The sequence below is a fragment of the Girardinichthys multiradiatus genome, chromosome 9 (assembly GCF_021462225.1).
Source record: "Girardinichthys multiradiatus isolate DD_20200921_A chromosome 9, DD_fGirMul_XY1, whole genome shotgun sequence".
Lineage (NCBI taxonomy): Eukaryota > Metazoa > Chordata > Actinopteri > Cyprinodontiformes > Goodeidae > Girardinichthys > Girardinichthys multiradiatus.
The window spans coordinates 14,887,018-15,031,196 of NC_061802.1; the positions used below are offsets into that span (position 1 = coordinate 14,887,018).

The 144,179-nt window shown below is 40.2% G+C and overlaps 1 protein-coding gene across 1 annotated transcript; it reads left to right on the forward strand.

Moving 5' to 3' along the window:
- Positions 1-2,036: 2,036 nt before the first annotated feature.
- On the forward strand, positions 2,037-115,304 carry brinp3a.1 (bone morphogenetic protein/retinoic acid inducible neural-specific 3a, tandem duplicate 1). The gene is made up of 8 exons (XM_047375760.1): positions 2,037-2,637; positions 2,872-3,179; positions 43,648-43,838; positions 58,164-58,348; positions 95,643-95,748; positions 96,157-96,393; positions 107,899-108,121; positions 113,394-115,304. The coding sequence occupies exons 2-8, from the start codon at positions 2,926-2,928 to the stop codon at positions 114,508-114,510; spliced, it is 2,313 nt and encodes a 770-aa protein (XP_047231716.1). The 5' UTR covers positions 2,037-2,637; positions 2,872-2,925; the 3' UTR covers positions 114,511-115,304.
- The last annotated feature ends 28,875 nt before the right edge of the window (positions 115,305-144,179 follow it).

Here is a 144,179-nt window from a genome sequence, read left to right on the forward strand (position 1 = left end):
AGTACAGTACATCACTGACTACTGCATGTAGGAAAAAAACAACTCCAGCTTTCTGCTGCGTGTTAAAATTGTCACGGAGTCCTGACAAGTTTTCAAAAGAATAACTGTTTTTGTCAGTTTAATGGTTTTCTAGCTGGTCAAACTTTAAGGGAAAGATTTTGGCTATAGGAGCTGCAATTAATAACTTTACATTGATTTACATGACAGAGAGCAAATCTGTGTTAGTTAGGCTTAACACTGAAAACCTTAGTGTTATTCAGCTCTGGTCCTCAAGGCACACTGCCCAGAATGTTTTAGATGTTTTCCTGCTAAAGCACATTTGATTCAGATAATTGCAGTTCAGCAAAGCCTGTTCTCATAATAATCAGATGAAACGTGCTGAAGCTGTGAAACATTTCAAACATTCAGGGCAGTGTGGCTTGTGGACCAGGACTGAACAGCACACAGTACTAGACGACAACAAAGTGCTTCCAATACAACAATTCAACGTTTGTGATATTTGATTATCAGAGCTTCAAAAGAGCAAAGGATCACTCCTTGTTACAGTTCACTGCTCAGCCACTGTAACCTGCACATTCTGCACACCTTCATGTAGCCTTAATGAGCACTTTTCTGTGACATTGTCTTTGATCTCTCTCCCTCTTTGCACTTGGTTTACATCCATGTGGTCCAGACGAACAACCTTATGTTGCATCAATTGGCAATCAATTCTCTTGCCTCGCCAGTCTCTCCTGGAAAAAAAAAAAAAAACACTTGTCTCTATGCACACTCCAGTTTTCTACATATAGGAAAACATATTCTGCTCTTGCGCATGGACACTCTCAAACTGATGAATGATTTATTTGAAATTGTGAATATATGAAGTATGGAAACTTTGCTTCCACTCTGCTCTTATGAGTTTTGGGGCTTTGAAAGTTAGTGTTCCAAGAACTGCCTAAAATGCTGTGTGAAGCCATGACACTATCCATATCTTTTATTCAAAGCTTTTTTGTAAAGGTTGTGTTTGCAGACAAACAAGACCTGGTCAATCAGCAATGCAGTATAAATGTAAGGAAGAATAAAAATATCTTTATTCAGGAGGCCAGAGACTGTATGTTCTAATAATGCAGTTGTCCTTCACAAGTCCTCATTGCTGCGAGTCAGGGTCAGTGGAAAAAGGCACCCAATCCCAGGACATGATGATGAAACCGTGACAAATCAACTCATTCCTTCACTTCAGATTTTGCAAGTCGCTGCGCCACGGGATTTCAGCCTCTCTTTGGGTTTAGAAGCTGGTGAATCTAGAGACTCAATGGTGTTCATTTCTCTAATCCAATCCCTGTATAAAACCTCCCTTTGAACGTCTGCGGAGAAGCTGAAAGGCAGCACATATCCTTTCCTCGGTTCGCCTGCTCTCTGCCTCTGATCCACGCTCGCTGTTCGTCGCACAGGCGCTCATATAAAGCATTTCTAATTAAGTTTGCTGATGGTAAAAGTGATGATTATTCTGGAGCATACAGGGCGGAGGGAGGACCAGGGCAAATAATATAACGAGAATAACCCAAGGCTGTAGTGGATTGAATACACTGTGGTCATCCTACTTTATCTTCCTTGTGAAAATTGAGATAATCGCCTTTATTAAGGACGCTGTTCAGCTAATTTAAATTTCGCTGGATCATATATAAGATACAATCAATGTTAACAACCTGCACTTAATCTAGTCTTCTTTGTATGTTTTAATAAACCATATTCCACTGTGATTACCAATTATTTCCTTGTCATAAATTACATTTCTCAAAAAAAAACAAAAACAAAACTGCTTTAATTCAGAGTTTAATTTAGTCTAATAAGGTGTTTTAAGTGTTCTAATTTTCCTTTTATCATTTTAGATGAAATCAGGGTGGACGAGATTTTTTTTTCCATATTTTATTTAAGGCGTAATAATGCAGACTGCAGGTGCCCTCCATCGGTTTTCTAAAACGAAGCACCCAGATTACCATCAACTGACCATCCTCGCATTCCGCCTGCCGCCCTCCTCCCCCACTTCTGAACGCCTCCTACTCTCACTTCCTCCAGTTACGTCCCAGCCAACCTGGAATATTCTCGTTGCTGGAATAAATTAAATTGCAGCGGTATGGGTATAGCAGGGAGGAAGAGCGCGCCCTAGATGCCATTCACACATCCCGCGCGCTGGGGAGCTCAGTCATCGTCAGAATCATCGGCGGTTCTCCGTGCGCCCGAGCGCTACTGTCTCCAATCAAAAGCGACATGAGTTAGAGGACGGCTGCTTACCCTGCTTCAGTGGACTTTGCTCGTTTGTTCATTAGGGAGATGGGTTAAAATAATTAGTACACCTGGAAGTGCCGAGTCTCTTTAGACATCACGTCCGCTGCAACTCACTTGGAGAGGACTTACAGAAGCCTTCCTGCTGAGTATCTTCAAAGGTTCTCCGCTGGAAATATAACGTTTTTTTAAGGGAAGAGGAGATTGGGTTTCATTCAGTTTAGTTATACTTGCGCAGTCATTTTTTTCTCACCAAACATACTTTCTCCGATGTCCCTCAGTATATGCTCTCAGAACCGAACTTCATGGTCCTATGAGGGGATTTTGCGGAGACTTATTCCGACCAGTCACGGATCAAAAGACTTGCAGAATAAGGTAATGACCCAATAATGGAAGTATAAAAATTAATTGTAAATGAAAATATTTTAGACATAAGTGCACAATAATATTCTGCGATAGATGGATTGTCATTAAATTGTCAGTTAAAAGCGGTTATTTGCCAGGGATTTGTTTTTGACACTCCTATATCCTAAGCTAAATTCCAAAAGTACTTATTGTCTATCTTTCCTGGTGTGATCTCACTCTTCCTTTTTGTCCTTCTACCAACAGGACTCATTTGGAGTGCAAGGAGAATGAAGAGTCACTGGGGCTGGGGGAAGCACCATGAGTGGCCCGTGCACCTCCACTAGACTGACGGCCCTCATGTTTCTATGGAAGTGGTTGACATTAAGCCTGCTACTGAGCTGGTTGTCAGTAGGGGCCAGTGCCACAGACTCTGCCGGCGCTGGCTTCAGCGGCTCAAATGGACCCCTGGGCTGGCTCCTGTCGGAAAAAGGTCCTTTTCACAACTCGCAGGAGTTTGTTGATTTCACTGAGCGCTACCAGCAGGGATTCACCACCAAGTACAAAATATACAGGTAAGAGTGAGAGTTCACAGATCTAAACTGCTTTAAATGAAAACCCATTTTGTGAAATCTCAGTCTGAATCCAAAAAAGAACAAACATATAGAGGGACTGCAGTTACTTTGGCTGCTTTTGTAGCCTTGCCTTGAAGAAAAATAGAGCTGTTCAGCAAAGGATAGGAAAGAGATGACTCTATGCTTTTCTTCTCACCACAAAAGATGCAGATTTAGTAGGTGGCAAACAGAGGGATGAGGGACCGAGAAGATTACTCAGTGGAGTTTTGCATACAAATGAAAGCTCTGCGTGCATTCACATAGATCCAAGCTCCTTTCGGTGAGGCTGCTCGCCTCCTTTTTAGTAGGTAGCAAAGACATATGTTTGGAGTATGATACAATATGATTCTATATCAGTGGAAACTCAAAGTGGAGATACCACAGGAGGGTTTGAGCAAAGCATTGGGACATTACAGATATCTGACTGGGGCTGTTGATGTGTGACAGTGGGTGGACCGACTGCCTTTAGAAGTGTGTGGTGGTTGTGTCACAGTGGAGTATTGTTTGAAAGCTTTATTCAATGTATTATGGTGTTTTTTGTTTATACCAGAGCAGTTTGAAACAAAGTTTATGTGTAAACCCAAAATATTAAATATTGTATAATTATCTATTTTGTTTGAGTAAATAATACAAAACAATTTCCAAAAGGAGTGTATTTTGAGCATAAAATATCAATTCCAGATTGCTGTTATTAACATAACAAATACGTATTTTAACATCTTAAACCTTGTCCAATGTGAACAGAAGCGATACATCACAACAGACACAAAACAAACGTCATAAACTGTAAATTGGAAATGCGCCAATCAGTTGACAATTTTTTCCTTGATTGACTCTAATCAGTGATCAGCATGCCAGATAATTAAAAAACATATTTAATTTCCTACTCATAAAATTAAGGGAAACAGTCTTTTGCTATACCTTCTAAATAAAAAAAAAAAAAAAATCAGGTCAAGGTTACAGGCGGGAATAATCTTAATATCTCTCATTTTCTGCAGGGCTTAAATCTACTACCTCTATCAAAAAGACTTCTCCACATTTTCCTATCCTTTATGTTTTCTAGTCATTAAAAATGTAATCTGCAGGTCAGATCTCAAAGAAAATATGACCATTAAAAAAGCCTGATCTGTTCATCTCTACTGCAAATGTACTTCTGAGCATTCAAATATTATAGGATTGTTAACACAAGTGTTTTTCCCTCTCGTTTTTTTTTTTTTTTTCTTCTCTGGAGATACATCTATGGTGTTTCAACATCAACGTTGACACCCAGACTGATTCAATCCTTTTAGGCTGGTGGTTCAGCAATTATTGTGTCAGGCAGTGTGACCTACACACATTGCATACTGTATCTGAAAGGGCAAAATTGTTTGTTGGTGTGTGTATGTATACAAAAACATTTAGTAAAGAAATCGCTACATCGCTTTGATTCTTTTGTATGTCCAGCAAAGGTTAAGAAATTTCTCAGACCTGCTGAAATCCCCTTCCCTGGAAATGCTTGTCATTTAGAATTAGCCCAAACCAGGAGATTATTTTCTTATTAAACCAAAGTTGCAGTGTGGTGTTTACCCACCAACAATTTTCATCAGTGGATGCTGTGCATGTTGATTGAACCTGACTGGCTTGGAATTCCTGAGTGTCTCTACTTGGCTCTTTGTGGAAGGTAAGTGTTTCAATGATCTGTGATGAGGGTGTCGCCCACTGTGCAGTAGGAGGACTGTTGCCAGCTGAACAAGAGGCTTGAATGACACTGGCATTTAGCAGCTGACAGGGGCAACAATGCCAGGCAAAGAAAGAGAATGTAGCTCTGTTTGCTTCCCTACATCCATCATTTCTTGCCCTCTTCCATCTTGGCTGGTGTCCTCTTTTTATTTTTTAGAATGGCTTTATACTTTTTGCTTGTTGCCCCCTCCTTGCTTTCTCATTTTGCACCTCAGGCAGAGCATGAAAAGCTGACACATATTAGAATACATTAGTTAAATAGATGCACAAGATTAACTGATTTACATAACAGACGTTCAGACATATTTTGTCATTACTTTTGTATGGAAAGCCAAGCTCAAAGCCTTCCTAAGAATGCTGTTTTCCTTTTATGACCTCTATAAGCAAATAAGTGGAAATGCAAGCCTCCAAAGTCTACAGATGTCTTGTACTCTTAGTTTACTCTGGCATTTTGAGTTTTCTGTGAACAATGTGAGATAACTCAGGCTAATTATAGCAAACTGCATTTGAAGTTAAAATGAAAAGGGTTAATATCATCTCGTCAAATTGAAAAGTTCACATTCCCACATTTTCATTTGCTTTCCGCTGCTTTAAAAAAACCCCACACCTTTTAAGTCTTTAAATGTCTTGCACCTTTAACACCATCATCCATTAGAAAGCAATCCAGGATGTTGACAAATGAAGAGATCACAGGTTGTTTTTTCTATGTGGTGGCAGATTAGACTCATGATTCCAGAAAGAAAAAGTAGTTGGGTTAAGGTATAATTTATAGGTTTTTTTTTTGTTTGTTTTTTTTGTCTGTTTTTAATTTTTTAATTTAGGCCTGCAGAGCAGTTGCTAGTAGCAAGAAGGCCCCAGGTTTGAATCTCGATAAGGAGCAGTGTAGAGAGAGTGGGTTTTCTCCTCCCACAGTCCAGAAGCTTGCATGTTAGTTTAATTGGCTATGCTAAATTACCCTTGGGTGTGCATGTGTGTTTTCATGGTTGTTTGTACTGTGTGCCTCTATGTTGTACTGTGATAAACTGGCCATTTGTCCTGGGTGTACCCTGCTACTCTCCCAGTGTGACTGATGGACATAGGCACCAGCCCTCCTGCAATCCAGCAAGAACTTGACTTGGTGTAAAACGGAGATGAATGTTTTGATTTTCAGCACTGTTGTGGTTGTTGTACATACAATAAGAATAGTTAATATACCATCACCACTATACATTTGAAATTCTGAACATAACCTGACTATTAAACTTTGGCAAAGAGTAAATACTCCCAATCAGGAGCACTCCCCTCATATTTTACCCAGAAGAACAGAAACCTAATAACACATACATAGTATAGATAGGTTAAAATAAATAAAACCAGCAAATGTGTGGTTATTAACCCGGGTTAACAAAAAGTTAATTAAAAAATACATTTAATCTAGCCTATCTTTGGCATTATTTTCATGTTTTTCTCACATTTTTTTCTCTTTTCTCTCACACCCTTTTTCTTCTACCACCCTCCTTTCCTTGCCCAATGATTTCAAACCAATTGCTCTCCCCTGCTCGTAAGTATTCTCCAGTGCTCATTTGGCCTTTACCGTCAGGGGGTAGGGGAGAGGGAGTCAAGGATTAAGTAGAGATCCAGAGGAATTGGAGTACCAATAGGGGAGACTTTATCCCCACCTGCTGGTGGGTCTTTTCACCGGTAGAGCCCAGGGAAATATCTCATTCTAATATATTTTATTAACAAATTATAAATCTTCTTGGGGTTGTAGTCAAAAGGGGAATGGAGATTTTTTTTAACTAATAATGTGTCATTTGCTTGCATGGCATTAAGGGCGGATTTAAAAGCTTAGAAGGGTTTTTCTCTAAATTGCAGCGGTCCAATGTAAAACTCTAGAAAAGATGTGATTTTATTGCAAATTCTCTGAGTGAAAGAAGTTTAAAAATATATATATATTTTTAAGGTCTGATTAAGTGCAATAATGAAACAGATGGATTCAATGAGTTCAAAAGCAGTGAATAACAACCACAGTCGCAGTCAATGGTATTACTTCCACATTGATTGCGGAAAATCCAACTTTATGTCAGACGTAATGGGGTTTAAAAAAAAAACTATTCGTTCATTGTTCTTTTTTTCTTTTAACTGTGGGTTCAACTAGCTGGCCCCACGTGCTCTTGCCAAGCAAATGCACTTTGCTACATTGAAAAACACACAGTTGAAGCAGTTAATATAAATTTCTGATTGGCCATTTTGTTCATACTTATAGCATGGGGCTGAATTAGACAAATTTTCTTGAACCTGATACCCACAAAACAGAGAACTTGGTGTAAAATGAAGAAAAGTGTTTTATTTAATTTAGGAGCTTGCAATATTGTGAAATCAACTCTGCTTGTGAGAAGTTATTGTCCTATAATTTCTTGGGTGCAGTGGAGCCATATCAGGACATAGTAGCATATTAGTCAAAATGTCAGCACTTCTCTTCTTCTTCATGGGCCATAACTTTTACATTACGCCTCATCTCCTTTGTTTTCGCCTCTCTTCTCCCCTGTCAGTCCACTGGCGATTACATTGACTTCATTTGATGTAAGGAGACGTCTCTTGTAATTATGGACTGATTTGTGTTTCAATTATATACAGGCATGTTTGTGGAGAGGTTGGGCTACTAAGGAATGATTTCACAACACCTGTCATTTCATGTTGTCTGTTGAATTCTCTATTTCCTGCTTATTACTTTGCCATTGAATTGTGCATGCTTTAGATGAGAAAGCACATTTAAAACAGATTAAGAAATGGGATGGAATAAATGGGCATACAGCTGCAATGAAAAAGCAATGAAAAGAACAGAGAAGAAAGAAGAGAGAAGCAATTAAGGAACACAATACCAGAATGCACTGCAATGCTTGATAAACCATTTAGAGTATAGATCTGCAGAAATTCATATTTCATATTTAAGTTTGAAAAATAAAATCTAAGTCTTAAAGTATGTGTAATTAAAATAAATATGTAATGGATCAAAATAAGACTTGGTGCATTTACATGTTTAACTGTGTTGTGATCTATGAAATATGCTGAAAGTTTTAATGCAATTCCCAAATTAACTTTAGGAAGACTCGGGAGTCAATACATCACAAGACATTTTGCTGTCGGTGCAGCGACACATTAAAGATTTATTTGGCTGCTATCAGGGAAGCCAACAACAAACATTCAACAACAGCAACTAAGAGAAAAAAAATAAAATGTCTTGATCCACTAGCCATGGCAGTTTACATTACATTAAAATAAAAATTGAGACTCCTTATACTAAAACACAAAACAAGCTTAGATTTGCTTGGAAGAATAATAGATACTGAGCATTTACTTAATGGTAATCAAATAAATGTGCAAGAACTTTATGAACTCATTAATATTTCTTGTAACAGTCAAATGTATTTTGGTATCTCATGTAGACTTAAATCACCCTAAAGTATTTCTACGGTTGAGCTTTCTCACATTTTGTCATGTAACAACCACAAAGTTGTTATTGGGATTTTAGTTGACCAATACAAAGTGGTATATAGTTGTGAAGTTGAAAGAAAACAACTCACGGATTATTGTATTTATTTTTTTTACTGATGAATATCTGGAAAGTGTGGCCAGGCTTTGTATTCAGCCTGTCCAAGTCAGTACTTTTTGTACCTCTTTTCACTGCAAACACAGCTGTCAGTCTTTTGGGGCATGACCAGCTTTCCAGCTAGAGACTGAAAAGTGTGCCCAATTTAGTTTAGCAAAATAGCTCAAGCTTAGTCAGATTGGATGGAAAGCATCTGGTCCCATTAAGGTTTCTTTCTCAGTTGGATTTAGGTTTGAACTCTGAAAGAGCCAGTTTAACACAGGTTTGATATAAACCATTCAGTTGTAGCTCTGGTTGTATGTTTAGGGTCAGTGTCCTACTTTGGAGAATGCAGAGTTTTTTGGGGTGGATTCCGATCGTTCACTGGTCTTTCTTAGCCATTCACAGGTTTTAATCTAGGATTGCACCACATTTACTCTGTCCAGCTTCCCTGTATCTATTGAAGAATGGCATTCCCCCAACATGGTATTGCCACTACCATTTTTCTGAATGATGTTCAGCGTTAATGTTTTGCCACACACAGAGTTTTGCGTTTAGATCAAAATGTTGTATTCTGGGCTCATCTGACTAGAGGACCTTCCTATATGTGTTTGCTCTGTTCTCTGCATGGCTTGTGGTGGACTGAGAGTTCTCAGGAATTTCTTTCAACTTGGGTTTCTTCAGGCCACTTTTCAACAAAGGACAGATTTGTTGAGTACAATGAGGAGGGTTAAGGTTAGGGTTTGATCTATTATCAGATTCTTCCACCTGAGCTGTGGATCTTTGCAACTCTTTCGGAGTTACCATGAGCTTGTGAGCTTTACAGTTGTACCATACTCTTTTATTTTTTGGTGATTTATTAAAGATGCTGCATGAGTGGCTTAATACTTGTCTAATCCTCCTTTGAACTTCTTTACAACTTCTTCACCAACCTTGTTTGGTTTATTTTTTGGTCTACAAAATGCTTTTTGTAAACTATTTCTCTTTGAAAAATCTGATCTGAGATTGAATTTTAATCTTGAAGGCAATTACTTGCATTTAAATTTATTTAGGCTTATCAGAGTAAATACAAATGTATGGCATTTTGTTTGAGATTTGTATTTGTAAAGAAAAATCAATGTAGCTTTGTGATGGTCTAACATATAAAACCACCAGAAATAAATTAAGTCTGTGGTTGTAATGTGAACAAAATTAATTGTGTATGAATACTTTAGCAAGGCACTGTATGACTGTGAGCTAATAAGCTGTAAGCCATAGGAAAATAATAATGCAGTCCTTCAATCTCCTCGGATAGTACCTTTGGAGCTCAGATTGGTTATACTTTCCAATATTATGAGAACAGAAAATAGGAATTTAATTTACTAAGTAGAGCAATTGATTCCCCTTAGTACAGGATACAGTGTCCTTCACTTCAGTCGGCAGCCCCGGTGCCTTTTCTGGCCTTGGAATGATTTTCAAGAATGAAACAAATTTTCCCCACCAGCACTGATGCAGGTGGAGACGTGTTTACATTTTGAAAAGGGAAAGAGTTCCGCTGACTAATTAAAATCTTCCTAAAATAGACAATGCTATGTGCATCACAAGTTTTTATCTTTTTATGAATCATGTTTTTGGCTTTGATTTTAATTTCAGAAATACATGGACCACAAACACTAAGTGATTTTACCTACAGTGACTTGCGAAAGTATTCGGCCCCCTTAAACTTTTCAAACTCTTGCCACATTTGGAATGAAAGTGGAAAGAAGTGGAATGAAATTCATTGGATGAGTCAAACTTGTTTAACAAATAAAAAACTGAAAGGTGGGGTGTACAATATTATTCGGCCCCCTTGCGTTAATACTTTGTAGCGCCACCCTTTGCTGCAATTACAGCTGCAAGTCACTTGGGGTATGTCTCTATCAGTTTTGCACATCGAGAGACTGAAATTCTTGCCCAGTCTTCCTTGCAAAACAGCTCGAGCTCAGTGAGGTTGGATAGAGAGCGCTCATGAACAGCAGTCTTCAGCTCTTTCCACAGATTCTCGATTGGATTCAGGTCTGTACTTTTACTTGGCCATTTCAAAACCCGGATACGTTTATTTGTGAACCATTCCATTGTAGATTTGGCTTTATGTTCTGGATTATTTTCTTGTTGGAAGATAAATCTCCGTCCCAGTCTCAGGTCTCTTGCAGACTCCAACAGATTTTCTTCCAGAATGGTCCTGTATTTGGCCCCATCAATCTTCCCATCAATTTTTACCAGCTTCCCTCTCCCTGCTGACGAAAAGCAGGCCCAAACCATGATGCTGCCACCACCATGTGGTGACAGTGGGGATGGTGTGTTCAGGGTGATGAGCTGTGTTGCTTTTACGCCAAACATCTTGTTTTGCATTGTGGCCAAACAGTTCAATTTTGGTTTCATCTGACCAGAGCACCTTCTTCCACATGTTTGATGTGTCTCCCAGGTGGCTTGTGGCAAACTTTAAACAAGACTTTTTATGGATATTTTTGAGAAATGGCTTTCTTCTTGCCACTCTTCCATAAAGGCCAGAGTTATGCAGTGTACGACTGATTGTTGCCCTATGGACAGACTCTCCCACTTTAGCTGTAGATTTCTGCAGTTCATCCAGAGTGATGTGCCTCTTGGCTGCATCTCTGATCAGTCTACTCCTTGTTCGAGATGAAAGTTTAGAGGGACGGCTGGGTCTTGGTAGATTTACAGTGGTCCAAATCCAAATCCAGCTTTAAACTTCTCCACAACAGTATCTCGGACCTGCCTGATGTGTTCCTTGGTCTTCATGATGCTCTCTGCACTTTGAACAGAACCCTGAGACTATCACAGAGCAGGTGCATTTATATGGAGACTTGATTACACACAGGTGGATTCTATTTATCATCATCAGTCATTTGGGACAACATTGAATCATTCAGAGATCCTCACTGAACTTCTGGAGTGAGTTTGCTGCACCGAAAGTAAAGGGGCCGAATAATATTGCACGCCCCACTTTTCAGTTTTTCATTTGTTAAATACGTTTGACACATCCAATAAATTTCATTCCACTTCACGATTGTGTCCCACTTGTTGATTCTTCACAAAAAATTTGAATTTTATATCTTTATGTTTGAAGCCTGAAATGTGGCAAGAGGTTGACCAGTTCAAGGGGGCCAAGTACTTTCGCAAGGCACTGTAAAAGCAGACTTGGATTCATCTGTATTTAAACTTGGCTTACTACAGTCTTTTTCAACAAAAGAGTGACCAATAAGCCAATCTTTTTGCTCCACATAGATAAAAAAAAATTTCTAGACCAACAAAATAGAAAATAATTTACCTAAAACAATTAAGAAACTTTCTTTAAATAAGGTAAATATGTCAGGCCTCTTACTCTTCAGTGGTTTAGAGATCCGCTTTCTGCAAAATAATTTACTCGATTTCATTAAAATTTAGATGAAACAAAAATAAATCAAAACAAAGTATGTTTTGTATTGTTAATAAATAAAAAAACAACACAAAAAAAACCATTTGTGGTGCAGCAGTAAATTAAATCGAGCCATGCAGCAAAATGTTTGGATACCACTACTTCAGGATTCTGTAAATTGTTGTCTGAGTGACTCTTTAGAACTTGTTCTTCCTCCATAGTTAAATGCTAAGAAAATATCCCCCTCTTATTGAACAGTTTACTGTGTGATTGAAATCACTGTTGCCTTGTAGCAAGAAGTTCCTTGGTTCAGATTCTGCATGGGTTTAATTTCTGAATGGAGTTTGCATTTATCCCCGTATAAGCGTGCATTCTCTCCAGAAACAGTCCTCCCACAGTGACATGACTATTAGATTAACTGATTACTTTAAATTGCCCTTAAGTATGATTGTGTGTGTGCTTGGTTGTTTGTCCTGTGTGTCTTTGTGTTGCCCTGTGATAGACTGATGACCTGTCTACGGTCTACCCCACGTCTTGCTGAATGAGCGGCTGAGATAGGCACCAGCTCACCTGCGACCCTGCACAGACAAGCATTCATAGACAACGGGTGGATAGATGTTAAACAAGGGATAAAGCTTAATTTTGAACAACAAATTGTGTCAAAACCCCATTGACTATGAGCCATTTAAATGTACCCTAGCATGGCACATTCAATGGAGAGGCTGTCAAGTGTTACTATAACTAAAGTGGATGAAGCATTCATTGTGCTTTCAGTCTGTTGCAACAGATTTGGTGGAATTCCAGTTGACAAGAGGTTCAATAACACAGTATCAACTGACTCATTGTTATGATGATAATTTAGTGTCTAAGTTTAAAATTGGCAGTAGCGAAAATGTCAGTGTGTGTGGATAGACCAGCTTCCTGTCACAGACCGCAAATATGTATGCTACGATAATTACAGATTCTGCAGTGACTTGTCATTTTCTCATTGTCTTGTCTTGTCGATGGCAATCCATCTAGGGTTACCTCCACATCTGTACAATTTCTGTAAAAGGTAAATAGAGTAGAAAAATGAACAACTAAATGAAGCATGTAATTCTTCTGTCACTTCAGATCTTCCATTATGGATAGAAACATTTTCTGTATTTTTTGAAGTGACTCAATAATAGAGCTGTTCAATTTGACCTTAATTGGTAAACTGCTGTTGACTGAATCTCAAGCTTTTCTTCTGACATGATGAAATAGTCTGAGTCCAATGGGATTAAACAAACCAAATCTGATAGAAAGCAATGCATTTGAATGTCAGTCAGTCAGTCATTTTCTACCGCTTATTCCATAGTGGGTCGCGGGGGAGCTGGTGCCTATTTCCAGCAGCCTATGGGCGAGAGGCGGGTTACACCCTGGACAGGTGCATTTGAATGTGTCTTTCTGAAATTTTATTTAAAAAGTATTGGTAGCTCAACAAAATATTTATTTTCAAAGGATCATTATAGCAATTTAAATACAACCCAAGACTTTGGCTTTTTCGTTTTCGTGGTCTGCCCGCAAAGTACTGCCCAGAACTCGAAAACGAAAAAGCATTCCGAGCTGCGGGCGCAGCAGAGTGACGTCAGCAGCCGCTCTTCCTCAGCTCCCTGCTGACCAAGCTACCCATCTTGTTCGGTGGGAGGCGCTGTGCACGTCTGCATTGCATTACATTGCAAACGTGCCGAGAAATTGATTGAATTGCTGCAGAGCCGAGCTCAATTTGTGGCAGTGGCAGGCAGAACTGGCAGTTCCGGTGGCATCCTCATTGCCTGGGACATCCAGCGTGTTTTTAAGCATTTATTTATATTTTTCTGTGAGTGACAAATCAGAATAGCTGCTCGTGCTCTATAATAAACCGGCTGTTTGTGCAATAAATCTTCGTCATCCTTTCAACATGTCACACATACACATAGTGCTATTTATTTTCCATGTCAAGTAAATACAATCACCTTATATTATGGGTCTAACGCTGTTTATTAAATAATAATCAATAACGAAATCATTATGTAAAGGTAACAGGCTATAACAATAATGACAACCCATTTGCGGCAACCGCATTGGCAAGCTTTTACGGCCTGTCTGGCACCTTCTGGTATCCTCACGGAATCCCCTGCCACCCTGCGGCAGGCTGTGGCAGTTCCGGTGGCAGCTTCGATGGCAGGCTGTGGCGGAACTGCCACAGCCTGACACCGGAACTACCAGTTCTGCCTGCCACTGCCACAAATTGAGCTCGGCCCTGCTGCAATTTAATCAATTTCTCAGCACGTTTGCAATGTAATGCAATGCATTTAAAATACAACCCAAATAAAAATGTATGTGTTATACTTTTATAAATTCAGAACACAGCCTTACACCTCTTACTCTCTATGTTTCGACATGCTGTACTGATGGGGTTTGTTAAATGAATGACCTTCACTGCAATGGTCTTGGCTCTATCTAATAAAAAATTTTAATGTCAGTTTTTTATATAAACTCACTGCAAATTGTTTCCAGTAAGAGCATAGATTTCTTAGTACATTTTTTAGTTATGCATCAGTCTAGTCCTTGTTTACTGAGATCCAGTGAACAGCGGGTTTCCATAGTTTTCTATTTGGAGGTTGAAAGTGTCTTTAGGACAGACCAAGAGATGATTGTTTCTCTAGATCGCTAGCAGCAATGGCACTGACATGGAATTAATTCCGTGCAGAGCTTATGGCTTCTGACAAGTGGGTGACGAGGGTGTTATCAGGGCCAGAGGTCCACGGAAACTGCTTTTATAAAAGAGATATTTCCAGTAAATGAATAGCAGTATGGAATGCCAGAGTTACAATCAATGAGTCTACAAGGGAACATGATGAGGTACCTATGATTTCCTGTAATGATAATGCTATTTTACAAAAACAAAAACAAAAAAATCCATTCACAAAGTTTTCCCTTATTTACATTCTTTTAGAATTAAAGGGAATAAATGATGGAAGCAAATCGTTACCATATTTCAAATGAAAAAGCATTTTCAGAAATGCTTTGTCATTTTAAGAATGTGGCTGCATTGTTTGATTCATAAATAAAATTAGTAATCAAACATCATATTTGCATTTGCATTTTCTTCTTCAAGACTGCTCATTCCTTCAATAAATTAAAATGAAAAAGAAAAAGACATTTGAGATTTATTTTTCAAAATATGCCCCAGCAAATAGATACCAAAATTCAATTTGAAATGTAAAATTTGAAAATGAAAAAGCATTTCCAGAAATGCTTTTTCATTTTAAGAATGTGGCTGCATTATTTGACCCATAAATAAAATTAGTAATCAATCATCCTATTTGCATTTGCATTTTCTTCTTCACGACTGCACATTTTATGCCATAATCAAAAAGAAAACAAAGCAGACATTGCTTTTTTTTTTCATGGTCTGCCCGCAAAGTACTGCCCAGAACATGAAAACGAAAAAGCATTCCGAGCGACGGGTGCAGCAGAGTGACGTCAGCAGCCGCTCTTCCTCAGCTCCCTGCTGACCGAGCTACCCATCTTGTTCGGTGGGAGGCGCTGTGCACGTCTGCATTGCATTACATTGCAAACGTGCCGAGAAATCGATTGAATTGCTGCAGGGTCGAGCTCAATTTGTGGCAACATTTCTTCAGTACTCATGTCAATAATTTTCATTCACTGTTGAGAGCAACTGCAGTATGAAAGAGTCACAGAATCCCTAACTGCTTTACACTACTTTCCTTTGCTGCATGTTATAATCATATTTTAGCTGAGACCTTGTACAGGAAAAGTAATAAATAACGATTTTACTGCACCTGCATGGCAACAAAAAGGAATGCAAAAAAATACTTGGTAAAAGTAATTCGATTTTATTTCAATCCTGTAGAGACTCACAATAAGAAACACAAAATGCGATTAGAGAAGTTACACAGTGGATGTTTATGTGTTTGGCGCTCAGACCCCAGAGGAAGACATGAATGCTGATAATGCATGAACTGATGAACGTCTTAGGATTGGAATTAGAATTGTCTTCCCCCGGATCTGGTTCTGGTGATGGAGAGAAGGCCTGATGGTAATGGAACTGAAATCCAATGGAGGTGATGGGGTGGAGGAGGGTCAAAGCTCGACTGACAGCAGAGAGATCCATGAATGGGAGCCTTTAAATGCGGAGCCTTGAAGGATCATTGGCTGAGGATTATTGCAGACTTGAAGCTGATTGGTTGGCGCAGAGACACACGGAGAAGCCATTGGGTGAAGCTGGAGGTGGGGTGAGTCTCCCAGATTGAATTTTCGTCTTTACTCCATAATAACACATTTATTTCAAGCATAAAATTTTGCCATGCAGATATCACTATACCGTTCACTATGATTATCAATTTAAAGCAAAATGGCCAATTTGCTGAGTTGTCCATTTCGATTGCACCAACAAAATTTGGGAGAAAAATGATTCAAACATATATTATTCAAGAACACAGAAGTTTGTCACAGACAATTGTTTTTGGTGTGTGCTTAAAATAAACTGGTAAGAACCCGAGGGTGTTATTCTAACTTTTGAAAACTACCATCTCAAGCCTGTTGTTTACAGAAACAAACATAGTCTTGAAAAGAGGGATTTACTGTTGCTGTTGACTCATGTGTGATTTGCCCTCAATGTGTTTGCATGTGTGTGTTTGTGAAGTTAACTGTTTGTATGTGAAAACAATTACATTCCAGGCGTCCCATGTTTTGTGCACAACAGTCAGTCGCCTGTCAGTAGTATAATGATATATTGCAGAACAAAAGGAATAGTCAATAAACAGAGACAAATTTGTTCTAGTGAGATTTACGTTACCCTGAAATCAATAAAATATTTTTTAGACCAAACTCTTGCTCATGATATATTTCACTTTTTTTCCACTTTTTCCATGACTAAATTTAACAACTTTTGTTTGAACTGCCTACGATAACTAAAATAAAATGAAAATCCATGTTTGTCTTTTATACAACCTAAAACAGAGCTTTACTTATGGTAAACTGGAAAAACAGCAACCATTTGTGTGGTTCATTCAAAAATAATGTCAACTTGCAGAAATGGCTTTGGAAAGGGGAAAAAAAAACATAAGTCTAAAGAAATTTAGATTTTTTCAACAAGGATTTGCTTTTCACAGCGTTGTCACAGACCTTAGCTACAAAAATATTACCTCTGAATACACACAGAAATAACAAAACATAACTTAAACTCTAAGCAATGGAGCAGGCAGCAGCACATTAGCTGTAGTGTATCAGTATATCTTTATAAAGGTGTCAGTAGGCACCTGTAGCAAAAGTGTTAGATGCTAAAAAAAACTATTGATTACTGATCTTTACATACATTTTTGTGTCTGCAAATTCAACCGCTTCAAAACTTATTAGGCCCGAGCAGGAAGGCTGCAAGGGCCTATTGTAATTGTAGGATTTCTTATTCTTCCTTTCCTTTTTCCGTTGCGTCTTTGCGGGGCAATTTTGGGACTTTGCCAAGCCCCTATATGCACACGATTTTACCCAAAGTTGTCCCCCGAAAATGTTCATTCCTTAATGTCGTCGTTAGTGGGCGTGACCAAACCACTAAGCCACGCCCACAAACGTGAGATAGGCCGAACCGTAAGTCGTAGAGATCTGAAATTTGGCACAATGCTAGAGCTCCTCAAAGCAAGAAAAAAAGTATCTTGGGGGTATGCCCTAAAACGCACAGGAAGTCAGCCCTTTCGGGTCACAGGCCAATTTTTGGCCGTTTTTCACTTTTACTCACCTTGAACATTAACGAACTCCTCCTAGAGATTTTGAGGTATGGGCTTCATATTTGGCTGGGGCACGAAAATAGCGTTCGTGCCCAAAGTGAAAAAATGCAATAACTTTCCCAAAGAAACGCCAAATCACACCAATGTTGGCATGAAGGAGGACCTTCGGGTTCCCGACGATCCTATGGGGTCATATATATATATATATGCTATAGCAGTCCACAGAGAAATATGCAGTGATTTTGATGTCTGTAAGAGATGAGTAATCCAAATGATCCCCAGTTTTTTTTTTTTTTTTTGCAGTACCTTTTAAATGCATGTTTTCTGTCGCTATCAGGGTACACTATCATTGCAAAACTGCAGCTACACATGAAAGTATGCATAAAGTCCTTGCAGACCCCAGTGTGAAAGCACAGATGGTGAAATTAACATTATCAAGTGAAAAAAGAATTGTAAGGGAAATCCTGTGCAATCACTAACTGTCAAATCTACAGAGATGATTATTTTCTGCTAAACAGAAATATGTAGGGAAATAAAATGGAAACAAGAATGGAGGGATTTAGAATAAAGCACCGACAGAGAACAAAATGTGAACTTTCAAAGTGTTTATGATATTTGGCAGTCATCCATGGACTCAAAAGTAAGATTCACATGGTGCAATTATCAACTGTCATCTCCTCCAAAAGAATCATAAGAAAATATCTGGATAATAGTTTGAATATGTGGTCTGTGGACATTCAGTGTGGCAGGCACAACAACCACAAATTTACTTCTCCTGACCAAAGCAGTGTCTGGAATTTTCTGTGAAAATCATGCAGTGTAACATTCTCCTCTTCTTATTATTGCCATTATTTGATCATATTAAACTCACTCTACAGTGCCTTGCAAAAGTACTCGGCCCCCTTGAACTGGTCAACCTCTTGCCACATTTCAGGCTTCAAACATCAAGATATAACATTCTAATTTTTTGTGAAGAATCAACAACAAGTGGGACACAATCGTGAAGTGGAATGACATTTATTGGATGTGTCAAACATTTTGAAAAAATTAAAAAATGGGCCGTGCAATATTATTTGGCCCCTTGCGTTAATACTTTGTAGCGCCACCCTTTGCTGCAATTACAGCTGCAAGTTGCTTAGGGTATGTCTCTATCAGTTTTGCACATCGAGAGACTGAAATTCTTGCCCATTCTTCCTTGCAAAACAGCTTGAGCTCATTGAGGTTGGATGGGGAGCATTCGTGAACAGCAGTCTTCAGCTCTTTCCACAGATTCTTGTTTGGATTCAGGTCTGGACTTTGACTTGGCCATTCCAACACCTGGATACGTTTATTTGTGAACCATTCCATTGTAGATTTGGCTTTATGTTTTGGATCATTGTCTTGGAAGATAAATCTCCGTCCCAGTCTCAGGTCTCTTGCAGACTCCAACAGGTTTTATTCCAGAATGGTCCTGTATTTGGCCCCATCCATCTTCCCGTCAATTTTGACCATATTCCCTGTCCTGACGAAAAGCAGGCCAAAAACATGATGCTGCCACCACCATGTTTGACAGTGGGGATGGTGTGTTCAGGGTGATGAGCTGTGTTGCTTTTACGGCATACGTCGTTTTGCATTGTAGAATAACAGTTCGATTTTGGTTTCATCTGACAAGAGCACCTTCTTCCACATGTTTGATGTGTCTCCCAGGTGGCTTGTGGCAAACTTTAAACAAGACTTTTTATGGATATCTTTGAGAAATGGCTTTCTTCTTGCCACTCTTCCATAAAGGCCAGATTTGTGCAGTGTACGACTGATTGTTGTCCAATGGACAGACTCTCCCACCTCAGCTGTAGATCTCTGCAGTTTATCCAGAATGGTTATGTGCCTCTTGGCTGCATCTCTAATCAGTCTTCTCCTTGTTCAAGATGAAAGTTTAGAGGGACGGCTGGGTTTGGTAGATTTGCAGTGGTCTGATACTCCTTCCAGTTCAATATGATTGCTTGCACAGTGCTCTTTGGGATGTTTAAAGCTTGGGAAATCTTTTTGTATTCAAATCCGGCTTAAAACGTCACCACAACAGTATATCGGACCTGCCTGGTGTGTTCCTTGTTCTTCATGATGCTCTCTGCGCTTTGAACAGAACCCTGAGACTATGACAGAGCAGGTGTATTTATACGGAGACTTGATTACACACAAGTGGATTCTATTTATCATCATCAGTCATTTGGGACAACATTGGATCATTCAGAGATCCTCACTGAACTTCTGGAGTGAGTTTGCTGCACTGAAACTAAAGGGGCCAAATAATATTGCACGCCCCACTTTTCAGTTTTTTATTTGTTAAAAACGTTTGACACATCCAATAAATTTCACGATTGTGTTTGAAGCCTGAAATGTCGCAAGAGGTTGACCAGTTCAAAGGGCCGAGTACTTTCGCAAGGCACTGTATATGTTATGTTCAAGTCTCCTTATGATTTTTAAAGTCACACTGTGAATGGTGTTCATTAATGAAGGTTGGATGGAGTGGCAGATGAATAGATGGACTGGGGTTTCATCTACAGTATTGCAGGTGCTAGTCCAGTCTGTTAGGGTGAAGAAAGAGAAAACAAACTCCTGATTTACAGGTCTCGCGTCATTCCATCGTACACCTATGGTCACGAGATATGGATCCACTGACCCTAATTCTAATCCTTTTTAAGCATTTGTTGAACATTTCACCCATTATGTTATTGAGGGCTGACTCAGCAGGTATAGTGGTAGTCCTTCAACTCAAATGACAGCAATTTGATCAACAACTTAAAGAGCCTTTGGGAAAAGCACTGAACACAAACATTGTTGCTGACATTTTTATCTGTCGTAATTGCACGGTAGAAGCTCTGACCATATACAGTCTAACGTACTGTAATGGAAGTGGTATGAATGTGTATGTAAATTATTGGATGAACAACTCATTTAAAAGTTATTTGTAAAAGTTCTAAATGTGGTACTTGGTTTTCAGGAAAAGAAACCTAGTGCTTATAGAGATAACTTGGAATTTGCATAAATGATTTTGCTTTAATGTTATGACCTATAATTTGAGAATTGCTTTTGTTTCATTGCAAACTTTGTTGTTTTTTTTTTGTTTTATTGTAATTGTAGTATTTTGAGTACAATTACAATAAAACAAAAAAATTGTAGTATTTTGAGTACCCCTCCTTGAACCGTCACCTTAACGTGGTGGAGGGGTTTGAGTGCTCAAATGATCCTAGAGGCTATGTTGTCTGGGGCCTAAATGCCCCTGGTAGGGTCTCCCATGGCAAACAGGTTCTAGGTGATGGGTCAGACAAAGAATGGTTCAAGAACCCCTCATGAAGAACACAATATCGAGGCACGTGACGTCGCCCGGTACGGCGGAGCCGGGGTCCCACCCTGGAGCCAGGCCTGGGGTCGGGACTCGTCGGAGAGCGCCTGGTGGCCGGGTTGCTCCTCGCGGGACCCGGCCGGGCCAAGCCCGAACGAGAGACGCGAGGCCATCCCCCAGTGGGCCCACCACCTGCAGGGGGAACCGTGAGGGACCGGTGCAAAGAGGATTGGGTGGCGGACGAAGGTGGAGACCTCAACGGCCCGATCCCCGGATGCTTAGGCTGGCTCTAGGGATGTGGAATGTCACCTCGCTGGGGGGGAAGGAGCCTGAGCTTGTGCGGGAGGTTGAGAGATATCGACTAGAAATAGTCGGGCTCGCCTCCACGCACAGCGTGGGCTCTGGAACCCATCTCCTTGAGAGGGGTTGGACTCTCTTCTACTCTGGAGTGGCCCACGGGGAGAGGCGGCGGGCTGGTGTGGGTTTGCTTGTTGCCCCCCAGCTCAGCCGTCTCGTGTTGGGGTTTACCCCAGTGGATGAGAGGGTTGTATCCCTGCGCCTTCGGGTTGGGGAGAGGTCTCTGACTATCATTTCAGCCTACGGGCCGAGTGGTAGTGCAGAGTACCCTGCCTTCTTGGCGTCCCTGTCGGGGGTGCTGGATAGTGCCCCTCCCGGGGACTCCATTATTCTGCTGGGGGACTTCAACGCCCACGTGGGGAACGACAGTGACACCTGGAGAGGCGTGATCGGGAGGAATGGCCTCCCCGATCTGAATCCGAGTGGTGTTTTGTTATTGGACTTCTGTGCTAGTCACGGATTGTCCATAACGAACACCATGTTCAAACATAAGGGTGTCCATCAGTGCACTTGGCACCAGGACACCCTAGGCAGGAGGTCGATGATCGACTTTGTTGTCGTATCATCAGACCTTCGGCCGCATGTTTTGGATACTCGGGTGAAGAGAGGGGCCGAGCTGTCCACTGATAATCACCTGGTGGTGAGTTGGATCCGCTGGAGGAGGAGAAAGCCGGACAGACTCGGCAGGCCCAAGCGCATAGTGAGGGTCTGCTGGGAACGCCTGGCGGAGCCCTCGGCCAGGGATGTATTCAACTCCCACCTCCGGGAGAGCTTCGACCAGATCCCGGGGGATGTTGGAGACATAGAGTCCGAGTGGACCATGTTCTCTGCATCTATTGTCGATGCTGCTGCCCATACCTGCGGCCGTAAGGTCTGCGGTGCCTGTCGTGGCGGCAATCCCAGAACCCGGTGGTGGACACCGGCAGTAAGGGATGCTGTTAAGTTGAAGAAGGAGTCCTATCGGCTGTGGTTGGCTTGTGGGACTCCTGAGGCGGCTGACGGGTACGGTGAGGCCAAGCGTGCTGCGGCCCGGGCTGTGGCAGAGGCAAAAACCCGGGCTTGGGAAGAGTTCGGTGAGGCCATGGAGAAGGACTACCGGTTGGCCTCGAAGCGATTCTGGCAAACCGTCCGGCGCCTCAGGAGGGGGAAGCAGTGCTTTGCCAACACTGTTTATAGTGGGGGCGGGAGACTGCTGACCTCGACTGAGGACATTATCGGGCGGTGGAAGGAGTACTTCGAGGATCTCCTCAATCCTGCCATCACGCATTCCGTGGTGGAAACAGAGGCTGGGGACTCGGGGTTGGATTCTTTCATCACCCAGGCTGAAGTCACCGAGGTGGTTAAAAAGCTCCGCGGTGGCAAGGCTTCGGGGGTGGATGAGATCCGCCCTGAGTACCTCAAGTGTCTGGATGTTGTAGGGCTGTCATGGTTGACACGCCTCTTCAACATTGCGTGGCGGTCGGGGACAGTGCCTCTGGACTGGCAGACTGGGGTGGTGGTCCCCCTTTATAAGAAGGGGGACCGGAGGGTGTGTTCCAACTACAGGGGGATCACACTCCTCAGCCTCCCTGGTAAGGCCTACGCCAGGGTATTGGAGAGGAGAGTCCGACCGATAGTCGAACCTCGGCTTCAGGAGGAACAGTGTGGTTTTCGTCCCAGCCGTGGAACACTGGACCAGCTCTATACCCTCTACAGGGTGCTCGAGGGTTCATGGGAGTTTGCCCAACCGGTTCACATGTGTTTTGTGGACCTGGAGAAGGCATTCGACTGTGTCCCTCGTGATGCCCTGTGGGGGGTGCTCCAGGAGTATGGAATCGGGGGCCCTTTATTAGGGGCCATCCGGTCCCTGTACGAGCGGAGCAGGAGTTTGGTCCGCATTGCCGGCACTAAGTCGGACCTGTTCCCAGTGCATGTTGGACTCCGGCAGGGCTGCCCTTTGTCGCCGGTCCTGTTCATAACTTTTATGGACAGGATTTCTAGACGCAGCCAAGGGCCGGAGGGGGTCTGGTTTGGGGACCAGTGGATTTCGTCTGTTCTTTTTGCGGATGACGTGGTCCTGCTGGCCCCCTCTAGCCAAGACCTACAGCATGCGCTGCGGCGGTTCGCAGCCGAGTGTGAAGCGGCTGGGATGAGGATCAGCTCCTCCAAGTCCGAGGCCATGGTACTCGACCGGAAAAGGGTGGCTTGTCCTCTTCAGGTTGGAGGGGAGTTCCTGCCTCAAGTGGAGGAGTTTAAGTATCTCGGGGTCTTGTTCACGAGTGAGGGAAGAATGGAGCGGGAGATCGACAGACGGATCGGTGCAGCTGCCACAGTAATGGGGGCGCTGTGCCGGTCCATTGTGGTGAAGAGAGAAGTGAGCCGAAAAGCAAAGCTCTCAATTTACCGGTCGGTCTACGTTCCTACCCTCACCTATGGGCATGAACTTTGGGTCATGACCGAAAGAACGAGATCACGGATACAAGCGGCTGAAATGAGCTTCCTCCGTAGGGTGGCCGGGCACTCCCTTAGAGATAGGGTGAGGAGCTCGGCCATCCGGGAGGAGCTCGGAGTAGAGCCGCTGCTCCTCCACATTGAGAGGAGCCAGTTGAGGTGGCTCGGGCATCTATACCGGATGCCTCCTGGACGCCTTCCTCGGGAGGTGTTCCAGGCACGTCCCACCGGGAGGAGGCCCAGGGGACGGCCCAGGACACGCTGGAGGGACTATGTCTCTCGGCTGGCCTGGGAACGCCTTGGGCTCCCCCTGGAGGAGCTGGAGGAGGTGTCTGGAGAGAGGGACGTCTGGGCATCTCTGCTGAGTCTGCTGCCCCCGCGACCCGGTCCTGGATAAGCGGAAGACGACGAACGAACTAAGTATTTTGAGTATCCTTATTCTCTCTTATTTTGAGTCTGACATAGCTTGTTTACTTTTAATGCAGAATTGTTTGACTACCATGTGCATTTTGATTGATTTTTACTTCCTTTATTTCATCTTAGTTGCTTTACCGTGTCATCAAAGGGGAAATCACCTGTTTTAAGTTGACATTATATCGTGTTTTTCTATCTTTTATTTTTTTTCATTGTTGTCACTTCATAATGTGTACTCGTACTCGTCGTCTTCCGCTTATCCGGCACCGGGTCGCGGGGGCAGCAGACTCAGCAGAGACACCCAGACGTCCCTCTCCCCAGACACCTCCTCCAGCTCCTCCGGGGGGAGCCCAAGGCGTTCCCAGGCCAGCTGAGAGACAAAGTCCCTCCAGCGTGTCCGGGGCTGTCCCCTGGGCCTTCTTCCCGGTGGGACGTGCCTGGAACACCTCCTGAGGAAGGCGTCCAGGAGGCATCTGATATAGATGCCCGAGCCACCTCAACTGGCTTCTCTCCATGTGGAGGAGCAGCCCCTCTGGATGGCCGAGCTAGTCACCCTATCTCTAAGGGAGTGCCCAGCCACCCTACAGAGGAAGCTCATTTCAGCCGCTTGAATCCGAGATCTCGTTCTTTCGGTCATGACCCAAAGTTCATGGCCATAGGTGAGAGTAGGAACGTAGACCGACCGGTAAATTGAGAGCTTTGCTTTTCGGCTCAGCTCTCTCTTCACCACAACGGACCGGCACAGTGCCCCCATTACTGCGGCTGCTGCACCGATCCGTCTGTCGATCTCCCGCTCCATTCTTCCCTCACTCGTGAACAAGACCCCGAGATACTTGAACTCCTCCACTTGAGGCAGGAACTCCCCTCCAATCTGAAGAGGACAAGCCACCCTTTTCCCGTCGAGTACCATGGCCTCTGACTTGGAGGAGCTGATTTTCATCCCAGCCGCTTCACACTCAGCTGCGAACAGCCCCAGCGCATGCTGTAGGTCTTGGCTAGAGGGGGCCAGCAGGACCACGTCAAAAAAAAGAGACGAAATCCACTGGTCCCCAAACCAGACCCCCTCCGGCCCTTGGCTGCATCTAGAAATGTTGACAGAGGGCAGCCCTGCTGGAGTCCAACATGCAACGGGAACAGGTCCGACTTAGTGCCGGTAATGCAGACCAAACTCCGGCTCCGCTTGTACAGGGACCGGATGGCCCCTAATAAAGGGCCCCCGATTCCATACTCCTAGAGCACCCCCCACAGGGCATCATGAGGGACACAGTCGAATGCTTTCTCCAGGTCCACAAAACACATGTGGACCAGTTGGGCAAACTCCCATGAACCCTCAAGTAGCCTGTAGAGGGTCCAGTGGTCCACGGGCGGGACAAAAACCACACTGCTCTTCCTGAAGCCGAGGTTCAACTATCGGCCGGACTCTCCTCTCCAATACCTTGGCGTAGGCCTTACCAGGGAGGCTGAGGAGTGTTATCCCCCTGTAGTCGGAACACACCCTCCGTTCACCCTTCTTATGAAGGGGGACCACCACCCCAGTCTGCCAGTCCAGGGGCACTGTCCCCAACCGCCACGTAATGCTGAAGAGGTGTGTCAACCATGACAGCCCCACAACATCCAGAGATTTGAGGTACTCAGGCCGGATGTCACCCACCCCCGAAGCCCTGCCACCGCGGAGCTTTTTAACCACCTTGGTGACTTCAGCCTGGGTGATGAAAGAGTCCAACCCCGAGTCCCCAGCGTCTATTTTCACCAGGGAATGCGTCATGGCAGGATTGAGGAGATCCTCGAAGTACTCCTTCCACCGCCCGATAATGTCCTCAGTCGAGGTCAGCAGCCTCCCACCCCCAATGTAAACAGTGTTGGCAAAACACGGCTTCCCCCTCCTGAGGCGCCGGACGGTCTGCCAGAATTGCTTCGAGGCCAACCGGTAGTCCTTCTCCATGGCCTCACCGAACTCCTCCCAGGCCCAAGTGTTTGCCTCTGCCACAGCCCGGGCCGCAGCACGCTTGGCCTCACGTTACCCGTCAGGAGTCCCACAAGCCAATCACAGCTGATAAGACTACTTCTTAAGCTTGACAGCATCCCTTACTGGCGGTGTCCACCACCCGGTTCAGTGATGTCTGCCACGACAGGCATCGCAGACCTTACGGTACCTGTCAGCCGCCTCAGGAGTCCCACAAGCCAACCACAGCTGATAGGACTCCTTCAGCTTGACAGCGTCCCCCACTCATAATTTGTTGTCAGCTTTATTCCTTCTTGAGTGTTCTAATAATCAGTTAGGTCTTCAGTTTTAGGCTAAACTTAGGATAAACTTTTAGGATAAACTTGCTGATTGTTAAACCCATACATTATTTTTCAGGTAAGTGAAGTCTTATGTAAAATATAATCTTGTATCTAAGTCTGCATTTAAATTCTATTTTAAGAAACATTACTGCAAAATATCACAAATTGGGAGCAGAGAAAGTTTTTCTAAGTGTGTGCAAAGGTTAAAATAATATATTTTTACAATCACATTAATAAAAAACATAATATTATTCAAATATCTTACTTAAAGTTTAACAATACATTTCCATATATTATAATTGTTACTTTTAAAATTTTATAATTTTCAAGTGTTTCATTTATTGACATGTTTTATATATTTACTTCATCACAGTACTTACAGGGCTATGAATAATTGTTTGCCTCCTTTCTGATTTCTTCTGTTTTTGTGTTGTATTTACATGTTTTAGAAAATCAAAAAGAAATTATATTAAACAAAGATGAAATACAAAAAGCAGCTTTAATGTGTTATGGAAATACAACTCTAAACCAACTTCGTCCTCTGTGAAAAAGCAATTACTCGCTTAACCTAATAAGTGCTTTTGCCACCCTTGGTAGTAACAACTGCCATTTTTACAACTAGCAATATGAGTTTTATGCATCACTGTGGATTAATTTTTGTCTGCTGTTCTTTACAGTATTGTTTAATTCCAGCCACATTTGAGGTTTTTGAGCATGGATGGCTTGTTTAAGGCAATGTAACAGCACCTTATAAGGATTTAACATCCAATATTAACTGGGGATAGTGAGGCCTGCAGTCCTTTAGATGTTCTAATTTTTTGTGACCTTCTAGATGAGTCGCCAAAGTATTCTTGGAGTAATTTTGGTGGCCATACTTGAGAAGGTGTGCCTCATTTTGTGTTTTTTCCATCTGTGGATAATGATTCTCACTGAAAACGCAATGTCAGAAGACTGTCGGTTACTGGTTGTGTAGGGGGTGGCTTCACTTGTCACAACATATTTTAATAACTAATATCTTCAACTGTTAAATTGCTGTACACTGGGCTTATTGTTTATATGACCACTGTAGCAAGCTACCATTAGGTAGCGTTAGTTTATCCTCGCATGTCTTCTAGCTCATACCCTTCAGCTTAATACCGCTCCATTGCTTCCGTCTCTCCTCTGTACTCATCCAGAGTGATTCATCTCGCAGACCTTTCTGGTTCTTTTTTCTTACAACAGCCATAGACTGAGCAGCAGTCAATGCTGTTGTGTTTTTTCGTTTTTTTTGTTTTAATTAATATTTCATTTATTCATTTTCTGATATATACAACATGACATCAAAGTAAGTAACATCCCGAACTGTTACCCATTTCTTCCCACCCCGGCTCCTCAAAGCAAGTTGGAGAAAAAAAACAAAAAAAAACTGCACCTTAAGTTAAAATGTTTTTGGTCATCCTTAACTGCAGTCAAACTATACTTAAATTACAGTTCTGTTGTTCTGTTTTTGTTACTACAAACCACATCATGTTACTTCTTCAGAATGTGGAGCCACTTTGCTTTTGTCAGTTCCACCCACATTTAGATGGTACTCAATTGTAATAGAAAAAATTAACGAAATTGTGTAGAGCTGATCCCACCCAACCCAACCCAACCCGTGTCTAGTAGAGTAGGTACAAATGGAAAAAGGGCTATTTGTTTCTATTTTGTTCTTGAATTTCTTTAGATTGAGGCATAATGTGTTGCTATTTAAGATGTTCTTGCCTCTTCCATATTCTCAGAAAGTTTCATATTAAAGGGTTTCTTCTTTCTACAGGTCTGTCAGTAATTAGGCCTTTGTGTGGCAATTGAAATTTAACCGAAAAAGTAAGCTGATCATAGGTCATAATTTAAAAACAGGGGTAACTTTTCTAAACAGGGCCAAGTTTGTTTGGATACTTTTTCCCCTAATAAATTAAATTGTATTTTAAAAACAGTTTTTTCGCATGTGCACACATTTTCCTTGTCTTATTTTTCAAGCAATCTCTTTATTGAAATTTATAACAATGAATGAAGAATAAACACTAGCTGACAGACTTCTCCTTACATACAAAATAAAATAAACATTCACGCTAATAAATAATAAAATAAAGTAAAGAAATTGCTGGCTACTGGCTATGTCACCTCATAATTTGTTGTCAGCTTTATTCCTTCTTGAGTTCTCTAATAATCAGTTAGGTCTTCAGTTTTAGGCTGTCATAATCTTGCTTATTGTTAAACCCATACATTCTTTCTCAGGTAATTGAAGTCTTATGTCAAATATATTGTATCTAAGTCTGCATTTAAAGTGTATTTTAAGAAACATTACTGCAGAATATCACAAACTGAGAGCAGAGAAAGTTTTTCCAAGTCTGTGCAAAGGTTAACATTCACGCAAATAAATAATAAAATGAAGTAAAAACTTTGCTGGCAACTGGCTATGATTGATGGTCCAATAACTATTGCCCAGGTATTTGCAGTTAGAATATGGGCTATTATTTTTAATCCAGGTTGTCTGGGAAGGCTAGCATCCCAAAAAAATCCAAAAAGGAGCCCGACATCTTTGAAAATTTAGCCTAGGAGCCCTTTAACAAATGCCTATTTTTTTCTATCTTGGCAAAATAAAGGACATGCCTAACCCAGTGAATGTTTGACAGAGATGTGGATGATTTCTATTTTAAAATATCAAACGACTTGCTAGTAAACTAACAAAGGCTATGAACAGCTTTACCTCTGTATAGAGTGAAATTGCGAAAAAAAAATACCCCAAACAAAGCAGCAATAGCGTCACACGTATCTCTTTTTTCCAGTGACCTCACTCAAGGAGTTGAAAATATTCTGACAATAAGTCATTAACATGTGGCAGGATCAAAACATGAGGATGTGAGTTGCTGCTGCTTGATGACATTGGTCACAGGTCGGTTGAGCATCCTTGGATAGCCTGACCTTAGTCAAATGGGGGTGGTACATATTTTTGCACTGAATCACTCTCCTAGATAGCTTTAGTGAATGTAAGCCCCAGATCTTCCTCCCAAAGTGCTTTAATGAAAGATGAAGAAGCCAATCAAAGTGATTGAAACTGAGTTTAAATAAATTAAATTATACCCTTTACAGCAGTCACAAGCTCTACGAGTGTGTCAAGGAGTGAGTCAGAGGGCCCAGAAGGAAACTGAGAGAACCTATTAACTACAAAACTATAGATCTGTAATTACCTTAAAACATATTTTTTGGACAACTGGTCAAATGGGGCAAAAGGGATTATCAATGAAAATGTCCTTTTAAATTTTTAATACCCTAATTGGACAAGACCACAATGCACGATCCATTAAAGATGGCCACCAAAATTTCCTCCCAGCCTCTTCACCCTTTGTGTAAATTCAGAATTTTCTTCTTCCAGATAACATTTATGATGGTGTTTAATTTATAAAAGAAGATTTGTGAAAGGAAAACTGAATACACAATGAAACAAATAAACAGGTGAGGAAATTTATCTTGATGCAATGAATCCGGGCAGTTAACGTCAAGTTCAGTACCTGAGCCAGAAGTGAAGTAAAAGTAGTGTGATAAAGATCCTTTAATTTAGCAGTGACTTGAACCCTGAGATTTTTAGCTCATGCTGAGTGACCTTAAATGATAAAGTGTGGGTATTAAGTGGGTATTCATGTGCTGCCTTATTAGGAGAGAGAAGCCCACTCTTACTGAAATATAACTTACTTAATTATAACCAGATATAGATCCAAATAAACGAAGAACATAAAGTGTGGCTGGGACTGACCCTGAAAAGTTAGTAATAAATAAAATAGATCATCTGCATATAAAGACACTTTCTGTTCATGCCAACAACTTACAATGCCCTTAATTTGAGAGTGACTGCGAAGTGCGATGGAGAGAAGCTCAATCGCCACAGCAAATAAGAGAGAACAGAGGACAGGCTTGGTGTGTAGAGCAAGAAAGTTGTAAATTAAGATGACTGATTATTATTTGTTCTTACTAAAGGTGAATGTGATGAATAAAATGTTTCACCCAAGAAACAAAGTTTTCCCTAAAGCCAAATTTCTTCAAGGTATAAAATATGTATGACCACTTATTGCGGTCAAAGGCCTTCACTGCATCCAAATAAATAATTGCCTGTGGTAAAGTTGTTGATGGGAGACTGTAGATAGTGTTAAAGTGCTGTCTTAAAAAAAAAAAAAAAAACTACTGCTTATTTTTAATTAAGCCAGTTTGATCGAAATAAATTATCCTTGGAAGAACCATTTCCAGACAAAGGGCAGGGATTTTTGACAAAAGTTTGACATCCACATTGAGTAAGCTGATTGGTCTGTTAAAGGAGCGGCCAAGGGTCCTTGTGTATTTGTAAAATAAGGGAAATTGAAGCCTGGTTTAGTGAGGGTGGCAATTTACTGACCATAAAAGGATTGATTGAACATATTAATTAAACTGGGGCAAGTTTATTTTGAAAGCACCTATTAAACTCTACAGGAAAGTTGTCTGGCCGCAGACATTTGCCAGATGGGCATCAAGAGTTCTACAGTGGCTATTGGGGTTTCTTATCATTTTGCCATATTTAAATTGACCTAGGGGATTCTAGACAGGAGAAACTACCATCATTTACTTCTAATGAGTATAAGGAGGCATTATAATAGTTAAATTCATTATTGTTAATTTCTGGATCTATCGTAATGCCAGAAGATATGGCAATTTTTACAATCCTATGTGATGAAAAAGTCTGCAGTAACTGATGTGCCAATACCCTCCTGGCTTTGTTGCCCTGTTCAAAGTAAACACTGTTTGCCTTAACAACAATTTGATTACAAGATCTGCACCCAGTGTATTAAACTAGGATTGAGCTGCAAGGCTTTCTTTATATATATCGGAAGATGGAGAAGTGGCATATACGGCATCCAACTGAGTAATGCAATTAGGAAGAGTAACCAGTTTTTCCTTCTTTTCTTTTCTGTCATGGCTTATGTAGGAGATAATTTGGCATGCAATTTAAGCTTTTAACGTTTCCTACAAGACAGATGCAGAAATATCAGGGATTCTGTTCATACACAAAATACATCAATTTGGCTAGCGACAATGTCAACAAATTTTTCATCTAATAGCATCGACGTATTAAAACTCCAAGGGTGATCTGACAAAACGTCTAATGCTAATATTAAGTACAGCAAGGGAGTGGTCTGAAATAACAACAGGTTATACGCACAAGAGGTAGAAGTTAGGCATTTATTTTCTAATAAAAATAATAACAAATGTCTGATTTACAGGAGAGAAAAACTAATATGCTTTGCTTTAAGGGATTAAAAAAGCACCAGGGGTCCAATATTGAAAGGTTCTCCAATAAGTCTTTAATAACTTTAGTTGATTTTGAAATGGCACGGCCTTAGTGGAAGAACGGTTAAGATCTGGGTTCTAATTTGGGACATATACATTAAATAGAATCAACTGAATATCATACAAGGCGCCATTAAATATCACAAATCTGTCATTTGGATCAGATACCACTTTAGAACAAACAAATGGGATTGATTAATGTAGTAAGATGGCAATGCCCCTGGATCTACTATGAAACAATGAGTAATACGTCTTCTGACCAACCCACCTACTTTAATTTGTGAGTAAGGAGTAGGCTTTAAATGTGTCTCTTGAAGATAAATCATCTGTGCCACCAAGTTCTTAAGATAGCTTACTACCTTGGTACGCTTTACAAGGGAGATCAGACCGATAAACATTCCATGATACCAGCTTGAGGTCACCTCCATCAATACTTAAGTTCACACCTGGGTGGGCTATCCACCAGAAGTATGGCAGAAAAACATTACCGGGGACAATGATGAACAGACCATCATCACAGCAGCATAGGTTGAAAAAATGGTTGTGAAACAAATGAAATAAAACTAAAAAATACAAAACAGCAACAACACAAGTGTAACCTAAAACACACAGAGTACCCCACCCCCAAACCACCCTGGAGCTAGCATCTTCCCAGGAGAGATGCGGGCAAGCCTAACTAAAGGCGGTCCAGAATGCTCTATAGTAGCACCGACCAAAAAGTTTAGCGCTACCTGACAAAATCTTGACTCAAAAAACTGAACAAATGAACCTATGTAATATATAAAGATCACAAAATCCAGATGAAGGCAGTGGGATCCTGTGCTAAACTAATTATCATAACAAAACAGAAAAACCAACCAAACGATTATTATTTCTTCGACGTCTCCTTTACAAGTCCTCGCACTTTTCATCCAGACAATTCACTTGAGTAGTTAGGTTGTACACCATAGTCTCAAGTTCACCTATCCTGTGGAATTTGTTAGTAGCCCGCTTGAGGTCCCGCCCTGCAGCTTCATGAGAGTCAGCCAACCACTTCAGCAGTTCGATTAAGGCCTTTGGTGCCCCTCTAACAGAGGCAATCTCAGAGTGCAAACGTACAGCAACAGTGTCCTCTTCAGCAAATAAGTTGCTTTTTAACGCATCCATCATAGCTTGTATCCTAGCATCAAAACTGCTAGCACCGCTGTTCTCTCAGTCTGGTGTCTGAGGATCAGGCAAAGGCGATGTTTTTTTCCTCCTTTGTGGGTTTCTTGTTATTGGCGAGTATTGTAACTTTTTTGACGCCCAGGTTAAACAGTAGTCATAAACGGTCACAAAGTACTAGTATCTAAAAAGGTACAACTGAAAGTTCTAAACGTCAGGTTTTCTCAGTGCTAGCGTAGGACATGCCTACTTGCCACCACAGACCATAGCGTCATCCCAGATTTTCCTTGTCTGATGTTGAAAACCCCCGAAAAACACGAAAGGCCTAAGTGTCTCTAGTGCATTAAAACCGAGGTGCAGGATGGAGCCAAATGTTGCAGAGGGGGACACTGCATGGTGCTCCGACCATGCTCACAAGGCCAATCATCCCACACCACAAGACCCTACTGCTAGGTGGTGTTGCACCCCCCAACTGTTCTCCCAGACTACCCGGTACAACTCAGGTTTCTCATCATGTTATCGATGTGCACATACTGTAATAGGCAATCAAATCCATTATTAAAATGTGTTTAGATTTACTAAATAAAATCTTCGGCAGTCTAAGGTGAAATTCGTGTTTCTAGAAATCAGATGTTAGACATAAGTTCTTGAAAATGATCAAAGGCATACAAATGTAAAGAATGAGTGGCATTGGTTCAGTTGCTTTGTTTACAGGACCTCTCAGTTTGATTTATAGGATTATCACAAATTAATTATCTAGTATTTGTTTTGAAGTTGTTATGATAAACTCCTGGTGGCAATTCTGTATTCCTAACCAATGGCTGTTTCCTGCATCATTACACATTTTATCCTCAAACATGATCATGCATCCTTCCCTACTGTAGTTTGTCTCTGTGGTGGGTTGATGACTAAAAGATGGAGAATCTCTGTCTGCATCTTTTGTTCATCAATGCATCTTTTTTTCTACCATCTATGCCCCATTCTCATTTCTCTCCTAAACTCCCTCTAGTTGAGAGAGAATCATCTGTAGTTCAGTTTAAAAGGTTGATAGATGCTACACTGAAAGTGACAATTGCTACCCAGGCAGCTTGCTTGTTGAGATGTCCCCTTGATCCCAGTAAGAAGAAAAGCTCTTCATTTTTACTTTTTATATATTTATTGGTTTCAAATAGGCATATCCTGTAGGTTGAATGGAAAATCACTGCCATAAAATAATAAATAAAAAGGTTGAAAGAAGCAGAATACTGAAAATAAACAATCTTTAGAAATTCAGAAATAGTCAAGTCAAGTTTATTTATATAGTGCTTTTCAGCAACAAGGCACTCAAGGCGCTGTACATATGGAAAAACATTACAATGATACAGAAAATCAAACAACAGAGGTAATTTAAAAAATAAAATAAAATAAAGAGAATAGAATAATGGATAAGAAAATGAAAGGAAAATTGGATTGAAAACGTAACTAATAATGTTTAGATGTCACAGTCAAAGGCCACTCTAAACAAATAGGTTTTTAATCTTGATTTAAAGCAACTTAGGGTTTTGGCGCTTTTACAGTTCTCTGGGAGTTTATTCCAGATAGTAGAGCATAAGAACTACAGGGGTTGGACAATGAAACTGAAACACCTGTCATTTTAGTGTGGAAGGTTTCATGGCTAAATTGGACCAGCCTGGCAGCCAGTCTTCATTGATTGCACATTGCACCAGTAAGAGTAGTGTGAAGGTTCAATTAGCAGGGTAAGAGCACAGTTTTGCTCAAAATATTGAAATGCACACAACATTATGGGTGACACACCAAAGTTCAAAAAAGGACAAATTGTTGGTGCATCTCTTGCTGGCGCATCTGTGACCAAGACAGCAATTCCTTGTGATGTATCAAGAGCCACGGTATCCAGGGTAATGTCAGCATACCACCAAGAAGGATGAACCACATCCAACAGGATTAACTGTGGACGCAAGAGGAAGCTGTCTGAAAGGGATGTTCGGGTGCTAACCCGGATTGTATCCAAAAAACATAAAACCACGGCTGCCCAAATCATGGCAGAATTAAATGTGCACCTCAACTCTCCTATTTCCACCAGAACTGTCCGCCGGGAGCTCCACAGGGTCAATATACACGGCCGGGCTGCTATAGCCAAACCTTTGGTCACTCATGCCAATGCCAAACGTTGGTTTCAATGATGCAAGGAGCGCAAATCTTGGGCTGTGGACAATGTGAAACATGTATTGTTCTCTGATGAGTCCACCTTTACTGTTTTCCCCACATCCGGGAGAGTTATGGCGTGGAGAAGCCCCAAAGAAGCGTACCACCCAGACTGTTGCATGCCCAGAGTGAAGCATGGATCAATGATGGTTTGCGCTGCCATATCATGGCATTCCCTTGGCCCAATACTTCTGCTAGATGGGCGCATCACTGCCAAGGACTACCGAACCATTCTTGAGGACCATGTGCATCCAATGGTTCAAACATTGTATCCTGAAGGCGGTGCCGTGTATCAGAATGACAATGCACCAATACACACAGCAAGACTGGTGAAAGATTGGTTTGATGAACATGAAAGTGAAGTTGAACATCTCCCATGGCCTGCACAGTCACCAGATCTAAATATTATTGAGCCACTTTGGTGTGTTTTGGAGGAGCGAGTCAGAAAACGTTTTCCTCCACCAGTATTACGTAGTGACCTAGCCTTTATCCTGCAAGAAGAATGGCTTAAAATCCCTCTGACCACTATGCAGGACTTGTATATATCATTCCCAAGACGAATTGACGCTGTATTTGCCACAAAAGGAGGCCCCACTCAATACTAGTAAATTATTGTGGTCTAAAACCAGGAGTTTCAGTTTTGTTGTCCAAACCCTGTAAAATAAAATAAGTGAGAACTTGCTTGAAATGTCCTCTAAATATACTTGTACCGTATTTTCCGCACTATAAGGCGCACCGGATTATAAGGCACACCTTCAATGAATGGCCTATTTTAGAACGTTTTTCATATATAGGGCGCACCGGATTATAAGGCGCATAGAATAGAAGCTACTGCAGTCAAACGTTTGACTGGGGTTGCGTTATGCATCCACTAGATGGAGCTGTGCTAAAGAGAATGTCAACAAAACAGTCAGATAAGTCAGTCAGTCAAACTTTATTAATACACTACAAACCAGCGTTCTGATAACTCCATTCACTCCCATGGTAAGGTCTCCTCTACATAGAATTCTATTGAATAGAGCCAACCGCACGTTAGGAATGCATTGGAGTCTATGAAGTTGAAATTGAAATCAAACGTTAGTTAAAACGTGAAAGGGAACTTTTCCCTGATTCAGTAAACACGTAAAAGAAACAGTTTGATGCACTAAATCAAACGTTAGTACATTCACAATATAGTAGCGTTAACTGTTGAATTCTCTCGCTGCTGCTCTATTCCCATGTTCGACTGCGTAGCTGACAGCCTTGAGTTTGAACTCAGCATTGTAAGCGTGTCTCTTGAAAGGTGCAATTTTGGGGTCGTTATAAACACACATGTGGTGTTGGACTAGGAGTAAGCACAGTACAGGTGTTTACCGCTATTACTTCGGCGACACCCCTGACTACGGTAGCCGTAATGCTGCAAGCGGTGCGGCTTTGTAGTTTACCAGTCGTACTGAAACATTTTGACAGAGCGCCGTGTACAACCAGTATGGATCAATTGGTTAATTGGTTGATCCATACTGGTTGTACATTTTGACAGAGCGCCATGTACAACCAGTATGGATCAACCAATTAACCAATTGATCCATATATAAGGCGCTCCGGATTACAAGGCGCACTGTCATTTTTTGAGAAAATTAATGGTTTTTAAGTGCGCCTTATAGTGCGGAAAATACGGTAAGTTTTTTTATTATTAAATGTAGCATGAAGGACATCTTTGAGGATGTCGTTGAAATAATTTTCAGTTCATACTAACCAACTGTTTTGCAAAGTGGGTTTCTGTTGTATGCAGTGTGCAGCTAATAAATACAAGTACACTTATCTAGTTTTGTTTTATTCATTAGAAACCTGTTTCATTACACAGTATGCTGTTTTTAAGGATTTTTATCTATTAGTAATTTAGTTATTGAACTAAAGATAAAAAAAAAAAAATTATAATTTTGTGTCATGCACTGATCTACACGGTCAGTAGTTTTCCAGGGTTAGTAGAATGTTCCTCATTGTTTTGTTTGGACTAGGCATTGATTCTCACAATCTGATAATGTTTAGGTAAAAATCTTACAGTTCCAACTGTTAACAAAGCTCAGCCAGTAGTGTGCAGCAATAGATTGGGGAGGGGAACTGCCACACTCAACAACTAGAGAAAACAATATTCGCTGAGACACTTTCTCTGGTATTACATGAAAAGGACTTTAAATCATAAAATTTGAAATTTCCAGCAGTTATGAAAAAATAAGGCTTGCACAACCCATAAATCAGCTTTAGCCTAATTTGAACAATATTTTTTCATAACAGGTTCATAACACTTGGAATATATTAGCCAACTATTATTGCATTCCAGACAGTCCTTCATGATATGAATACTCCATTCACTAATATTGCGATGATGCTATATTTGCAATATATTGTGCAGCTCTATTTCCAACTAGTGATCACACTTTTCAGTCTCCCTTGGAAAATCTACTCTCAATTGTTGTAAGGGAGGCTCCTGACAATCAACAAACCTCAAATTCAGGAGGAGCAGTGTGGTATTAATTCGGGCCATGGAACAGTGGGAATTGCATAAGAGATCATGGCAATTTGATTCTCTCTCTTACATGTGGTCTGTGGATCTGGATCAAGCTTACAGAGGTGTTCCTTGGTGCATTTTAAGATAAGTGCGGATTGTAGGGGATGCTTTAAGGGCTATACAGTTCCTGTGAGAACAAAACAAAAGCTGTGTCCTCATTATTGGCGCTAAGTCAGGCTCATTTCTGGTGCATGATAGACTCTTCCAGTTCTGCCCCTATTTGTGCTGTTGTACAGAATCTAAAAGTGTACTCATGGAGAGAGTACACTGGTTGGGAACATCAGAGTCTGATCTTTGCCTTCTGCATACTAATGCCTTAATATCCAGCAGGCACTGTAGCAGCAAAGCAACCAGATTGATTGTCAGTTCCTGTAAATCTGAGGTCCTGCTTTTCAACCGGGAAAAGTTGGACTTCTTCATAGTTGGGGGTCTTTGCCTCAAGAGGAGTTCAAGTATCTTACGTGTGTTGTTTGAGTTTTGGTAGGATGTAGTCGGAGATACAGGTTTAGACTTCATCTGGAGTAATGCGGGCACTGCTCTGGTCTGTTGTTGGAAAAAGCTGAGCCAAAAGGCAAAGTTCTCGATTTAATGTTGCAACTACCACCCTCACCTATGGTCATGAGACATGGATCATGACTGAAAGAATGAGATCCTAGATACAAGAGTCTGAAATGAGCTTCCTCCATAGGGAGGATGGACTCATTCTTAGAGAAAGGATGGGAAACTACATCATCCAGGGGAGGCTTTGGAGTAGAGGTCCTACTCCTCCACATTGAAAGGAGCCATTTCTTGTTTGGAGACACCTTGTGCTCCCCTATACTCAGCTGGGAGATGTCTGGGTTCCCTAACTGGACCAGGTGGAGAAAGAGGGGCTGACAGACGGATGAATGTTTTGTATTCCTGAATTACCTGGAAAAAAGGTGTAGTTAATCTAAAGTTTTTTTACACAATGTGTGTGTTGTTATCTACAGTTTCTTCTCTGTTATTTCCTTCTTTCTGAGTCAGACATTAAATCACATAATTTCTTCCAATTTCTTTCAAGAGCAATGATCTAGACCTAATAACCGCAAATGTATTACACACCATCTGTGTAAAACAGCGAAGAAATGAGCAATGACAGAAAGCACTGATGATAATCAGCTCTCTGTTGGAAAGAGTGCATGAATTCGAATAGTCAGAACACCTGCGAAGACAAGTCAAGCTCTTTTAGCTTTGCCTTTTGCTTTTACACTTGTCAAATATCCTTGAAGAAAGGAGAAGTGACAACATAGCTTACCATTTTTAGCACAGAAAGGACAGATTACATCATCTCACAGTGCTTTCTGTCAGTCTAATTAAATGGAATTCGAAGGATAAAAATATTCCTTCACTTGTAAAGATGCACTGTTGCAGAAAAAAGGCTCTCCGAGGGCTGAGCCCCAGCACATGAGGCAGTGCTACATCACTGGCCACTTCTGAAACAAATATAACAACAGATGATAATGACAGAAGATGATGTTCGAAATCCATTTCCAGTACATTTTCTGCTGTACAATTGGAGAAACCTAGAAATTATCATCCGATAAACATCTAAAGCTACTCTATTCTAAGCAAAATAGGGATTCGTTAAAAAAAAAAATTATTATGGTGTGTGTGTGTGTGTTTGTGTGAATCAATTTAGTCAATTACTCAATTACTTCTTTTGAATAACAGAAGTATAATAGTAGGATTACACTTGAATCTACTTAGTCTGGAATTTTACCAATATTCTAAAAATCTTTACATACATCAGACAATAAATTATTTTAGTGACTTAACCTGAGGCATTTAGTGAGAAACTTTAATAATCTCAGTTTGAATAACAACGATTAATTACACTGAAGTACGCTGAAAACAATGTTCTTTTCATTGTATTAACTTGGCAGACTAGTTTTGATTTTTAAATATTCAACAATCATAGGATTTGTTTTCAATCACTTTTCATTTTGTTAGTCAGTTGAACACACATCAGGGGAAGATTGCATACAAAAAGAATAAAAGCCCTTTTTGGATTCACCTACTTAGATACTAAACTGAGCATAGCCTTCACAGTAGTGCTCAGATGCGTGTTTCAACTGCATCAGCAGGCTATTCAGTGTTGATTCCCTGATTTGTTATGTTGGGCACTGAGAAGAGCCCTCAGGCAGCTTGTGCTCAGTGATGGATCTGAGACAGCTGTGCTATGACGAACAGAAAGAAAGGTACAACTTCTCTGCTCTGATCATAGCCCCTGTAGCTCTGGTGTCTCCTCTATAACTCTTCTTACACTGCAGTGGCTTTGTCAGAGGGGGGCTGACAGTCACACATTCAGGTGTGTGTGTGTGTGGGGGGGGCTTCACAGACCTGTATGTGTGAAATAATTATTCGCATGTGCATGTACTGTCACTCAGTATCTCAAAATTGCGAACAATGAAATAAACTTTCACTCTTCCATTTTCAATATTAAGCTGGGACATTCATAAATGTCCATCATAGTGACACAGTGTGCTGATCACAGCTCAGCTCTCCTCTTTATCTGTACGCTGCTTCTCTCTTTAGCTGGCCTCAGTGGATGGACACAAACACTAATGGCTGCTTGTTAAAGAGAAACACCAACATGAAAGAGGCTTTAATGAGCTGTTTCCTGTTTGTAGTGTGCTTTGGGGTAGGCATTATTATTGGTGGGGAATTGATTGGCAGCAGTCCCACACTCATGGGGATGTCATTTGGGGAAAGAGCTAAGTTTTTCTGCTGCATTGTTTGGATGTTTGCTGTTGGATAATCATGTCATTACGTGTGTTCTGCATGAGTAACTTTGAGTTTTTTTCTGTGGAGTTTGGAGAAGAAAGACACAAAGCAGAATTCAAAGATTCCAAGGTTTTTTTTTCTCAAGAAACACTTTGTATCTGCGTTCTGTTTGACTGCCATAATGACAGATCTCATCTTAAAAAGTAAAGTAAGAGCAAAAAAAAAAAACAATCTACACTACCTGTCAAAAGTTTGGACACAGATACCTCTGGGAACTCCTTCAAAACAGTTGGAAACCATTTTAGGTGACTACCTCATGAAGCTTATTGAGAGAATCCCAGGAGTAAGCAGTAAGTAGTATAGCAGTAGATAAAGCAATGGGGGGGTATTTTGAACAATCTAAATGAAATAAGATGCTTTGAGTTATTTCACAATTTTTCTTATATAATTCTACAAACTTTTGCTTCATAGTTTTGAGTCTTCACTATGTGTCTAAACTGTAGAAAGTAATGAAAATAGAAAAAACAGGAAAAGCCATTGAATGACAAAGGTGTGTCCAAACCTTTGACTGGTAGTGCACAAGTGGATTAAAACAGTAATTCCAAGCCAATATGGCACACACTCATTCACACCTATGCGTAATTTAGAGAGACCAATTAACCTAACAGTCATGCTTTTGGACTGTGGGAAGAAACTGGAGTACCCGGAAAAAACCCACGCATGCACGGGGAGAACATACAAACTACATGCAGAAAGACCCCCGACCGGAAGTCGAACCCAGGACCTTCTTTCTGCAAGGTAACAGTGCCACCAACTGGGACACTGTGCAGCCATAATATAATTGTAATTAAAACATCAAAGTTAGGGCCATGTATACCTAGAATTGAGGGAGATATTTGGACCCCACAGAAACAGTAACAAATGCTGTGCACACAGCTGTCAACTCACCTCACAGGAATAATGACTAATCAAATATAAATAATAAATATTTGCTGTGCTGGTTTATTGATTTATTGATGTGCAATTATAATAAATTCAAATGTAATATGAATTTTACTGGTTTGGCTTTTCAAAACTTACCTGAGAGAGAAATACAGTATAGTTATTTGACTCTAACAAATTGTTCTAGGATGCTAACTGCAGGCTGCAGTTTAACTGATGCTGATTCCAAAATGAGAATGATGAAGAACAAAAGACTGAAGGGAAGATAAGATTTAGCACTACTTCAGAATATAATTTTCAGTTATGAGCTTTGCAGATAATTAGCCACTGTAGGAGTCCTCAGCCCAACACAAAACAGTCCCAAACTGTAATATGCAGAAAAAAGACTATGGAGTAAAACGCCAAGTGCAAGGCATATAAAACTGAATGCAACACATGGACAGCTGTACACTGTCTGTTGTATGAGCCGTTTTGGACACGGAAAGTGCGTCTCTAAATGGGTTGTTGGAGTGTGTTTATGCATTAATTAAAAAAAGTTTTGTCAGTAAATATATAAGGATCTCTCGAAGTCTCAACATTTTTAATTAATTTTTTATAATTGGTGTTCTTCAAGGACAGCATTGTCACATATTAAAACTGAAAATTTTAGTGAATGTTACAAATCACAGATCAGGATTCTTACATTAATCTACATCTTACACCCTAGTAATTTGATTTAAAGTATTCATTGTTCAGGTTTCTTTTTTTGCTTGTCAATTCATATCTAACTAATAAAGAAAAAAGCAGTTTTACATGCAATGGTTTTTTGGCACTGCTAAAGCAGTCAAAGTGACCTCTCATTACAAGTACTATTGGCTTGAAATCATTCACTCTATGTCTAATGAATCTATATAATGTATGAGTTTCACGTTCTTTTTTTTTTTTTCTACCGTGTCGTGTCCGGCAGTCACACTCAGAATTGTTGTCTGAGTGCCAAGAAGAAGCCCAACAGATTTTATTTACAACGCTTGATATTTATAAAACAAACTTTATTAGAGACTGCTTTGGGATTATTTCAATTGCAATGTACACCGAGACAGAAACTACAAGAAAAAAAAAGCAAGTAGGAGAAAGAGTTGGGGCAAAAAGGAAAAAGGGACAGAAGGACAAAAGAATAGAAGAGAAAAAGAAAGGTTTAGAGAATTCAGTCCATTTCCAAATTTTAACATACCATTTTATAAATAATAATGTATATTTATAAATAAAAATACTCCTTATGCATTGTTTTATCATTTTTTGAGAGATAGCTGTCTCATATTCTATCAAAAACAAACTTGTCTGTCCAATGGAAATATTTTTTTTTTTAATCTAAATCTGCCAGGGTTGTGAACAAGTTTGGTTTAATTTGTGTATGGGTATACAACAATGTCTCTATTTCCATAAAATTCCACCTATCAAAAATTGGAAAAGAAAAACACTTAAAAAAACATTTACATTTATTGTACCTCTTTAATCAAAAGCCAGATCATCTACCTAAAACCAATTCGAAGGTCTTGAATCTTTCACTTGCTAGGCTGAAAGAGCCATGTTTGCTACCAGATGTATCTAAATAACGCTAATCTACGCATCAAGCAGTCCAAGTGCTGTATGCAGTGTGCACTGGGATGATAAAGGCAGCTGGCATTCTCCAATGCCAGGTTGAATATCAATAGACCACATATGAAGCCAACTCAATCCAAAAGATGCCCCTAAAAGCAGCATGACACCATCCATGATTGCAGGCCTTTCTGACCACAGTGCCTCAAAAGTTGGCTCAAGATGAAAAAAAATAGAGCTATTATTTAAAATTGGTTCAAAACACAACCTTTTCTTTCCACCATGGGGCAAACCAATTCCCTGTGTTGCAGCTTGAAACTGCATAAGATTGTTCCCATAAAGCGGTGGCACATGAGATTCACTTAGAAGTCATCATATTTTATGCCTGGCTAGATGGAGTTTCAATGTAATCAGCTTTTACCTGCTCACTTCAGAAGGAAAACAATAAACCTGACTCCTTTTCAAATAGGCACACAATACTCTTCAGATTTTTGCATGATCTTTTACGAAAATTGTTTGAAAGCAGCTTAGTTTTTGGCCATGGTTTTACTAAAGAACTGCACTATATTGTGCAAACCTCTATGCAACATTTGCCTATTTCTTGTAATCTTTCTCAAATGAGCCTCCATGCACCATTCATGGCATTTGTGTTGTGTGTCCTACAGTCCTTCACTAACACAGAGCATGCATTTGTGTGATATTGCAGAGAATTTGGCCGCTGGAAGGTGAACAGCTTGGCCTTGGAGAGGCAAGAAAACAATGGCTTTTCATTGCCGCTGGATCCAGAGTTCCTCCAGACCATTAGGCAGCTGGGCAGGAGGCCCAGTCTTAGCACCATCACTGACAACATCATCAGAAAATACGGAACCCACTTCCTGCTTTCCGCAACACTTGGAGGTAAATAAAACAACATGGGTAGTGTTTATCTTTGCTTTTACTGACATGACTTAACACTAGAACTCCCAGGGCCGTCAATTTGACGGTTTTGAAAGTTTAACATACCATAACTCTGGTTTATTAAAACTCTTATCTTCCTGGCATCCTGACTTTTTCTAAACCTGTCTTGTGTATTCCTATGTCTCTATTTAAAAAAAATAACAAAGTAAATAAAATATCTGAGTATTTCTACCTCTAACTACCACAGCCGCTATTTTGACGGCCCTATTATTTACATAGATTTGTTTTTTCCCGCGGCTGAGTATATGTGCGAGCGTTGCCTAGCAACCGCCATTCTAGAGCGCAGTCAGAGAAGGAGATTGTTGGCATCCTACAAATGGCTTCCAGAAGGGTATTTTCTGCTCAAGAGGCATTGGAAATGCTTCAAAAATTACATGATTCTGGGGTCAAGAGGGATTCTGACGGCTCTTGGTCAGCATTCAGTTCCAGTGACAGCGGGTCAGAGAGTGAGCCTCGCCCGGCTAAAAAACACAAGTTGTCCCATTAGCAGGAGGTTGTGGTGCATTATTTCAAGGTAGTAAAAGACTAGCCTATGTAACGATTTTATCATTTTAGGCTATAGCAGTAACAACAATCTATTCTGCGTTTACAGGGTTTTCATCACATGACGAGCACACACTTGGGAAAGAGGAGCAGATAGGAAAGGATGGCACTGTTTGGACAGTGGTAGGGGAGGAAGAAAGTAGAGGGAGCCGTCAGAACCAGAACGCATTGACAGAGCGTCAGATCCAAGATGCCCAGACTGCGTTCTTCTGCTTGGTGGATGCCGAAATGCTCATCCATGTTCAGGGCTGCAGAATGGCTGAGGCCTGTAGAGTTTTAGGAGATGATTCCTCCTCGGACATGAGTGTGGATGAGCTGAAGGCATTTTTAGCACTAGTTTATGTCCGCGGAGTGAAAAGGTGGTGTAACATGGAGCTGTCCAGGTTTTGGTCATATTAGTAAAGCTTTTTTTTAAAAATGTACCCGCTATTCTGTATTATTTTTCAGTAATATTTATAAATAATAATAAAACATAATAGGGTTTGATCAAATACTATTATTAATTCTTGTCAAAGCTATAATTTTATAGCGTGCAAGATAACCTGTAGCATTCTGACCGCACGTAATGCAATGACGTCATCACCACCCTGGCATCCAGAATGCTCGCCGTCAAATTGATGGGCCTGGGAGTTCTAGTAGTGTTAGAATTCTGGGAGTCCTAGTGTTAACAGACAGGGAGAAACAGAGTTTAAAGGAGAGACATGGAGCAATTCTGTGGCTGAGACTCGTAACAGGGTTTTTTAGAATACATTTTTATTTATTCATTGATGACTTGATACATTTTACCATTGCTTAAACTTAAGAAACTGTCATAAATATGAAAACAGAGTAAAATATACATTTGATAAAAATTGACAATGACTTTCTTAAAAATTATAAGGCAAATAAATTGAAATTAAATAAATTGCATTGTCAGTTCTACTGCTTTTTCAACTTTTACAGTGGATTAAGAAAGTATTCACAGCGCTGCACTTATTACACATTTAGTTATGTTACAGCCTTTTTCCAAATGTTAATCTCTTTCCTCAAAATTCTTCACACAATACCCAATTATGAGAATGTTAAAGAAGTTTGTTTGAGATTTTGCATTTTTATTAAAAATAGAAAACTAAGAAATCACATTTACGTAAGTATTCACAGCCTTTGCTTAATACTTTGTTTATCTACCTTTAGCAGCAATTAAAGGTCTTTTAGAATATGATGCCACAAGCTTAGCACACCTATTTTTAGGCAGCCTTGCCCATTCTTCTTTGCAATACATCTCAAACTCCATCAGGTTGGATGGGAGACATCTGGGCACAGCCATTTCCAGATCTCTCTAGAGATGTTCAATCAAATTCAAACCTAGACTCTGGCTTGGTCATTCTAGGACATTCACAGAGTGGTTCTGAAGCAACTCCGTTGCGATCTTGCTATTCTTGCTGTGTGCTTTGGGTTGTTGAAAAAATTAACTGCCCCCAGTCTGAGGTCACGAGTGCTCTGGAGCAGGTTTACATCCAGGATGTCTCTGTTGTCAAAATAAGGTGAGATCTTTCCATGTAATCCATGCAATATTCATTAACTGCTCACAGTAAAATCCATAAAAACTACAATAAATATCCTTTTGTGTAATCCATGCTGTAATTATTAAAATACACAGTTGAAGCAGTAGAGAGTGAAACGAGCATATTCTCATATTCTAGAACTGAGACACTGGAGAGGCCTGTGTACCGTCACATATTAACTGTCTTATCTTTTGAAGAAGTATAACCAAGAAGTGTAACCAAAGGAATAATGTATGATGATTTTCCATTTTCTACAAGTATTAAATGAAATTAGTAATCTTTGATCATCAAGTTAAACAAGTATTAAATGAAACGAGTAATCTTTGATTTTCAAGTTAAAACACATATGATTGAAATATGATTGAGAACTGATAATTAAAGTAAAAAAACATTAAGGTTTAGAAATTCTCAATCAGCTATATATGAAATAAAAAGGATGAAGTTTAAGTAATGGTTTTAAACTGTAAATGAAGTAAACACTGTAACTAAAAGTTTGAGCAGCATCGATGTAAGAATTAAAGCCTCTGTTTAAGAGGAAGTGTAATGTTGAGTGAGACAGGAAAAGAGCAGATGTTCAGGAATTGGGGAAGTGAAAGCTGTAGCTTACAGCACAAGGCTGATGACTGAGGCGGGGGCGCAGGTCAAAGAAGAGGCCAGCAGACAGCTCAGGACTGAGGTGATGATGGCATCTCTGATATTAACACGACTCGGGAAATTCCAGAAAAAAGATCACCTTATGTAGAAAAGGCCCCAAAGTCACCAGTTATAGTACTCAGTTATTGCTAAAGTGCTTCTAGTTAACTGGTAATAAGAATAAGGGCTATCGTTTCAGTGTGAGCTCGCTCAGGGAGTTGGTCGCAGTGTTAGTGACATCACTCTTTAACTTTGTGTAAGAAATCTAGGCCCTGTCCCAATACTCGCACTTCCACCCTTGTGTCCCTGAATTGCGCGTTCCCATTGATGGGTTCGAGTGCGTAGTGTGTCCCAATTCTCCAGAGTGGTCCTTGGCCCAACCCCATTTGTGCCCCACATCCGCCCTTCAGCGAAGCCCACATCGAAGCGGACTTCGCCGAAGTATATTACCCACAATTCACTGCTGCAGATGACGTTCTGAGCAAAAACCAATCACAACCGTCAATGTAACCAGCCATCATATCAGAATAATAAGAACTGCGTAAACTTTAGACAGCAAGCCGACAAATATATTTTTTTACTGGTTTACCAGGCTCAACATTGTAAGATACCACTGGGTTCAGGGTGAGTCTGGGCAGTCATTAGGCCAGAACACTGAAGTTACCTTTCAAACAAACACTGACGCGGCGAGAGTCTGGTGTATAAACCTCCGTCCCTTCTTGCACTTTCTTCTCCTCAAAACAATTGCTTGTTGCAGTTTTAAATAGTTTTTTTATCAGCAAGACTGTGAAAACAGCGCTGGTTCCCACCCTTTTTGATGTTGCAGTAACGGTGCAGAGGTGCAAGTTGATGACGTAACCTCTACTGTCCCAATTCTCCAATTTTGCATGCTTGTCACCTGAGCACTTCAACCCTTACATGCACTTGTACAAAGTAAACACTTCATAGAAGGGCGTAGGGTGTAGTGTGGGAATTGGGACAGGGCCCTAATGTGAGGCTACAGCTTGCGTGTAAATGCATCATGTTCATGCTGACTAACACTTTTATGTTCATTGTCTGGGTTCAGTACAGCTCCCAGAGTGTTATCCCTGCACAAATATGTGTCGTAATTAGTTTAAGCTGAACTTTTATCGGCCGTTATGCAAAGCTACTGTTAACACTAACTGGAAATAGCTTGCATGGCATTTCACAATAAGAGCGCCATGCCGTTTCCGCTACAGGAAGTGCAACATTAACATTGACAGTGGCTTGACACATTTGAGATATCTGTCTATGTATAGTTTAATGCTCTGTTTATGATGTAATGAGGAGGAGGGATATTGTAATCTTTAATTTACCAACTTTAGTTGTTTTATGCTGTTTATACCAGTCTGTTGACAGTAATTGGTTAAGCTAATTTCTGGATATGTTATTATTATAAACTAAGTTGTGTTTGTTGTTTTATAGGAAACCACACATACACATTCAAATATCCTCGCCTCATATGTTTCGTGGAAATAAAGAGAAGAAGAAATTATTGGATAAGTCTCCAGCCCCTTTTCTGTCCCATACTCTGAATGGCCTTAAGAAGTGCTCTGGCCGGCACCTAGTATGAACTTGAAGATTAAACCTAGACTAGCACCTTACAGTCTCTCCATTACATTGTTGGTCCTTCGAGCCGGATAATTGGATTTATACTGAAATGGATCCATATTCAGAGTATGAGGCTCGTGGTGCACGCCCCAGACGACAAATTCGGCCCCCAGCACACTATGCAGATTACCATGTGGATCAGCTGGGTAACATCAATCAGAGAAATAAAGAGGATGTTGCATCTTTTCACCAGGAGGGCAGGGTCAGGATGACCCCCCTCACCACTGCTTATGACTCTCTTCTATTAAACCACTTACGGAGCCAGGATATTAATCCTCAAGATGTGGACTGGTGTTTTAGTGGAGAGGGTGTACAGCATATCCAGGAACAACGGTTAGACCCCCTGCTGCCACCAGAAAGTGGTTCTAGGGGGCAGATGCATGAACACTCTACTCCTCTACATCCAGTACTACAGCCCAAAGCCCCACATGAGGATACCAGGAGAGAACTGGAGAACATCCATCTAGAGAGAGTACTCCTTCAGCAGACCCAGCGAAGCATGTCATCAGATTTAGCCGAACTCAGGGCACTACAAGCAGACATGAGACAGCTAGTGTATGCAGTTCAGAAATTACAGTGCCCCTCTTCTTCCCATATAAGCAAAATGGAGTCCGTGCAGCCACCGATATCAGCTGCATTTGGTGGCGGGGAAGAGGAGGACTGGCCTGCACCACCACCATGGCCAGATCCAGTGACTGAAGGGCTGTTACTTGCTGACTTACCGCCACCACCGCACCCCAGTTATCAGGGAAAAGATAAGCTTTCATATGTCAAGGAGGAAGCTGTCCCAATTTTTTACAACACAGACATTTGGGAACCCAGCACAAGTTCAATCATCAGCCCCTACCATTGGCCCTTACTCACACCCTTGGTTCAATCTTGCCTTAAATGAAAAGTTCGGTCAACCCCATCACATAGCATTGAGACGTATTGCTGCTGTGTTGGACTCACCAGACATCAGGCGAGGAGATATCTCTGCATTCGAAAAGTTCGCTCTCCAGGTGCAGTCACTGGTGGGCATGTTGAGGACTTTGGGCTCTGATGGAGAAGCGGAGTTGCAGTGTGGCTCACATGTGGCCCGCCTGCTGAGTAAGTTGCCACCTGAATCGCGAGCAGAATTTCGCCGTTTTATCGAGGCACTCAAACTCACACTTTATCCGACCTGTCAGAGTGGCTGAAGTATGAGTCCTGGTGTCAGGACTCTGAAGGCCAGTTAGCAGCGAGAGGGACTAGGGAGAGGCCGTCACTAAGGGCTGATCGTCGGCAGAGTAACCGACCCACCACCGTTCTTCATGGTGGGAAGGAGGTTGGCATGAAGACAGAGATTCAAGCCACAGGCAGCCCCCTTAAGGGAAACAAGAGTAGGCCTTACTGTCCATTCTGCAACAACGAGGAGCATTATCTCAGTCAGTGTGCTGCCGTATCCAGGCTGAGTAAGGATCAGTTAACTGAGTGGATAAAGAGCAACAAGAGGTGTTGGCGTTGTGCACGATCACACCAGGCTGCACAGTGCAACCTGAAAAAGCCATGTAGTCTCTGTAACGGTAAACACCTCCAAGTGCTGCATGAGGTCAACGTGAGGACACAGAGAGAACCAACAACTGCTCCAGAAAGGGTGACGAGGGCTGCAACAGAGGTGCTATATCTCGACCGACCCACAGAAAGCAGCCGCGTCCTACTGAAAGTTGCCAAGGTCCGTATTCATTATGGTGACAGGACCCTCAACACCTATGCCATATTGGATGATGGTTCGGAACGGACAATGCTGCTGCCAGATGCAGCTGAAATGTTGGGGTTGCAGGGGACCCCTGAGGAATTACCTTTACGTACTATCCGACAGGAAGTACATACCATCCGTGGGGCATCAGTGTCATTCTCCATTTCCTCCCCTGCGAAGCCAAGGACCAAATTCAGGATTACCGGTGCGTTCACCGCAGCACTCATTGGGCTGGCTAGCCACACATACCCCATGAAACAGCTCAGGCAGAAGTAGAAGCACCTGAATGGCCTTCCTATCCCAACGCTTCTTGGCGTAAAGCCTTTGCTTCTCATTGGGAGTGATCATCCCCACCTTATCACTCCTATTGAACCCGTCAGGTTGGGACCCCCAGGAGGTCCTGCTGCCCTATGTACGAGACTGGGCTGGACACTGCAGGGCCCAGCTAGTGTAGTCCGACACCTTGCTCAACCTCAGCAGTGCCTATTTACAGCATTGGTACCTCAGACGAGCGAGCTATTGAAGTGCGTCGAGAGACTGTGGCAAGTTGATACTGTCCCATACAGGAGTGAAAAGCTGGTCACTCGCTCAAAGCAAGATCGGGAGGCTATCAATATCCTCGAAACTAAGACTACCAGAGCAGAGATTGAGGGCATACTCCGTTACGCCACCCCATTACTCCGCCAGAGGGACATGCCACTCCTCCAGGCTACCAAAGAAGCTGTTATGCCCAACCTGCGAAGTGTAGAGCGACGACTGGCAAGGGACCCTGTGCAGGCTGCAGCCTACAAAGTGGAAATGGAGAAACTAATCAAGGCAGGCTTTGTCAGTAGGTGTAGCCCCGAAGTACCCCTCGAGGAAGGTCATCAGGCATGGTACATCCCGCACCATATGGTGAGCCATAATGGCAAGAACCGGATAGTCTTCAACTGCTCTCACCAGTACCGAGGACAGAGCCTCAATGCCTACTTATTGCCTGGGCCAACATTGGGAGCATCGCTTCTGGGAATACTGCTGCGTTTCAGAGAGCATGCAGTAGCCATAAGTGGAGACATTAAGGGCATGTTCCATCAGGTTCGCCTCCTCCCGGATGATTGTTCCCTTCTCAGATTTCTCTGGCATGATGTTAATGCAAGAGAACCTCCGGGAGTCTACGAGTGGCAAGTACTACCATTTGGAACAACATGCAGTCCCTGCTGTGCCACATTTGCCTTACAGTGTCATGTCAATAGCAACAGCCAACCAGATGAAGATGTGAGGAGGTCAGTGGAGAGGTATTTCTATGTGGATAACTGCCTCCAAAGTGTCCCTACCATCGCCGAGGCCAGGCACCTGGTTGACAAGTTGCGGACCCTCTTAAAATCTGGTGGGTTTGAGCTACGTCAATGGGCCAGTAACGAACCAGAGGTCATAAGTCACCTGCCGGAGGAGAGCTGCTCTATTAGTGTGGAACTATGGCTATCGCAGCACGCGACAGATACCCCCGAGTCAACTTTAGGGCTAAGCTGGCTTTTCCAAACAGACGTCCTTGGCTTCAAGCATAGACCAGTGGAGTATGGTGTTCCCACAATGCGCAACATCTACAAGGTGTTGGCAAGTCAGTATGACCCCTTAGGGTTTATTTTACCTTACACAACACGGGCTAAGATTTTGGTCCGACACCTCTGGGACAAGCACCATGGCTGGGATGACCCTCTCCTTCTGCAGGGGCTCCTGCAGCAGTGGAAAGCATGGGAGGAGGAGCTGCAAGTCCTGCCACAAGTTACACTGCCTCGACCCTACTTGCCTGAAGAGGTGAACCTCTGTGGTCTTCAGAGAGAGATACACATATTTTGTGATGCTTCGGAAGAAGCCTATGGATCAGTGGCGTACCTTAGGTCCATCGATAAAGATGGTGGAGTGCATCTGTCCTTTGTGATGGCTCGTTCTAGAGTCTCTCCCAAACGGTCCCATTCGATGCCCAGATTAGAACTCAGTGCTGCCCTTACTGGGGCACAACTTGCTCAGGTTCTAAAAAGGGAACTTATCATCAATATCGACCGGCTGATCCTGTGGTCTGACTCGACAACAGTGCTGACCTGGCTGAAGTCTGAATCCTGCCGATTCAAGATCTTTGTTGGTATTTGTGTGGCAGAGATTCAGGAGCTGACCAGCGGACATGTTTGGAGATATGTTGATTCGGCGAACAACCCAGCTGATGACATTACCCGTGGGAAAGGGCTGAGGGAGCTTGTTCAGCCTAACAGATGGAGTCAGGGGCCCTCCTTTCTCTTGCAAAGTCCATACACGTGGCCAGAGGACCCTTCACCGAATCATGCACAAGATGCATCAGAACTGCACAAGTCAATATTCTGTGGGGTCACTGCAGTTGTTTCAAGTCAAGCTGCTTCAGAGCTGAGACAGTGCAACTCCTGGAGGGAGCTGCTGGAGGGTCGTTGCATGGGGCGGCCAACTCTGATGGACATCCTACCGCTGAAGACTATCACCAAGCTGAGCGATTGATCCTTCAGAGAGCTCAGAAGGATAGCTTCGCACAGGAGCACAGCTTACTGAAGGCAGGGAAACCAGTCCCTAGGAGCAGCCGACTTCTCAATCTGTCCCCTGAATTGGACGAGAAGGGAGAACTCATCCTTGTTGGAGGACGACTCTGTCGATCAGAATAACTAGAGGCGACCACTCTTCATCCAGTCATCCTAGACCCATACCATCCAACGACCAAGCTTCTGATTCAAGACTTTGACAGTCGACTTCACCACCCAGGCCCAGAGCGGGTGTTTGCTGAACTTCGGCGTTCTTTCTGGATTCTGTGAGGGCGTGAGGCTGTTCGGCGATACCAGTACAGCTGTGTAGATTGCCGGTGATGGAAAGCTAAACCGGTTGTACCAAAGATGGCAGATGATCTAGCAGCTCGCTTGCACCTATTCAAGCCAGTTTTTTATTCCACGGGGATGGACTGCTTTGGGCCTTTTAATGTTAAAGTGGGCCGGCGACAGGAGAAGAGATGGGGAATCCTCTTCAAGTGCCTCACCACCAGGGCCGTGCATCTGGATCTCCTGACCACCATTGATATCGATGCCTTTCTAATGGCCCTTCGTTGGTTTATCGCCCACTGAGGAACACCTGCTGAGTTGTTCTCTGATCAAGGGACTAACTTCAAGGGGGGAGAAAGGGAACTCCAAGAGTCCTTTACCAAGATATCCCCAGCGTTACAGAAGCTCTTTGCACCACAGAAGATCGCCTTCCACTTCAACCCCCCAGCAGCACCGCATTTTGGAGGGGTTTGGGAAAGGGAAATCCGTTCTGTCAAGACTGCACTCTATGCCATGGTAGGAGTCCAACCTGTCCCAGAGGAAGTGCTCATTGAGGTGGAAGGAATTCTCAACAGCAAGCCCCTTGGTTATGTGTCTTCAGATGCAAGTGACCCAAATCCAGTGACCCCAAATGTACTTCTGATGGGGCGGCCTGATGGGTCACTCCCTTAAGTTGTCTATCCGGAGGAGGAGCTTATCAGCCACCGCAGATGGAAGCACACCCAGGTTCTGGCTGACCATTATTGGACCCGTTTCATCCGGCTCTATGTGCCAAGTCTTCAAGTTTGCCAGAAATGGCAGGCTTCACCTGCAAACATTGCCCAACACTGTGTAGTAATGATTGCTGATCCACAATTCCCGAGAGCTTCATGGCCTGTTGGAAGGGTGCTCAAGACTCACCCTAGCCCTGATGGCCACATCCGATCCGCGGATGTGCAGGTGATGGGAAGAGTTTACACTCGGCCGGTTTCCAGACTGGTTGTCCTCCCTGCTCTTCCATCTGGGGAAGAAGGGGACAATTCCACTCCTACCACGTCCTCCCAACCATAGACTTTGTTGCCTTTATTGATGAGTAAATGTATTGCATCCATTTAGGGGCGGCTGTAGAAAAGGTCCCAAAGTCACCAGTTATAGTACTCAGTTATTGCTAAAGTGCTTCTAGTTAACTGTTAATCAGAATAGGGGCTATTGTTTCAGTGTGAGCTCGCTAAGGGGGTTGGTCGCAGTGTTAGTGACATCACTGTTTAACTTTGTGTAAGAAATCTAATGTGAGTCTACAGTTGTGGGAGACCCGAATACTAGTTAGCGCAACGTGTGCGTGAATGACAAGAGAGTATAATTAAGGATTGCATTAGATATTCTTTGTTAATTGCTGCAAATGAAGGTCCGGAGCTTCCTTACCCTAAATGACGGCTGTGTCGGCTCAGTACCTGCGCCTGCTGATTAGCCACTAGCACATCAGCGCCTGCAGCTTGGGTGTAAATGCATCATGTTCATGCTGACTAACACTTTTATGTTTATTGTCTGGGTTCAGTACAGCTCCCAGAGTGTTATCCCTGCACAAATATGTGTCGTAATTAGTTTAAGCTGACCTTTTATCGGCCGTTGTGCAAAGCTACTGTTAACACTAACCGGAAATAGCTTGCATGGCATTTCACAATAAGAGCGCCATGCCGTTTCTGTTACAGGAAGTGCAACATTAACATTGACAGTGGCTTGACACATTTGAGATATCTGTCTGTGTATAGTTTAATGCTCTGTTTATGATGTAATGAGGAGGAGGGATATTGTAATCTTTAATTTACCAACTTTAGTTGTTTTATGCTGTTTATACCAGTCTGTTGACAGTAATTGGTTGAGCTAATTTCTGGATATGTTATTATTATAACCTAAGTTATGTTTGTTGTTTTATAGGAAACCACACATACACATTCAAATATCCTCTCCTCATATGTTTCGTGGAAATAACATCCCCATAACATGACGCTGCAGACACCATGCTTCACTGTAGGGATGTTATTGGCCTGGTAATGGGTGGTGCCTAGTTTTTTCCAAACATGACTCCTGGCATTAACATTAAATAATTCAGTCTTTATCTCATCAGACTAAAGAATTTAGTTTCTCATTGTCTGAGACTCCCTCAGGTACCTTTGGGCAAACTCTAGGTGGGCTGCCACATGCCTTTTATTAAGGAGTGGCTTTTATCTGGCCACTATATCATACAGACCTGATTGGTGGATTGCTGCAGAGATGTTTGTCATTCTAGAAGGTTCTCCTCTCTCCACCGAGGAATGCTAGAGCTCTGACAAAGTGACCGTGGGGTTCTTCGTCGCCACCCGGACTAAAGCCCTTCTTCCCCGATTGCTCAGTTAAGACAGCCACCAGCTCCAGGAAAAGTCCTGGTGGTTATAATCTTCCACTTATGATTGATGGAGGCCACTGTGCTCATTGGGACCTTCAAAGCAGCAGATATTGTTCTGTATATTTTTCTTCGCTGGTTCCTCCCGTTCTCTACCCTCGACTATGCCTAATTGTTTCTATGTTCCCTGCAGAGTCTCCTGCGTAAGTTTTGAACTTCAACTTATTGTCTCGTACCTGCAGTGGTTTGCTTTGTTTTGAAAACCTTTGGAATTAAACTTGAAGATTCTTACAAACATGCTGCTGCCAAGCTCTTGTCTGCACTTTGGTCCGATCCAAACCCAGAATGTGACAATACAAGTCACATCCTTCTATTAGTTATGAACCTTGTTGCAGTTTTTCTTGTCCAGTATGGACAAAGTTCTCAGTTATTTATGGGCAAATTATCAGAGCTACATATATTTTGATTAATTATTTTCTTTTTAAAACATTTAAAAAAATTAAAGAATTTCATAGCACTGTGGTATGTAAAACCATTTGCTATGTGAACTAGTATAAGTATAAGGATCCCCCTCAATCATCCGTTTGGCCGGTGATGTGGAGAGAGCAGAAGGCAGTGCACTTTAATGACTGGGTCGTATGATTAAACTGAGCTGGATAACAGGAGTGTATGTAAAGTTAATTTTAAGAATAAACATGAAGCGAGATATGAGTGACACAGAGAGAGGTTTAACACTTGCAAATATAAAACTAAATAGCAAGAACCCTGTTCTGTGAAATGTAGAAGTATTTAACCATTTTTCTAACATAGTTGCATGATTTAGAAGCGTATAAAATGTAAAGCGGCTAGTTTACGTGCTCTAGGAAATTTCAAATGGAACTACTGATCTGTATGTTAAACCAAAGCATGAAAGCCAAAGGCATTCCAATTTCCACAAAATTTAGATTGAAATTGCTGTTAATTTTGATGATACAAATTGTGTATGTCTATTTATTGATTCAGTAATCAACAAACATTTATTGGAAGTTTATGTCAATTATAAAACTATAATCACTGGCCGAATACACTGGAGAACGTATTGTAGCAGGGTAGCCAAGGTAACCAATTTGTTGCCTAATTTTCAGGATGCAGGCCCAAAGGAAAGAATCAAACATTTAGTCTTTTCTCAATATAACTTGTGGGAACCTTTTCGATTTACCATTATTTGATTTCCCTAAACATTCCTTTATGCTACCATGGTGTTTGTTTGTGCATTTACAGTTATATGACATCAGCTGGTGTGTCACAGCACCCAGCAGCTTTGACAAAAAAACACTTTCTGACATCCGGAGAAGAAAATAGATCAAGTGTTTCAAATCCAGCATTGTCATCTGTAACTGCCAGCTCCCAGTCCTCCTTTGCTGCTTTTCTTGCTTCATTTTCTGGCGTAGTACCACCACTTGTAGATCAGTGGAACAGCATGAAGCTACAGGCTCCAGTGTGCAGTTATGTTTTTGCTTCACAAAGAGGATAATCTAGTTCCTAGAAAAAAAATAAATAAATAAAATAGCAGACTGAGTACACAACTCCACAGTGTCTTTAAGGAGCAAAAAAAGTTTCATATAAAGCAACAACCAACATTTTCAAAAGTACTTTACTATAAATACTTCATGGTTACATAAAAGTACTTTTGAAATTAACAGGAGCAATAACATTACAATTAATATTTTTAATATTTTCTGGACAGGACAAACAACCATGCACACACCCAATCACAGCTAATGGCAATTTAGAGAGACCAATTAAACTAGCAGGTTTCATTTCTCCACTCCTGTCTCTGTATTTAAGCTCTCTGGTTCTCATTGTTTTCTGCTGGATCCATCCATTACTATGCCTGTTGTTTACGCATTGTTCTACCCAGTTCTCTGTCCATGCCCACACTCTGTTCTCCTTGTAACTGATTGTAACCTTTTGTGTTTTTATTTTTAAGCATTTTAACTTAACATGCTGCTTCTATGGCCCTGTCTGCATTTTGGTCTGGCTCATACTTCAAAATTAATGACGCAATCAATCAATCAATCAGCCAGATTTCCAAATATGTTTCCCTTCAACAGCTCTGGTCGATAATAGGCATGTCAAACACTGAAATATATATTTTTTCCTATTTTTAAGCACTTTTAAACTAAGATGTCCCAGAATGTTCGTCCTATACATGCATCAAACAACAGCCTCAATTTTGATGCCCTTTTTGGTGTTTATTAAAAACAAAACAAATGTTTGCCACTTCTCCTATTTTGCATAAATAGGGACAATTATTTAAATTCCTTCATTTCGAGTTGAATCTAATATTACTACTTCTTTTAAAGAACCTGGAGCACATAAGACCATTTTATGTGTTGTATAATCAGAAACCGTCAACATTGGCAATGTCAGGTCAGACTTCAAAGAAAACTCAAATTGGTATTTGCAATGAAATATGCATATATAATAGATGCATCTATAACAAAATACATGTTAAAAAGGAGAAAATAACAATCTGCAAACGCATGAGTAAAATCATCTTTCATTAACTTACCCTAAAATGCATACATGTTACTTTTTTTTTTTTTTTTATGAGAAGAACTGTTTTCCTGTGGACGTGTTAACCTGCAACAATCACCAATAGTCTGGTGTCTCTGCAAATGAAAACCACTTTGCACATAAAACCTAATCCCATTAGAACAGATTTTCTCATCGATCCTTCACTCCTTACACAATCTGTCAGTGCACTATCCCCTGAGAGTTTTTGCTCATTTTATTGAAAGACGTGTTCTATGAAGCATCTTGATTTATGTATTTTAACAGCACTTATTACATTATATTTAGGTTTAAATAAAAACATATCTGGGTTTTCAGCTGCCCTTTCACTCCTACATTTTTGTGTTTATATGATAATCCGCTTGATGCAGACAGGTTAGTTCATCTATATTAAAATATGATGTGCTCACAGGAGCATGAATCATGAATACAGACGCTAGTGTATGTGTCACTGTGTGTCTGCGCCTGTAGGGGAAGAGTCCTTAATGATCTTTGTGGACAAGAGGAAGTTGAGTCGGACGTCTGAAGCGAGTGAATCCAATGGCACAGCTGTGACGCTGGAAGCTCTGCACCAGCTGGCTGCCTCCTACTTCATCGACCGAGAGAGCACCTTGCACAAGCTGCACCACATCCAGATCGCCTCCACTGCCATCAAGGTAAAAGCCTGCTGTCAACCAGGCTTCTGTTGAAGACAATGACACAATTAGATTATAGCAGCTTTAAATTACACCCATTGTTGTATCTTATCTCACTCATGATTACATCTTTTTGATGAATCTGCTTCAAAATTAGTTTTTGTTTTACTTGGACAAACTTAAAAGTTGTATTTTTAACACATGTACGCTGGTCTGAATTAGCTCCTTCACTAACAGAATCATGAGGTCATGGAATATTTTATCATTAACCCTACACTCAGCAGATTTAGCATATAAGTGCTCCTGCTTTCACCGAGCAAATAATTGTTTTTATATTTTTAATGATATATCAATTAATTTAAGTAGGCTGATTTTCTGGCATCGTATTAAACACTGTTTTTATGAAAATCAAAACACAACAGATTCCAGATTGATGTCACATTCTCTCTTGTTAGAGAGTAACTAACTGACCATGCCCATGCATTGGAAGTAGTACTTTTAACTAAAGAGCAAGCATTCTAATTATTATATGTAGTATACACCTTATGAAAAAAACAATGATGGCAAACTTTACTTGGTTAGACACATTCAAAGGCTGCAACATACACACAGACCAATAAACTAAAGCTACTATCTTGCTGCTTTTAATTAATGGACCATTAAAAATGTATGCATTTAAGACCTCGTAATGTTCTAGCTAGAAATTAGAGACAACGCCTTTAATGAGGCAATCAATTCATTACTGAATACATTTGCCAAGAAAACTGTGTGCAGCTGCAGTTACCAAGTTTTTTTCTCTTCTTGAAACAACATAAATTTTAAAAATGTATCTGACTAAATTTTATAATCAGTGAAAAAGAGAAGAGAGTAGAAACATACTGATTGGCTAAATTTATTAAATATTTAGTCATTTTTTCAAATATACTGCTTAGGGGCTCTAATCTATCTGTTGAAGTGACAGATCTTAATCTGTTTTTTAAACAGACTTTTATTTCAATATAATTTAGTGCTAATGTGAATTCAATTCAATTCAGTGTATTAATATAGCGTCAATTCACAACACATGTCGTTTCAAGGCACTTCACAAAAGTCAGGTGCATACATTCCAACCATTGAACAGTGCAGTCAGATTCAGTTATTTATTCAAATTGGATAAAAAGTTTTTCTGTCTAAGGAAACCCAGCAGATTGCATCCAGTCAGTGACTTGCAGCATTCCCTCCTCCCGGATGAGCATTTAGAGACAGTGGACAGTCACTGGCGTTGACTTTGCAGCAATCCCTCATACTGAGCATGCATGTAGCGACAGTGGAGAGGAAAAACTCCCTTTTAACAGGAAGAAACCTCCAGCAGAACCAGGCTCAGTGTGAGCGGCCATCTGCCACGACCGACTGGGAGTTTGAGAGAACAGAGCAGGGACACAAAGAGAACAAAGAAGCACTGATCAAGGAGTACTTTCTATGGGAAGGAAAAGTAAATGTTAATAGATGTAGCTCCTTTAGTCGTTTAACCTAGAAAGAAAGAACAGATAAACTCTGAGCCAGGTTTCAAGGTTAGAGTCTGAAAGAGAGCACATAGAGTTTGTTACAGTTAAGCTCAGTCAATTGCCATGTCTAGGAGAGAGAAAGGGTTAAACACTAAAAGACAGGACCATGTGGATCATCGGTAGAGGGTGAGCATTAAGTTGTTGCCAGCAGAAGCTCGGACGATTCCCCTCTCCAGAAAGGTGTCACAGGTAGACACAGAGTCAGGCCAGGTGTAGCTTCTAGGAAGAGAAAAGAGAGAGAACATAGTTAAAAGCTGAAATAACAGCAAATAATGCAAAATTGGAGAATAGTGTGAGAATGCAGCGAAGAGGGTGAAAGTGGTCATTATCTCCTCCAGCAGCCTAAGCCTATAGCAGCATAACTACAGAGATAGCTCAGGATAACCTAAGCCACTCTAACTATAAGCTTTATCAAAAAGGAAAGTTTTAAGCCTAGCCTTAAAAGTAGACAGTTTGTCCATCTAGAGCCCACTGATGGCCATTGTTATACTAAAAACCACAACGATTGGTATACCTCTCTCTGTCAGATTGACCATAACCATTGGAAAAGAGAGGGTGTGTTTGCACCTCAACCATAACTGAGCTGGTTTAGGCTAAACCTGACTCCCCCTTACTCCATCCAACTGGGAGGGAAGAAGACGGAGGTAAAAAATAAGGAAGATAGCTCAGGATAACCTAAGCCACTCTAAGTATAAGCTTTATCAAAAAGGAAAGTTTTAAGCCTAGCCTTAAAAGTAGACAGGGTGTCTGCCTCACGGACTAAAACCGGGAGCTTTTTCCACAGGAGAGGAGCCTGATAACTAAAAGATCTGCCTCCCATTCTACTTCTAGAGACTCTAGGAACCATCAGTAAACCTGCAGTGTGAGAACGAAGTGCTCTGTTTGGAACGTATGGAAGAATCAGATATCTGATGTATGATGGAGCTAGATCATTAAGGGCTTTATATGTGAGGAGGAGAATTTGAAAGTTTATTCTGGATTTAACAGGGAGCCAATGAAGGGAAGCTAAAGTAGGGGAAATATGATCTCTCTTTTTAATTTTCTTCAGAACTCTTGCTGCAGCATTTTGAAACAGCTGAAGGCTTTTAACTGCACTTTGTGGACATTAGCCTCCAAACAATATCAAAGAAAATAACTATGGTACACTTTTAAATAAAGTCCACTTGATTTAAAGCATAGGCTGAACTTTTTTTATTTGGTCAAAGGCCACAGATACGGGCTTTCCCGTTCTCTATCAGCAGGATTTTTTCATCATTGCTTACAAAAACTATTACAATCCAAGGTTAATGCAATGACTTGTTGACTTGCTCATAATATGGTACATCGAGTACGTCGTGCTGAAACATTACGCATTAAGGTAAAAGTTATATTTGACGGAGAATAATGAAGTTTGGGTCCGTCAACTGTGACGCTCGGAGTAGTCACGGAGAATGTGGAACCGTTCTCATTAATTAACATAACAACGGAGCAGCTCCGTCTTAATTTTCACTAGGAATCCAGTTAACACCAAAATTAATACCAGGTCCATTTTAAAGTTGTTTGCACTCAATATACCACATTGCCATACTTACCAACTTCCTTTTACTTAGCCAACCTTTAATTCTTAACCTATAGTCCAGCAACCAAAAAAAAATTATTATTTTGTTCCTTCATTTTTTACTGGCAATCTCATATTTCCCGCTGTGCTTCTTGGAGCAGCTCTGAGCTTCACAGCAGAGTGGATTAGCGGGCTTCCAATGTAAATCAGGAAAGGAGCCAGTGGTGGTAAAATACATGGCGCAGGCGGAGCCGCTGCGGAACACAAGCAGTGTAAATCCAGGGTAGAAGCAAGGGGGTCTTGACAAGCCATCTGCCAGCTGGTCAGACTCCTTTATGTGGCAAAATTAAATTGTAAAATGTTATAGTGCCCATACAAGAGCCAGTGCTTCTTTTTCAATCATAAAATAGTTTAACCAGTACAGGTTCTGGTAAATAATCTCACAGGATATTGAACGCCATTTCCATCATGCTGCAGCAGCGCAGCACCTGTGCCAACATCATTTGCATCCACCTGCAGTGCAAATAGATTGTCCATGTTTGAACTGAGATAGAGCTGTTTCATTGTTTTAGAAAGCCTGTTGAAAAGAAGTTGACCAAACAAATGTAACATTTGCTTCTAGAAGGTTGGTCAGAGGACTTGCCACAGTTAAAAGTATGGACAGAAACTGCAGTAGTAGCTTTCCCTTTTGGTTGTTGACCGCACACATCCTTGCCTAACTACCTTCCCTATGTAGGTGACAGTTGCCTTGGCAAACTCACAACTGGCCAAGTTAATTGTAAAATGTGAATCTCTTAGATTGGAAAACAGTTTATTGATACTATCAACATGGTCTTCTCAGGTGTTGCTGTAGACCACAATATCATCCAGTTACACAGCCAGACCATCCTTATCAGACACCACCCTATTCATGGGACGTTGAAATTGTGGCAGGAACATTCCACAATCCAAAGCTCATGACAGTATATTAGTGCAAACCAAAAGGTGTAATGAAAGCAGATATCTCTTTTTCTCTTTGGGTCAGTGGAACTTCCCAGTGAAACTTCCCAGTATCCTTTCAGTATCTGTTGTATTTTGTTTTCTTATATTTTCATAACGTAAAGTACTTTGAATCTTCTTTTTGCAAAAATTTATTACACAAATAAACTTGCCTTGCCTTTGCAGCAAATCAATTGTACTCACAATTTAAACAGAACCTACCTGGTCAATACAGTTTGCGATGTGAGGTAGAGGAAAAGCTGTAATCTGCAGTAATCTGTACAAATATGCATCAGCAATGCCATTTTCAGGCATGTATTTTATTGCACTCTCCATTATGTTTTTCTGCTGAAAGTCTTGTTTTATTCTAGTCGATTACAATATATCTGCTAGTCTCCTTGCAAACCTCACATTATGTGAACTTTGTCATATTTTAATGTGAGACTTGAGGATGTTTGCATTCTCAGTAAGCATGAGATAACTGAACCAAGAGAGGACATGGAAGATGAAGTATTTTTTAATACTCTTCTTGCTCTTTCATGTGTGCATTCATAAGCTCACAGCATGCTCTGCATACAAAGATATGCTTATGATCTAAATATCACTCTGCATCTTTTACTGTTTAATAACTTCGGGGTTAGTTCATTCATCACTGTGTCAGTTGTTATCAGACCACATGAACTGAATAAGCTGAGTTTGCCTTTCTTGCTGCCATCTCTAGGTTTACTGTAGAAAAGTTTTCTTCACCAGGCTTTATTGTGCATTCACTTTATTGTGGTAAACAACAGATTAATGTCACAGAATGCAGATAATAAGATTAACATTGCAACACCAATCTGCAGCACTGTTTGCTTCCTCTGCATATTTCTTTTCTGACTGTATCTGCTGTTGCAGTGACAGTTTAGAAACTGGATGTGCAACAGAAATATGCTCTGACCTCACTAAATAATAAATTGTTTTTCTCTAATATGCACTTAGTTACTGGATTTAATTGGTAGTGAATGCTATGGTTTTACATATTGGATGATTTTTAAATTAGTAAGGCATGTGCTAAAAAAATTAAAAAAGCATCATGTGAAATACATATCAGTAAATCTTTTATGAAATGTTAGAGGAGAAGAACATACATCCTCTGGTGAACCCAAAAAAGAGCTAACATATTTTTTACCTTTATAATGGTATTAAACATAAAATCAAAAACAAACAAAACTCAATAAATCAGTAAATACATTTCCAGCAGTCAGGATCTTAAGCAATTGTGCTTCAGTTTTTCTGGCATGAACAGAGAGATCAAAGTGTATCATAGGAGTATGAGTTTATGTTGCACAGAAACTGTGATGTCAATGTTATGAGTTGTTTCTGATAGCACGCAAGATATTCTCCACTCATTGCTGTCTTCCCCACAAAATAGGCTCTGCTGGTAAAATAATTATACTGTTATACCACAGGTAAAACACTTAAATAAGTTGTGAAAGAATTACATCCTAAATACAAGCACAACTGTTCGTTCGTTCGTCGTCTTCCGCTTATCCAGGACCGGGTCGCGGGGGCAGCAGACTCAGCAGAGACGCCCAGACGTCCCTCTCTCCAGACACCTCCTCCAGCTCCTCCAGGGGGAGCCCAAGGCGTTCCCAGGCCAGCCGAGAGACATAGTCCCTCCAGCGTGTCCTGGGCCGTGTCCTGGGCCTCCTCCCGGTGGGACGTGCCTGGAACACCTCCCGAGGAAGGCGTCCAGGAGGCATCCGGTATAGATGCCCGAGCCACCTGAACTGGCTCCTCTCAATGTGGAGGAGCAGCGGCTCTACTCCGAGCTCCTTCCGGATGGCCGAGCTCCTCACCCTATCTCTAAGGGAGTGCCCGGCCACCCTACGGAGGAAGCTCATTTCAGCCGCATGTATCCGTGATCTCGTTCTTTCGGTCATGACCCAAAGTTCATGCCCATAGGTGAGGGTAGGAACGTAGACCGACCGGTAAATTGAGAGCTTTGCTTTTCGGCTCAGCTCTCTCTTCACCACAATGGACCGGCACAGCGCCCCCATTACTGTGGCAGCTGCACCGATCCGTCTGTCGATCTCCCGCTCCATTCTTCCCTCACTCGTGAACAAGACCCCGAGATACTTAAACTCCTCCACTTGAGGCAGGAACTCCCCTCCAACCTGAAGAGGACAAGCCACCATTTTCCGGTCGAGTACCATGGCCTCGGACTTGGAGGAGCTGATCCTCATCCCAGCCGCTTCACACTCGGCTGCGAACCGCCACAGCGCATGCTGTAGGTCTTGGCTAGAGGGGGCCAGCAGGACCACGTCACCCGCAAAAAGAAGAGACGAAATCCACTGGTCCCCAAACCAGACCCCCTCCGGCCCTTGGCTGCGTCTAGAAATCCTGTCCATAAAAGTTATGAACAGGACCGGCGACAAAGGGCAGCCCTGCCGGAGTCCAACATGCACTGGGAACAGGTCCGACTTAGTGCCGGCAATGCGGACCAAACTCCTGCTCCGCTCGTACAGGGACCGGATGGCCCCTAATAAAGGGCCCCCGATTCCATACTCCTGGAGCACCCCCCACAGGTCATCACGAGGGACACAGTCGAATGCCTTCTCCAGGTCCACAAAACACATGTGAACCGGTTGGGCAAACTCCCATGAACCCTCGAGCACCCTGTAGAGGGTATAGAGCTGGTCCAGTGTTCCACGGCTGGGACGAAAACCACACTGTTCCTCCTGAAGCCGAGATTCGACTATCAGTCGGACTCTCCTCTCCAATACCCTGGCGTAGGCCTTACCAGGGAGGCTGAGGAGTGTGATCCCCCTGTAGTTGGAACACACCCTCCGGTCCCCCTTCTTATAAAGGGGGACCACCACCCCAGTCTGCCAGTCCAGAGGCACTGTCCGCGACCGCCACGCAATGTTGAAGAGGCGTGTCAACCATGACAGCCCTACAACATCCAGACACTTGAGGTACTCAGGGCGGATCTCATCCACCCCCGAAGCCTTGCCACCGCGGAGCTTTTTAACCACCTCGGTGACTTCAGCCTGGGTGATGAAAGAGTCCAACCCCGAGTCCCCAGCCTCTGTTTCCACCACGGAATGCGTGATGGCAGGATTGAGGAGATCCTCGAAGTACTCCTTCCACCGCCCGATAATGTCCTCAGTCGAGGTCAGCAGTCTCCCGCCCCCACTATAAACAGTGTTGGCAAAACACTGCTTCCCCCTCCTGAGGCGCCGGACGGTTTGCCAGAATCGCTTCGAGGCCAACCGGTAGTCCTTCTCCATGGCCTCACCGAACTCTTCCCAGGCCCGAGTTTTTGCCTCTGCCACAGCCCGGGCCGCAGCACGCTTGGCCTCACGGTACCCGTCAGCCGCCTCAGGAGTCCCACAAGCCAACCACAGCCGATAGGACTCCTTCTTCAGCTTAACTGCATCCCTTACTGCCGGTGTCCACCACCGGGTTCTGGGATTGCCGCCACGACAGGCACCGCAGACCTTACGGCCGCAGCTATGGGCAGCAGCATCGACAATAGATGCAGAGAACATGGTCCACTCGGACTCTATGTCTCCAACATCCCCCGGGATCTGGTCGAAGCTCTCCCGGAGGTGGGAGTTGAATACATCCCTGGCCGAGGGCTCCGCCAGGCGTTCCCAGCAGACCCTCACTATGCGCTTGGGCCTGCCGAGTCTGTCCGGCTTTCTCCTCCTCCAGCGGATCCAACTCACCACCAGGTGATTATCAGTGGACAGCTCGGCCCCTCTCTTCACCCGAGTATCCAAAACATGCGGCCGAAGGTCTGATGATACGACAACAAAGTCGATCATCGACCTCCTGCCTAGGGTGTCCTGGTGCCAAGTGCACTGATGGACACCCTTATGTTTGAACATGGTGTTCGTTATGGACAATCCGTGACTAGCACAGAAGTCCAATAACAAAACACCACTCGGATTCAGATCGGGGAGGCCATTCCTCCCGATCACGCCTCTCCAGGTGTCACTGTCGTTCCCCACGTGGGCGTTGAAGTCCCCCAGCAGAATAATGGAGTCCCCGGGAGGGGCACTATCCAGCACCCCCGACAGGGATGCCAAGAAGGCAGGGTACTCTGCACTACCACTCGGCCCGTAGGCTGAAATGATAGTCAGAGACCTCTCCCCAACCCGAAGGCGCAGGGATACAACCCTCTCATCCACTGGGGTAAACCCCAACACGAGACGGCTGAGCTGGGGGGCAACAAGCAAACCCACACCAGCCCGCCGCCTCTCCCCGTGGGCCACTCCAGAGTAGAAGAGAGTCCAACCCCTCTCAAGGAGATGGGTTCCAGAGCCCACGCTGTGCGTGGAGGCGAGCCCGACTATTTCTAGTCGATATCTCTCGACCTCCCGCACAAGCTCAGGCTCCTTCCCCCCCAGCGAGGTGACATTCCACGTCCCTACAGCCAGCCTAAGCATCCGGGGATCGGGCCGTTGAGGTCTCCACCTTCGTCCGCCACCCAATCCTCTTTGCACCGGTCCCTCACGGTTCCCCCTGCAGGTGGTGGGCCCACTGGGGGATGGCCTCGCGTCTCTCGTTCGGGCTTGGCCCGGCCGGGTCCCGCGAGGAGCAACCCGGCCACCAGGCGCTCTCCGACGAGTCCCGACCCCAGGCCTGGCTCCAGGGTGGGACCCCGGCTCCGCCGTACCGGGCGACGTCACGTGCCTCGATATTGTGTTTTTCATGAGGGGTTCTTGAACCATTCTTTGTCTGACCCATCACCTAGAACCTGTTTGCCATGGGAGATCCTACCAGGGGCATTTAGGCCCCAGACAACATAGCCTCTAGGATCATTTGAGCACTCAAACCCCTCCACCACGTTAAGGTGACGGTTCAAGGACAACTGCACAGTTTTAAATTGGTGCATGCCTCTTAGTGTTTCACAAGTCCACCTTCAAGGAAAACTAGTTCTAAGTTCAGTTCACACACACATCTCTTTCAGGTTTGTAGTTCACCACTGAATAATTTTGAACTAAATATACAGCTCCAACATGAACTAGTAACCATTGAATACTTTCTTTTAATTAAACAAAGTTAAAAAGAAAATGGATAACGATACGTGCCAATTACCGTATCAATCATGTTCTCACATTGTATTTACAACCTGGCCTTTTTCTAGTTTATTTACGTGAAGTTTAATTCTCTCCTAATCTGTTTGCTGAAAACTTGCATTTCAGTATGGCCAAATTGACATTACAGCTGTGCTTCACAATTTGTCCTCCTCTAGTCTATATAAGGGTGATTGGTCTGAAATTTCAACTGAAAAGTGACAAATTAAGTTTACATTTTTGTATTACTAGACATTTCTCTATTAGTGCACAATAAGATCAGTGTTTTTTTGTTTTGTTTTTTAAAAAGGTTGATTCATTTTAAACAGAATTTGTGAGCTTTCACTCCCAAATAAAGTGCCTTTTAATTGTGCCACGGAGGGATGCTTTTAATTTAGGTTTCTCATTTAAAAAATACTTCAGTTCTTCTAAAAGCTTATTGCCACTCATAAAGATGCTCATTTAAACATGTCTGTGCTCAACACTTATGCACTTCCCTGAAAATTGATAACATGATCACAAACTAAGCTTTTAGTCAGCTTTACATCAGAATTGTGGCATTTGCAATACTGAACTACAAAATGTGGATGTTCTTATTCCTGCTTATAGCTTTGTACATGCACACTGCTGCAGTGTATCTCCTGTGTGTCCGTGTTTTTTCTATTACATTACTTTGTAATGTCTTAAAATACAAAACATTTTATGGAATCCATGTTTGATATGATTTGAATATGAGCAAGTCATTGCTAAGAATAAATTATCATAATAACATATAATATATTTTTATGTCCATACAATATTGCCTAACCATTGAAGCTATAATTAAATTATGACTTGGTGATAGAGTTCTGATCTTCCAGCTGAAAGACTAGGGACTGGTAGACCTGATTCTATTGCACATGATAATGTGAAGATTTAACTTTTAATCTGTTATTTTATTTAAATAAGAAGTCTACATAGAAATTACAAAGGAAGCATATATGGCACTGCTAACGCAATACCATTTTGGATGAGATCTACATGATGGAACGTAACCGTTTTTAACATTATGGTAGCACTTCTGATTCTGCAACGCCCACATGTTATTTGAAATCACGCAGTAGGATGGCAATATGGTGCCTTAGTGTGAACAAGTGAAAGGGCAGCTACTTTTTACAGCAAATTTAGATTCCAAAAATCTGAGGGTAACCTCTCTAAACTGGTGTGCAGCCTGAGTTACCATGGTGATTTGCCCAGGCTGAGAGACCTGCAGTTGTGACATTGAAAGCTCCAGCTTTAGGCTTAACATACTGTGCTAACCCATTTGTCTAGCTCTGTAGTTGCCCATTCATTTTATTCTATTTTATACTTTCACATTTCTCTTATAACCTGAAAGGTAAGCGTTTGATGCCAGAGTTCACACATAGCCTGTTTTTGTATGTTGCTGTATCCTAGCTATCAACAACATGTGTTTAGGACCTAAACAAGAGTTTGTAGCTTACAACAGGCTTTAGGGTCTCCTTAAACACTACAATTAAGTCTAACAAAGGAGTGCATATTTTTTTCTAAATATTACTTCAGTGCCTACACTATTGTTTGAAAAATTATTTGATTGATTAACCCCTCAACAAAATAGATCATAATTAAATGTTTATCATTTCATCCAGTCTAAAAGTTAACTTATATTGAAATAAATTAAACATGTAAAGGTGTTTATGATGTAATACTAACTTAGCACTGAAATGGAGTTTAACAAAAATTCAACATGGAAAACTCACCATCACCTCCAGCTTTGTCTAATTTCTCCTCCATGTGGCTCTGCTCCTCCAATCAGCGTCAAGTCTGCATTTCTCCCCAGCCAATCATCCTTCAAGGCTCCACTGTAAAAGTGGAACCCTCTGTTCTGCAGCTGAACTTTGACCCTCCTCAACCCCATCTCCTCCACTTGGCTTCTAAACTCTTTCCAAATCTACTCAGGCCTCCACTCAACCACCAGGATCGGATCCCAGGGGGGAAGACATCTTTAAATCTAACCCTAAGATGTTCATTCAAGCCCATGTCATTCTCAGCATTCACGTCTTCCACTGGGGTCCGAGCGCCAAAGAAATAAACAGTCACTAATAAACTTTTCTAATTGCATCCCTGTCTTCTCTTTGTGAGTCTTTCGAGGTTGAAATATCTTATACACATGCACCTCTGAATATTATTCACTAATCTATTATCCTTGGCCAGCATTTTCTATTACACACTGCAGGTACATTGTTGGACCATAACGTTGTAAGTGGGTGGAAACATACATTAGGGTATCTTGCTTTAAAAGGTAGACATGTACAGTACAGACCAAAAGTTTGGACACACCTTCCCATTCAAAGAGTTTTCTTTATTTTCATGACTATGAATATTGTAGCTTCACACTGAAGGCATCAAAACTATGAATTAACACATGTGGAATTATTTACTGAACAAAAAAGTGTGAAACAACTGAAAATATGTCTTATATTCTTGGTTCTTCAAAGTAGCCACCTTTTGCTTTGATTACTGCTCCGCACACTCTTGGCATTCTGTTGATGAGCTTCAAGAGGTAGTCACCTGAAATGGTTTTCACTTCACAGGTGTGCCCTGTCAGGTTTAATAAGTGGGATTTCAAGCCTTATAAATGGGGTTGGGACCATCAGTTGTGTTGTGTAGGAGGTGGACACAGTACACAGCTGATAGTCCTACTGAATAGACTGTTAGAATTTGTATTATGGCAAGAAAAAAGCAGCTAAGTAAAGAAAAACGAGTGGTCATCATTACTTTAAGAAATGAAGGTCAGTCAGTCCGAACACTTGGGAAAACTTTGAAAGTGTCTCCAAGTGCAGTCGCAAAAACCATCAAGCGCTCCAAAAAAACTGGCTCACATGAGGACCACCCCAGGAAAGGAAGACCAAGAGTCACCTCTGCTGCGGATGATAAGTTCATCCGAGTCACCATCCTCAGAACAGGTCAATGCCACACAGAGTTCTAGCAGCAGACACATCTCTAGAACAACTATTAAGAGGAGACTGTGTGAATCAGGCCTTCATGGTAAAATAGCTGCTAGGAAACCACTGCTGAGGACAGGCAACAAGCAGAAGAGACTTGTTTGGACTAAAGAACATAAGGAATGGACATTATACCAGTGGAAATCTGTGGTTTGGTCTGATGAGTCCAAGTTTGAGATCTTTGCTTCCAACCACCGTGTCTTTGTGCGGCGCAAAAGAGGTGAACAGATGGACTCTACATGCCTGGTTCCCACCGTGAAGCATGGAGGAGGAGGTGTGATGGTGTGGGTGTGCTTTGCTGGTGACACTGTTGGGGATTTATTCAAAATTGAAGGTGTACTGAACCAGCATGGCAACTACAGCATCTTGCAGCGGCATGCTATTCCATCCGGTTTGCGTTTAGTTGGACCATCATTTATTTTTCAACAGGACAATGACCCCAAACACACCTCCAGGCTGTGTAAGGGCTATTTGACCAAGACGGAGAGTGATGGGGTGCTGCGCCAGATGACCTGGCCTCCACAGTCACCGGACCTGAACCCAATCAAGATGGTTTGGGTAAGCTGGACCGCAGAGTGAAGGCAAAAGGGCCAACAAGTGCTAAGCATCTCTGGGAACTCCTCCAAGACAGTTGGAAAACCATTTCAGGTGACTACCTCTTGAAGCTCATCAACAGAATGCCAAGAGTGTGCGGAGCAGTAATCAAAGCAAAAGGTGGCTACTTTGAAGAACCTAGAATATAAGACATATTTTCAGTTGTTTCACACTTTTTTGTTCAGTATATAATTCCACATGTGTTAATTCAAAGTGTTGATGCCTTCAGTGTGAAGCTACAATATTCATAGTCATGAAAATAAAGAAAACTCTTTGAATGAGAAGGTGTGTCCAAACTTTTGGTCTGTACTGTAACTACAGGTCCTTCTAAAAATATTAGCATATTGTGATAAAGTTCATTATTTTCCATAATGTAATGATGAAAATTTAACATTCATATATTTTAGATTCATCGCACACTAACTGAAATATTTCAGGTCTTTTATTGTCTTAATACGGATGATTTTGGCATACAGCTCATGAAAACCCAAAATTCCTATCTCACAAAATTAGCATATCATTAAAAGGGTCTCTAAACGAGCTATGAACCTTATCATCTGAATCAACGAGTTAACTCTAAACACCTGCAAAAGATTCCTGAGGCCTTTAAAACTCCCAGCCTGGTTCATCACTCAAAACCCCAATCATGGGTAAGACTGCCGACCTGACTGCTGTCCAGAAGGCCAATATTGACACCCTCAAGCAAGAGGGTAAGACACAGAAAGAAATTTCTGAACGAATAGGCTGTTCCCAGAGTGCTGTATCAAGGCACCTCTGTGGGAAGGAAAAAGTGTGGCAGAAAACGCTGCACAATGAGAAGAGGTGACCGGACCCTGAGGAAGATTGTGGAGAAGGGCCGATTCCAGACCTCGGGGGACCTGCGGTAGCAGTGGACTGAGTCTGGAGTAGAAATATCCAGAGCCACCGTGCACAGGCGTGTGCAGGAAATGGGCTACAGGTGCCGCATTCCCCAGGTCAAGCCACTTTTGAACAAGAAACAGCAGCAGAAGCGCCTGACCTGGGCTACAGAGAAGCAGCACTGGACTGTTGCTCAGTACTTTTTTCGGATGAAAGCAAATTCTGCATGTCATTCGGAAATCAAGGTGCCAGAGTCTGGAGGAAGACTGGTGAAATGCCAGAAGTCCAGTGTCAAGTACCCACAGTCAGTGATGGTCTGGGGTGCCGTGTCAGCTGCTGGTGTTGGTCCACTGTGTTTTATCAAGGGCAGGGTCAATGCAGCTAGCTATCAGGAGATTTTGGAGCACTTCATGCTTCCATCTGCTGAAAAGCTTTATGGAGATGAAGAATTCATTTTTCAGCACGACCTGGCACCTGCTCACAGTGCCAAAACCACTAGTAAATGGTTTACTGACCATGGTATCACTGTGCTCAATTGGCCTGCCAACTCTCCTGACCTGAACCCCATAGAGAATCTGTGGGATATTGTGAAGAGAACGTTGAGAGACTCAAGACCCAACACTCTGGATGAGCTAAAGGCCTCTATCGAAGCATCCTGGGCCTCCATAAGACCTCAGCAGTGCCACAGGCTGATTGCCTCCATGCCACGCCGCATTGAAGCAGTCATTTCTGCCAAAGGATTCCCGATCAAGTATTGAGTGCATAACTGTACATGATTATTTGAAGGTTGACGTTTTTTTGTATTAAAAACACTTTTCTTTTATTGGTCGGATGAAATATGCTAATTTTGTGAGATAGGAATTTTGGGTTTTAATGAGCTTTATGCCACAATCATCCGTATTAAGACAATAAAAGACCTGAAATATTTCAGTTAGTGTGCAATGAATCTAAAATATATGAATGTTAAATTTTCATCATGACATTATGGAAAATAATGAACTTTATCACAATATGCTAATATTTTGAGAAGGACCTGTATTTTCTTCTTACAGACTTTGTTACATGGAGCTTGAAAAACTAGATTGTCTGCCTTTTTCTTAGCTGCAACCCATTTTTCATTAATGTTTCCTTTCTGACGCTCCATTGAAAAGATAAAACTGTACTTTCTCCAATGTGACTTTGCAGGGGGATGGTGAGCCGATTTGGCTGCCACCCCTGAACCAGACTAAAACCCCGTCTGATTGAGATTAATAGAAAGAAAATCCTTTAGCGGTGCATTTGTTTTACAGCATTTTCAGCTGACTGATGTGAAATATTCACAGCATCAGCTGACACTACTATTCCACAAAGGCTCCCTTACCTTACCCCAATAAAGACAGATGCCAAAACAAAGCTTCTATGGAGAATGTTGGTGCCCTGGTTGAAGGAGGTAAAATATTTAAATAGCAGAAATGCCTGACCTCAAAGCCTGCAGAACTAAGCACAGCAGAAGAAAACAATCAAAAAAGAAAAAAAAAGGAGATAGGAGTACTAAAAAAATGTACTGCTGTTACATAGTGTGATGAATCAGTCTTTCCATTTCAGTAATTTCCTTTGAGAGGCTCCATCATTTGTCAAACATTGTGTAGTATGAGTTTGGGTGTTATATGCAACTAAACAGAAGAGATGAGACAAGGACATAAAAGACCTCATCCAGAGGGCTGTTTGGCCTAGTTTTAAAGAAGCAGCAGGTTCACCGGAATATAGTTTAGAGACTAGGGTCCAGTGCACTGGAGATTAATTAAATAAAACATTTTAAAGACAAAATCCTTTGCATCGAAGAGTTGTGAAAGGGAATGTCTGTTCTAATTTGGAATGCCATCCTTGAGTATTCAGTCAATCATCTGGTGTCACACCTCATTTGCCTGATACAAAATAAAACTCAAGCAGATGAAATTAGAGACCTGCTGAGCCAAGCTTAGTTTCATGGAACAGAAATTTTGCGTCAAAAACGAAAACATCTTAAACTTGCCTCTCTTTTAAAGGTCAGCAATCTTTACATATTTTGTTTTCCATTTTACAGAATGGTGGATTAATGTTTATCTTTTTTATCTCTACATCTTCGATTAATACACACTTCAGCAAAAGAAATTCCCATCTAGGAGATGTTTTAGATGAAGCCACCATCAACAATGACATGGTAAAAATAGTTGCATGATATCTCCTAACATTAGTCCAAATTGTGACATTCACTGTCACAATTTCAAATAATCTAAGTTATTCCTACCATTTCCTTTTTAATCTGTTGCAGCTGAAAATAAGTAAAGCACAGAAAGCAACCGCAAATATAGAGATTTTCTCCCACAGTACATTTTCAAGTCACTGGTACATCCTGGTACTTTCCACTGTTATTGTAGCGACACATAAAACATAACCATCCAATATATGCTGACATTTTTTTTCTTTTCTCCTTTATTTATAAGGCAGCCAGCAACTTCCTTCTGCTGCTATTTTCTTTCTCTTGCCATTTTTTCTGCTTTTCCTTTTCTGCTCTGTGTCGAGCATAAGCCATGGCGATAAAGTAGGTTTAGAGCTTCAAAATCCTAAAAGAAGGAATAAACCGACAGAAACGTATCACCAATGCAAATGTGGATTTACCCATCTCCCAATTCTGTGGTGATTAAGAGAACAACAATTCTTGAAGGTGCAGAAAATGAGGCAATTTTGAGATGATGGATGATTACCATGGAATATTAATGCTGTCTTGTACTTTATTTTCCTCCAGCAGGCAGAAAATGCAGCAATTTGAAATCCATTGTTGCTTAAACATCCAACAACAGCAAGCTCCGTCTGTAGCATTCTATGCTGTATTGTGAAATTATTCATACAAGGAAATTGCTCTGGTGCTGAATCTACATAAGTAAAATTATCCCATCTAATTGGTCTCCTAATAATATTGAGGCCCTTACATTGTTAAATAATAAATGTCCCTGTGAACCATCTGTATCAGCCAGATGTGTTCACAGGCAAGTGATGTGTTGCTTTGCTGAGACACACCATTAAGCTATCATCCGTTCATTGTGAATGGTATGAAAAGCATAGTGTGGTGTACTTTATGCATATGTTGTTTGTAAGCCACTGGTGGCTTCATTTTGTTTCATTAAGTTTATTTTATTTGAATTGTTAGCCATTAGCATTTAATTTTCAGTCTAAGCTCCTCATTGAAATCTAACATTGGATTAACTTACTAAATTATCTTGTTTTAAATCAAAGCTATAACTTAACCAAATCTTAAATAGGCAGCATTTATTTTGTCCATTCAAACATCAGCTATTATTATCATATAGCTCAGGCATAACACACAACTATATTTGAACTTGCTAGTGTAGCATATAAAGTACACAGTGCCTGAACTCAAAGGTGAAATTTGAATGTGTGCATAACCTTTCAAATGGGAAATATGTGTCCAACTACAGGTATATTTGCATCAGCAGCAAAAACAACCTATAACAACAGCTGTGCAGTGTCAAGCTTCTTTTTGGGGTGGGGGTAAAAAAAAGTAAAACATACAAAGGATTGTAATGTTGTGCTGCCTCCCTGTGAAATAATTAAAAATCTGAGAAGTGTAACACTTCAGCTCCATATGCATTCCACTTAATTTAATCAATGTTTCCCCCCAAAGCCTTTCTTCATCTTGATTCAGAGCTTGATCAGTGTGATTAAACACAACTAGCAGAGAGAGGCCTGAGGGCTACATCAGAATGAAAGCGCAGGTTAATACACTGTAGTGTACCCAAGTTTTGCAGGCACTTTCTGTGTTTCCCAGGCATTGCTTCCCATGACCAACCTGAATGACGGTCCAAAAGAGACACTTTTAGGGGGCACCCTTTGTTGAAGAAAAAAATAAAATAACAACAAAGCTTGCATTTGACTATACATTAGTTTAAGACAAGTAGTTTTTAAAAACGGGTTTCATAAAAAAAATACATACTTGAATCCTCTAGATTTTTTTTCTGTTAAATTACCAGAAGCAACTGCAAACAAAATCACTAATTAGCAGAGGACAAAAAATAAAATTGTAACTTTTGTAGTGAAAAACTCTGTCACAGATTTGTTTTTAATTTCATAGTCATTACCTATGCATGTGCCACAAAGAAATAAATCTAACTTGTAAAAATGACTAAATTATTGTACACAGAGCCTAGTTGCAGCTGTAATTATTGGATTATTGGAAAACAGATAAGTTCATCACAGGAGCAATTCTCTAAATGTCACGGTGTGGTTTTGGATCGGACCAAAATGCAGACTAGAGCTCGACAGCCGCATCTTAGTAATTCTTCAATTTACAAAGGACAAAAGTCGTAGCAAAAACACTGCAGGTACGAATCAAAGTCAGGGTACAAGGACTTACAAAGACACTGCAGGTACTCGAGGCAAAAACGTAGCAAAGATTTCCAAAACGAAGCAAAAACAAAGCATAGACATGGTAGGGAACGGGGTTGTGACGAACACAAGGAACCAGCAACAAACAATTACAAAAAACCAACTAATATACTGAGGGATAACAAAGGGCAGGTAATCAGATAAAACAGGAAACAGGTGTGACAAGGAGGCAGGGAGGCAGAAGGAATAGGTGAAACAAATACAAAGACTGAGCATGGGCAAAGTAACTAATAAACAGAAACACAGACCAAGCAAACCTATAGACAAAGATGAATAATCAAACGGGGAATAAGAAAACTAGAATAATCATGACTGAAGTAAACAGAGAAACTAGAGGGAACATAGGAACAACAATAACAACCTAAGAACAAACAAAGAACCCATAAAGAAAACATGAATACAAAAGTAAACAAACCTAACCACACTGACTGAATTGACTGGAAAGGAAACAGAAAAATAAACTAGTAAACAAGAAGAATGCAAAGGAACACATAATAAAACACAATTAAACACAAAGATACTAAAGAGAAATAAAACTAGAGAATCCAGCGAATACCCTGAACTATAATAATTACAATAATAATAAACCATACAAAGTAATAAGAAAACAACCATAAAATAACTTAAGAAGTAAACACTAGGAGGCAGAAGAGGGAGAAAAGAAAACATGATACAAAAACCAAAATAGAAACATCTAAGCAAAATAAACCATCACAAGAAACCATAAAACAAAGTCCAAAATGTCACTCCGTGACACTAAAAGGTCGCATTCACAGTTTAATGGCACCTTGACACAGACATTGCTTGTATGAGTGACGTAAAGTTTGTAAAAATATTAAGTGCCTTCCAAAATGTTTTCTGTTCCTTACCCATTTTTATACATTTTGTCACGACAGACTTCAATGTATTTAATTCGAATGTGATGTTTGTGGCACATAATTGTGAGGTGGACACAAAAAGATACATGGTTTTCAATATTTTATCAAAAACTATCTGAAGACTTTGTAGAACCCTGAGTTAGTACTTTGACAAATCCATTAACTCTGACCAACTTCATTGCTGATGAAGCTAAACATCCCCACAGCAATGAAGATACCACCAAAAAGTTTTCAAGTGGAGATGGTGTGTATTTAGGGGCCTGTGCATTGTCAGTTTTCTTACCTTACCTTGCATTTGCAAGTGGGCCAGAAATTCCAAGTTTAGTCCCATCTGATCAAAGCTTCTTCTTCCACGTCTTCATATGTTTGCCAAAATCTTTCCATTTTCATATGACAGATTGAACAGTGTGCCCTGAGCTGTCCGGAGCTTCAGTTATCTTTCATAACCTAACTTTGCTTTGACCTTGCCCACAACGTTATCCCTGAGCTTTCTGCTGTGTTCCCTGGTCTTTATGATGTTATTTGTTCATTACTGTCCCCGAGCAAAACTCTAAGGCATTCACAGAACAGTTGTATTTAGAAACTGAGAATAATTTACAGACATACTGACTTACAGATTAAATGATTTCTGAAGGCACTGTTTACATTTTTATTGGTCAAAACGTTTAAAATACTGCATCAGTTTGCCTTAACTTTATAATTATGCACTATTTTGTGTCAGTCTGTCACATAACATGCCCATAAACTACATCAAATGTGTGGTTGTAACCTGACAAAATGTGGAGAAGTTCAAGAGTTGTGAATAGTTTTTATAAATAACTGTCTACAGTTTAGTATAATCTGCAATACAGCAATGTTTTCTCAAACACTGTTGCTCTGCAAAAAAACAAACAAACGCCTATTGTCTATATTTTTACAAAAACCTTGCAGATCTATAATGGTTAATTCTGCTTGAGATTCACTGATAGGATATTGATCTTCATAACATTAGTGCTAAAGACAGAAAAACACATATGCATTTTGGGATTGTTTAAAGGAATAATTTCTAAAGGCACATTTTGAGAGTAAACATTTATCAAACGGCAGGCCCTGAGGATAAACTGAAATTCATTGATATACCAAACAAGTCATGTCCATTTTATGAGCATCGCAACTGCTTATTCACGGAAAGCCTTTAAGTGCAATCAAATGTTCCATTAAATGCAGCTGTTAGTTATTCCAACACAGTCAGCACAATTATTTTGTACTCAGTTATGGCACATTAATAATTACCCCACCATTGGATCCATGTCATTTGTTCATCATGTTATCAAAATAACTTCAGCATTTTTCCCTTTTAGAGAAAAGAAACTGTGCAAAGAGGTATTAAAAGTTCTAAATTATACAAAGAGGATTTAATTTGTTTTATTCTTAATTCTAGGGTTGCTTTCAAATTGAGAAGGCTGACTGTGCGCACATGCTCTGCTCCGCTGGGTTCTTTTTGCAGATGGTCTAATTGCTATGCATAGAGGAGCCATCTTTAGATTTGCATTTGGTCAATTTTCTTCTTTAAGTCTGACGTCTGTCTGTAGTAGAATTTAATCTGTTGGTCTCCACTGAGGCTGCTTGGATTTTAATTAATTGTGTTAACACACTAATAATAAAAAAAATATATAGGTCAGTGTTTCTCTCTGCATGACTCTTTCTCTAGCCTTTTCGGTTGAAATTAAAAGTAACAGTAAGCGCAATAAAAGATGCAAAGAAAATAACTTTCCTTTTATAGTAGATGTATGACAAAAACGCATATACAAAGCTGCCAGCTTGTGTTATTCCTCATGCCTCTGTGCTGTCTGTATTTTCTGCATTGACCTTGTAGCTGTCAAAAGCAGATGTGAAGTAAAAGGGAACTTTTGTGCCTGCAGTGGCAAAAGTCTTCCTTTTCCTTCTGTCTGGATGCAGCTGGATGTTTGCATTAAACCAGCAAGGAGGTGTTGTTACTTTTTATTGACCTTTGAGAAAATATTAAAAGCAGACACTGTTATGGTGTTTGGCAATAATTTACTGATGACATTGAAGAAGATGGATTTACCTGCAGGATGGCAGTTCATCTTAGCTGTGCTGTGCTGCCTGGGTGCGTGGATCCTCTGCATCAAGTTTTTTTGTCAAGTATGATGGAGCTGGGTTTGTGAAAAATCTATATGTGAATTCAAGGAAAATAAAATATATTGTTTTATTAAATGTGTGCCGTGTTCTTGTCAGAGTTGCAAAATATATCAGTTGATCTGCTTTGTACCTCTGTAAAAGGAAATAGAGTTTTAGTCTTACCTTGGGGTTTATACCCATTTTGTTCATGTTTCATGTGAAGGTATTTAAAATAGGGTTGTTCATTTTGCTATTTGGCGAAATGACTAATGATTTCTTTTCATTTGTCTTTCCAGTTTTTAAGATTCTTCAGGAAATAAATTTCTAACATAGTTCCTGTGACCCTTGATTCTTCATAGCTTAGTAGATTCTGTTCAAGACTCTTAGGGATGTTTAGCTCCTATAAATTTGTTTTCTTTAATGGGTATGTGTATTTGTTTCTGGGGGTCCTTTAATTTTATGAATTCAGTAAAGATATTAGGCACACAGTTAGTTTTGAGATGTTTTGAATGCCGTGTTTTTAAACATGGAGGTACTGGGAGTACATGCAGAAATTAGCAGTAAATTATATTGTAGACTAATGGTGTAAGAAAACTGATCTAAACAATCACAAATTCAATAATTCAACAGCCAGGTTCAAGTGGTTTCATAAACAACTTGAACCTGGCTGTTGTGCCTTTCGTTTGGCATTTCCTACACAGTTTTGAATGAGATTCGCTTTTTTATGTGGTTAGAATGATTTTATAGATCATTCTATAAAATTATCTATTTTATTAAACAAGTGAGCCACTCATGAAAAACAACATTGCATTGTTGTTTTCTTCTTCTGTCCCTGATGACTTCTGGTTTTCTTTATGTCCAACGGATATGGTGCGATCCTTTGACTGAGAGTTGTCTCGTCCCTTTTGGCATTCGCAATAACTGTAGTGAACTGAATGATCTGCATTGTTTCTGGTGAGACAGCTCACATGGGTCAATAAAGTGATCTGACCAAATCATCTGAGCCCACCATGTTTCCGCTAACTTGAGTAAGTAACTGAATCAAGTGAATATGCTGAGTCAGTTGTACTTCCAGTGAGTCCACAGTTTTTTGCATTAGTCCTCTAATTGGGCTTATGTATGTAGCAGCAGGCAGCATTAGCACGTAGGATCCATGTTAATGGAGACCTCTGACTCATGATTTCTGATTCAGTATGAAGATTCAAATCATTATCATGGGTAATTCCGGAACTGACCAGTGCTAGTTAGAATTTGTAAATTTAGAACACACACATATTCCTTTACATGTTGACTCCACTTTCAATAAACCAAACAGTACTCATGTTTTTAGTATTGAGCTGCATTAGTGACTTAGTTTTTCTGTCGGTTAGTGTTTATTGAAATCATATGCTCCTTCTAAGTTAGCCATTAATACCCACCGAAAACACTGAAACTGTACCACTGTTTTTTTTTTAATGAAAGATCAAACACTCAAGATCAAGTTTACTCCTTCCATTTTTTGTTGTTCCTTTTCAAATATAATTTATAACAGAATCAGATTATTTTAGTTATCACTTTCTTGCTATTATTGGGATAACATAAATTTAAATTAAATATTGAAGAACATTGATTTTTGCCCCCATTTAAATATCCTCTAGAAAATAGCTGAGAGGGTATATTATTGAATCATGCCTTTATTCCTGGTGAAAAACGAAGTTGCTGTAAATGTTTGGTAGTAATATCTTCACGTATGTCATGCTGTATGTGCTTTTTGCATGTAGCACAGTGTGTAGGTCTGCTCTTGTTGCATCTTGCGGGTCTGATCTTCTGGCAATTTTGCTCCAGAATAGTTTGTTGGTCCTCTCTGACTAAAATCTGTGGTTTTTGCTCTATCAACTGCCTGAATGGATATGATTTTATTTGTAATCTATTAAGATCACATAAATTGAGTCCTTACAAGAAAATGTTCTAAGCCCTAAATTCTAGAGTTTACAGAGGTACATCTCTGTATTGCATTTGACTACAGAACGACTTCCACAATATTTCCACAATATTTGACAGTTCATACTATAGGTGGTTTAGATTTAATTTTCTGCCCTTTTTTTACATTTTGTGTACATTTGGTGTACAGATTGTGGAGGATACAAATGCATCCTCTACAACATTACTGATACATTTTTTTTTAATCTGCTGTTGAAACCACCCGTGCTGCCAAAAGAAAGTGTTGGAAAACCGAATGTAAATGGAGAAGGATAAACTTCAAGTGTCATATAATACTAAATTACTACTGGAGTACTTAAACAACTGTTAGCTGCTAAAACAAAACACGTTTATGTTATTATTCAGGCAATTGTTGAAAGCCTTATGTTTCATTTCAAACTGTTCAGTTGGTCCTTCATGCTACACAGACTGTCGATGTTAAGTCCCCCCAAACAAATTTGTAAAAAAAAAACTACACTTTTTTATTGATTTAAGTAACACCTTTAAAAGCCCAATTCTCTCATTCTGTTCACAACTCTGCTATCCCTGTCCTCTGCTTTGCTGTCTTTGACAAGTTTGAGCCAGTTTTTTTCTTTTCTTACAGGAGATTGTTGCTCACCTGAAGCCCTTAGGTTCTCCATATGATGCTCCCCTCTTCAATTTTTTTTAAATGTTTTCCTCATGATAGCCGCACTTCAGTTATTAATAGTAGTTTGTCCTCAGGTGTTGTACCTGTAAATCTTAAATGCACCTCTACTTAACTGCCTTTAACCACAATTATTGACAAGGTAGTTTACAAGCATTTAGAAGGCCACTCTATTTTTAACTTGTCTTGTTTATTTTTCTTTTATTGTTTGTGTAATTTGCATATGTACAGCACTTTATGGTATGGTACGGTATGGACCTATAAGGACTTTCCAGGATCTATGCTCTTGAGTTTTTTTGTGAAGTATGAAATGTTCTGTCCAGAAATAAGTTTGTTAATGTTCTTGCCACCCTGAGTAAAAGAACAAATTTCTCTGTTCTTGTAGACCCCATGTTTCTTTGATTTCCCTTGTGTTCCTATGGACGTGGCTTCCTGACCCTTGGACAGCAACCTGGCACCGCTGCCCCTTATTTGTTTGTCACCATGCAGTTTATCTTCATTGGAAATCACGCTACTACAATACTCCTACCAGACTTATCAACTGCAGCATTCAGGCCAACCAAATATTCTAACCCTTGTAGTCTTGGATTTCCTTTACCAAAGGTAATCCAAGACTAATCTCACTATCGTAGAGATATTGTGCCACTTCCCTGCCTGGTTTTCATCCTGCTTGTTTGCAAACCTGCCTTTAGAATCAGAATCAGAAAAGCTTTATTGCCAAGTACGTTTTTGGACATACAAGGAATTTGTTTTGGCATAGTCATTGCAATACAATACAAATTAAACAGTATAAACATATCTATAGTATAATATAAATATATGTGCTCAGTTTTAAGTGAGTGAGAGTAAATATAGAACATTATAAGATGCAAGAGCAATACAACAGTGCAGGTGATCATTGTGCAAGTAAAGCAGGAGTCCATGCTGAGCGTTAATGTAACGCATAGAGTTACATTAACGCCATGTTTGCCCATTAATAAACTACTCAACTCCCATCCTGGAAAAGATTAATGGAAGCATCTCTTAGTACTCTCGGAATAAGTTGTTAAAAACCACTAACCCTCCCCTTTCAGCTACTTTTAGGTCCCATTTTATGATGTTCTTGTGAATTAGCTTAGGATTTGATTTAATTTACTGTTTACAAGTCAAATAAAAGAGCTACACCGATTAGGATATTCCCGACCGAAACTAATTTCCAGGTCTGACAAGCCAATTTTATTTAGAAAAATTGTGCTCAAAATTATTTGATTGAATTTAGTAGTTTAAATCAAACAGAAAATTAAAGGATTACAAGAATCACTTATCAGAGCTGACTGTAAGAAAATTGGTGGATTACAGTATCTGGTTGGTTGACGGGTGGTTCTCTAGTTTTCTAGTTTTAGAATTCCTTTCATGTGAGGTGATCGCTGCCCAGTAAACAAAAGCTCACTCGTCAAACCCCTCTGTGCTTGAATGAAACTGACCTGGTAGTTAATGCCTTCCAGCTTTTGATAAGTTAAGTCCCTTATTTTTTGAAAAACCCTGTGCATATATTTAGTTTTAACCTGCAGAAAATCCACTTAATTAAGTCTTGAAAGACTATTTTACTGTAAAATAAAAATGTCCTTTGTTTTTCTAATCAATAAGCTAGAATACTTTGAACCCTAATTTGTATGACTTCCATACTTTGTTACTTAAACAACCTTAAAATAAGAAAAATGTGTGAATACATAACATGTAATTTGTCCATTGCCCATTTGTCTTCAATATACCTTGAAGCATTCGCATGCAAGTATTTTTAACAGCACAGAATGACCTGTTGCCCATTTTTGTCTGGCTTATATTTTCTTATTACATTTCAAACTAAATCACAACATCCTAATTTGTAGCTATAGAGGTTTTCTTTAAGTTTAATTTAGAATGAGCACTTTCTCATCAATTAACATACTCATACTATAAATAAACGCTTTCAGCTTGAGTGGAACTGAACATCAGTTATCTACCTCTACAGCTTCAAAGTGTTATATTCCAAGATAATCATTTCTACTATAGCAGGGGATAATTAAAAATATGTATGCAAAAATACAAAACCAGACTGGCAGCAAGTTCTCAGGTAAATACAGAAAAGCAACAGAAGCTGGACAAAACGTTGGCTAATCTTCTTTGTATTTAGGTATGCTGCCACTTAGTCGTTGTTTTCCAAAATGTTACATTAGCATCGTACACTCTTCAGAAATTCCACATCTGTTACGAAGGCTGCCATGGTTCCTTTGTCTTGGACTTCAGTCCTCCCTGTTGTTAAGGTTTATTTTCATTTTGGGCCCTGTAACATATGAGCTGCAAAGCTCTGAGTACAAATCACAGGTGGTGGGAATTTCTGAAGCACTTATTTTATTGGTTCTTCAGCTCAGACAAAGAAATGATTACACAGAGTGCTTCTCAGAAGAAAGCTTGTCAGAATAATCTGAACAATCTCATCACACACAAGTGACTGTTTGTAACTGTTGTGTGTCTCCACAACTTTCAACCACTTCAACATTTGCTTTATAAATGCAAACCAGAAACAGGGCAATGTAATAGTGTGATGTATACTTTTCCCCTCCTATAATACCCCTACACATTTGAACCTTCTCAGAGCCAATTAACCTGACTTCAAATAGACGGGTAAAATAAAATGCCCTCACCACTTCCAGATGGAGCTTTCAACACTCCTACTCATGAGACAACACTCTTGTTTTCAATAATGTTTGCCTGTCATGACTGTGAATGTGAGTGAAATATAAATCATTGAATAAGGAAAACATTTATTGCATGTACAAATAGTTCATTGACAACCTGGCAGTAATAAAGAAACATAACAGTGATGGTTATAAAGTGGTCTTGTCACTAACTTATAACCAAAAAAAGAGTTTCTGATCCATAGGGACTTTTCTCCACCCACACAGTCACACCAGTTTTTTTCTTCTTTTTCTCCTTTTTTGGGAAAGTTTCTGTGGCAAAAAATGTATGACTCGTTTTTCACAGCTGTCAAATTATGACAAATAATCTTTGTCTGTTCTGTTTACACGTCCTCCACAAAGGAACCACACATTGCGAGAAATTGCTATTTTTCCACCTAGTAACGCTCACATTGTACACACAAATACATGCAATTTTAAAACATGGCAATGCCTCAAATAGATAATACAGTTATCAAAGTAATAAAAGAAGTGCCACCATGACAAATCAAGTTATCAATGAACATACTTTGTATTTTAAACTCACTATTTATGTTGTGATTTGGGGTTGTTTGGTTTTTGGTTTCAGGTTTTTCCTTATATGTTTCTCACAGTTTAGGTTTTGAATTGATCTTCTGTATATTATTTTCCTGGTTTAGTTTAATGTTTTTCTAGTTAGATTTCTATTTGTTTGTATCCTTGAAGTTCTGTTTTGCTCCTGTCACGTTGTGTTCTGTCTGTCAATTAACTTTATTTGGTTCACCTGCACCAAGCTAATCTGTCTCCTTGCTCCACCTGGATCACGCTCCATAAATACACACCTGTTCAGTTACTCATCGCGGAAACATTTCAGATCATGTCACCTTGTTTTCTAGATCATGCCATGGTTGTCTCACCTGCCTGTTTATTGTTTTGGTTCCTGCCTCCTATGAGCTAATTTTTTTGTTTTTTGCTCTTTTTCATCTACCGTCATGCTGCCTGCTTGTCAGCATTACGGTGTCCTACGCTGCACTAATACTGACAATTTAATTCTTTTAAACCCTTTTTCACACCTTTAAGGACAATTTCATGAAGAGTGTGTAACCTCGATAAATATGAAACTGAAAAAAATTACCATAAGCACAAGATTTTTGATTTAGGACATATCTGTAGTCATACTGTTTTTTTGGTTTTTTTGTTCATGCTATCATTATGCTGCAAGTACAGTTTTCAAAAGTCATGGCCTGTTTGTATGTGTATGGTTTGCAAAACTGTTTTGTCGGCAACAGTCTGTTCTTCAATTTTTACTGGCTTTCACAGTAAAAGAGCACTGAAAGTAAGAGTGCATTAGCGAGTGACTGCAGCTCCCCCTGCCTACATGTGCAGGTTTCCAATGAACAGCCCACAGCTGTCTGTTTGAGAAAGATTTAAGGAAAGCAGATAACACAGCATAGTACACTAGTCCTAAAAAAGAACTAGTTTATAAAGCAGGAGAACACTGGAATCACAAGCTATATAACAGAGAAGCAAGAGCTAGGCTACTTACAGTATCAAAGTAGATAGGTTGCATTAATAAAATATGAAACTGTGTCTGTATGACCTGTACCTTTTGGATTATTTGTATGGGTGTGTAAGTGTGAATGTGTAGTTTCTATTTTTGAATGGCCTTTATTAGGAAGAGATAAATAACCATACATGATATACTATGTGACTGAAATAACAAAACATTAACGATATAGTATATTACAGCTTGAGTATATCATAAATGCAACATCCCCTAGGTTTTGTTTTTTAAAAACATAAATACACAAGCAGTGCATATATATTATAGTCGTTCAGTGAAATGTGGTCTACAACTGAACAATTTAGATTAATTGTTAGCAAATTTGACAGAATAATGAACAAGCTAATCACATAAATTTTAGATTTTAGTTTGCTGCCATAATTTCTGTAACCAATGACATTTCTCCAGAATACAGTAACAAAGGGGGAAATGGGAACAACATTTCTTAATTGACTTCATAGGTGTTTAGTATACATGCACCGGCAAAATAAATGTAGCATTGTTTCCTTGTGGTTCTCAGGTAAAAGTGCTGGTCATGGGGATAGTGCAACATTTAAAACATTTCTTCACCAATCAAAAAAAACCTTTGTGATAAGTATATCTAACAAAGAAGGACTAATATGACAGAGAAAAATTTGAATATGTGATTTCAAATTCTGCAAATTTAGCAGGAAGCTACTGGTTGTCCAACTAGATGAGATGTTAATTATCAAAGCGTTTAGCAATTTTCTCAAACTCAAAAAAAAAAAAAAGATTTTCTGGCTTTAAACTGCTGGCTATTAAAGGGGGGGGAGGGTTGTAGACATAAATGTGCACTCAAATTGCACTATCTACCACATTCTTTCCCTGCATATATACTTCCCTACATATCTGTAGCAAACACTTTATTTTTAAATTGGCAGACCCAGTTTTCTAATTTCTGGCTAACCCAGTGTTGTAAGGCACAAACCCAGTAACGATAGTAGTATACTTTAAAGGTGTAAAGCTCTATTATTTAGAATTTACAAGGAATAAAGTCCTAAATTAGGTTACAGAAACTGTGAAAGAGTCCAAAAATATTTCTTCAGGTTTGGTTAAATAAACCTTTAAGTAATAGCTCCCTCCAATTTGTCATGTCTCTTTCACCATTTTCTAGCAAAAAACTTTTTTGCTTTTTCATTACTGTAAGGTCTTTGCTCATGCCTCCTTTGGGATTTTTAGCCACTTCAATTTGGAAAAAAATGAAAGGCTTCCCTGCCATCTCTGCTACTACTCTGGGTTTAGTTCTCTCAACATATTTTGGAAGAGATTAAGGTCTGCATAAAGCACTTGAGTATGTTTAAAAATAAAACTTCGGTTGACCATTTACAGCCCACGTCTTGTGTGTTTTTCATCATCTTTGTGGGATCGTTTTTGCTCAGGGGTGGTATATTTGTCTGCCAGTTAAAAAGAATTGCAATAAAATTAGCATTTAAAGGGCATTCCCAACTTCTACAAAAACGTGTTTGAACATGGAAAGAAATCTTGGCTATCAAAATGCAAAGTGAGTTAAAAAAAACTTTGCTGCTTGAAATTAAAAGAATGAAGTGATAACTTTGCTGCTTTCATCATGGGCTAAAAGCTGGCTCAGTCAGAAAAGTCTATAAAAAATCTATAAAAGCAAACATATAAAGGCAGCTGTTGAATTTCAATTCAAAGCACTGCCTATAAATCAAAGAAACGAAACACATCCAGCATTCACACGATCCAACTGTTGTGTAAAACAGTGTTTATTTATTATACTGGACACACATAATACCCAATATTATCACGACACAATCCAGGCTACCACTGGTGATGTGGTGTGTTTTTGTGGTTGCAGGGGCATTGGTTGGGGCCGCTGGCCCTGGCTCCCGTCTTGGTGTGGGGTCAAGGGGCCTGTTGTGAGCACAGTGCCCAGTGGTGTCTGCTCTGTTGCACTTGTGGGCAGATGACGTTTGGCAAGGCCCTTGCCTTGCTGTCGTGGCACGCTGTGTGGAGGGTATGATGCGGCGGGGGTGCTTGTAGTGGGGCTGTGTGTGAAGCTTGTGCTGTGTGAATGTGTCTTTATCTGCTTTTCGGGGGTGGAGTTCATCTGTGGAGGTATGCCCCTGTGGGGAGGGGATTCATGGCATTTGGGTTCAGGGACATATGTTATCTGTGTCCTGGTTGAGGTTGGACCTGTGGGGTCGGTCAGTCGGTCATGTCTTCGTCCATCTCAGTGTGGTTTGGCTCATCCACAAAACAAGACAGGTCCTGACTGCAACGAACAATCAGGGCTGCAGAGAGAATCATCAGGGCTGACCTTCCCTCTATCCAAGATGTATACAGGTCTAGGGACAGGAAAAGGGCAGCTAAAATCTCAGCAGGCCTCACACACCCTGCACAAAAACTGTTTAGGCTTTTACCTTCAGGTAGCCGCTACAGAGCGCTGTCTGCTAAAACCAGCCGCCACAGAGACATTTTCTTCCCCCAGGCTGTTTCTCTGATGAACACTTGGCAGTCAGAGCTCCAGAACAACACCTTGCATACTTGGACTGATCTCTATATTCCATTGTAAAGTCAATTGTGTATACATGTACATTTAGGGTGTATTCACACCTGACACTTTTGGTCCGCTTTAAACGGACCATAGTTTGTTTCCCCTGTTGGTCCGGACCTTTTGTGCAGGTGTGAAGCGAACCCTAGTCCGGACCAAACAACCGGACGGAGACCCACATTTTGAGGTGGTCTCGGTCTGCTTCCAAATGGACTCTGGTGCGGTTCGCTTATGGTCTGAATACGAACCGGCCCCGATCTGAACCAACTACAGAAAACATACGTCTCTTTGGACTTACAGCCAGTAACAAAGGTGTACGTTGTACTACATTGCTACTGGTATGTTGTGGGACAGGGCACATGCATGCTCCGACACCGTTCCAAAATTATAAATAGAACTTCACAAAATCTATGTTGAATGAGCTGCTCTTAACTCTCACAATAATATTGCAGCTGTAATAACGGCACAACTATGCAGAACAGAGTTGGCCCCGTCATTTCTGCACCAAAAAAAAAAAAAAAAAACTAAGGACTAAAGGACTTTCCTGGTGTGAATACACCCTTAAAAAAGATATTCTTTATTATTGAGATCAAAGTGTACCAAAGTAAAATTCCTTGTTAGTCTGTACAACCTTGGCAATAAAGCTGATTCTGATTCACTTACCACTGGGTAGGACCAGATGCTCCATGCTTGTTTTAATATTCCCTTTTTTTCCTTTGCCAGAAGCCGGCAGAAGTACACACATATCTCCATTTTATTTATTTTTTTAAATAAAAGCATGCACACTCTGATAATGACATCCCTGGTTCTCTGCTATTTGTTGCCATTTAATTTTTTTTTCTTTGGCCATGCCATTGTTATTCCTATTACATTAAACATGAACTAATTTCTTGGCCTTCAATAAATTGAAGAAATATATAATTCCCAAAAGCACATACACATGTTCTGATTGTGAGCATGTTTTTTCCCCTTTCTTTCTCTCAACTAAATTCAATTCAGTTTTATTTATATAGCGCCAATTCACAACACATGTCGTCTCAAGGCACTTCATAAAGTCAATTCAATCGAATGATAGATTTCAAGTCAGGAACATACATTCCAATTAATCCTAACTATCGAACAGTGCAGTGTGATTCAGTAATTAATTCAAATTGGTTGAAAAGGTTTTATATCTAAGGAAACCCAGCAGATTGCATTGAGTCAGTGACTTGTACCATTTACTCCTCCTGGATGAGCATCTAGCGACAGTGGACTGTCACTGGCGTTGACTTTCTATGGGAAGGAAAAGTAAAATGTTAATGGATGTAGCTCCTTTAGTGGCTTCATCTAGGAAAGAAAGACAGATGAACTCTGAGCCAGTTTTCAAGTAGTTAGGGCCTGATCTTTAAAGATCCCAAATAGCAGTTGCTAATTTGCATGTACTATAAATAAATTGCACGTGCAACAAGTGGGCATGTTGCATACAATTTTCAAAGATTGCACGTGCAATGGATAACAGTTGCAGACCGCCCTATTTAAATAAGGCAGTTTTGTGTGCTACTGGCTGGAACAAGACAAAAAGCAAAATGATTCTCTGCTGTGTTGCTAGAAATGTGCGAGGATTGTTATGTGGCATCATTATAAATGATTCAGTTGCTGAATTTTTCTTTCTGTTCCATTCGGCTCTTGCTTTTCAGGACAGTTACAGTTAGTTATGTTAGGGTTTGCAAGATATAGGACCCCAGAATGCAGACGAGCAGGCAGCGTGATGGTGAGTGCAAAGGTTTAATAACAAAAAACTCACTCACAGCAGGAGGCAGGAACAAAACAACAAACGGGCAGACGAGACAGGCATGGCATGAGCAAAAAAACAAGACATGACCGGACCCTGAGGAAGATTGTGGAGAAGGGCCGATTCCAGACCTTGGGGGACCAGCGGAAGCAGTGGACTGAGTCTGGAGTAGAAACATCCAGAGCCACCGTGCACAGGCGTGTGCAGGAAATGGGCTACAGGTGCCGCATTCCCCAGGTCAAGCCACTTTTGAACCAGAAACAGCGGCAGAAGCGCCTGACCTGGGCTACAGAGAAGCAGCACTGGACTGTTACTCAGTGGTCCAAAGTACTTTTTTCGGATGAAAGCAAATTCTGCATGTCATTCGGAAATCAAGGTGCCAGAGTCTTGTGATGGAAAATTCTTTGGAGGAAGACTGGGGAGAAGGAAATGCCAAAATGCCAGTGGTCCAGTGTCAAGTACCCACAGTCAGTGATGGTCTGGGGTGCCGTGTCAGCTGCTGGTGTTGGTCCACTGTGTTTTATCAAGGGGAGGGTCAATGCAGCTAGCTATCAGGAGATTTTGGAGCACTTCATGCTTCCATCTGCTGAAAAGCTTTATGGAGATGAAGATTTCATTTTTCAACACGACCTGGCACCTGCTCACAGTGCCAAAACCACTGGTAAATGGTTTACTGACCATGGTATCACTGTGCTCAATTGGCCTACCAACTCTCCTGACCTGAACCCCATAGAGAATCTGTGGGATATTGTGAAGAGTACGTTGAGAGACTCAAGACCCAACACTCTGGATGAGCTAAAGGCCGCTATCGAAGCATCCTGGGCCTCCATAAGACCTCAGCAGTGCCACAGGCTGATTGCCTCCATGCCACGCCGCATTGAAGCAGTCATTTCTGCAAAAGGATTCCCGACCAAGTATTGAGTGCATAACTGTATATGATTATTTGAAGGTTGACGTTTTTTGTATTAAAAACACTTTTCTTTTATTGGTCGGATGAAATATGCTAATTTTGTGAGATAGGAATTTTGGGTTTTCATGAGCTGTATGCCAAAATCATCCGTATTAAGACAATAAAATACATGAAATATTTCAGTTAGTGTGCAATGAATCTAAAATATATGAATGTTAAATTTTCATCATGACATTATGGAAAATAATGAACTTTATCACAATATGCTAATATTTTGAGAAGGACCTGTATATATGGAGTGAAAACCAGGTGGAGCAAGGAGACAGATTAACTTGGAGCAGGTGAACCGAATAAACTTAATTAACAGAACAAAACGTGGCTGGAGCAAAACAGAGACTCTTGAACACAAACTAGAAAAACATGAAGCAAAAGCATAACCAGATCCGAAAACCAAACTTGACAAAACATGAACAAGACGACAAAACAAAAGCATGACCAGGAAAATAAACAGAAACATGATTCAAAACTTGAACTGTGAATAAGACCAACAAAAACCCAGAAACCAAAAACCAAACAACCCCAAATCATAACAAGTTAACTTTTGTTGTGCTACTCACAACAGGTTTGTCATCTGCCCTGATGTGATTATTGCTCTTATCTTGCTTGACGTTGTTGGACCATTTGTTTAACACTATACATCCCAGTATCGTCTGCTTCTACACATCCCAGCATCCCATGCAGTTAACAGGAAGTGGGCGTTGCAGCTCGGATGTCAGAGTGGGCTATATAAGAACACTTGAGACACCCCACCATTGTCTTTTCTCCCGCTGGAAACTTTGGAGGTTTTATGACGGCAGGGTGGTGGAGGCCATTCCAAAAGTTTTGGTCCGTTACCATTTTTGCCCATAAACTGCTGCTTTGACTTTCATAGACACTCAATGTTGTTTCATCTTTGTTTGGTTAGTTATTTCACCACTTTTGTGTAGAATTTTTACATGCTTGATTAGGTGAAGATTATTGAATCTGAATAGCAAAGTGTATCAGGGCTGTTAATTTAATAAATGTTCATTGAGATAAAGAGAAAGCGTTTCTGTTTATTTTGAGCAAGGGTGATTTATCTGTCAAAATATATTATCAACATCAAAGCACAGTGGGTCTGTTGCATGATGTGTGATTACAGGCTGTGCTCGCTTGATCGGTTATGTGCCGATTTTGCCATGATCAGGTTAGTTTGCATTCAGCAGATGATCACTACATAGAATCCTCTGATCTCATCTATTTTTTATATTTTTATTTTTGACAACCCAAATCTATTGGCACATGTCTCCCTGTCATCTGTCATTCTATCTATGCCTCCTTCTGGCCACTGTAACAGCAGACATCTTTGCGTCCCAGTTAGCACCTGCATTTCAAACGTGCTAAATCCATATGCAAAACTTGCACTCGCAAACTGTTTCAGGCTTTGAAAATCGCATTGCAGGTGGTAAGGGATGACATTTGCATATCTTCCTCCCAGGAATTTGTGTGTTTGGATCGTTATCATATGTTTTGCATATTCATGAAGGCATACACGCTAAAAAGTTTGCGCCTGCAGTTCTATAGATTTTGCTCACGCAATCAGGTTTGCGTGCGGTTTTGTACATGCAAATCTTTTGAAGATCAGGCCCTTAGTCACAGTAAAAGCTCAGTCAGTAGCTAGGTCTAGGAGAAACATACAGGTCCTTCTCAAAAAATTAGCATATTGTGATAAAGTTCATTATTTTCCATAATGTAATGATTAAAATTTAACATTCATATATTTTAGATTCATTGCACACTAACTGAAATATTTCAGGTCTTTTATTGTCTTAATACGGATGATTTTGACATACAGCTCATGAAAACCCAAAATTCCTATCTCACATAATTAGCATATCATTAAAAGGGTCTCTAAACGAGCTATGAACCTAATCATCTGAATCAACGAGTTAACTCTAAACACCTGCAAAAGATTCCTGAGGCCTTTAAAACTCCCAGCCTGGTTCATCACTCAAAACCCCAATCATGGGTAAGACTGCCGACCTGACTGCTGTCCAGAAGGCCACTATTGACACCCTCAAGCAAGAGGGTAAGACTCAGAAAGAAATTTCTGAACGAATAGGCTGTTCCCAGAGGGCTGTATCAAGGCACCTCAGTGGGAAGTCTGTGGGAAGGAAAAAGTGTGGCAGAAAACGCTGCACAACGAGAAGAGGTGACCGGACCCTGAGGAAGATTGTGGAGAAGGGCCAATTCCAGACCTTGGGGGACCTGCGGAAGCAGTGGACTGAGTCTGGAGTAGAAACATCCAGAGCCACCGTGCACAGGCGTGTGCAGGAAATGGGCTGCAGGTGCCGCATTCCCCAGTCCTGGGCTACAGAGAAGCAGCACTGGACTGTTGCTCAGTGGTCCAAAGTACTTTTTTCGGATGAAAGCAAATTCTGCATGTCATTCGGAAATCAAGGTGCCAGAGTCTGGAGGAAGACTGGGGAGAAGGAAATGCCAAAATGCCAGAAATCCAGTGTCAAGTACCCACAGTCAGTGATGGTCTGGGGTGCCGTGTCAGCTGCTGGTGTTGGTCCACTGTGTTTTATCAAGGGCAGGGTCAATGCAGCTAGCTATCAGGAGATTTTGGAGCACTTCATGCTTCCATCTGCTGAAAAGCTTTATGGAGATGAAGATTTCATTTTTCAGCATGACCTGGCACCTGCTCACAGTGCCAAAACCACTGGTAAATGGTTTACTGACCATGGTATCACTGTGCTCAATTGGCCTGCCAACTCTCCTGACTTGAACCCCATAGAGAATCTGTGGGATATTGTGAAGAGAACGTTGAGAGACTCAAGACCCAACACTCTGGATGAGCTAAAGGCCGCTATCGAAGCATTCTGGGCCTCCATAAGACCTCAGTGCCACATGCTGATTGCCTCCATGCCACGCCACATTGAAGCAGTCATTTCTGCAAAAGGATTCCCGACCAAGTATTGAGTGCATAACTGTACATGATTATTTGAAGGTTGACGTTTTTTGTATTAAAAACACTTGTCTTTTATTGGTCGGATGAAATATGCTAATTTTGTGAGATAGGAATTTTGGGTTTTCATGAGCTGTATGCCACCTGAAATATTTCAGTTAGTGTGCATTGAATCTAAAATATATGAATGTTAAATTTTCATCATTACATTATAGAAAATAATGAACTTTATCACAATATGCTAATATTTTGAGAAGGACCTGTATAGTTAAACACTGAGGGACAGGGCCAAGTGTATCGTTGGTTGAAGGTGAGTATTAAGTTGTTGGCAGCAGAAGCTTAGACGATACCACCCTCCAGGAAGGTGTCTCAGGTAGACACAGAGTCAGGCTAGGTGTAGCTTCTAGGAAGAGAAAAGAGAGAGAACATAAAGTTAAAATTTGAAATAACAGCAAATAATGCAAAATTGGAGAGTAGTATGAGAATGTAGCAGAGAGAGTGAGAGTGGTCATTATGTCCTCCAGCTGCCTAAGCTATGCCTTTCCTTGCTCAAAACATTTCCACATTCAGTTCTTGAAATAAGTGAGCTAAAGCAAAGTATCACTCTCTACGTTGACCTAATTTTTTTTTAATCCTTGCAAAAAATACAATAACATAAATTGGATGTTTTTCAAAGTATTCACATTATTAATATCTGAATTAGTTGAAACACATTTCTGATTGGTTCACATGTTAGTGTAATTAGTGTGCTGCCAGTCCTCTCATCAAAATTCCACCCAGCTGGTCTTGAAACAGTATTGCAAATCTCACAGAAACGTCTGCTCCAAGCAATTACACAAATCCTGAGAGGGATATATAACTGAAGAGGACATGCTCACTCCAGAGGATTTTAGCACATTATAAGTGACAGTGGACATTGTAGTGCTAAAAAATATGTAGAGATGAATTTGAGAGACACAAACTATCTCATAGTTGAAATGACACAAACTATCTCATCTTGGTTTGAACAAGATATATCTGTCTCAACATAATTTCCAGCTTAGTGACTCATAAAGTCATTATACCAAATATGGCTTCATCAAGCAGAAGTCTAAATGGCTTGTAATATATTTTCTTTCTGTTTAGAGGCAAAGTTGTTCCTTATAGTTTGAAATCAGATTCTGTCTCACTTCCTAATTGTTTCCATGTTTATTTCTCTTTGCTTGCTATTGGTGAATTTCTTTCTCAGCATGAATTTTTATATGGCTCTGCTTTCCTCCCTTTAGGTGACCGAAACAAGGACGGGCCCTCTTGGATGCAGTAACTATGACAACCTCGACTCTGTCAGCTCTGTTTTGGTTCAGAGCCCTGAAAACAAGATTCATTTGCAAGGTTGGCCATCCATAATTGAACTCCCCCAATTTCTGATGGAATTGTCACAGAGTCTATTCGCTGGCAAGTTTATAACTGCAGCATGAGAGTGTCAGAACAAATTTAGGTTCAATCACTCTTTCTTTTTTCTCCCAGTGCATGCTTGCAAAGTTTTGAAGTAAATCCCAAGCGGCAAAAATCCAGAACAAAAGAAGCACAACTGTGGAGTCAACATGAAACTGAGTGAATTTTCACATAAATGTATTTGTTTCCACGCATATGTCAAGCATCGCAAATAAGAAAGTCTTTACCAGTCTTAAGTCAGCTATTCTGAAGATGTTGCATCCAGTAGCAATCTATACGTAATGCTTATATGAAGCTCTAATTTTATTCATCCATATTTTTGTCTTGTTTGTATCTTTTCCTCAGGTCTCCAGGCCATACTGCCAGACTATCTGAGAGCCAGGTTTGTGCAGGCAGCTCTAAGTTATATTGGCTGTAGTGAGGAGGGCCAGTTTGTGTGCCGAGACAATGACTGCTGGTGCCAGTGTGCTGTCGACTATCCGCGATGTAATTGCCCTGAGGTGGATCTGAGGGCTATGGAAGGCAGTTTACTGCAAATCAGAGATTCATGGAACATGGCCAACCAAGACTTTGAGGCATCAGGTCAGTGTTATCTTTCTGTCATTCCCTGATTGATGGTTTCCATTTCACTTAGAAAAAAATAGACTCAATTGTCAAAAGAGGTGATGGGCAAAGAAATCATTGGTTGAAAAGAAAATGCCATACTTGTATTTACATTACCTCTTCTTTTGCTAAAAAAATAATAACTACAGATATCACAGGTTTTACATTGTCAGCCTTATTTCACTTCTTAATCGTTATCCTTCCCTGTATTTCATGTTATAAAACCTTTATAAAAAAGCAGGAATAGTTACGTTTTCACCCCTTTAAAATGCTATGATTTCCTCTGGCAGGTGTTTTAAACCATATTCCTTGTGCACATGTAAAACAGTACAGAGATTGACTTTGTGCAATTTATTCATTCATAAATTATTCTAAACTATGCCAAGGATGAATTGTATGAGCACGTAACCTCTTCTGCCATAACCATGCATTTGTAACGGCTTTGCTTGGTCTTAAAAACTCCATGTAACTTGGTTATTGTGTTTTAGCCGGGGGTTCACAGTTGACAGTAGAACTAATATAAAGCTAAAAACAAGATGTTTTAAATACATGACAAAATAAAATATGCAACTTAGTATTACCAATTACCAACAATTTGTATTTACTAACTGCCAGAATAATAACTGAGATTACTTATTTATTTATTTTTTTCTTTATGCTCTCTACAAATTCAGAAGTTATGCGCATTTCCTATTATGTGCTAGAACTGCTTCTTATTAACTTAGGTCAAACTTTTTGGCTATCCTTTCACAAGCTTCTCTCAATAGTTTGCTGGATTTTTGGTCAATTCCTCCTGAGAGAAGTGGTGTAACTGACTCAGGTTTGTAGGCAGTCTTGTTCACAACCACTTTTTCAGCTTTGTCCACAAATTGTTTTGGGGGGGGGTCTTCAAAACATTGACTTGGCTGTATTTATGCTATTCATTACTAATTTTACAGTATGATGAGGATCATCCATCTTCCATATAATGTGCATACCTCATAACGCTATCTATTTTGTGAAGTGCACCAGCAAAGCACACTCAACACAAGGCTCCCAGACTTGCCATTTTCCTTCAAATTTAATAGTTGTCTTTATAGCCCAACACTCCAATTTTAGTTTGATCAGACAATAGCATATGTCTTCAAAAGTTAAGGTCTTTATCCCAGAGTACATTTGCAAACTGTAATCAGTCTTTTTATGTTGCTTTTTTAGTAATGGCTTCTTCCTCATTTGTTTCATTGTGGATAATGACTTTCTTTCATATTCAGCCAGCCTCTTTACAATGACTTCTGTTTTTGTTCTGCAGTTAATTTCACATTTCACACCAAAACACATTTATCTCTGGGCCACAGAACCTCTCTCCCCTTTTGAATGGTATCACAATGGACATTCTCATGGTGTGTATTTATTTGAACAAGGAATGCAGCAGCTTCCAATCGTTGAAAAAATTTACCTGTATGTATCTATGTATGTATGTGTATGTGTGTGTGTGTGCAAGTATGTATATACTCAAGTTTGGTACTCTGACTCAAGACGCACTTAAGTTTCAAAAATAAATGACTTCAGACTTCACTTAGACTTGGGGGGGTGATTTGGGGGGCACACAGATTACACACAGTTTACCTTACTGTTACAATTACTTCCAGTGTGACAATGTCACACAGTAACGTTAATAGCGGCACAGCACACTACACAGACAGCTGGCAGCGGAGCTTCAAGCCATAGCTACAGCTGTCAGTGGGTCAGTGGAAACACAGCAGGTTCCGTGCCGAGAAGAATGAAATTGAGTAGAGCCGCGCCACCTAAATGGAGCCAGTGGAAAAGGAGCATTAGTAAGAGTTTTTATTGTTATGTAATAAAGAGTGAAAGGAAGCTGGTTTTTGAGCAACAGACTCCAGCTGTTGCGCATGCAGTATTGTGAAAGGATGAGCTTAATTTTTAACCAGTGACGTTTGTGGATTATGGGTTGTTAATGGTTCATAACTGTCTGTTTATATTAGCCATTGCTTCATGATAATGACCACACAGACGCCACTGCAAACGATTGCTGCATTAAATGAGTTTGGATCATTACAGTGCAAAATAGAGAACTTACCTCTGACATTCTCCTACTGTCAAGCTAGCTGCAACATTACAAGAATACTTCCACCTGAAAATATCAAAATTGAAGCACTTCCTCTTCCTTTCTATCAACAGTTTAACACTAATTTATTTATTTACGACATTTTGCCTTGTTTATTATGTTATAATTTATATCTTACATTTGAACAAGTTTTACCATTTAGAATTGAGAGCAAAGGTTTCCTGTGTGGATTTAGAAAATGTTTTCCCAATGTTAATAAAAATTTTTCAGGTTAGAATGACGAGAAGAAAATATTCCAAATCCTGTTTAGTACAAAATAATTAAGGAGTGGACAACATGAAGACACGGATAAACAGATGTTAACTTAGTCATTATAAAGACAAATAGGCACATTTGAATCTCTTTGTTATTTTTATTAGAGCATAAATGCCTATTTCTATTTGTAATCGGGTAAATATTACATTTGATCAATTATCAAAATAAAATAAATCAGCCTTTAGCAAGGTTTTGGATGGTTAGCTAAATGTTAAGTGATTATAAGACAACTGTTAATAAATATTAAAGATTGAAAGATCAGTATCAAATGTTCATGTGGTAAGTTAGACCTAAGGACAAACAGTAGACATTTGTACTCCCAACCTACAGTTATACTGAGTAGAGGTGCACTAGATGTCGTGGATTTAATATGAAAATGTTAATTTCAGTTGTTACAGACTTAACATTTGACTCCTAATTGGGGGCGAGACACTTGAGACTTTACTTGAAAAAGATAAATTGTAAACATCTCTATGCATGTATATGTCAGTTTTTGTGACAAAAACATGTTCTCTGATAATTCTGCAGACATAACATGTTACAAAACACAATTAATTGTATCCCTGAGGTAATTGTATTATTGTTAAATGCTTGCAAAAGACTTTAGCATTCTTTTTTTTTTCTACATGACAAATGTTTCTCCTATAAAGAGCACAATACATAACTATAAAGGTAATCTACTTGAGCAAACTAAGAATGCAATTCCAGAAATCTAATACTGTGTTAAAGCAGTGTCAAGTCAAGTTTATTTATATAGCGCTTTTCAGCAACAAGGCCCTCAAAGCGCTGTACATGAGGAAAAACATTACAATGATACAGAAAATCAAACACAGAAAAACAAATTAAATGACATTAATAATCCTTGGGAGTTTACTGGTAAGAACTGGTTCTAATCCAACCTTTCTAACAGAGGTAATTAGCTCATTAAGTCCTCTGTGGGAAGGAATTCATCATGTGCTAGAAGAAAAATTATAATATCAATCCTTGAGGTCACTGGTATGAGGCAGTTGTAGTCCCATCATTCAAACAGCAGCAGTCATGGGAGCTCACTGAAGTCTAAGTAGAGAAGCTGGGTCACTGGTATAAAACAGTTTATACCCAAACTTTCAAATACTAATAATGTTTGGCTTTCACTGGTATTAAATTGTCGTAATACAATGCTTTTGAGAAATCCAAAAATTAATGAATCCTTCTAAGAAATCTAAAAACAATTAACCCACATTTAGGTAAAAAGGGGATACGAAGAAGGTAAGAGGAGGGTAAAAAAAAATCATATTTCACACTTCAAAAAAAACCTCAGCACAAATAAGAAACACAAAACAACATACATGTCCTTCTCAAAATATTAGCATATTGTGATAAAGTTCATTATTTTCCATAATGTCATGATGAAAATGTAACATTCATATATTTTAGATTCATTGCACACTAACTGAAATATTTCAGGTCTTTTATTGTCTTAATACGGATGATTTTGGCATACAGCTCATGAAAACCCAAAATTCCTATCTCACAAAATTAGCATATTTCATCCGACCAATAAAAGAAAAGTGTTTTTAATACAAAAAACGTCAACCTTCAAATAATCATGTACAGTTATGCACTCAATACTTGGTCGGGAATCCTTTGGCAGAAATGACTGCTTCAATGCGGCGTGGCATGGAGGCAATCAGCCTGTGGCACTGCTGAGGTCTTATGGAGGCCCAGGATGCTTTGATAGCGGCCTTTAGCTCATCCAGAGTGTTGGGTCTTGAGTCTCTCAACGTTCTCTTCACAATATCCCACAGATTCTCTATGGGGTTCAGGTCAGGAGAGTTGGCAGGCCAATTGAGCACAGTGATACCATGGTCGGTAAACCATTTACCAGTGGTTTTGGCACTGTGAGCAGGTGCCAGGTCGTGCTGAAAAATGAAATCTTCATCTCCATAAAGCCTTTCAGCAGATGGAAGCATGAAGTGCTCCAAAATCTCCTGATAGCTAGCTGCATTGACCCTGCCCTTGATAAAACACAGTGGACCAACCCCAGCAGCTGACACGGCACCCCAGACCATCACTGACTGTGGGTACTTGACACTGGACTTCTGGCATTTTGGCATTTCCTTCTCCCCAGTCTTCCTCCAGACTCTGGCACCTTGATTTCCGAATGACATGCAGAATTTGCTTTCATCCGAAAAAAGTACTTTGGACCACTGAGCAACAGTCCAGTGCTGCTTCTCTGTAGCCCAGGTCAGGCGCTTCTGCCGCTGTTTCTGGTTCAAAAGTGGCTTGACCTGGGGAATGCGGCACCTGTAGCCCATTTCCTGCACACGCCTGTGCACGATGGCTCTGGATGTTTCTACTCCAGACTCAGTCCACTGCTTCCGCAGGTCCCCCAAGGTCTGGAATCGGCCCTTCTCCACAATCTTCCTCAGGGTCCGGTCACCTCTTCTCGTTGTGCAGCGATTTCTGCCACACTTTTTCCTTCCCACAGACTTCCCACTGAGGTGCCTTGATACAGCACTCTGGGAACAGCCTATTCGTTCAGAAATTTATTTCTGTGTCTTACCCTCTTGCTTGAGGGTGTCAATAGTGGCCTTCTGGACAACAGTCAGGTCGGCAGTCTTACCCATGATTGGGGTTTTGAGTGATGAACCAGGCTGGAAGTTTTAAAGGCCTCAGGAATCTTTTGCAGGTGTTTAGAGTTAACTCGTTGATTCAGATGATTAGGTTCATAGCTCGTTTAGAGACCCTTTTAATGATATGCTAATTTTGTGAAATAGGAATTTTGGGTTTTCATGAGCTGTATGCCAAAATCATCTGTATTAAGACAATAAAAGACCTGAAATATTTCAGTTAGTGTGCAATGAATCTAAAATATATGAATGTTACATTTTCATCATTACATTATGGAAAATAATGAACTTTATCACAATATGCTAATATTTTGAGAAGCACCTGTATAGCAAGGATACGGTGAAGGCTGTGTGTCAGGGGTGTATATGTTTATATGAGCATGTGAGTGTGTGCAAAGTAAGTCCATGAAGCACTGTCACAGAGACCATTGTCCTTGATGGTACAATGGAAGGTTCATCAACCAGCAACACAGTTCTGAGCAGGTCCACAGATGTCCTCAGGAAAGGGAGGGAGCAGAGCATCATGTTTACATAACTTCCAGGAGAAGTTGAAGATAGCCAGCCATCAAGGTCGTGCAGGGGAGCCAGATTCAGAAAGACAACAATTATTTGGGCCAGGCTGACTCATAATTTTCCATCAGCCTTGAGAGTCTCGCTGGTGCTTTTCATTAGCAAGTCCAAACAGCCAAATTCCTGGTCTTTCGCCAGATCCGAGCGAACAACTTTCTCCAACATTTATCCCATTTCACCTCTGAGTCCAGGAACCGCAGCCAGCCTGAAGTTTGCGGAAATTCTCTTATCAAAAATCCAATTATGTACCCATCTTCCACGTCCTCGACTGACATCATTGTCAGACACACAATCCACCGATTCTGCCAGGAGTCCATTGTGTATCCGGAGAAGAATGTCCCATCTGGACAAGAGGGCTCTCCCTTACCCTGTCTTCTCGTTGGGAAAATTTTATCAATTGTGTTGAGAGACCAGCTGACCAGATCCATAATTCACAATTCAGGAGATATGCAAAGAGAGGCTCCGAAAGAAGACAAGACACAAAGACAGAAGCAGAGCAGACAGGGGAGGGTGCAGGAGACAGGAAAAAAGCGTCCTCCTCCACGAGAGCAGAAACAGAAGGTGTTGGATGTATGATTATTGATTATAAATATTTATCAAAAATTAGAATTAAAAATCATAAAAGAAGAAATACATAGAAGAAATACATTCTAACCAAAAATCATTTCCCATGAATAAAGGTCAAAGATACACTCTGGTGATGTGACTATTGGGCTCACGGCACTTAATAATTACCATTAGTTAATTATCATTAATAATTAATAATTATTAACCAAAACCACACCGAAGGTAACTGTGTTATCAACTGTTTCACCAAATGGTGGGATTCGAACCTTATCTTGACATATAATCACTATTATACAAAATAAACACAAATGCTGTCTCCTTATCTATGTGAACATTTATTAAACCAATAGTCCATCAACTATTCTGGTCCAATAACATACACCTAATTAAGCATGAACTATTCTAAAAAAGAGCGTACACTAATAATCAAAAATAAGGATATGTGTTGGAGGTTAGATGGAGATCAAACCAGGAGTTTATGGACAAATGAGAATAACACAACAATTTGGATTAACTTGGAATGATGATCAAAAACCGTCAGCGGCTATCAGCTGGTAGAACAGTAGGGCCACGCCCCTTAGCCACTAGCAGCTGATAGTCCCAAATCTCCAACAAAGGCTCATAAAACTCTGAGGCGGGAGCTCGGTGGAAAAACCCCAAGGGAAATAAAATGAGGGAACACACAATGCATTGGCCAGGCCACGAGGTCCGGCCTGCAGTCCGTTGCTTATTAAAGACTTCCAAAGTTCATCTTAAACTCCTGGCTGATTGCCAATCAGCAGGACGAATGCATCCAACTTGAGCGCAGCGGCTCGTTGTGCTTCTCCAGTATTCAAACAGCAAATCAAAACAGTTCAGCATAAAACACTTTAATCAAAATTGCATGAAACAAGTTAATACCTTGGATTAACTACTGGTGAGACTAATTCACCTTAACTATGCCTCACCCTGCCCAGACCTCTAAAAACGCCTATTCGATTTAATATAAAAAGAACAAAATTACTTTGACATTGACTTCTTTTCTCCACCGGCTTGAGGATGAGTCGCAGATCTGAAGAAAAACGGGGGAACCAGAGTGTCACGCATCTGTGATTACCTCAAAAATGGTAAACTTCTCATCCGTCCAAAACGGGGATATATATAAATATGAGAAACCTTTGCAGTTGACTGAAACAAAACCTCTGTGGCATTTCACCTGCGCATGGGCTGCGTCTAATGGTCTTCAATCGCGATATTAATCTTCTGATCTTCTCGTATAAGACAGATTTCCAGCTTTCAAGCTCTTCCGGGAATGGCCAGTGTGGAGAAAAAATAAACCCGCCTGCGAGCTTCTATTCTCTAGAGATTGCCCCTTTACGTCTTAGCAGATCACTATGGCTGGGAAATGGCGCTTAAAAGTTTGTTTCCTCTAGTATTAATGCTCTGATGACGTCAGCTTCAATGCCCATCGCTGCGACGAATGCTGAGCCTCGCATGTCAAACTGCGCAGCCCAATCGGTCCATCTGACCAAAATGGATGACCCAACAGTAGTTTTACCTTAAGATTTGGAGAATCTGATTCCCTCTCAGCTCCTCTCACATGGGGAGTTCCTCAATGATCCATTATTGGACTAATTCTATTTTCCATTTCAATGCTCCTCTCAGGCTCCATTGTTAGAAAATATAACATCTCATTTTATTCATACGCAAATGTGACTGACATCTACTTTCAGTTAAAGCATAAGTATATTTTTTCACTACAACCACTGTTTGCCTCACCAAGGTAAAAGTTTGGATGGCCTCAAATTTTCTAAAGCTCAATGAAAATAAAACTCCAGTTATTATTTTTTGTCCTAATGGAAATCATAGTGCTTCTTCTTCTCCAGATCTGGGTAACCTGGAGCAGTTGGTATAATCTAATTTAAAAAATGGACAGTGCTGTTAATCAATTCCAAAAGATTTCTACATGGCCCAATACAACCAGAGACATCCAAGGACTAGCTGTTCCAGTCTAAACCACTTGAAAATTATATTATATTATATTATATTATAATTATATTATATTATATTATAATTATATTATATTATGTTATATTATGTTATATTATATTATAATTATATTATATTATATTATATTATATTATAATTATATTATATTATATTATATAACATATGATTAAAAATAATTTCTCAAAGCACATCACTCTAATCCTTGACATTCATACATCTATCTCAAGGTGGCATTTTTGCCTTTGTGCTTGTATTTAGATAGCCTGTTCTTGAAAACAAAAGACCATATGAAATTATGTGAGTAGATCAACAATAAATCAGTCAAATGATGGCCCTCCAGTAGCCCGAGGAGAATTTGTCATGCCCCAGAAATGAACTACAGTTGCTATAATCCGTTAGGAGCACATGATGTAACCCGTAATATAATAGTTTACGGCTCAGTTGTTGCCATTCTATTTGTTAGCCTTATTTTATGTTTCCCGAAAAACATGACAAAAAAAGAGCACTTCAACAGATTTCATACAAGCATTTTTAATAAATTTTTATGACCTAACAAAATGTCTTGTCTACTGTTGAAGGTTATGTCAAACATTGGCTCCATTCAGTGCTGTGCATTGTTTATTTTAGTACGTTCTTCTGTTTTGATGCGTTAGTTTCAAAAGTTGCCTACATTCATGAGCACATCACCTCTACACATCACTGTTTGAAACATTACCAGATTTGCCTTAAGCTGTTTTCAATGCACCTTCCTGGTTGGCAGCATTACCACTGGCTACGTGTTTCTTCACTGAGAGTGACTTGTTTAGCACATTCTTGACAATTACTTAAGCAGCAAGGTGGCACAAAAGCACAGTTCTGGTACTTCTTTAATAAAGAATAATAAGTTCCCATGAACCCCCTGTGGACCTACTTGCACTTTTGATTATACAGAGAACAACTTTCAGCTGTACAAGAAAGATTAATAATCATAAGTTGGATTGTTAAAAGAGGTTTCTTCTGTCAGTTGATGGTAGATATAATTTCCTTTGATCTCACGCTGAGAAGAACATGGTTTATTGAAGAGATAATATATCTTTCAGCTAGATCAGTATCTGAATTCAAAATGGACAACAGGATTTTATTTCATGGTGCTCATGGACAGAACACTATTGTGAACTAAAACACGACAACCCAGACAGAAAACACTGTTACAACCCCTACAAATTACAATACACATCTAAATGAAACCACATGTTTTTGTTCAAAAGGTGATCTCTACATACCTAAAATAGACACATTTCTTTATACACAGAATTTATTAATTGTACACATCAAGAGTAAACAATTCTTCACAAAACATGCTCATATGTTTTGTTATCATTAACATTACACTAAAATCTGCCAATTTAATTCTGAGAATGCCTAATCATTGTCTACATATGTAATATCCAAATGACTCTTTCATTTTGGTTACGCAAAAAAAGTGTCATTACTTTTCTGGGATCAGCGGCTGACAAGATAATAATGGTGTGTAGTTAGCAAGTTTCCAGCAGTAAGGTTTTATTGCAGTGAGGGTTCTAAAAGTCATCTAATTTCATTTTGCAATTACATGCAGTTTCCTGCCTTTATGCAACACAAGTTTAATTATTTATAGGCTTGCAATAGTTCTTCAATATATTTAAATTTTTCACTTCAACATTTTAGCATGTACAGTAAATTTTTTTTTTTCTTCAGCTCTTCAGTCTTTGCTCGCAGTTATTTGTTCTTCATTTCCTTTAATAGCTTCTGTTAGATCTATTTGCCTTGCCTCGGCACACTTGCAAATATCCACTGATCTTTTTTTATTGTACGTCATGACAAATGGTGTTACAATAACTCAAAAAATGAATGATGATAAAGGCTGCTGTTGTTTGGCAACCAAAGCATGATGTATTTCATCCCTGTGTTGCTCACAGTATCATTGTTGATGAAAAATTAAACAGACCACAGAACCCTGCGTGTGGAGAATTTGAAGCAGAAGACAAAGCCATTATTTTCTTGTACTTTAACACATTTTTTATCCATATTACCAAACAAATGATACAACTAAATCTGCCGACATATGGAGTTTACGATTCTTACTTATTCAATGGCTTTCATGTACCAATACCCATTGAACTTCAGATTATGTCACATTTCAAGCCTAAACATCCATATTTCTTAAAAGAACAACAGAATATTTAGCAAAATTGAGAAAAGGGAGGAAAAGATAACCAGTTTTTATTTAACAAATAAATATTTGGAAAGAGTGGCATGCAATTATGTTAAGCACCCTTAGTGATTTTATGCCAAAATAAATCCCAGTGCTACCGATTTCATTCAGATGTCATCTAATGACTAGGTTTGTGGAGAACTTTAAAGCTGGTTTGGGTTAAACAATGAAAGCTCTAAACATCTCAGAGAAGACTGTCCAGTCCATTTAGAAATGGAATGAGTAGTGCACAGCTGCAAACCCACGATGGCATGGCCCTCCAACTAAAGTGGCAGGCTGGAAAAGGAGAACTGAATCAGATGTGCTTAGGAGGGCCATGGTAACCCTTGAGGAGCTGCAGAGATCCACAGCTCAACAAGAAAATGACACGACAGTAATTAGTCATGCACACTATAAATTTCTACCAAAAATAGAAAAATTATTCTAAACATACAGCTAGAGCTGGAACAGTTTTATGTGTGTTAAGTTGCTTCACCTGATTATTGCTGTTCACAGACTCTTTCCATCTTTCCAAATACTCATTTACACAAGGAGCTATATTTCTCTACAACATTGTTTAATCAATGTATTCATTTCAAAGGAACACGCAACACCTTGCACAATCACTTGGGAAGCTATTGACACCTAATTGGTTTTCTAATCAGATGCTTCATCATTACGATAACGTTAAGTAATTACAAACAGTAGCACAGTAATTTTCTAATCAGTCTTGCTCATGTTTGATTTTCAATACATCCAATCATGATGATGGTGATGTTATTGAATGCCTGGAAATCTAATCTTTGTATTCACTGTGCATCCAGTAAACAGTTGCTCTGAATTGCTGACAGATATTATCCACCCTGTTTTTCTCCCTGACTGATTTGTATCCAGAGCATTGAAAAACCTGTGGCGGGAAAAAATCTTACCCCATATCTGTACTTAGTCCGGCCTTTTTCTATTAGCATATATGTCAAACAATATTCTTTTCATTTAGCCCTGCAGCACTTCAAATCCCATAGTTCCTAAAATTACAATTTCTCATTTGCAGTGTTTGAAATAGCCAAATATAATTGGAACAACATAGAAAGGTGTTAGCTTGCCCTGAGTGTGACAGGAAAACATTTCTCATTTTACGTATCTTTTTTGCCTTCCAGAAGAGTTTCAAAACTTTGTTCGAAGGCTTCCCATATTCTACGCTATGAATGCGTCTGCCATACAGTATTTCTGGAAGATGGAGCCGTCCGTTCACCAGCGCTACAAACAGCTGGAGCTTAGCACACAGCAGCTTGTAAGCAAAGCACAGCGCATCATCAACAAGATCTTCACCCTCAGCAAAAGGTGTCAAACTCAGCCCAAAATTATTATGCTACGGGAGAGGTGAGAAACTAAGAAGTCTTCCTGATCATTTTTTTTATTACACAGAGGTGAATGTGTGTGTTTTTGGAGGGACTTATTTTATTCTCTCCATCCCCCTCTCGGTGCAATGCTTTGTAATCAGATGTACTAGGCATCATATCATACGAACCCACACAATAAATGCATGCTTTTACATTAAGCTGAGGTCCTGCTGAACTAAGCTACAATGTCACACCTGATCACTTGGCTGCATTCCCATTCATATCTGCTTTACTTTCATGATCTCAAAACTATCCTTCTGTGAAATTAAAGTTTGGACTGTTTTAAGGGATTCTACAGTGGAATGAATTGATGTATATAGCAATGAGAACATTGGCTTAAGTCACATATCTTCAGATTATCCAAAATTTGTTTTCATCAGTATAAGCTCATAATTGTGAACAAACGTTGTGTTTATGTGCATGCAACTGATGAATTAAGGATTATGTTTTAATATATTTTGGGAGACAATTCAAATACATCTATTTTGCAATGTGATTTTTTTCTCCTTTTGTACACCAAACAAATCTTTCTTTTTTGTAAAATCAGAACTCATTTTTGTCATAATTTAAACTGTATAGTATTGACCTTGAATGTTAGAAGTATATACTTTTCACCTCGTAGATGGTGCAGTTTTTAATATTTTGCTTAGACAGATTTTCACTCCATATTTATAGAATAAAGCTGTAGCCTTAGGCATAATAGTCTGAAATATAGAGTTGGTGCACACTTTGCAGTTTTATGAGGATAAATTGTTCTTATTCTTCTCTATATTAGTTTTTTTTTTTTTCTTACCAATACGCTCAAGAGCTTTGCTCCATTAACTCTCTGCACCCCAAGCAGTGTCTTGGTTTTGTTTGCTCTGTCACACATCTTGTGCCTCCATGCAGATAGAATTTTGTTGTTGTTGGAAAGAATAGGGTGACTTTTGTTTCCAAACTATGTTGTTAGTGGAAATAGAGAATATGTTTATAATTTGACAGATTTATTTACAGATAGCATTAAGGATGTAACAATGTATCTGAAACATAAAAGGTTAAAAACTTATTAAAATTATAAAATATTATTTCTTTTTTTTTTCTTCTTTTAAGAATATCAGCATTTACAGGACAATACTTTAAGGAATTGTTGGGTCTACTTTGATGTGTAAGTTAGTGCTCTGATTAAGATTTTTAAAGTAAACATTACTGGAGAAATGAAATACAGATTGTTAAAGTCCTACCCTGATCATTGCTGTGGAAGAAAAGGAAATTCAGAAATCTAAGTTGTAGTTTGCTACAGAGAAATATAAATGAATAGGTGTTATCGTCACTTCACCAGTTGAAGTAATATTTCAGCAGGATGTAACAGTGCATTTTGTTTTCTTAATATCAAGCAGATCTCCATTTAGGAAACTATTTAGGGGTGGGGGGGGGGGGGGGGGCAATATTATCTGTGAGTCCTCACAGATAATATTGCATTAATTCACCATAGGCTACTCATCCTTAGAATATGACCATGTTATGAAATATTTTATGTTGGAAAGGCAACCTGACTAAACTAAATGAAAATATTGTTAGTGAGTCACTATCAGTAGAGGGAAATTACTAACTTTAACCAATAATTATGCCATGCAACCTTTTGCATTTCTAAAACCAGTACTAAAACTGGCATAGTAGACTGAAGGTTTGAAAACATTAATATTGCCACAACTTGATTGTGATATTGGCTCTACGGTAGTTTGTATAAGTAAAGATGTGAAAAATATGACATACAGCGGTTGGACAATGAAACTGAAACACCTGGTTTTAGACCACAATAATTTACTAGTATGGTGTAGGGCCTTCTTTTGCGGCTAATACAGCGTCAATTCCTCTTGGGAATGACATATACAAGTCCTGCACAGTGGTCAGAGGGATTTTAAGCCATTCTTCTTGCAGGATAGTGGCCAGGTTACTACGTGATACTGGTGGAGGAAAACATTTCCTGACCCGATCCTCCAAAACACCCCAAAGTGGCTCAATAATATTTAGATCTGGTGACTGTGCAGGCCATGGGAGATGTTCAACTTCACTTTCATGTTCATCAAACCAATATTTCACCAGTCATGCTGTGTGTATTGGTGCATTGTCAGCCTGATACACGGCACCGCCTTCAGGATACAATGTTTGAACCATTGGATGCACATGGTCCTCAAGAATGGTTCAGTAGTCCTTGGCAGTGACCCGCCCATCTAGCACAAGTATTGGGCATCAGAGAACAATACATGTTTCACATTGCCCACAGCCCAAGATTTGCGCTCCTTGCACCATTGAAACCGACGTTTGGCATTGGCATGAGTGACCAAAGGTTTGGCTATAGCAGCCCGGCCATGTATATTGACCCTGTGGAGTTCCCGACGGACAGTTCTGGTGGAAACAGGAGAGTTGAGGTGCACATTTAATTCTGCCGTGATTTGGGCAGCCGTGGTTTTATGTTTTTTGGATACAATCCGGGTTAGCACCCGAACATCCCTTTCAGACAGCTTCCTCTTGCGTCCACAGTTAATCCTGTTGGATGTGGTTCGTCCTTCTTGGTGGTATGCTGACATTATCCTGGATACCGTGGCTCTTGATACATCACAAAACCTCCCACACTAAAATGACAGGTGTTTCAGTTTCATTGTCCAACTCCTGTATGTACCATGGTGTGCATTGAGTTTCTCAACTAGGCATAGGGAAATAATGAGTTTCACTTTAAAATGATTTAAAGTGAAAAACATAGAAATTTATAGATGTATTTTAAAGGGTCTTTTTTTTTTATGAAACACATTATTGGTAAACCAGAAATATTGACTTTACACTATCTATTCACTGTAGTTATAAAGTAAATATGCTTATTAAAACAAGACAGAATTTTGTTTTTACTGTTTTCAACTTTTTGTTAAATAATGTTGGAATCCTGATAAACTGAATAACAAGGTTTTCTCTCATAATAGTGTCATGCTTCTTGCTACTTGCAAATTGATGGATTCCCTACAAGAAAAAAAGAAACAAAACACCAATTTAGGGTAATTCCTTTGGGAATGTCCTTTGGTATCCTCATGCACAGCTGAGAAACAGCCCACTGTGGTAGGGTTCGGAGTGACAGTGGTACTCAAAGTGTGGGCCACCATATGGCTGGAGAATAGCCCATACTGTCTGGCATTTTAGGGTATTAAAACTACAGGACGATTATGACAGATGGTTTAAGTGGTTTGACTTTTTAAATTAGTCGACCTTTAAACTGGAATCTGCCTAATGGTTACTTAGAATTGAAGCATCTGATTATGTTGAAAACAACGTAATGAGATAAAGGAAGAGTAATGAAAATAAATGCTTAAATGATTTCTATTGATTTCTGCTTTGATCTTTCAATGATCACTTTATATAACAACTGTGCCTTCAATGCATTTCATCCAATGTTTTCATTTATGTATATTAAGATAAAGAGTACATCTGTTTTCAAAAATTAATCTTAAAGGTTTGAATTTGCAAAGATATAATTTACTATCTTAAATCCTGAATATTTTCCTAAAAAGAACAGCCATGCCTCTTTTTTGCTGTTATTTCAGTACTGAGGCATTGGGGAGAAAGCAGGAAGAAAAACACTAAAGATCTATGTTCTTATGTCTGCTGCTGTCATGATGCAGCTCTGCAGAACAACTGGTGTGCGTTTCTTGGTAAATGTTGCTTTTAATATAACAAGCTATAGTGCAAAAAAAAAAGTTATTTTTTTCCACAGGTGTAAAATGAATCTGAGGCAGAAATAAAGTTGTGTTTGATATTGATCTGAGTGAAATAAGCTGATAGACATAGAGCAGATTGCAGAATGAACACACAGCTTATCTTTGGCCCACTGCATGCAGTGTCTCTATGATGCTTTGCATGTCCTGCTGATCCAATGCGACATATGATAGTTAGGGAGCTTCCTTTCTCTTGCTGTGCACAGTCAGCACTCTGAAGTTGGAATATGTGCAGCTAACTCGAACTGATGAGTTTCTGAAATGCTTGGTATTTTCACATTCACTGTTTACTGACAGATTTTCCATTAATGCTTAATCAATCTGAGCTCATTTTGATCAAATTAAAGCATCCATGTGCCTTATACATTCTGGGACCCACTTATTATTAATATCATTATTGTTATTATTTAAACACCATATGTATGTGATTCTTTAGAATCACATCCGTTTATATATTTTACTTTTATTGCTTACTTTTATTATACTTTTTTTTTAAATAACCAAATCAGAAGAAACTTCCTGACTTATAAAAATCACCACACATGCCTTACTAGAACGTCATGTTCTCTTGTCTTTTCAATTTAGAAGATAGGGCAAGACTTTGTGCTATAAAAAAAAACAAGTTTCAAAGTTTAAAGTGAAAAAAAGAACATCCATATATTTTACTGGAATTGTAAGAGTTGTGGGTGCGACAAAAATATATGCTCTCATATCTTCTGCAACACAGGATCAGTTTTTTACTAGTTGAATTGAATTACATTAACTTAACCTTACTTCTTATTACTTCTATTAGAATTCTTATGAAACTAACATAAAATAACAATTTTGTCTGCCCAAAATCATGTCAGCAAGGTACACAGGGGTTTGACCAAGACTGCCAGGGATGCAAGGGGATTTCTTTAACATTAGTCTTGCTTTGAAAGTATAATGAAAAAATACGAGAAGAGGCAGAACTAAAAAAATAATCCTTAAACATAATGTCCTTACCCCCATCGGTTACATTGTTAGATCAAGGAATGATGTTAGAACTTGCAAGGGTTTTGATCTATCTCAACAGTGAAGCATATATGCTTGACTTATGTCATTTCTTTACTAGCTTCAATAATGATCCATATTTTACCTTATGAAGGGCACCATAAATCAGTTAATTAGATGGATTGATACATATACTCAGAAAAGAAGGATATGTCCTTAAAAATAGGTTCTTGTTTGACAGGATGGGAATATCTTTTTATAAGGACAACATGGTGCCTTAATAAATGAGACATATGCCTCATTACTGACATTTCTGTCAGTATAAAACTAGTTTCATATAAATTATATTTGTAATTCTGTGATTCTGCACAATATGCTCTGTCCATTGTAGGCAAAACACAAAATAATTACGTAAGCGTACCCATCCAAAGAAAGCAATTTGTGCTTAAATTTTGTTTCTTTTGAAAATAATAAGCTCTGTTACAGATGTACATTTACTTGCTGTGAACCTTACCTACCGCTCTGGTTATGTTGCAGGCCCTTTGGGTACTGGCTCAACTACATCTTGTCCATCATGTACTGCAGTGAAAACAATCACCTTGGTTCCTACATGGAGGAGACCCGGAGCTGCTCCTGCCCGTACGACCATCCCCCCTGCCAGAGTGTGATCCCCTGTACAGTAGGGGAGGGCTCCTCATGCGCATCTTGCTCCTATGAAAATCGCTCCCGTTGCGCCACATGCAATCAGGGCTACATGCTGAGCCAGGGCGTGTGCCGCAATGAAGTGCCAGACTCCACTGATCATTACATCGGCTTTGAGACTGACCTGCAGGACATCGAGCTGCGCTACCTGCTGCAGAAAAGAGACAACAGAATCAGCATCCATGGGATCTTTGTCAGCAATGATGTCAGGCTGAATAACTGGTTCGACCCATCATGGAGAAAGAGGATGTTGCTGACTCTAAAAAGTAATAAATACAAATCAAACCATGTCCACATGCTCTTGGGGATGTCTCTGCAGATTTGCCTTACCAAGAACAGCACACTTGACCCCATGCTGTCTGTCTACATTAACCCATTTGGGGGCAGTCACTCAGAGAGTTGGATCATGCCCATTGACCAGAACAACTACCCAGACTGGGAGAGGACTAAATTAGACCTTCCCTATGACTGTTACAACTGGACTTTGACTTTAGGCAATAAGTGGAAAACATTTTTTGAGACGGTCCACTTCTATCTACGGAGCCGCATCAGGGGCCCCTCAGGCACTGGAAATGGAAGTGTATATTTTGAACCACTGGAATACCTGGAACCAGGGCAAAACCTGGGCTACATGAAGATCAACACTATCCAGGTCTATGGCTACAGCATGCACTTTGACCCAGAAGCGATCCAGGACTTAATTTTACAGCTGGACTACCCATATACTCAGGGATCGCAGGACTCTGCCCTTCTGCAGCTGCTGGAGATCCGGGATCGGGTCAACAGGCTTTCCCCACCTGGAGCTCAGCCTCTGGATCTCTTTTCTTGTCTGCTGCGGCACAGGCTCAAACTGTCCACAACAGATGTTGCCAGGATCCAGGCAGCACTGCAGACTTTCAGTGCCAAACAGCCAAACTCCATTGAATATGAAACAACCAAATTATGTAGCTAGTAAGTCGGCTGGTGGCCAGATGCACAGATGGAGGTGTTATCACACAGGCCTAATACTTGCTAGGATAAATTTTAAAACAGTGCAATAGACATTTTGGGGACCTTGTAATTGCTGTAAATCTCAACTCCACGGCTGAGATTCTTACATCAACCTTTCCTATAAATTTGTATAACATCTTAGAATTGAAAACGTTTTCACCATACATGCCTCATTACTTTTTTCTTTTCATGAAAATAACTTTTACAGTTCATGATATAAAGTCAAAGCTCTGCTGTCACTCATTTTTTACCAATGTGCTGACATTTGTAGAATGCATAAATCTGTATCACTTACACACACGAACAAACATTATGCTGGGAATGAAATATCCAAGCAATTTTATTATTTCACAAAAACAATCTCAACACCACTGTGGTTTTATTTTGTATTTCATGTGTTTTCTTCATCACATGTACTTTAAACAAAATGTCATTTTATACCCTACACTGGGACACGTCAGACATCTTTGTTTAAATTGTATTTTTTTAATTTATTTTGTTTTTTGCTTTCCATACAATGATCGTCAATGTTTATTTCTAGTCTATTACACATTTTTTGTAAGAAAATGCTAAGTAGATGCTGTATCATCCATATTTCTTGAAAGATACAATATAACAGGTTCACAAGGTGTTACATGTTCTTTTATTTTTATAAAGCTGTTGTTTGTGAAGCAAATGATACAACATTGTCTATATAATGTACAGTACAAATTTGTTAATACACTAAATAAAATAAATTTTTATGTGTGGTCTATATCCATTTTCGATGTCAATAAAAAACTTGTCCTCCTGATAAGCATCTCCAGGTGGCGCAGTTGGTAGCACTGTTGCCTTGCAGCAAGAAGGTCCTCGGTTCAACTCCCGGCTGGGGGTCTTTCTGCATGGAGTTTGCATGTTCTCCCCATGGGTTCTCTGGCTTCCTCTGTCCAGGGTGTACCCCACCTCTTGCCCATAGAATGCTGGAGATAGGCACCAGCTCCCCCATGGTGATTGGACATAAGGAGTGTATATACAGAATCAGTTTTATTGGGCAAGTTTGTACACAAAGAAGGAATTTGACTTTGGTTCAACTCTCCGTGTACTACCTTCTCCGTGTAAAGACATTTTTAATATACAATAACCATGATAATAAATATCACAATTGGAGGCTTTTAAAGGCTCATTGGTTTTAAAGGCTATTTTTGGTTAAGGTTGGAATGATTAGAAATTTAAAAATATGACATTTTATATGAGGGCTGCATGGTGGCGCAGTTGGTAGCACTGTTGCCTTGCAGCAAGAAGGTCCTGGGTTCAATTCCCAGCCTGGGGTCTTTCTGCATGGAGTTTGCATGTTCTCCCTGTGCATGCATGGGTTCTCACTGGGTACTCTGGCTTCCTCCCACAGTCCAAAAACATGCCTGTTAGGTTAATTGGTAACTCTAAATTCCCCTTGGGTGTATGAACAAGTGTGTGTATGGTTGTATGTGTGTTCCCCTGCAATGGTCTGGCAACCTGTCCAGGGTGTACCCTGCCTCTCGCCCGTAGCCTGCTGGAGATAGGCACCAGCTCCCCCACGACCCACTATGGAATAAGTGGTAGAAAATGACTGACTGACTGACATTTTATATGTTGAACAGAATGCAGATGTTTGCACTTGTAAATTTCCCAAATCCACACAAGGGAAAATTAAATATATGTTCAGACTCAAATATGAACAAACAACCCCACTAACATGTATTGTAGCCCTGAACATAATCCTGGCTGCATATTTGACCATTTCTCTTTGCAAAATTGATAGATATCATTTAAAACAGTTGGGTTTCCTCCAACAGACTCTTGGAGTCTAGTCTAGTCTTTACAATTTCAATAGGTTAAAGTTAAGACTAAATGTGACCCTGCTTTCACTATTCCAAAACCAGTTTTGATGTGTGTGGGATCCTTATCCTGTTGGAACAATTTAGCTTGTCTAAGTCAAACATCTGAGCCAAAGTTTAAGCCTGAAAGGAAGGAAAAATTGGTTAGTATGAACAGGAATCACCAAGGCTCAAACTCATGAAAACTGGAAGATGCTTCAACATAAGTGTCTCTATCCCCAGTAAAGCTAGTTTGACATCAGCATAGACTTGAAGGGTCATTGGAGACAGGTTTTATAGTCAGACAAACTGAGCTTTTTTACAACAATAAACAAGTATGTTTGGAGAATTTGAGGTGAAGCTTTTGAACCTAAGAACACTATGAACTGTTAAGCATGGTGCTGGCAGAATCATGCAAAAGGTCTGCTTTGCTGCCAGTGGAACAAAAAAATAAAGGACTAAATTGAAATCATTTGAAACTTTCTACATGCTACATGATTAAGACTTGAAAACAGTTGGGTAATCAAACAAGACAATCTCCAAGACAAATCAAAACTTGTTTTGAAATGGATAAATCAGGATAAGGTTAGGCTTCTGAAATAACCCTTTACCAGAACTCTATAGACAAAAAATATGGACTTCAATTAAAGGCCAGGTCAATACCAGGAAAACAAAAGCAGTTTTTCAAAATACATAAAAGTAAATATTAGTGAGAATTTATTTGAAAAGTTCATAACTAATTCAAGCTTGTACACCCAATTCTGGTTTTTAAAATTTATTTAGGTTTTGGCCATAAAATTACTTAACCCTATAAAAAGAACAGCTCAACAGACAGCTAAATTAAATCTTCAATAACCCCAAATTAACATGATTTTAATGCTCCTGCGTATGAGTGTAAGGTTTTCACCAACACTGTAAGGTCAGCTAATAGTTGGTCAACACAAAACAATTTTTATAGGAATAATTCATAAAACTGGTCAGCGTGTTTTGCAGAACTTCCTATGCCTATCTATCACTTTATATACAATTCATACACTACAATATGAATCAAAATTAAACATAACCATATGTGAGAAAAATAATTTAATAAAAGTTTATTTGATAAAAAAGGTAACAAAATTAGAAATTGACAAAGGTTTGCATTTAGGGACTTTACAAATCTGCATAATTGTAAAATTAAGTGTCTAAAGTATACTTTTCAGAAAACATTTTAATGATTTGGGTGAAGGAGTAAAATATACAAATTAGACAATGGCAAACTACAGCTATTGCACAACACGAGATATTGAAGCAACAAATTTGGTTCTGTGCAGTTACAAAACGGTTTTAGATCTTGTCAAATCGTCAGATTTTTGTTGATGGATGGCTGCCTGGGGGCAGTAGGATAGACACAAGAATCAAAGCCTTTTATCTTAGGTGTCTTTCACAGTGGTTCGTAGTCTGTTGTAATTTGTGGAGCTTTATGTCTAGTTCCAAGCTGTGAAATAAAAGTATTCTTTTTTGTGTCCTCCAGGTGCTCTGTGCTACAAACATTATGCTCCTCACACAACCACTTGGTAGGACCTCTCTGATGTTTAACCATTTCATAGGATAAAAGCAGTCAGTGTTGAAAAGCTGGTTCAGAAACTGAAATTGCCCAGAGAATTACAGATCATACGTTTAGAAGGCAGAGATGCTTCAACCTCAAACTTTTCAGATAGAATAAAAATTGTAATCGCTTCTTCATGATAAAATAGTGGATGGATCAAGACAAAATTGCAAGATGAATCTGAAAATCTTTTAAACCACTGTTTTAGCAGGTGTCATAACTAATATTACTGCAATCTCTAAAACCATTATGATGCAATTTAATAACTGCATAAATTAACTCTGTATATAAATATGCTAAAGTCAATTACTGTGTTGTCCAAAAAATCTATTTCTTTGTTATTATAATTGCAAAAGTGAATTTATTATTAATTTGTTTTACTTTCCATAAACTTCACATACAATATTTTAATGCAATAAACAAAACAGTCTGACTGTTGAATCATATTGATCCTGGAAAAACGGCAAAAGACAGGCACACAGTTTCCGAAATTTTTGGGGTTGTACGTCTTGTGGCTGAGCAACAAGAGCTACGGTATATATGGGTTAGTCTTTCTTAGAAAACACTTGCGGTATGTAGGCAATTTTACTGAATAGGTGTGCCAAAGTCTGCTTTTGATTAAAATTTGCTGAATTTTTGGTCTGACACCAAAAATTGCACCTAAAATTTTCAATTTCAAGAATGTAACAATTTTTTTTTTGTCACAATCTAACACTTGAACATTTTGAAAAGTGTCCATATACAAAGACAGGCAACATTTGTGTCATTCTTGAACTATGGTCTGCAGAAAATCATTGTTAGGGCCGTGCATGGCCCGGTCTGTATTTTAGACACCCCTGCTCCAGCAGAACATTTAGTATTTCAAGAAAACCAAACTAATTTGGCAGTTAAATCAGGATGTCTCTTTTATAGTCTCATATCTGAGTTAATCCCCTGTAACATAATGACACTGCAATTACACTGTAGCAGCAGGGGGTAGCCCCTTCTAACGTCTAATGAAATACAACATATGCCTCACCATGCACCACAATGTCTAGTACTGTGCTACTGTCATTATTGTTTCACATGCTGATTTGGTTAAAATGAGTCAAACATCATAGCTATCAAAACTAGCATCTGGATGGAGTGTTTTGCTGTGTTTGAAATACAAAGCAAACTATCTCCTTTCTTTGTCAAGATAAAATGAATTATCAAAAGATCATTTTCTGTATACTGCGGACCAAAATGAAAATGGAAGTAGGCATGAATTGGAATTCTTAAGAATTGCACATAAACCATTTTAGGGTATACAAATAAGCCCACATTTATTTAAACCCCTGGAAGATATTTTTTCTCTCGATAGATAATATGGTAGTGTAAAACTTGTATAAAGTTTGAAAAACAAAAAAACTGTTTTTATTAAGTGGCCTGATAAAAATTAATTACACCTTCAGAATAATCTGTAATTACAGTAAACAAACCATTTTTATAATTGTGGTGCAGCTTTCTGCTTGTTTCCACTGGTGTTTGAACCCTTTATCTTTGTTAATAAGCACCAAGTTTAAAGTTGGATGGACTCCTTGTCGTCACCCGAATGCTTAGCTCCATTTACATATTCTCTATCAGATTGAAGTCAATACTCATATTGCTACCAGTCAGAAGAAATATGCTGGTAAAATTAAAAGACCACTTTAAACCTAAATCTGCCAGGGACGTGAAGGATTTTGAGCTTAATTGGACATATAAATAAATCTAAGATAAACGTAGGTGTATAAAGTTTGGTGTGAAGAAACTTGAATGGCCTGCAGGGAGTCCTGACCTCAACCTTCTTGAACACATTGGGGATGAATTAGAGTGGAGGCTGCAATTCTGGTTTTCTCATCTAACATGAACACACTCCTAAACCTTGTAGAAGATGCTTACATTGCTTAAATTGTTGTTATTGCTGGCAATGGTGGGGCCATCAACAACTTGGACCTTATAAATTAAGAAAAGGATGTCATCAAATTCCATGTGCATGTATAAGTAGACAGACATACTTTTGGCAGTATATGTTTTCTGACCCTACAAGTCTAGATTTTGACTACTACAAACTACAAACATGAAAAAGTCAGAATTTGGCATAAACATCATGGGAGCAGGAATCCAGCCGTACTTCAATGGGTTAGGCTGGTAGTAGTGTAATATGTGGAGGATATTTTCATATTTTCATGGCACAACTTTACTCCTTATTACCAAATGACCATTGTATAAATACCACAGTCTACATTAGTATTTTTGCTGATCATGTTCTTTGCCTTTAAGACCACAGCATAACCATATTCTTATGACTACTTCCATTAAGATACAACACCTTGTCCCAAAGCTCAAATCATGTCTGTTTTTTTCAAAAAGTCTAAAATGTCAATAAGGCAGCTGCAACTCATCCAGAATGCTGCTGCCTCCTTAAAACGTAAAAAGTAGAGCACATCACTCCAGTTCTGAAGTCATTGCACTGGCTCTCTGTATATCAAAGAATAGTCTTTAAAATATTCCTGTTTATAGTTTATAAATTGCTGAATGGCTTACCACCAAAGTACATAAAAAATGTGTTGTTTTACAATCTTTCAGACTACTCAGGTCTTCTGGTTCAAGTCTACTCTGCATCCCAGGAACCAAACATAGAGTAGTAGCATAGAGTCTATTCATGTAATCCCAGACACACTCGATGATATTGAGATCAGAGCTCTCTACAATCACTTCCAGTAAGTCTTGTTCTTCTTTACCCATGAGGTAGTTCTTAATGATTTTGGCTGTATATTTCCATCCAATTGCTCGACTTATGAGCTGAGGCAATAACATGCTTCATTTGCTCTACTGTGCCATCAAGTGAACAATATTGGAAAGGCCGAAAGGCAGGAAGAACTCAGGAGTGCGCACTGGTGAGTCTGTGTCTCTGGCCCTGTCCCAATACCCACACTACACCCTACGCCCTTCTTTGAAGTATGTACTTTGTACAAGTGCATGTAGGGTTTGAAGTGCGCAGGTTACAAGCGTGCAAAATTGGAGAATTGGGACAGTAGGGGTTACGTCATCGACTTGCACCTCTGCACCATAACTGCAAAACCAAAAAGAGTGGGAACCGGCACTGTTTTCACAGCCTTGCTGCTAAAAAAACGATTTCAAACTGCAACAAGCAATTGTTTTGAGGAGAAGAAAGTGCAGGAAGCGAAGGAGGCTTATACACCAGACTGTCGCTGTGCCAGTGTTTGTTAGAAAGGTAACTTCAGTGTTATGGGCTGCTGACTGTCCAGACTCACTCTGAACCCAGTGGTATATAACAATGTTGAGCCTGGAAAACCAGTCAAAAAATATATTTGTCAGCTTGCTGTCTAAAGTTTATGCAGTTCTTATTATTCTGATTTGATGGTTGATTACATTGATAGTTGTGACTGAATATTGCTCAGAACGTCATCTGCAGCAGTGAATAGTGGGTAATATACTTCGAATGTACTTCGAAGCCCGCATCTAAGCGGACTTCGCCGAAGTGTGGATTGAGGGCACAAAGGTGGCGGGGCTAAGGACCACTCTGGAGAATTGGGACACACTACGCACTCGAACCCATCAACGGGAATGCGCAATTCAGGGACACAAGGGTGGAAGTGCGAGTATTGGGACAGGGCCTCTGACTCAAACCAATGCCATGCCGATCAAACATATCCTTTAGCAACAACACGTAGGAAGCCATTTATTAAATGGCATGAAACCACTATACTATGACACATGCTTAATCAGACTAAGGTAGTGTGGGACCCGCTTTCTAAACCAAGGGGACTATTTGGTGGTCACCTAAACATAAGAAGTATGATGTCTAAACATGAACAACTGGAATATTGTTTGTGTGGTACAAATATAGATTTCTTGGCACTTACAGAGACATGGCTAACTCGTTCCTCATCTAAGGCCGTTATTAATATGCCTGGGTATAACGCCTTGAGAAGAGACAGAGACAATGGGAGAGTTGGTAGTGTTATTGTATGTGAAGGACATCCTTAAATGTGCTATGATTGAACTGCCCAGTGAAATTACTTTGGAGTATGTTGCTGTACATATATCACTCTCTAATACTATGTGTTATAATATAGTGTATATATATTGAAAGCCAAGTGCAAAAGTTGATTTTTATGAACAGCTTAAACTTCTTCTTAGTCACTGTGATACAGTCATTTTCTATACTGCTTCTTCCATAGTGGGTTCTTAGGGAAGCTGGTGCCTATCTCCAGAAATCTATGGGCAGGAGGCGGGACAGGTTGCCAGTGTAACACACAAACAACCATGCACACACTCATTCACAGACCTAAGGGCAATTTAGAGAGACCAATTAACCTAACAGGCATGTCTTTGGACTGTGGGAGGACGCCGGAGTACCCGGTGAGAATCCACGGGGAGAAGATGCAAACTCCATGCAGAATTACAGGACCTTCTTGCTGCAAGGCAATAGTGCTACCAACTGCGCCACCGTGCAGCCCCACTGTGATACAACCAAAGAAATTATTTTAATAGGTGATTTTAATATTATTGGACTGACAAAAAAGAATGAAAAAACCTCAAACAAATTGCAAATTATTTTTAATTTTACACAAATGATAAATAATTCTACAAGAATAACAAATAATTCTGAAACTTTAAAGCTTATAGTTTTATCACAGGACTTTCAGATCACAATATAATGCTTTTCTCCAGGAAACTGAACAAAAAACAATTTAGGATTATATTTAACTCAAAAAGTCATTGTAGTTTTATTCTTGAATCTCAATATCAAAGTCTAAGTGCAGCAATGATGGAAATAAATTGGAATGAATTAGTTGCAACAAATGAAGTCAAAATTGTCTCTCAACTATATAGTTCTAAAATTACAGAAGTACTGTGGCCATTTCTAAAAAAGTGGGAAAGATAAATTAAAACGTAATAATCTGCCGTGGTTTAATAACAAAACTAAAGTGCTGATAAGAAAAAGAGATGATTCACTTAAAATGTTTCTAAAATCTGGCCTTACTACAGGCAGATTAAGATTTTCATTTCTAAGAAATAAAGGTGCGGAAGGCAAAGGCAAAATCTTTTTTATTAATATAATCCAAAGTGCCAACGGAGATGGCAAGATAATTTGGCAAAACATTAATAAACGTATTGGAAAAAAAAAAAAAAAAATCAGATAATTCAGAGCTGGATCTTGTTGAGGAGTTCAAGTATCTCGGGGTCACCTTGGACCCGACACTTTCTTTTCAAAAACATGGTAAACTCACTACTAATGCAATCAAGTTTAATTTACAGGATTTCAAACAAATCAGGCCATTCATGACAATAAACGTGGCAAAACTGTTTTTAAATTCAATGATATTTTCACATATAGACTACTGTATTACATCCTGGTCATTTACTGGAGAAACAAACCGAAAGAATATAGAAAACATTTATAAAAAATCCATCAAAATCTTAAAAGCCTTTGTCATATCATCACTGCAACATTCAAGAGAAATACAAAATGCTCAATTTTCAAAACTTCATTAATTTTAAAAATTGCTGCCTTTTTACAAAACCCTTCATGAAATGGCCCTCCCCCACTTTCCAAATATATTAAAGTTAAACCAGTGAGGGGTCTCAGCACCAGAGCCTTCTCTAGAGGAGATGTTGAGATCCCACACAGAAGAACAAAATTTGGACAAACTGTATTGTCAGTGAGTGGAAGTCAGTTTTGAAACAGTTTGACAACAAATGTAAGAAAATGCCCATCCTACCTAATTAAAAAAAACAAAACTTAAAATCTTCCTTAAAGTAAATCAGTTGTCATTTTTAACTACAACTGTATTTGTGTAGGTTTTATACATTTATGCTTGATGTATGTATTTGTCGTATTTGTTGTGTCTGTCTCGGGACTATAGATGTAAATTAGCAGTTTTGCTGTAATCTAGCACATTTACAATTTGTATACAATTTGTATAGGATTGTTAATTAATGTGCTTTGTCCCAATCAAATAAATTAAAGAAATGTAAAATAGGCAGAATTGATTATAATAACGTTAATTTATTTTGTAAAACTATAAATTGACTAAATAAATGAATGGTGTCTGTGATGCCAATAAATTATGAACATGATGTCAATATGATCTTAATATGTCTTTATGATTCAATGGCTAGATCAAAAGGAAATGTGGAAACAAATTTTCGAGAGGGTTGTGATGTGAATGTGCTTATGTTACTTATACTTATAATGCTTATAATAACAGTCTTTATTTCACCAGGTGAAGCCTCCTTGAGATTAAAGCTTTTTTCCAAGATAGATTTATTAAAATATGTTCCCTAACTGGGGATTGGACCCAGATAACATGGGTGCAACAGCCAACTCTGAACCACTAGACTACCAACAACTGCAAATGATCCTGGTGAACGATTTATCCAACCACAATTTTATACAAGTTGTGATAACTATATTTCTATTTGTTCCAAAGTTCTCATCTTTCTCGCTGATTCCAAACGGAAAAAGATACTCAAACAGATTGCCAACGCACACACAATACGATCCCAAGACAACTAAATGTGACTGGGAATAGGCAGCGTTGTGGTGTCCCATGCGCAAATCGGCGAACCAGATCCTGAATCAGTCACATGGTACGGCCGGCTCTCGAGGCCTGGAATGTCACCACAAGCCTCGATACGCGCTTCATAAAGAGCTTGCCTGGATTACTCGCCGCTCGCTCCGAAGCATCGGCACACAGGATACATCACTCCTCTCTCTTTCTTTATTAAATATTCTATTTCCAGCATGCATTTGCCAATGTCCTGTTACCATTTTGGTCCTCAACTACTCAACATGTCATTGTCTTTGTTATCCAGTGTTCTCTTCTTTCATTCTAACTTAGTTCAAGACGGAGAAAAATTTGTATGGCTTTTTTTGAACATGTACTTCATAGGTCAGCACACAAGCTGCAATCAAATAAGCTTACTCAAAGTGACCCCTGAAGTTGTAGCTCTTAGTTGTAGCAAAAGGAAAGCATTTTTTATAATGCTAAAAAAAGTGGCACTAAAACATAATGTTAGATGATAAAAGGAAAGAGCACCGTCTGCACAGAATGTGGTGAAGGTGACAATATAATTATTATCTCAATGCCAGATCCACAGAGAAAAGAATCCCCCAGAAAGTTGAAGTAGGCGGTGAGACATGATATCCCAGACTGGCAGAGGCTGCTTGTGACCTTTAGAGAAACTCAAATAAAAAAGTGCAAGTTATTCAGTTCATATCAACTTAATTTTCAGAGACATCAAGGAGGTTTGGAGGTCATTAACATTCATGTGACATACCTACAATGAACTTCAGTTGAATGTTTTGAGAACAAATGTTTAGTGGTCTTAATTATTTTTATGCCTGTTATGTTTCCTTGCCAGAGGGCGTAAGTGAATCTAATTTAGCAGCAATAAAGCTAAATTAATGGAGTACAAGCATCGGAGCACATAAAGAACTAATTCCACCTGAAAGCAGCATTAACACAGAATATGTAATTGCAAAAGAGGCCTATAAAAATAGTGATTTGGTCGGCCAAATGCAAATGTGTCCCTAGGTCTGCTTTGCCAACTTGTTCAGCCATGAGACAAAAACACATAAGGAAATGTTCTTTAACATATGGAAGTAAATTCCAAAGTAGAAAAATCGAAACGTCTAAAAATTTACCCAATACATGAGTGTCCAGTCCGTTTTATTAATGTAAAAATGCATTGGTGTTTGGTAAATTTAAATCAATGATATAAAGATAATTTCTTTAATCAGGGTTAGAACATAAAACAATTTTACATTTATAAAAAATCTACTGTTGTGCTGCCCACAGGCCCTCTAGCCCAGCCAGAGTCCCAGTCCATGGTTAGGCTCAGTCCCTGGTTAGACTTTTTAAAGGTAAATCTTTACTACAACTTACTACTGCATAAAAGGTGACAGTATGTTGGAATAACCCTGTCACTTTTCTTCTACTTTATTCTTTTGAAGAACTTCAGTTCCTCTTTTGTCTGGCTGAAACATTGCTTTTTGGGATGATTATTCCCTCTGGTTTCAGATGTAGTGCAGCTTTGCTGATACCTTTTTTACTTTTAGACATTTGTTATGATGCGTAACTATGGCAACAGGGTTTTTTGTGATGTTTTTTATTTTGATCGTCTGTGATTGTTCAAAATTAAAACAAAAGCAACAAGGAAGGAGGTCAAAGTAACAGTTTCCCAGCAGACACTAACTTGAGGAAATGGATCTCTGGAGTTTCAGTCAAAACATCCAAGGGTTCTTCCATTCTGTCCGAGAGGGGAGCGAGTGAAAAACTGCTTTCAAGACACCTTCGGGGCACAATGATAATTTAGTTATGCCATTTGGACTTACTAATAAATCACCAGTTTTCCAGAATCTAGTAAACAATATCTTCAGAGTCCTGCTTAATGTCTTCATGTTCTTTTATCTGGACAATATACTGGACAAGATATATTTTAAAGATCCACAAACACACAGATTAAGGTCTAATTGGTTCTGGAATGGCCCAAACCTACTGCCAGGAAGCAGCTTCAACGTTTTCTAGGTTTCACAAAGTTTTATCAAAGGTTGATCAGGACCGTCAGCATCACCACGTCACCTTCAGCCGCCCTTACTTCTAGCAAGAGGAGGTTTTCCTGGACTCAGGATGCTGAAGGAGCCTTCGAGAACCTTAAGGCAAGGTTTGCTTCAGCCCCAATCCTGATCTACCCTGATCCAAAGATCCAGTGTATTCTGGAGGTGGATGCATCTAACACTGGTGTGGGACCAGTGTTATCACAAAAATTCCCATCAGAAGGTAAGCTCCACCCAAGTGCCTCTTTTTCAGAACAGTTCTCATCCCCAGAACCAAACTATGATGTTGGAGACCAAGAACTGCTAGCCATCAAGCGGCATTGGAAGAATGGCAACGGATGTTCCCCTTTAGCCTCCGGGAACCTTCCTCCCCAAGTAGAAAACTTTCCACTCTACCGGACCCCCTGTTTTTCGCCTCCCTGCCTGCCCACCCAGATGATCAAACTTGGATCAGGAAGAAAAATACATGCAAAGATGTGAGCCTGATTACTGCTCATTAAAGGGTGACACAGGAGTGAATTTTCTCTCCTGTCCCATCCCGCTCCCACAGAAAAATGTCTTGTCCCATCCCAATCCCAGGCCAGCATTAAAAAAAAAAATCCTGTCCCGTCCCACTCCTGGTAAATTGACTCCCACTCTCCTGGAAAGGCTCCCACTCTCCTGCTCCCATTTAGAACGACTCCCACTCCTATGCCACTCCCATTTTTATTTTCTTCATTTAGTCTTTTGGCAATTTCTTTATTTGAAGGACCAGTTAGGTCCCTGTTTTTAGCTGTAGTAGGCCAGTTAAAGTAAAAAGAATAATAATGAAGAAATAATAAAATATCAAACAAGGAAACACACCATGCCTTGAGTAAACAAAATGTACATAGTTGTATTTTACTCATTTATTAGGTGATTGTTTCCTTTGAACAATGACATTTTATGTTTCAAGTTGCTGAAACGAAAGAAAAATGCACCTAGCAAGAGAACTGTACTTGGTGAACAAAAGGCCAAAAAGGCATTACCTTCATAATTTAGAAACTGTAGCTCAATGGTTCACAGCCCTGGTCCTCAGGAACCCCTTCCCTGCAAGTTTTAGATGTGTGTCTGCTCCAGCACACCTGATTCAAATTCTGACATGACCTCCTATACAGGCATCAAGAATGGAGGGTCAAACTGGACAAAATTAATACAATAAAATCATCATTACATAAATAAATGTTGTGAATGTCCCATAAGTGAAGTAAATGTAACATGAAAGAAATGTAACATTAAATGTGCCATTTAATTAAAGGTACCATTTATTTATTTAATACATCATTAGAAACAATAAATATACCATTATATCATGAAATGGACTATTATGCAATTAAATGTACCACTGAATAATTAAATATATTTTTAAAGATGACATGACGTAATTAGTGGTACACTTAATATTTAATGATGTATTAAAATAAATTGTACATTTAATGGTACATTCAATTTCGTTCTATTTCACAACGTATTTATTTAATATCGGCCCTTGATGAAGCCTTTCTACGGAGCCCGCGAGGGGACATGGGAGAATTTTTCTTCTTTTGTGTCTCCACGCAATACTTTGCGTTCCCACGCAATAGTCTTAGCGTTACCTCGCAATACTTTGTGGGATAGTTTCCAAACCAGATAACTGCAAAAATGGAACAAACACTACACCCGTTTTTGAGATTTATTGAGTTTTATTTTAAAATTGGCCTTAAATAAAATGATCTTCAATCAGACTTAAAGACAGTTATTATCCACACGCTGTCAAACTACTGAACTCTGGACAATAATACTGCACGAAACCACATCTCTGACACTTTATTTGCTCATTGCTGCTGCATGATGTGTACTTTTTTTTGCACGCCATTAGTGTTTTTGTTTTTATCGTGATTTGAATGGTTCTTCTTATCCTAAGCATTTAATCGCATTGTTGACTGCACGTTAACCTGCATATGACAAATAAACCATACCAATGCCATATCAGTACTGTTTGTTTTGTGAGCAGTTTGTCATCTGTGTGTAGCCCACGGCACCAATGTAGCCGGAACGGTCTGCAGTCCCAGCCACACTGCGTTGTGTTCAGGTGCACAACACTCTAAGGAGGATACTGACGACCGTTGCTTCTGGGCTCTTTATTGCAACTTTCACAAAAATAATAAAGTGCACAAATGGAGAGTCCTCACTGTTGGAACAAGCCTCTCCCAGCCACGTACAATGCAGACTGGCCCGTATCCAACCATTTTGAATTTCAACAGTGATAGAACAAAATACAATAAAATTGCAAAATAAATTGCCACATTAGACTACAATATCACTTATCACATTACATACTATCTGCAATTATTCTCACTCAAAATGCATATTAATGAACATAAATCTGCACTAAAGAAGAATGCATGAACTAAAATGCATGAGCATTTCCCCAAAAGAAAGAAATAAAAAACTTATAAATGTTTAAACAGTTTCCTGAGCACGGTATTGAGAGTACATACCTTCACAAAAATAATAAAGAGCACAAATGGAGAGTCAATCCTCACCGTTGGAACAAGCCTAACATGAAAAAGATATACATTAAAATACAAAATCTCCTCCATGTGAGGATGAAAAGGAGAGTGCTAACATGCACATGTAAAACAATGTGACTATCTTGTTAGCTATCTTGTGCTCTCAGAATTCACCCAAGAAACTTAACAAGTAAAACAACAATTTTTACAAACATTTATAATACTAATCATGTAGGAATCACTGTACGCAACATAAATGACATTACAGCACTGAAATCCCTCTTTTAAAACCGAGCTGCATCGGAAACCAACCTCTCCCAGCCACATACAATGCAGACTGGCGAGAGACAGCTGATTATACAGCCCATACCCTATAAACCACTAGAGGGCACTGTGACGCCCACAAATAAAACTCCCAATACAAACAAACTTTAACACCTAAAACAAAACACGTATTTTGGTGAAATAAACACACCATACATTCTATATGAAGATAAATTATATAGAAAATAAAGAAAAAAAAATATATAAATAAAATGTCTGTCTTTGTTCTTTCCCTGCTACATTCACCCCTCTTTAATTTCACTAAAATCTGAGTACTAAAAGGGTGAGCTAGGAAGAATAACCCAACATTACAAAGCACATTGTTCATATTCAGTCTGCCCAAGGCAACCGGGGGACTCTATTCCACCATATACAGCACATTCAGCTACTTACAAAGTAAGTTCCAAGTAAACAGTAGGTGATCAGACTACTATTCCTTCTAGTAAGCGTGGTGCCTTTTTACACCACACAAAAACCTGGCAGGCAACTCATCAAAATAAACATGAACGACTCAAATCAGCATATTTACTGAATGAAAACATATTACAACACTCATGACTACTTGCTGTCTAAAATAATGAAAGTAAGGACGATGATCCCGTTAGACCCCTCTATAAGATTTCTTTTGTAAAGGGTTTCTGAACCATGTTCTTTATCAGGCGGTTAACTGCTCTAACAACCCTACCTGTGCGAGTACATCTCTCAAGCCCTAAAGCTTGTGTTTTTGTCTGACTGCCAGTCACAGAGGTGGATGGAATGATGTCGGAAGACCCTGTGTCATCTAAATCAATAACGTCAGCTGACGAGTTAATGTCACTCCGATGTGTAACAGGAAGCACACTAGTACCGGGCATATCTGCTGCAAACAAAGGTCTTTTTGGTTGACTAGAAGCACCAGGTGAGTGGTGTGGGAATTCATCCTCCGACTCAGACTCAGAGCTGGCATCAGGCATCCTGTTTAGCAATGAGTAGGTATGACCCTCAGAGGTTTCCTCCTCCAAACCGCTTAAGGCTTCAGTGGATGGAAGCTGGACCTCACCAACCACATCCAAGGCACCTGCTCCCAACTCTTCATTTGACAGCTCTTGGAAAGGCAAGAAGGACCCTGATTTTGTACACATGGATCCGAGGATTACAGTCTGTGACAGTATAGACGTTGGGTTCCCACTAATCAGCCAATTTTCGTTTTCCTTGTTCCGTCTTATTTGCCAGCAGAACTCGGTCACCAATGTTTAAATGAACGCCACGGACTCTCTTGTTGTAGTCATCCGCTTGATACTGTTGCTCCTTCTTTGCATGCTGTTGAGCAATGCCAGCGGCCGTTCTGAGGTTTGCCAACAGTTTGTCCATATAGGTGGAATAATCAGTCATGATCGGATCCTTCAAAACTTGTTTGAACACCAAATCCACTGGGAGTCTGGGAACTCGACCATACATTAAGTAGAATGGTGCGTATCCAGTTGTCTCATGAATACTTGCATTATAAGCAAAGGTCAAAGTTTGTATCTGCTGAGCCCAATGTTGCTTAGCTGCCAGAGGTAGAGCACGCAACATACTGCCAAGTGTCCTATTGAACCTTTCAGTTTGTCCGTTTCTCATGGGATGATATGCAGTTGTGTGTGTCTTTGTGACTCCATTGAGGCTGAAAATTTTGGATTGGAGTTTACTTTCAAAATTGGCTCCCTGATCGGAATGTATTCGCTCTGGAAAACCGTATATGCAGAACACATTATCCCATAATTTATTTGCAACTTGCTTTGCAGTTTGGTTGATACAGGGGAATGCATGCGCCAACTTTGTGAAGTGGACTGTTATGACCAAAACATCCACTGACCTTTGCTTACTATCTTCAGCGCTCCAAAAGTCAATACACACCAACTCCATGGGTGCACATGTGCGAATGCTCTCCAACGGAGCTCGGGCAGCAGGTTCAGGAGTCTTTGCTAAGATACACCTTTGGCAGCATTTTACATAATCCTTAATGTCCCTTTCCATTCGTGGCCAGAAAAAACGTTGTCTGGCAAGGTGCACGGTTCTAACTTGACCTTGGTGCCCTGCAAAATCATGCACACCAGCGAGGGCCTTTGCTTTCAAACTGGCAGGCAAGACAAACTGGAACATTTTCTGCCTAGTTAAGGGGTCTTTCATGACTCGTTAGAGGACACCATCCTGGACCTTTAACTGATGTCACTGCTTGCAAAGTGTCTGTGCAGTTAGAGCTAACCTATTTTTTTCTTGTCTAGATGGTGGCTGACCACCCAAAACAAATGGAAGGACATTCCCAATGACTGGATCCTCCTCCTGGCTGCACCGCAACTCATCAATGGAAAAGGCTGGGGGTGTGTCTTGTTCCAAGCGTGCTGCCTGGGAAAGAGCTCTGAGAAACTGCATTGCTCTGAACTCTGCACTACTCTCCCACTCATTGTGAGCTTCACAGGCAGACTTCACATAAGCAGCATCCTGAAGGTCAGACGATTTAGTTTGAGAAGCACCTTTGGTCAAACAACCCACCTGAAGACTCTGGACTTTGCAGCGAAAAACATCTTGAACTTTGTCCACTTCTGCCCCTTCAGCCTCTACCAATAGACTCCCATATGGTTCACTGATCAACCTCTGACTCACTGACCTTGTAAAAGGATCTCTGCTTAGGGCATCTGCCACAACGTTCTTCGGCCCAAGTATGTGCTTAAGATTGAACGTGTATGGAGAAAGCTTTGCGACCCACCGTTGTTCACAAGCGTCCAGTTTTGGTTTTGTCATTATATAAGTTAAAGCATTATTATCAGTCCACACCGTAAAAGAGTGTCCCTTCAACCAATGACTGAATTTCTCACAAATGCTCCACTTGAGTGCTACAAATTCCAAGCGGTGAGCTGGGTATCGCCTTTGTGAACTGGAGAGGGTCTTGCTTGCAAAGGTGATTGGACGTGCCTTACCTTCCCCCTCTGGTATCTGGGATAACACTGCCCCAAGACCGTCAAGGGAAGCATCAACGAACAAGATCAGTGGTTTGGAGAAGTCTGGATGAGTGAGGACACCAGAGCTCGGTAGCTTCTCCTTGAGGCTGAGGAAAGCAGCGTCACAGTCGTTGCTCCAGTCTGCAGGCTTGAGCTTTCTAAAGACACCGAGTTTCTTACTGGTTTTACCAGTCTTGCCACTTCGTTTCTGTCCAGCCGTTAAAGCAAACAGCGGTTTGGCTATGGCAGAACAATGAGGTATAAAGTGCTGGTAATAAAATACCATCCCCAGAAATGACTTCACCCTCCGGACTGAAGGAGTACAGCCATCATCCTCCATCAGGTCCTTCTTTGACATCTTGACTATGACTTCCACTTTCTCAGGGTCAACAGCTACACCATCGCCATCAATTATATGTCCAAGGAACTTCACGGATTGCCGCAATAAATGGCACTTCTTGGGACTTAACTTCAGGTTGTTCTCTCAAAGTGTCTGGAAAACGACCTCTAGTCTGTTGAGAGCCTCTTGTTCGGACCGAGCAAAGACCAGGAGGTCATCAAGGTAGCACAGCAGACTATTAAAGTTTAAATCTCCAAACTCTTTGAATGAGATGGCGTGTCCAAACGCAAACGTTTGGTCTGTACTATATATATATATATATATATATATATATATATATATATATGTATATATATATATGTATATATATATATATATATGTATATATATATATATGTATATGTGTGTGTAGTTGTAAACAATCACAATGAATATCCATGTATGAAACAGTCATAATTTAAACCACATTTGCTATTTAGCATATGGTACCGGTCTAGTCTACTGGTTCAAGTTAAAATTTTATTTTAACAGAAGCTCCATCTTCCTTTTATTGACAATTTTAATGCTTGCTTTATCCAGTATTCCTGCATGTGTACCTATGGTTCAGCTTGTTGCTTGTTCTACAAGGTGGCTAGCAGGTTAATGAAAATAACTCATAACTCTTTACAGGATGTCACGAAGTTTAAGGAAGCACTTTATGACAGACTGAAGGATAATTATAAATGAGTGCATGGCTTTATTGACAAAAAGTACTTGGGCAGGGAGAGAAGGGGGCAAGACATGCTGCAAAGGTCTCAAGGTCAGAAATTCAACCCAGGACGGCTATGTTGTGGACTTTAGCTTCTGTATATGGGCACTCATTCTACTGTTACACCAAGCAACACCCCCAGGTTTTTCTAATCTTCACCAACATATGTATTTTTTAGTGAATCTTTTGATTGGTGATTTCACCATTTATATAGGCTCTAGCTGTGAATTTACTCATTGATTTAGAAATACCATCCAGAACATGATCTCCCACTGATACAGTGCCATGCTGTTCTTTGACTTTTGAATAGTATCTCATTTATTCACCTGTCAGCTTGCTATAAGGGGATATTCTTGGTGATTCTATTCTATTGTGACTGCTGCCTTTTTAGGAGAAGATCATATCGAGAGGCAAGGACAACCGTGAACTGATGCAAAAACTCTTTACACCTGATGCACCTGAGATGTGTGTTTGCACTTACATTTTATTAGTGCCGTTTGCTTGGTAGAATCAGAATCAGAATCAGAATCAGAAAAGCTTTATTGCCAAGTACGTTTTTGGACATACAAGGAATTTGTTTTGGCGTAGTCGGTGCAATACAGTACAAATTATAACAGTATAAACATATCTACAATATAATATAAATACTACATTTACATGGATCAAATAAGACAAGACGTAAGGATTTATGATTATAAATATTTATCAAAATTATAATTAAACAAATCATATTTCATAAGAAATAAATTCTAACCAAAAAATCCTTTCTTACGAATAGATATCAGAGATACACTCGGGGATTGTGATTATTGGGCTAACAGCACTTAAGAATTACAATTAGCTAATTGTCATTAATAACTGATAAATATTAACCAAAACCACACTAAATGTCACTGTGTTATCAACTGTTTTACCAAATGGTGTGGAACACTAACCTTAGTTGACAAATGATCACTCTAACACAGAATAAACACAGTGTCTCTTTATCTATGTTGAAATTTATTAAACCAATAGTTTCATTTTACAACAACTTTCACCTAATTTGGCATGCACTATCCCTAAAAAGGGGTACTTACTAATAACAAAATAATTAGAACTCGAGTGTAGATGGAGATCAAACCAGCACTTTATGGACTAAGTGGGAATGGATCAAAGCTTTGGATTGACTTAGAATATGAAACAAATGGTGAATTTTTATCTTGTTAGGTTATGTGTCCAGACTAGCAGCTGTCAGCTGACAAAGCTTCTTCTGGTTTTCTTCTGGCTTTCTTCACCAGCCAATTGTCAATTGGCCAGTAGTGAAGGATGTAGTTAACCCGTCTGTGAGCTTCTGATCCTCCAAAGATGCCTCTTTTGCGTGTTGACCTGTAGCACACCATGACTGGACTAGAGGACCTTCTTAGTTTGGGGAAGGTATATATCACCTTGGCTGTTGATGTCAGAGCTGCAATGCATGCTGGGATGTGTAGTAACAGTTTGTCTCTCTGAACAACCAAAACCAAAATATAAGAAAAGGCAAGGATCCAACCAAGATATGTGCAATAAAGGAAGCTAATGCCACATGTATTACATGTTAGTGGGTGAGGAACCCAGCTTTATGTTGTATGAACAATTACTGGTCTACTGCTAACTCGATTTTGAAACCCTGTGATAACAGAAAAAGGTGTTTGCAATGGTGTGTTAGCATGTGGAAGTTCTGTGTTCATGCAGCACTATGACTTACAACAGCTCGGGCCAGTGGTTTAAATGCACTCATAATAGGTATGAATGTTCAACAAATTTAGACTTTTTATATTTACACTATTTGAGTGGTTTGTTAGTGACTCTGGTGGAAGCAGCAAATACGGACAATGTAGAAAGTTTAATTAGGTTTATTTATACAGGCAAACAAACTGTTTCAAAGTGGATCCCACATGGGCCTCCTGGGGGGAGCACTGAGGAGGGTAGAATGGAGTTAATGACCGGTGGTCAGTGAAAGGTTGTGAAGGAATGAGGTTTTGGATGTTGTTTGGGTCTTACTGTTTCTGGTGATACGAAACGAGCTGAAGAAGGTGAAACAATCATCTGAGGAGGTCGTCGGAGGAAGATGGCTTGAAGTTTTGTAATGGCTCGAGTTTTGTGTTTGTGAGGAGCGTAGGAGTGCGGACAGGCAGGTGATTGAGTGACACCCTAGGTAGCTCCAGCAGCAGGCCACAGGTGAGCAACCAGAGAGGCAGTACGCAGCAGGAGGGCTACTAGAGATGCAGCAAGCCAATACACTGAGGCAAATCCCAGAGAGTGACTTCTGGAGTCCAGAGGAGGAAGTGTGAGGAGATCAGTGTGGGCACTCGGGTCAGGACGAGAGGGGATGTCTGTGGGAGACAGAGAGCTATTAGAAAATAGTTTTGAGACAAAGTACTAGAGAAGGTAAGTCAGATTACCAAGGAGATACAGAGACACCAACCCAAACCAACAGCTCCAGTTACGACACATACAGGCTCAACTATACTGTATGCATACACCCCAACAAATACTTGGGTAAATGTCAGTTTTCAAATTTTTTTAGGCTTCACATTAATTAGACTGTAAATGCCTTTTGAAGCAAAAAGAATTGTATATGGTATAATAATTCCACCCTGTAAAAAGTATTGTCCTAATAAATCATTAAAAGTCCCAAATAAACCAGGGAATGTTTGTGAACCACAAAATAAAAACTAAAAAAAATTAAGACTTGAATCAAAGAACTAGGAACTATATGGCCCTACAAAAATGGCTCCTATAGGAAAGTTTCTGTTTTGCCATATTACTTAAACTCATTCCACTCATTCTTAAAAATTGCCTCAAAACCAACAAGCATGTTCTAAAATTGCTTTGAATATAACAAAATTGGGCAATAGGCACCAGCTCCCCCACGACCCACCATGGAATAAGCGGTAGAAAATGACTGACTGACTGACTGATAACAAAATTGATGTCAGATTTCTTAAGAGGCATACTTTACATAAAACTTTTAAGAGATTTGGAACCTCTAATGAAAACTGAGTTATTTTGTTGTGGACTTTGAAAAATCTGTCAGCTACAGCAAAATGCACCTAAAAGGCCACAGAGCTCCTAATACAACTCAAAGTCTAGAAAGAACAAAACCACAGTCACAAAATTATACTATCCAAATTGTTTTAGAAAATTCAAACACTTTTTTTCTGTTCCTGCTTCCTTATCTACATCTCTTTGAACATCACAGTTTGCCCTTATGCCCAACCTAGTTATGCATGCCAGGAAAAAAGGACTTTTTGTCCATTTTCATTCCAATTGCTTATGATAGCAAGAGTGCAGTGGTTTTCTCTGGGGTCTGGAAATGCTCATTTGAAAAATCGCCCAGACGTGCATGGAGGTTGCCAACCTCAATTTTTGATGCAGTAGCTCATTTCATGTGTCTTCCTCACAACTCACAGCCTGGCCCCACTAGGGGCCTGGTTACAGCAGACTGCCAATTATAAGGGCCTCCTGCTATACCTGCCTGCTGCTGCCCTGTGGATGGGTCTGCAGCTCCACTCTGGGCAAAATGGCTATCTAAGGTGATGCCCTGCTGAAGTTCAACTTTTGAGTTGATGGAAATGCTTAAAAGGATTGCAGTTTAACCATTTTCCAAGATGAAAAATAAGAGGAGCAAGTCTATAACAGGTGAATAAACCAGAGTTTTGTGAATAAAAAGCAACATTCTAAAGCCTTTTAAATTCTGTTTGCATATTTGGACTAAGACATTTGACTTTTGGCTCTCGTAAGTATAAAATAACCTTGTCTTCAAGTTAAAAGTCCCTTTTGGTGGATTATTATGTTCCACACTAATTTACTAATTTTAAAGTTGTTTGCCTTGTCACAATGTTTAACAGAACATGGCAAGATACAAAAGTTTGCTTATTTCAGTTAAAGAAAATGTTAATATAATCAATATATCGTTTGGATAGGTGCTTGGGATCATAAATAACTCGTTGAGACAGCCAACCTTTCCCTTTTGCCAATAAATATTTTCAGAATCTCACAAAAGTAGCTCCTGTTATCTGATTAGTCTTGATCTTGACAGTCTCTCATATTTCCAAAATAGTGAGCATTTTAGAGATGTGACCATTCCCCTCCAATATCAGTACTGTACCCAACACTGAAGTTATTGGATCAGATGGCCACAAACCAATCCACCCATGCAGACTAAATTGCCCTGTGTTGCTGCCGGTCATAATTTGAATGATTTAATTCTGGGAGTTTAAAGCTTATTGGCAAAAATATTGCACACGTTGATAATACAATATATCCATAATGCAAATAATTCATAATGCAAATCTCCTCTTTCACCATATCCCAAAGGTGCTGCATTGGATTGAGATCTGGTGACTATATTTTCAATTCTGATAAAAAAAAAAAAAAAAAAAAAGGATGGGTGTTACTGCCTTTTTCTTGAGAGTGTGAGGGTTAAATCCTTTCTGCAGGTAATTATTTACTCTACTTATTTAATAAAGTTGAGGATTTGCAACAATACTAAGCTGAAGTACTATTTCATGAGAAGTCACCACAACTAGTATTAATTGAAACACTTTTCTGGCCATGTTTCTTTGTGCTCAGCACCACCAGCAGATGACAAAAGTAGTTCGATCCTTGTGACCGATTTGACAAATTCTAAAATGTTGCTAAATGTGGAGTCTATTCTATCTCATCTGTCACAACCTGCCAGCAGAAGTGTCACTGATCTTATTTAATATTGACATATTCTTTTTTTCTGGTCATATTCATCAAACAGCTTAGATCCTAGTTGGAAGCGAGGCAGCTTTCTGTGGAATTTACTAGAAACACAGACAGGGGAAATACGTAGGTGTGCTCGTCAAGCGGAGACTGCGCGCTCCTGGTGAACAAAATGGACAAGCTGCTCATTCTCGTTTCACAAGAAACTCTGATTTTGGATCTGCTTCAATGGAACATCCTGGACAGCCCACTTCTGATGTCAGGCTTCCAGCTGTTAAAGCGAAAAGAAGCACGGAGCTCTTGGGGTACAAAAGAGGAGGTGGATTCTGCTTTTATATAAACAAAGGTTGGTGTGCTGATGTTACAGTGTTAAAGACACATACAGCCCTCTCCTGGAGTCATTTTTATAAACTGTAAACCCCTCTATTGACGGTCAAAACAAATGAGTTCTCCTCATTTGTTCTGACTGGTGTTTACATCCCACCACAAGCCTTAACATCAGAAACTGAAAAACAGCACGCTGAGCTGATTGCAGACATGGAGAAAAAAACACATAGACTCTCTCATCATTGTTCTTGGGGATTTTAACAGCACAAAGCTCTTAATAAATAAACTATAAAAATACAAACAGCATGTAAAATGTCCCACCAGAGATGCAAACACAATGGACCACTGCTACACAGTCTTAAAAAAAGCATAGAGCACAGTCCCCTATGCAGCTTTAGGACTCTCTGATCCCTGTCTGCCTTATCTCACTCCAACTTACAGGCAAAACTGACAACCTCTAAGCCTATGATTAGGGCTGTCAGTAGGTGAACTAATGAGTCAAAGCAAATGTTACAGGCCTGCTTTGACTGCATAGCCTGGAGTGTTTTTGAAGCCTCAGCCACTGGCCTGGATTAACTTGCCGAAACTGTGATGTCAAACATTAGTTTTTGTGAGGCCGTGTGTGCGGACCAAGAACTTTCGCACATACGACAACAATAAACAATAGTTCACTTCATGTCAGGCTTATAGCAGTGGGGACTGGCCCCTGTATAAGCAGGCAAGACTCGAACCAAGGAGGTCAAGGCAGCTAAGAGAGGTTACAGAGACAAGCTAAGAAGCAGTTTCTCAGTTAATGACCCAGTAACTGTTTGGAGGAGGCTGAACAACATCCCTCACTACAGGAGCTCATTTCCCATGCTGTTATGACTCCCAGACTGGCTGATGACCTCAACAGCTTCTTCTGCAGATTTAAAAAACAACCATTAACACCTCCACCTCCCTCGCCCACAACCCACTCCTAACACAATAGTACTACCTGCACCCCTTTCAACATTTCTACAAGCCTGTCCTCTTTGACCCCATGCCTGCACTAAAGATCTTGTAAGATCTTGTGTATATACGCACATTAAAAAATATATTCTTTATTATTGAGAGCAAAGTGTATCAGAGTCAAATTCCTTGTTTGTCTGTATAAACTTCTAAATAGGCTTTTTCAGAAGACCTGGAAAGCTCTAGGTTCTAACAGTGTTTCCCCCACCCACCTGAGAGCCTATAATGACCATCATGTACCATCTTCACTGAGATCTACAACAGGTGTGATGCAGCATGAGAAAAGTAGGAACAGGTCGGTAGAGCACAAACGGAGAAAAAGAGGAAAAACCATCCTTTTCTGAGAAAAGTTATTTTCGTTTTATTGTAAAATGTGCAAGTTGAAGTTATGAAGTAACCACTCAGTGATCTAAATTACAGTTTCGGAGGTTTAAAAAGTGTATATTTTCTGTTTCAACTCGGCCTGTTTTCAGCGTAAAACCCAGCAGGCCTGCATCATCTAATTCTTCTTTTGAGACACAGTCCTGTAGCCGTAAACTTTCTCCAGTGCTCACGTACAACATACCGATGGATTCTTAAGCAGCAGAAAAGGAGTGGCAGGGCATGAGAATCATCGGACACCTTGAAGCAAACCAGTGTACAACAGAAACTTCAGCGATGACAACATACACCAACAAGACGCCTACAAAAAGACAACATGCCAGGAAAACGTTTTTGATGGGAGGCATCGAAGTCTGCAGGAATAGCTTTCAGTTTCTCATGGGATGAGTTTGACAACTTTTAAAAAAAAAACTATTATGATGCGTCATACTGAAAACAAATCATGCATTTTCAGTGAAGCAGACAAGTTCAAGTATACCCGACTGGTCAAATATTAAAAGTGAGAAATGAGAGAAATATTTCCTTTGTTTCTCCTGTTCAGAATTCCCCCCGAACTCTGTTCAGAACCCTGTTCAGAAACACCTATTCAAAAGGTGTAAACTATTGACCCATAGCTCTATTCATACCTGCATTTTGATCAGACACACACATTTAGCACCAACCCCAAACTGCTGTCTTATTGTCCCACCTATTGAGTGATTGATTGTTGCAACCTGGGAGACTGGATGGATTTCTTTGTATTTTAAAATAGCCGTAAAACACTTTCTTTGAAAAGGCCCTTTAAAAAATCAAAAAGAGCAATTAAAAAGAGCAGGAGTAGCAATGTATCAACATGTTTATGTCAGACCAAGTTGCAGTTACGATGCAATTTGCAGACATAAATAACATGCAGAAAAAAAAAAAAAAACTTAAAACACTTGACATTTACAAAATTGAGAAATGTCAACTATTTAAGTTTTACTTGGTTTTTCTTGAGTGCGCTACCATTAAATTTGGTCTTGTAATTGTTTGGACAGTTGAAAGATGTTAGTTGAATGCACACAAATATTATAATGCCGTGCTGTAAATTATTTTACATAGAAAAATAGTGCTGTGAGTTCAATGACAGTCATTGGAGCTTTTGTTGACAAACGTTGAAGCCTGTTTTCTCAAAGTACTTTGGAGAGTCCCAACATTCAAATAGTCATATCTTCTGCTATTTGTTTTCGATTTCCACAAGTTTGACATCATTGCTTAGTCTCCCCTCTTTCAGGATCTGTGAATAACTCAAAATGACCCAGGGTAGACTTGTTCCTGGTTTTGCCATGGCCTGTTACAAATTTCTGAGTTTCCCTACTGCTTCAAGCGTTCCACCACCATCCCAGTCCACAAGAAATGCACCATAACAGGATTGAATGACTACAGACCTCTCGACCTGATCTTGACCTGAGCTTGAAAGATGGACATGGATTGGGGCCTTGTCTGTCAAATGCAAGTTGCTCGTCATGAGATTTAAATCAAGACATAAAAAACGATATTCTAAATATAAGAGACTAAAATTTGCCTTCACCGTAGGATGGCTGGGCTCAGCCATAGAGATCAAGTTAGGAGTTCCGTTATCCAGGGAAATCTTGAAATATAGTTGCTGCTTTTCAGCATCAAAAGTAGTCAGTGTCATATGACAGCAACGGAAGATCGGACAATGGAGTGACTGAACCAAGGAGTTTTTTCACTGGGGAGTTTGATTACTGAAAACTACACAGGTGAGTCAATGAACAGATATAGAAGAATTAGGAAAGGCTACGAAGCTGAGTGTCGGGGTCTGGGAGACTCTGTCTCCTTTTTTGCCTGCTGCTTAACCTGCTTCACTCTAGTGGTGACAGAGCATGGTGACTGGTGTTGAAGTGTCCCTTTAACGGGGCCTTCTGCGCATTCGTTTATTCACCGTAACCTAGTGGAATTCACAACACATTAGAATAAATCACACTCAGACACCGTTGTATTCAATTTAAATACCTGGGCCCAGGGGGAAAGAGCTCATGTGGGCAGGACACACCGAAACTTCTTCTGGCTCTCTCTCACGGGGCTCATTTCTTTTATTAAAACACACACGAAAAATGGGCAGCGCCCTTGTTTACAATATTTTCTACACATAGTCACGTACACACTTTTCCGGCTTACCATATTTAGACAGGTATTGTCCCACAGCTGCATCCCATATCTACTGATATAAGCAGGGAGTAACTCAGTCAGTTGTACTATCTCTAATTTTCACACACATGCAGTTCTCAGTAGTTTTCCACTTCACCATACCCCTGTGAGAAATACTTTTGCAGGCCACACAATGTCTTATACTAACATATGTTACACATTTTATTTCCCACACTGTTTTGAACATAGTAAGGATGCACACACATAATATATTTCCACAATTTCCCCCTTTTGAAGTCCCCTAAGACTTCACCCCTATTTGAAGATGCTTCATAAAATATTTTAACAATCATTACAACCTGTGGAGCAGAAGGAAATGTTTGTTATCATGCTTTTTGACCCTGCCTCCAATGCCATGCCATGTGCCCAGGGACTATTGCCTGTCCGGCCTTTGTAGTCCCAAGGATGCTTACAACCTTCTAAGTCTTGACAGGGAGTATTGACCCCTCTAACTGGAGTGTGTCTATCCGTGCTTTATTCCATAGTCTGTCCAAATATGCCAATGTAATATTCTACCATCCTTCTGCTCCCTAGACAGTAATACATATCAGACGCCCTGTCAATTTCAAAGGTACCTGCAAAGGAAGATAAGGCTTAACAATATGGTGAAACACAAAAGACCTTCTTTTTTTCAAGTTAAGAGTTTTCAGTTCAGTTCTTCGGTGGGAGAGCAGCTACGACCACCAGTGAAAGAGAGGAAAGCTCAATCACATCCGCCTCTTCTGTGTGATGTCCTGGTCTTCACTCACAGGTGTAGACTGACCTGGAGCTAAGTGGTCTCACCAGGGGATTATTCTGCCCCTATTGGTGGGACCACTGATCTGACGGTGCACCTAAGGTGTAGACTAACCTCTAGGTGTAAATGAACGCTTTCTCACCCTAGGGGATTATTCTGCCCCTTGAATTGTGTGAGAAGGGTCTTCTGGTGTGCTGGTGTTGTCCCTCAGGTTCTGCTGGACCTCTGGCAGCGATCTCTGTGGTGCCTCTGCAGCTGCACACTGGCTCCAATGATACCACGTGTATCCTTTGCCCTTGAGCCTCACCGCATGTGAGGTTCTCTCTGTGACCTGGAATGGACCCGTCCACCTGGGCTCTGACCACTTCTGTTTGATGACTTTCAGAAGGATCCACTCCGTGTCTGAGGTGGTGGCTCGAGCCTCGGATGGTTGGGCAACCACCTGTTTTGAGAATGCTGCAACCAAGCTGTGGAGAGATCTATAGTAATCACGGTGAGACATAGATTGTTCACATTCAGTCAGAAATGGCAACCTGGTATGTGGGCCTGGAAAAGGTCTTCCAGTCTGTAGTTCATGGGGCGTCAACCCATGTTTTTGGCTGACTGAGCTCCTTACTGACATCAAGGCTAAAGGTAATGCTGTGACCCAATTCATTTTAGTCTGTGCACAGATTTTAGCCAATTTGGTTTTGATTGTGTGGTTCATCCTTTCCACCTTCCCTTGGGATTGGGGATGGTATACTGTTCCAAAGGAATGTCTCAGTCCCAAGAACTTTTCAACCTCTCTAAGTTCTTCATTTTTGAAGTGTGTGCTGTTATCTGATCTGATTTTCACATGAAAACCATGCCTGGGGATGTTGTGATTAATCAGACACTTCACCACTGTTTTGCTGTCTTCCTTTTTTGCTGGCCAGGCCTCTGGCCAACCGGTGAACGCATCCACACACACCAACATATATCTGAACCCATTCACTCTTTCAGTCATGTCTGTGTAATCTATGATGATTTCCTTACCTGCTACCGGGTCCACAGGGAACTTACTTGGTGCAGGCTTCAGAGTGGGTCTCACATTGAATTGTTGGCAGGTGCTACACGAGCTTATCCAATGACCTACCGTCTGTTTCAGGTATGGATGCCACCAGTGCTCAAGAGTCTTCATCATTTGTGCAGTTCCTGCATGTCCCGGTCCATGTGCTTCTTCCAGCGCTGCTTTGGTCAACCTTGGGGGTAGGATGGGATGTCCGTCTGGACTTCTCCATAGTTCATCCTGGTCTTTTCTTCCCCTTCTTGCCTTCCAGACTGATTTCTCTTCCGGTGAGTCCCCCTTTTGCAGTCTACTCACCTCCTCCAGAGTCGGTTCTGGTGTCCATTCAACTTCAGAGTTCATCAAGATGTGTATGGGCAG

Excerpts from the sequence above, each read along its gene's own strand:
- brinp3a.1 (XM_047375760.1), top strand. The coding sequence starts at position 2,926 with ATGAGTGGCCCGTGCACCTCCACTAGACTGACGGCCCTCATGTTTCTA. Across the intron at positions 58,349-95,642 it reads TCGCCTCCACTGCCATCAAG|GTGACCGAAACAAGGACGGG; the intron begins GTAAAAGCCTGC and ends TCCTCCCTTTAG. Across the intron at positions 108,122-113,393 it reads ATTATTATGCTACGGGAGAG|GCCCTTTGGGTACTGGCTCA; the intron begins GTGAGAAACTAA and ends GTTATGTTGCAG.